Source organism: Mustela lutreola, chromosome 3, assembly GCF_030435805.1.
Source record: "Mustela lutreola isolate mMusLut2 chromosome 3, mMusLut2.pri, whole genome shotgun sequence".
Classification (NCBI taxonomy): Eukaryota; Metazoa; Chordata; class Mammalia; order Carnivora; family Mustelidae; genus Mustela; species Mustela lutreola.
In genome coordinates, this window is record NC_081292.1 from 36,199,788 (window position 1) to 36,332,535 (window position 132,748).

At 41.6% G+C, this 132,748-nt stretch overlaps 1 protein-coding gene across 3 annotated transcripts; it reads left to right on the forward strand.

The window, feature by feature from the left end:
* The first annotated feature begins 83,164 nt into the window (after positions 1-83,164).
* YWHAZ (tyrosine 3-monooxygenase/tryptophan 5-monooxygenase activation protein zeta) lies at positions 83,165-116,124 on the forward strand. 3 transcript variants are annotated; one of them, XM_059165905.1, is made up of 6 exons: positions 83,165-83,651; positions 86,605-86,909; positions 109,624-109,747; positions 110,406-110,569; positions 110,648-110,743; positions 113,960-116,124. In XM_059165905.1, exons 2-6 carry the CDS (start codon positions 86,616-86,618, stop codon positions 114,017-114,019), a joined length of 738 nt encoding a protein of 245 aa, XP_059021888.1. In that variant the 5' UTR covers positions 83,165-83,651; positions 86,605-86,615; the 3' UTR covers positions 114,020-116,124. The 3 variants fall into 3 exon arrangements, with proteins under 3 accessions (XP_059021888.1, XP_059021890.1, XP_059021889.1); XM_059165907.1 differs by lacking the exon at positions 83,165-83,651 and adding an exon at positions 84,074-84,095; XM_059165906.1 differs by lacking the exon at positions 83,165-83,651 and adding an exon at positions 84,262-84,284.
* The last annotated feature ends 16,624 nt before the right edge of the window (positions 116,125-132,748 follow it).

The window sequence follows — 132,748 nt, forward strand, 5'->3', positions numbered from 1 at the left end:
TCCCACCACAAACCTGGCCCAACATAGAGGATGGATGACTGCCAGATACATAACTAGCAACTATTGTATAAACAGAACTGGAATGACCTCTAGAAGACAAGTAAAAAACCATCTATAAAGAACCTTGTGGAAAACATGAACTGATCCTTTTACCAGATCCTACTTGGAGACTCTCTGGCCCCTTCATTTTCACTGTAAGATGGAGAAAGTCTCATGTGGCTCAGAGAAAAAGCAGAAGCCTGACTTATCTTGTGTCTATCCTGTTCTGTGGCAATAAGGCTTTGAATGTCACTCACTTCTGTCAGAGTGGTTCATTTGCCCAAAGCTTGCTTAAGTCATAAGAATGTATCAGGGAGCACCCCGGTGGCTCAGTCAGTTAAACATCTGCCTTTGGCTCAGGTCATGCTCCAAGGTCCTGGGATCAGGCTCTACATCTGGCTTCCTACTCCGCAGGGAATCTGCTTCTCCCTCTCATTCTGCCCCTCCTCCTGCAGTCTCTCTATCTCTTGATCGCTCTCTCTCTAATAAATAAAATATTTTTAAAAGATTTAAAAAAATTAAAAAAAAAGAAAGTATCAGCACCCTCCATTCTCATCCCAGTACTCTACCAGTCCTGATTCATCTGATAATTGATAGGCATATTACCGGGGAGAAAGGGAAGAGCAAGTTGAGTCCTCAGGTCTACCTTGGAGGTCATCCTCCTAGAAGATCTCAGGATCTCTAGACACATGGCACCAGCCAGAGCCCTGGAGATGTAAAGATGGTTTTATGCTAACATTACTTGCCCTTTTGGGAACAAGACTTTCCTTTGGGTCTTTCCCCATGACCAGATTCATTCATTCGGGTGAATCCCAAATTACACAAATCCAGCTGGTGCAGTTTTGGGGGAGAGAAGTAGCAAAATACTTTATGGTAAAAGAGAGAACACATTTATCATCCTGCTTAATATATGATAACACTTAGAGTATCTGATGCTGTAAAAAATGGGGGAAATCATTCAAAATCATTATGATTCCCTATTTCTTCTTCTATGTGAGGGGTCCAGAGTAAGCCCCCTGTTTCCTTCTGACATCAACCCCTAATTCATGAATTTCTACATCGTCTTGTCTATTCAAGGTTCTGGTAAGTCTGTCTATAAACTGCAGTGACTTTGTCCAAATTGCTTGACCTCTCTGGTATTGTATTCTTGCCCTGAAAATCAAGCTGTGATCCCTAGGCTCCATACTAGTTTTTAAAGTCTAAAAATCTGTGGCTATGCTGCACAGAGATAGGCCTGTCCTCAAAGAAGCATTCTTTATTGAGGGAATCATTTCTGTGTATCAATCTTTCGCATCAGAAGAAATGCACCAAGTCACAAACAGTAGGATGGAATGGAATACTTTCCCAGGAAACCTAAAGAGCTTTCCAGAATGGCCAGGGTGCTCCACTCACACCAGCCTTTGCAGTCACACTTGACCCAGAAAGAACCATACCATCTGCAAGGATGAGTGGCTGTAAAAAAAAAAAAAAAAAAGAGGACAGGGATGGAAACCACAAGATATTTCAATGCAGCTGGAGCGAATTTCAAGAAGCAAAGGCTGGAATGACAAAGTGGCAGTAGACAACCATGCCATCAGTCCATGATTTTTGCCATGGTTGGGTCTTCAGCTACCAATTGTTCCCCAAGCCTAGGCTTGCCTTAGCCCCCAAAGACTTTAAAGATGAGGCTGGGAGGAGAAGCAGAGCAAGGAGAGGGTGAGGTATATGAGTGAGGTTGACAAGTTACCTCAATGCTTCCCCGAGCCCTGACTGAGGTAGTGTTTGTGCAACCGGTAACCAGAGCTGCTCATGTACAGTATGGGCTCCCCCCCACCCTGCCTGCTGGGCCTGCAGGGTGTGTCAGTTATGTTGAAACAACTCTGGGCTCCAAAGGATGGCTCATCACCAATGGAATACTGTACCCAGGCGCTGCCCTGGCCTAAGGCATCTCCGGGGTTCTGCTGCGTCAGGAACCCGGGGCTGCAGTCTTGGCTTGTCCTTTTTTTCCTTTACTTTTTTCTTTTTTCTTTTCTTTTCTTTTCTTTTTCGTCTTCCAAATGAATGGTGACAGGCAGCCCAGGGAGGGACAGTGTGGCACGACACTGGGGAATGCTAGATGGCATGTACTCTCATCCTGAGGGATGAGAGTAGAAGATGCCAGCAGCTCTGGGAGCTCTGGTTTAGTGACCTGGTGTCATGGGCATTTGCATGACTTTCTCTATACACATTTCCTAGACCAGAAAGCAAGGGGAACTACCTCCGTTCAGCAGGAGAGGTGAGTCCCACTCACCTTGGGTGTAGAGATTCCATTCTGTCCCATGCGTTAGAGGACAGTGGCACCTAGGGGATCACACACGAACACATAGACACACATGTGGATGCACATGAAGGCCTACCCTGCCACCATGCCTCTGGCTGTGACTGAGGAGCCCCAGACTTTCCAGCACCCTGGTGAAACCCCACTGTGCTTTCTGTCATGGGCAACAATGGCTGGAACCAGATGGACCAAGGGCTGAAGAAAGTGTCCCGGTGTGGCATTAAAGTTGCTGCAGTTGCTACTGGTACTCATGTAGGGGACTTCAGCCTCTGCCAGGGCAGTCAGAGCACAAAACTCACTCCGAGATCCAGACTCCTGCAGGGTCTCTGGGTACAAGTCCCTGCTAACTCCATACCACCCCAGACGTTCCTGACCAAGAATGAACGTCATGCCCATCCTGGAGCTATAGTCACCCCTGCAGGGAAAGGCAGGTTGGGTGGGGTCACCTTGGAGGAGGCTCCCCAAAGAACACCTGCTCTGAGAATGGTACAGATGATTCACCACATGGCATGCTTCCCTCCAACTCAGCTCAGACTTGGTGCCCAGCCTGCTGGCGGGGGCTTGGAGCAGTCCTAGAGGATGGCTCTTGGGTGAGTCACAAACCAAGAGGCTGACCATTTGCACTCATGGGGGACCCAAGACTTACTCAGAAAAAGGCAGGCGGAACTAATTTCTAGTCACTCTCCCTTCTTCTGGCTTTTGTTTGCCCATGGTGATGATGACAAGTACCATAAGACATGCTGATACGCGTTTTCACTGCTTCCAAACTGTTGTTGAAAGTTTCTGGGTCATGTTAAGCAAAAAAAAAAAAAAAAAAAAAAAAAAAAAAAAACTTAACTGGAGAAGGCACTACAGTTTCTCAGTGCAGGGGATCAAATTATAAAGCCGATCACCTGAACCTTCACATTCAATATGGTAGCCATTGGCTACCCATGACAAGTTAAAATAAAATTAATTAAAATTTAGAATTCAGTCCCCAGTTACACTAGCCACATTTTAAGCACTCAGTAGCTACATGTGAGTACAATATTGGACAGCTCCACTATATACTCCATCATCACAGAATTTCTATTGGACAGAGCTGATCTAAATACATAGCAAGTGTTAGACGTCCATGTGACTGCTCATTCATTTGTTTATCAACAAGTATTTATGGAGAGTCAGCCATGTGTTAGCAACTGTGGGGGGAACAAAGATGAAAAACAGGTGGCCCCTGCATCCCAGCAGTATGAAACTGATTGGGAGTATATACGTGTAATCAAACTGATGGAACTTTTCCATCTTTGGAATGAAACTAGATATCCAGGAGTGAACAAAACTCTTACAAAAGGCCAGCTTTAGGCAAGAGGAGCAGAGGAGTAGATCGACCTGGTTGGACTTGAGCTTATAAATGCTTCATCAATATCTGCAGCATATTTGTGTGTGATAACTTAGACCTGAGTGACATGTGTCACAGTCACAGAGCAATGAAGCCAAGAACAGGGAAGCTGAGACCCAAACGCCTCCCAGGAGAACGTCTGATTGTGCCTTCTGAAGAGGGCAATCTTGTAAACACAGCTGGACAAAGAGAGGGCCATTTTCTCAGGCAATCATGTCCCAACCAAAGGGCTCGTGTAGGTTAATTTTTGCCATTCACCTCCTGGAATTCTGGAACACTGTGCTTCCCACCATACTTCTGAGAAAATGGTGAACAACCAGCTGGCTCTTTCTCCAGAACAGCTGTTCCTTGTTTGAAGGATTTTCACTGAATGATTTTTAAATGTTTTTAAAAGGTGTTCAAATTGGGCAACCACATTTGATATGCATAAAGTACAGAGTCTGGACAAGCAATCACAAAGCACCAAGAACTTCTCAGCTAGGTCATCTCGGGGAGGGAATTCCCGAGAAAGAAGACCATTGGAATAAAGGGCAGACACTGGTTTATTCAGTAGAAATACTATCTGAAAATGACCAGTTCAGGGGGAAGGAAGCATATGGGAAATTGTGAAGACCTGAAACAGAGCCCCCAGATGGACAAAGGGTATTTCAACCTCGAGAGGGTTCTAATAACTTATAGCTGGATGATATGAATTTGGGGGGGGGGTATATTTCTTAACAATGAGTGCTCACTGGAGGTGGTATGAATCATAAGAACAGGTGCTGGATCCTTCTGACAGCCAGGCTACACCAGTATTTTGAAAGACTATGGAAATAGGAAACTAATATCTTTTAACTATAACATTTTGAATAGGGTACATATTCACATGATTCAGAATTCAAAAAATATAGAAAGGTTTTTCAGTGAGAAGTTTTCTCCTCACACCTACGTCCTATCTGCCTGGTTCCCAAACCTCTCTCACTTCTACTTGGACAATCATTTTGTACCTCACCCAAATTCTTTTAGGCGTTTACAAGAGAAAGCAAATATATAGTCTCATTTCTCCTTCCCCTTGTCATACACAAAAGGTACCAGCTATATGCCCTGGTCTACCTTTTTCTTATATTTCTTATAACTGTCTTGGATATCTTGGAGTCCTTCTCTGTCATGAGCACGTCTCATTCTCTTTCACTGTTGCATGATATCCCATTGTACAAAGTCTACCATCACCATCTGTGGAATGGTCCCCTACTGATGGGCACTTAGCTGCTTCCTACGTTTCACCATTATAACAATCCCATAATTAATAATCCTAAATACACATTATTTCACATGTATACAGTATATCTCTATGGTCAAATCCCAGAAGTAGTCTAAGCAGTTACTATTGGATATATATTGGCAAATCGCCCTCCACCAAGCTTCTACCAGTGGTGGCTGAAATTGCTAACAGAATGTGTCTGGGATTTTTGCCTGCATAATCCATGAAAGTGGGATCTAAGTAGAGAATTAATTTGCATTTCTCTTACTATGGGTGAGGTCAAGCATCTTCTACATGTTAAAAGGTCGTTTGTATTTCCTTTTCTGTGAACTATCTAATCATATCTTTTGCACCTTCTCAGAAGTTATTGGCTATTTTTAAAAGTGAGTTTATTAATTTTTAAAAGCAACTTTCTTATTAATTTCAAGTTCTTTCTTTATCAAGGACACTAGTGCTTTGTAATATGAGGAACAGTGAATAGAAACACAGAGCTAATCAATAACTCTCTTGCTCAAAGATGGTTTGATGATTTCCCATAAAATTCTTGACAAGGCAAAGCCTTCCATTCCCACTCCCCATGCTCTCCCCCACCCAACTTAGGTCACACCAGGTGTCTAGCTATCCCACTTTCACTTGGTTTTCTTCCTTGGGGCCTTTGTATTGGCTTTTTCCTCTTCCTGGAATGAAATTTCCCCTTTGTCCTCCTGGTAAATTCCTTTTAACCTTCTCAAGGCCTGTGGCACCTTCTCATTAGAAAGAGCAAGTGAGGACGGAGAAGATTGACAACCAGAAACTGTGAGACTCTCCCTCCAGAGCCTAGTGAACTGAGGGGAGACCCAGGCTGGGCAAACAATGATAAAGCAGTGCAAGTCAGGAAGTGAGGGTGAGTGGGAGACCCTGTAGAAGGCAGAGCAATGTGAGGTCCGGGGGAGGGTACAGCTCATGCGCATGCGTCTCTAAAACAGGTATGGAGAGCAGACCTGGACAAGACATAAGGGCCTGATGGGGCACCAGGCCTGGGCACATCTGTTCACCGGGCTGTGCTTCCAGAAGGGACCCAAGGACAAAGGACAAAGAACTTGGAAAGGACATGAAGTATGACTGCTTTGTCAAAACATGCAGAAGTAGACGCTAAACTATCTACTGCTGGTTGTTGACAGGAGGTCTTAGTTCCTTACCATGCCATCCTCTCCATGGGGTAGTCCATGGGGTCCTCACAGCATAGCGGCCAGCTTTCCGCAGAGTAAATGATCCCAGAGAAAGAGCAAGGAGGAAACTACATCCTGACCATAAGAAGCAACTTACTAAGCTCAGCCCATGTTCTAGGTCGGGGGTGGGGTGGGGTGGGAGAATTAAGCCCCACTTCCGGAAGTCACTTACGGACTTAGTTTCAAACCACCAAAAGGGAAGGAAGGAAGCCAGACTTCCTGAACTGCTCCATTGTCCTGATCCCCAAAATGTGATGGATTATCATGGATCCAGTGATAATAGCATGAGGAGGCCCACTTGACAAGACTGGAATTGGGGTTCAGACACAGATGGGAAAGGTTAGGAGTCAAAATATAAGAGCACAGTCAAAATTGTCTCTCCTGGGATGGGGCTTTCAGGGAACCAGCATGAGGGGGGATGTAGAAGCCACGTGTGAGTATCGTTAGCCAAGATCTGAGCTTTCTCTTTATATAGGATGAAAGGATCAGAGGGATGGAGCAGAGCCTGAGAGATGAGAGGGATGAGGAGGAGAACCCCAGCCCCAGGCTCAGGGTGGACTGTCCAGCGGGCCCCCTAACCATGAGCTCAGAGACGCAGTCCAGCAGGTACTTACTACAAAACTAAAAAAGATTCAGCTTCAGTGAACAAAAATGTTGCCATCAAAATATCCCAAGGAAAGTCATTATAATTCCAACACTTATATAAGTTGTGTTTTAAGAGTTGGCATTGTTTTTCTTTTAAATTGTATTTTGAATTACATTATGGGGATGGGAATTCAGAATTTCTAAGGCACAATTTGCTGATTGGCCTCTCACAGCCCCCACCAGAGCTGTGCAGCTAATGGCCAGCCCAGAGAACCTGGCATAAGGAGTGCGTGTGTGGGGGCTGAGATCCAGCCTGTGTCCTGTCTACCAAGCCTGGCACCCTGGCTCAGGGATGAGCCAGCCTATAGGAAAGGACACATTTTTGTTGTTGTTGTTGTTATTTCTAGTTTCCACCAGCTTCTGGCTCTGCTAGTAGGTTACAGACCCACTGAATCCAATCCTAACTGGACAACTAACCAATCAAGCATCAACATGGTACCTTGGGCAGGAGTGCACGTGCTAGATGAAGGGTTTCTTACAGTCTCCTGCTTCATAATTGATCCCCAAGTATGGGTGGCACGGGGCTTCAAGGAGGCATGGAAGCAGAGCCTGAGAGAAGCAAAGAGATAGGAGCCTCTACCCAGGGCTTGTCCCCTATGGCTGGGAGCAACATGCTGTGAAAGCTGAATGGACCTGTCCTTCCAGAGTTTGGAAGTTGGCTGCTGGTGGCAGGATGTCAGCAGCCCTTCAGCAGTTCTGCTCCACTCCCCGACCTCACAAAGTGCTGTGCCTGCGCTATCCTCTGGGATGCTCCTCCCTTAGAAGAGTTCCATGCCATCAGTGGGGCTGTGAGTTCGTCCGGAGCAGCAAAGGGATAAGGGATGGGTGGCCAGGCCCCCCGGCATAATAGAGCCGGAATCTGATAGTAAGAGGTCATCCTGGACAGCTTTATTTGTCCACAGGATTTGGTGTCCGGAGCCTGTGGGCTCGGCTGTGCTGGAGGCAGTGACATATGCAAATAAGTCCCAGGCCTGTGCTGCTGAGACTAGACTGACAGCTTTATCACGCAGTACCCAGATCTCCGGGGGCCTGTTTATAAAGAGGCCTGGAGTCTTCTCTTGTCTTCTGGCAACTCTCCAACTTGCTCAGGCATGACTTAGCACAGAAATCGGGTTTGACTTTAAAAACGCTCCTTGTGATGGTAACTCAGCAGCCAAGACCGGCTCTGTGCTGAATTACTGAGTGGGGCGCATGTTTGCCTTCCTCAGGCAGAACCTTTCTTCTCTGGAGCTCCATTGCCTAACACGTCAGTTTAAATATGCAGCGACTCAAGGCTCTGTGCTCCCTCGGCCTAACGCTGAGCCAGATTCGAGTCATGCTTGTAGAGCTGCCAAGACACCCCCGGCATTAGGCTTGGCTCCAGGGTCATGGGCATGACAGATATGGATGAACGGATATCTTGATGATCTCCAAGCTGTTGTCCTGCAGGAATCATATATTAATACAGCTTAAACCAAAATCATGAATTCATCCCCCCCAACCAACTCCTTCACCTGTTTTCTCTGTTTTCACAAACGGTGCCGCCAAGCACCCAGCTGCCTGAGCCCAGGTCTCAGTTCACCCTTAACTCCTGTGGCCTCCTCTTTCTGCAACATGGCGGTGGTCTCCAAGTGTGTCTCCGGAGCTTCTGAAAATACTTCTTAGGTATAGTCAGTCCTCTCCATTCTCACTACTCCTGACTTGCGGCTTTTATCTCTCCTTTGGGCTCCTGACTAGTCAAGCTCCCCTTCTCCCGTCCTTTTGTAATACCGTATCCTCCTATTACTGTCCCACCTTCACTGGTTCTTATTAATCGGAGGATAAAATTACACTCTTTAGCATATTAGTCAGAGGGAGCTCAATTGGAATGTGAATTTTGCCCCTTGCAACCCTCTGACCTTGGGTTAGTCAGCCTGTAAAATGAGACTGAAAGCATCAATGAGGAATGCGTGAGATAATGCGTATATGCGACATAATTTGATATCTGGTGTCTAGAAAGTGCCAGAAATCCTAACTTTTGTCTCCTTGTCTAATGAGTGACTTGCTACTCATTCTTAAGGCACATCTCAAATATTACCTTCCTTGAGATGGTCCCATTGCTCCCACCTTAGCATTCTCTTAACTTTTGTAACTCTCTTATAACCCATTGTCTTGAAATATTTGTGTTCATGTATGCTCTTCTATCATATGGTGAGCACTCTAGGAACAGAGATGATTATCCATTCTATCTCCTTCATTCAATAACAGGCACATGGTATTCCTCATGGGTCAGGCACAGGGCTGGACAATCCAGACCCAAAGAGGCATGAGATACTAACTCTATTAATCAGGGTGATTAATTGTCAACAAAAGCATCTCCTCGAACTAGTTTAAACAGAACGGGGTTTGTTTTATTTATTTGTTGAGTAGCTGGCAGAATCATGGGAAAGGCCAGGGCTAGGCTTGATATCTATACCGGCAGCAGGAATGCAGCCTGGAACTGTGCAGATTAGGACCAATGACACCAAGGCCATGTTCTAGGGGAGACACCATAGACCACAGCCACCTTGTGCTTGGGGCTGGATCCTAGAAACTCAACTGTACCTGCTCCCAAAGAATCAGATATCAGCACCAAGTTTGCCAGAAGATCCACTCTTTATTCTTTGCTTCTATTTAAAGACTCATACAGGTATACCTACTCAATGGACCTTCTATTACCTTCCTAGATCCCAGCTGCCAGGGAGTCCTGTAAATGCATTCCAACTCAAACAGGAAAATAGGCTATGACGGGTTTGCAATGAGTGTTGAGTGAGCCAAATTACGATATCCTGGCTCTTAAAGAGCTCCAACTCGGGGAGAGAGGCAGACAAGTAAACAGATGTTCCAGTGTTATCAGCGTGGCACGGGGCTGTAACCAAAGGAACGGTCCCCAAGCCAGATGAGGGGGTTTTGTGTGGAAGATAGAGCTCTATATGCCGGGCTTTAAAAGTCTGCATTTGATCCTGAAGGCATGGGATAGTCATTGAGGGATTTAAATAGGTGTGCGATAGGGTCATATTTTAGTACTGGAAGGATGAAACTGGACTGGAGAAGAGCAAGGCTAGAGAGGAAAAAGCCAGAGCATCTGGCTTTAGGAGATGCATCTGGGTAAGGTGATGATGATCTAAACCAAAGAAATGTTAGGAGAGCTAGAGAAGAAGGACAGAGATAAGAAATATTTTAGAGGGGCACCTGGGTGGCTCAGTGGGTTAAAGCCTCTGCCTTCGGCTCAGGTCATGATCCCAGGGTCCTGGGATGGAGCCCCACATCGGGCTCTCTGCTCAGCGGGGAGCCTGCTTCCTCCTCTGTCTCTGCCTGCTTCTCTGCCCACTTGCGATCTCTGTCTATCAAATAAATAAATAAAATCTTAAAAAAAAAATCTTTAAAAAAGAAAGAAAGAAAGAAGGAAAGAAAGAAAGAAATATTTTAGAATCCATGATAGGTTGGCCATTAGGCCTGGAAGTCCAGTGGCCAAATCCCAGTTTGGGTGGTTGGGTAGGCTGTGATATGCTTCACGAAGATGAGGTACACCAGGAAAGGTGTAAATCTATGTGGACCGATGGCGAGTCCTCCAGCATGTGTGCTACTGAAGAGTTTTCAGTGGGGTAACTTAGAAGTGTGTGTGAGACATCCAAGTGGGGATGTTGAGAAGGCCATTAAATAATCCAGCTCTGCTAACTATGAGGGAAGTGACAGCTGTTATCATAGCCATTAACTTGTTTTCTGGCCCACCCTACCCATCTTGTTTTGGGGAAAGTACCCTTTTGGGAAGCCATGGGGTTGGGAGGAACTGACCTCCTCTCTTATACAAGGGGACATTTAACCAGGCTGTCCAATCAGAGCCCGCCACCCTCAACCACAGGGCCTGGTTCACGTGTGGTCACGTGACCCACGCTGGGCCAGTCGATAAGGAGCACACCCTCATTTTGCTGGACCCATCAGAGAGGAGGAGATGGTATGTTTTCATGAGGTTGATGGGTTGGTACATGAAACCGCAGAGTGGTTTTCCATCAGGTATCTGTGATCGAATATCAGGGTGCAGGATGTTACCAGGAGGTAGACTGGCTAACGAAGAGGAGATGTGAGTCACCCAGAGTGAAGTAACTTTGCATCTCCTGTGCCAGTGGCAGTACCAGGACCTGCATATAGCGAATGCTCAACATACATTTAATGAGGAAATGATGAAGCCTTTAAAACGTGTATTTATAAATACAGTATAGTCCTACAACTAGATTATATTCATTTAAAAAGTCAAACCTTGAAATTAAAAAAAAAAAAACCTATCAGGTGGATTTACTGGATATACAGAAATTTAAAGACAGTTGGATTCCAGGTTTTCCTGGGGGCGGGGAAAGGATCACACAGGGCATATTGTTTTGTATCGCACAGTGATTTCCCTTGTATGTGTGAAGACACAGTTGAAGAATATTAAACATATCACAATACCCAATACTGTATTCAACTAGATCCCCAATCCCTTTCCTTCAGATGGTTGATGGTATAAATTAACCAGCATCACAGCAGGACTGGCTTTCAGAGTCTAGGAAGCCTGTTTTCTAGGGGCTGGTGCACTCGGATACCTGGTCTTCTTAAGTGGCAAAAACAGCAAATGCAGGGCGCCTGGGTGGCTCAGTGGGTTAGGCCGCTGCCTTCGGCTCAGGTCATGATCTCGGGGTCCTGGGATCGAGTCCCGCATCGGGCTCTCTGCTCAGCGGGGAGCCTGCTTCCTCCTCTCTCTCTCTGCCTACTTGTAATCTCTCTCTCTGTCAAATAAATAAATAAAATCTTTCAAAAAAAAAAAACAACTGTACTAGGAACATTAAAAAAAAAAAACAGCAAATGCAGTATGAATTAAACTGTCATTTTAATGAAGCAGAGATCCAACATATGAAAAGATACCTAAATACATTTTTCTTAACATTGCATACCATAATTAATCCCTAGCTTTGGGGTTGCATGTGTGCACCTGAACAGAACTAAACCGTAGCCATACCTCTCCAACTTGCTCCTTTCTTTGGCTCATCAGCAATGTGAAAAACAGATCTTGCAGATCTGGCCATCGGTAATTCATTTACTTGACCTCTCCTTTTCTTTCCATCTCTCCACATATACCAAGAACCAACATATGTCTTGAGCTTTAATTAAACAAATTACCCAGAAGGTATCAGCAACACTTGTCTCACTGGGAAAATGGGAATATGAGGGCACTTCTGGTACTTGGAGTTTGTCTTGGGCTGTTGGGAAACTCATGGAGAGGGATGCTGAAGCGAGAGAAGAGAGGAATAGAGCAGGCATGGCTTCAGCTGTCCATGGCAGAACAGGTTGCACACGTCTCCGCCGTCCCCCTCTTCCTCCCCACCTCTGCCACCAAAGCTGCAACAATCAGCAAGCCTGGTGGGAAGGCACTGACTCCCCTTTCTCTCAATGGATCCTTTCCTTCGACTCCCACAGTCTCCAGGGCTGTGCTCTTCTTGGCAGGGTCATGCCTCCCCAGTCTCCTGAGTCTGACTGAGGTGGTGTTGGCAGAAAGGAAGCCTGAATGTGCATGGGTAAATGGGAGTATTTCTTCTATCATAGGATGAAGAAATATTCATACACACATGCGCACGCACGTGCACACACACATACACACACACACATACACACACACAGGCACACATACAACCAAGCATGAAATTTTCAAATCCCATGGGAAGTTCTAACCAAAGTGTTCAGCTACACCCCATCACCTTTGTCTGAAAGGCAGTGCTACCTCAGGGCTGATTTTTAGCCCAAGGGGCTTGGCAGGGGCGGTGGGGGGGGGTGCCCCGTGGCCACAGGTGAACTGTTAAACAGTTGCCAGCCCTTTCTACTGCCCCATCTCCTTTCTGAACCTGTCCGCCTTCCTGCTCTCAGACACCCTCTTTGTCACACCACCCTCCAGCTAGCTCACATACCCTTGCCCCATCTTTGGGAGAAAACACTGTAGTACTTAATAATGACCTTTCAAAGAACAGACAGAAAGGAGGTAGCTACAGGTGTGAGCAGGGACTGGAATATCAGCCAGTCATAGAACAGGTGCTCAGTTAACATCTGTGGAATGTCCAATATACAGAAAAGTACCTAGATTAACTCATAGAACCAAAAGAGCTTGGGGGGCATTTGGGGGGCTCAGTTGGTTTAACAGCTGACTCTCATTTTTGGCTCAGGTCATGATCTCATGGTTGTGAGATTGAGCCCTGTGCTGGGCTCCACACTGGGCATGGAGCCTGCTTAAAAGCCTCTCTCTCTCCCTCTTCCTCTGACCCCCCCTCCCCTCCCCCTCTCCCTCCCTCTCTCTTTAAAAAAAAAAAAAAGAGAGAGAGAGCTTTGAATGTCATACAGAAAAACCAGATTGTTCTTTACCCACCCTTCTATCCTACTCTACCCTTCTACTGGCTTCTCTGGACCTTGTTCCCCACACCCCCACCCCCCAGAAATTGTGGACTTAAACATGCTGCCTTAACTTAGCTAAGCCCCAAAATGATTAAGTAAGACACATATCTGGATGGCCAGAGGGGCCAGTTTTGCTGGTGAGAGCCCCAGACCCCCGCCATGTTGAGGTCAGGAGAGCTCTATTGTATCTAACATCACGCAAGCCACAGCTTGTAGGAGGAAAAAGTCCCCACAGGTCTGATTGTTTTTGGTCCAGTCCAACTAGTGGGAGCTCACAGTGCTGAGACGACGCTATTATGTGTGCGCACTGATTATTTGTCCCGTACTTCCTGAAATCATTTTATTCGATTATACAACAACTCTAGTTCTGTCACCCCACTTCACAGTTGGGCACATTGAGGCTCAGGGAGGTCAAGGAGACATGGAACAGTGGCAGAGCTATGATTTGAACCCAGATCCAACTCCTTCCCTCCCCCAGCACTGCGGGACCTTACCTAAGGACACTCACCATCAGCAAAGGGTACCATCTATTCAACCACGGCATGTTAGAAGTCAAACCCGACCATTTGTTTCCTGCAGGCCAGCCTTCCTCTTAAGAGAATCCTATTTTGCCTGTTACAGAGACAGATATCCCCATAGAAAACCCTGGTGACCCATTAAAATGTTAGGAAGACTGCCTCTGGCCAGTCCAGGAGCCACGATGAGAACACAAATGGCATCCTCCAGTGATTTAAGCACTGGATTAGGCTGTGTTGGCTTCACAGCCTAGTGGGGCTGGTACAGGTACAAATACTATTAGGCAAAGCCACAGAAATAACAGACCAAATTAAGCTTTAATCTCCAGGCCATTGTAAGGATAATGAGTGTACTTTATAATAATTGCCAGAACTGAGCGCAGGAAAGAAAATGCTGGAAAAGGCCACAGCATCAGTTTCTTCCTTGGCAAATGAGCGATCAAGCTCCTGAGTCCCTAGGGGGCTAGAATAAAAATGCAGCACAATTCAGGAGGAGGGAACAGATTTAGAAACAGGCCGGCTTTACCAGTGTGTCTGCCAGCTCCAGGCACCTAGCTGGCAATGACCGTGATGACCACAAGGACGGCGCCTTACCCTGAGGCAGGCTTGCCTGCACATTTTCCCCGTAGGCTGGAAATCTAGCTCACCCATAAAACAAGGCTCCCAGGCAACACTCATCTCTAAGAGGAAGGGACTCTGGATTATTCTCATTTCTGTAGCTTCCATGGGGGGAACTCCCTGCTTCCGGAATTTCGTGAACTACCTGACCCTGTCCACCAAGCCTCTCTTCTCTAGAGCTGTTTGATTTATTGTCCAGAACCCTGGTGGGTAGCAGTCACCCATCACAATGGCTTGTCGTGCCTGGGAAGCAGAGCCCCAATGGGGGTAAATGGATACAGCTTTTGTCTCTCTGTGGCTCCTGTTCTCACTTACGCTTTTGCTCAGATGAAGAGATGGTTTTCTGCAGAACCACGAGGAAACTGGCAGCGAATGCCCAGGGAAGACTGAGCATTTGTGTACACAAACCGGTTTGAGCACTGTTTTCAGTTGTTTTGGGTATATTTCTAGGAGTGGAATTGCTGAGTTGTGTGGTCGAATTCCATTTATATGTACCACACAAAATAGATAAATGCAGGGAGACAGGAAGTAGGCTGGTGGTAGCCAGGGGCTGGAAGGAGAGGGCCATGGAGAGTGGCTGCTAATGGGTACAGGGTTCCTTCTGGGGGGATGGACATATTTGGGGTCGTATTATAGAGGTCGTATTGGCACCACATTGTGAATGTACTAAATGCCATTGAACTGTACTAAAAATTTATGATACGTGAAATTTACCTCAAAAATAATTTTTTTAAAAGCTAAAGCCTGGGGCACCTGGGTGGCTCAGTGGGTTAAGCCTCTGCCTTCGGCTCAGGTCATGATCTCAGGGTCCTGGGATTGAGCCCTTCATCAGGCTCTCTGCTCAGCAGGGAGCCTGCTTCCCCCTCTCTCTCTGCCTGCCTCTCTGCCTACTTGTGATTTCTCTCTCCCTGTCAAATAAATAAATAAAATATTTAAAAGCTAAAGCCTTAGTCGCCTGAGACCTGCCTTCCTAGGGACATACAATACAAAATAAAAGCTACTGAGAGATCTTAAGCCCAGATCCCTTGACACTGAATGCAGTTATGGGGTGGTCATATTTTATGGGGAGAAGGAGATGGTCTTGTAGTTTCAGATTCATTCATGGACAAAAATCTCCATACTGTTATGATTACCGTAGGTGTTTCTTAAAATATAATAAGCCCTTTAAATTGCTCTCATAAACAGTATTCACAGTCCTAAGAACAACTTTCTGGACAGTTCTTATGAACATCAAGGTTGAGAACTACTGAGGTAGACTGAACGAAGGGGAAAAGGCAAGTGTATGATGCACATGGTTAGTCCTTCTAAGTATTCCATCTTGAAGAAAAAGAGGGGGATCCATCCAGCATGGCGACTCTAGTTAATAACGCTGTCTTGGCTATTAAAAGTTGCAAAGAGAGCAAATCTTAAATGTTCTCGTCAAAGAAAAAAAAAGTCTGTAACTCTGTGCAGTGATAGATTTTAACTAGACTTACTGTGGTGATTGTTGTGCAATGTATGCAAATATTGAATCATTATGTTGTACACCTGAATCTAATATAATGCTAAATGTCAACTATATCTCAATAAGATATTCCAAGAGGACACAGCAGAACACCCCAACAAATAGGAAAACATACCATATTTTCTGACAAGATGACACGATGTTATTTTCCTCTCTTATATCAAGAGTATGCTGATCTTCTTAATTTGATTTTTAAATTTAGCACAACATCAATAAACCCATGCACAATAAAAAGGAAAGGAGGGTAGGCAATTTTGAAAATGTTCCTACTTGTTTGTAGGTTTTAGTCCCATTCTGTGGACATATTAAAACTCCATAATATAATATTAATACATGTTAATAGATTTGGTATGATGTCATCTCATTTGGAGGCAAGTTGAAAGAGTTTAGACTTCTGTTAAATGACAGTTTTCTAAACAAGAAAGGTAAAAATCATGATTCTCATACAGATATTAAATGATCACCAGTCAAAGATTTTATTTAACTTATTAACTGGCCAAGGAGAACTTGGTTAGCTGCCACCTGGGTCATAGTCTCTATTCTCTTGCATGGGGACTGCTAAACTCAGCCTGGCAGCCCCCTCTGGGCCTCTAGCTGGGCCGGGACCATCATTCCATTCCTGATGTTTTTCATACTCAAATGTTTCCTCTCCATGAACCATCCTGAGCTGGTGGATGGGATGGCCCTGGCTGGGGTAAACTTATAATCAGCAGTTTAAAACAAAGAGAGCCATACTACAGACCCAACATGAGCTCTCCAGGTCCATGCTAAAAGCTAGCTTTTCCCTGGGCTAGACACTGCAGGTCCTGGAGGGAAACCACAGGGAGAGGGAAGGAGCATGAGGCTGAGCAAGGGCATAGAAAAGACCCTGCCCCCACCCTTGAGAAGACTGCTGTCTATCCTGGGACAGTGGAGGCCACTCTGTATGAGTCAGGACTCTCTAGAGAAACAGAACCAATAAAATCTGCACATGTAGAGAAAGAGATTTATTTTTAAAAATTAGCTCACATCATTATGGATACTTGGCAAGTCCAGAATCTGTAGGATGGGCCAGCAGGCTGGAGACATAGGGGTGAGTCAATGTTGTGGTTCCAGTCTAAAGGCCATCTGCCACAGAATGTATTCTTGCTCAGGGGAGGTCAACCTTTTGTTCTCTTCAGGCCTCCATCTGACTGCATGAGGCCCACCTCCATATGAAGAGCAATCTGCTTTATTCAAAAGTCCACTGATGTAAGTATAAAGTTCATTTAAGAACATCCCCATGGACACATCTACAATGTTTGGCCAAATATCTGGTTACCTTGGCAGAAGCTGACACATAAAAACCATCACACGTTCCTAGGACCATAGCCTAGATCTTAGGAGCCAATGGGGTCAGTGGTCCAGGAGTTGGAGACTCTGCTGAAGAACAAGGCTGGTGCTGGGAGAAGAGAAAGGAAAATATGGCTTCAGTGTGACCAAACAGAAGGAGGTTGGGGAAAACCAAGCCCAGCCTTATTAATCCCTTGTCCACCTCTCTCCCTGCTACCCCCTGTTCCCTAAAGTAGCTTTACTACTGGTCCTACCTCCAGGCTTATCAAGGAATTTCTACTGAACTCCAAAAATGAGCCAAGACTGCTTATCATGGCTTTGTTCAGCCAGACCACTCTTGTGAGGACCCAGCGAGCATGCCAGAAAATTTGGACTTCCTTTTCTCAATTCCTGGGGTGCCCTGTGATAACCTCTCAGGCTTACAGTCTACCTGTGGATGCAAGGGAGAATTCTGGGACCCAGCAGCGTCGTGCTATGTGACAACATAGCACGTGAGAGGATGTGAGAGGAAGAAGTTCAGCCACCCTGGAACCAGGGGTTTCTCTGTCTCTGCTGGGGCTTCAGGCTCTGGGTAGTAGGTTGAATGGTGCCCCAGAAAAGATATACCCATGCCCTAATCCCTGGAACCTGAGAATATGACCTTATGTGGAAGGGGGTTTTCTGGGGTATATGTAAATTGAGGATCCAGAGATGAGATCATCTTGATTATCCTGGTGCCCTGCCAGAACCATTCAACTGGTACCCCAGAACCCATTTCCAGTCAACACCTTTCCTTCCCTGGCCTGCCTAGCCATAAGTCCCTTGTAGGAGTCGGGTTGAAAAGTCCAAGCAGGGAGTCACCCTGCCTGAATCCGATCCCTGACCTCACTGTTTCCTAGCTGAGTAAACCCGGGAGAGTATTTACTTCGAACATACCTCATTTAATTACAATTCACAGAGACTGCGTTGGTCAAAAAGCGAAGGTCGGGTGGCAGCTCCGCATTGAGCGAAGGCATCTGTGCTGCTTCTCAACTGCATTTGTTTGCTTTCTATGGCCAGGTCACATTTTGATAAGTCATAACAAGATTTCAAACTTCTTTCTCATTGTTACATGTGTTATGGGGATGTACATGAGCTCTCCAGGTCCATGCTAGCTTTTCTCTGGGCTAGATGCTGCAGGTCCTGGAGGGAGACCACGGTGAGAGGGAAGTGAGAGAGAGAAGAAATTCTGTGGACAGCTTGCTATCCAAGCGATGACAGCTTGCTAGAAGCTCAGAAGTGGTTAGCATCTTTGAACAATAAAGCATTTTTCAATTAAGCATTTAATTAAGGTATGAGCATTGTGTTTTGGACCTAATTCCAGTGCACACTTATTAGAACACAGCATAGTGTAAACACAGCTTTGATGTGCCCTGGGAAACCGAAACTTTCATTGGACTCCTTATTGCGAGGTTTGCTTTACTGCAGGGGTCTGGAACCAGACCCACAGCCTCTCTGAGATGCACCTGCATTTGCATCGGCCTCAGTTATCCCTGCGTGAGCTTTCATTTCCTCCTCTCTGAAATGCAGACGCCAGTGCCTTCCTCCAAGGGCTGTTGGATGGATCAGATGTTCAACCCTCCGTAAATAGCAGCTATTAATATGTTTACAGAGCTGGTCCCTTTGCCTAGTCATCCTCTGTCTCTCATCAGGAGGCCTGGGACCTCTTCTGGTCTAACCAAGAAAGTTTTGTTTCTCTGATCGGGCCAGAAAGGCATCTTTCAGAACACGTGAGGACAAATGGCAACCAAGAGAACAATGTGGCAGATAGCATGCGATGGGGAGGGGAAACGGGCCCTTCAGTCTGACTCAACAGTGTGCCTGCCTGGACTTTCAAGTGGCAACAGTGCAGAGGGATGTTAGGGTCCATGACTCCAACAGACGCCTTCACACCTAGAACCACTGCGCTCCTCTGGGGCCCATTTGCACCTACCTAGGGTGGCGGGGCAGTCCGTTCCCTGCAGCCTGTTGCACTGACATGCCAAAGAAGAATGAGAACTTGGACTTTAAGATGCTCCCAATTCCTCCCTACCTGAGTCCTGAGTTTTAAATTCATTAAAATGTGGGGCACCTGGGTGGCTCAGTCTGCTAAGCAACCACCTTCTGCTCAGGTCATGATCCCAGGGTCCTGGGATTGAGTCCCTCATGGGGCTCCCTGCTCAGTGGAAAGCCTGCTTCTCCTTTTCTCTCTGCCAGTCCCCCTGCTTGTCCTCTTTCTCTGACAAATAAATAAAATCTAAAAAAAAAAAAATTCATTGAAATGTCAATTCATTAGAATTCGTTAAAATGGTATGCGAGTAAGTATTACGTTCATAGCAGCACTGTTCACTATAGGCAAAGTGGGGAACAACTCAAATGACCATCAGCAGACGAATGAGTAAACAAATTATGGTCCATACATTTAACAGAGTATGATTCAGCCATGAAAAGGAATGAAGCCCTGGCCCATGCTACAACTTGGATGAAACTCAAAAACATGGTAAATGAAAGAAGCCAGACACCACAGCTCATGTACTATATGGCCCCATGTATGTAAAACATCTAGAACAGGTCCTTCCACAGAGAGAAAAAGCAGACTGGTGGCTGCCAGGGGTGAAAAGAAGGGAGAATGAAGAGTAACTGCTTACCAGGTACCTAGTTTCCTTTGGGATGATGCAAATGTGTTGCAACCAGATAGTTGCACAACAGAGCAAATGTACAGATGCCATTGAATTATTTGCCTTAAAACGGTTAGTTTTTTGTTTTGTGAATTTCACCTCAATTTTTTTTTTTTTTTTAATGACAACCTTCCAACATGAGAGAATCCTGACTGGGGATTCTTTTGAAAAGAGCCAACTAAAAAGGCAGGTCTTATTGTCTGCACAAGATGTATTTCAAAAGCAACTTGTTCTTGGTTATGATATCCGTTTTTTTGCATTCAATTAAGGCTTCCATTCCAGAAATATTAGTGTTTTTTAATACCTCCCCCACACCAACTGTAAGTTCTTACAGCAGCTTTCTGGATTAACAGCGAACCCCATATTCTTCAGAACACGGTTGGCCAGAACGTTGGGCGTCCCTGTTGAACATATGGAGAGAAAATCACTCCTCTCGCTGATATACCAGTTCTTTAAAAAGTCTTCCCAAAAGATACTCCTGGTAGCCATTGCGCAAATGTGCAGACAAGGTAAGGTTACATTTGGAGGAACTCCTGCTACATCAGATGAACACACACCAGATGCCCTAGTCAGCGCTGTGGATGCTCCAAAAGCAAAAGACTTCCCTGGGCCTCTCAGTTGGAATCCTCCCTCTCATTCAATCACTGTAGACATTCCAGGGTTGGGATGGCAGTTTGTCACGTTGGGAGTTTGGACTCTTTCTAGATTATATATGCGAGCTTCAGGATGCTGTCCTTATCTGCACTGTCCAAAATGGCACAACAGCACATCCACACTCCAGCCTGCAGAAAAGAGAAAATAGGAGCCATGGAGGACAAAGCCATTTCCTTTTAGGAACATGACCTGGAAATTTCACACATCACTACTGTCAATATCCTCTTAGCCAGAATCTTGTTGCTCTGTCACACCTAGCTACAAAGAAGGCTGGCCATGTGCCCAGCTTAACCTTCCATCACTAGAAAAAAAGGAGAATGGATACTGAGAAGAACAATTAGGACTCAGCTCCACTGTCTAACTAGTGTTCCTTCTTCCTCTCATATCCCAGTCCCTTTGCTGTCATTCAACAAGGGTTCATGCCCTACCTCTGACCCTTTATTCATGCTCTTTCCTAACGTGGAAGGTTCCATCCATTTCTCCACACCCATATTGCCTTCAATGTCCCCTCTGACCCCGTCTCTTCCTTCCTGACAACCTTCCCCAACAATCCCAGCCCTTAATGACTTTCCAAGGCATTCCTTGACCTTTATGTTTTCATTATACATCATGTTCCATGTAGCTAAGGCTAAATTTTAGAACTAAACAGTACATTTCTTGAGAACAGAGTCCCTATCGTATATTTTTCTTATATCCTCCATGATCTTTAGCTCAGTGCTGAGCACACATATACATTTAGTAATTATGCTCTGAAATGAATTGAATTTGGTTAGAATGATATCCTGAACAATTTGGGACAATATTTTTATTTTCCTTTAATTATGGTATTTTTTCACCTAAGTGGTCAGTATAATTTTATATATACATATATAAAATTATATATATGTATAATTATATATATATATACACATATACCCATAATTTTATATAAATAAATACATATTTACAGATAGACACATATCTAAAAAGCTTAATCCCAAGGCACCTAGGTAGCTCAGTTGGTTAAGCGTCTGCCTTCAGCTCTGGTCATGATTCTGGGGCTGGGTGGAGTGTGTCACTGTTCAGTAGGGAGTCTGATTAAAAATTATCTTCCTTTTCCCCTTCCTCTTTCCCTTTCCTTGCTCATGTTTTATCTCTCTTTAAAATAAATAAATAAATAAATATTTTTAAAATAAGTAAATAAATAGGATAATCATAACCTAAGCATTTAGCACAGCACCCAACACACAGCCACTACTAAGTAAATGCTAAGATGAAAAAAAAAAGTCAAGGGCAAAGTATAAATGTAAACTGAGTTAAAACTTACTGGGATGCCTGGGTGGCTCAGTTGTTTGAGCATCTGCCTTAGGCTCAGGTCATGATCCCGGAGTTCCTGGATTGAGCCCCACTTCGGGCTCCCTGCTTGGTAAGGAGTCTGCTTCTCCCTCTGGCCCTCCCTGCTACTCATGCTCTCTCTCTCTTTCTCTCTCTCATTCACTCTCTCTCAAATAAATAATACATTTTTAAAAATTTTTTAAATATTTAAAAACCTTACAGTAAGAGTAAGGATCCTGGTATTAGACCCTGGTTTGAACTTTGGTTCTTCTATTTATTTATAGTTTTTTAGAGTTGTAAGTGAATTGATTAATGTGTGCTTGTTGATTACCTCCAGTTCCATGGACTCCACTTACACTTTGATTTGTAATGCTGCGGGCTTGAAGTCCAGAAATCAGATTTCCCAGATTCCCTTGCTAGTTGACTTCCAGTTAGGGTCTGCAAGTGGAAGGTACAACTGGGAGATTGGGAGGCCAGAAGAGAGAGGAAGGGACTTTCTTCTTCTTTGCACCTTCCTCCAGATGGCTACAACTGTGTCAACTTTTGACCCTACACCAGTGTCCTGTCACTTTCTAGAGGCCCCATCACCAGCCACACAGGGCCCTCTTAGCAGTCTCAGTGCGAGGTACATGATGGTCCTACAGCAGCCCAGCAACCAAGATGGTGGCTCTTCCTCTGCAGTCCCAAGTTCTGGTTATTCCTCTTTCCTTTGCTACCCCCAGCCTTAAGTTGCTTCCCTGTATTTACTAACCTCACTGGTTTCTTTTGGATGTTTCTAACACATTTGAAATCCATTCAATCTATTCAATATTCTCTGGTTAAGGTAGCTGTCATAATTTCTGTTTTCCTTATGGCATTTTGACTGATACAGCATGTGATGTGCTTAGTGCACTTCATCCTCCCAACAAATGTTAGTTCTCCCCTAGGTTATTCCATTCTCATGTTTTTTAAATTATCATGTCTTTTCAGAATTCTTGAGTTTTCTCCATGGACTCCCAGTATTCCACAAATACACTGGTTCTCAGTCCTATGTATGAAGAATGGTCAACCGCAAAATCCTTAAAAATGCAGGTGTTCGGGGTATCTGGGTGGCTCAGTTGGCTAAGCGTCATGATTTGGGCTCAGGTCATGATTTCAGGGTTGTAAGATCTGTGCTCAGTGGGGAGTCTGCTTCTCTCTCTCTCTCTCTCCCCCTCCCCACTGCTCATGCATGTGCTCTCTCTAAAAATAAGTAAGTGAATGAATGAATAAATAATATTATAAATAAATAATAAAAAATAAGTAAGTGAATGAATGAATAAATAAATAAATATATATTTTTAAAAGACAGATGCTCAGACCCATCTAGCACCTGAATTTCAAAGAATGGTTATGTGCATTTTGGTAAGTTCTCCAGGTGATTAGTTGTGTTGAAGTCTGAGGACCTCTAGTTTAGAAATTCAGAATATATGGTACATTAATGGTTTCTTAATGCCTCACAAGTGGTAAAATTTTATGTGCTTATTGGTATCTCAGAAAATGTTCCTTAATAATGACATTGATACTTTATCCCAATAACCAGTTGAATAATCCTTTCTTTCAGTGGCATCAAATTAAGACCAACTTGAGCTGTTTCAGAGCCATGGTACTAGATGTTTCTTGGCTCCATTTCACATGTGAGGGATAGTGCAAACTACCATGGACAGTGAGTGACACAATCAGGGCTTAGCCTTGGTTGAAACAGGGGGCACAGCAAGGACAACTAACTTCCCAACATGCTAGCCTTATACCACCCAGATATAATTGAAACCCAGGATGGGGGAACCTAAAGGAGAACAAAAGAGAATACCTCAAACATTGATCACACCATCTGTTCTCTTGGCCACTTTTACCTCTTCCCTTCCCATTATGCTTTTATGCTGACCTAATCTAAGAAAAACTTAAACCCGTAACAGCACTTCTCCTTTAAGCCCATGTTTCTCTCACCCATCCCCCATGCCAATTTTCCTAGATTCAAATCAGAAACCCATGAAGAGCCCCTTGGGTGAAAAGTGATCCCATAAACGTTGAAGGAAGCTTTACCTTCACAGGACAATCAAAGCACTAGGTTATCATGAAATCCTGTTCTTTGCAATTATGGTTGTACCAAAATTCCATCTCAACAGAGAAATTCACAAGGAGCCAGCAAAGTATAAGGAAAGAAGGCAGAGCCCAGGAAGGGTTAGTGTAATAAGCTGGGTGACTGCAAATAATATGCCTTTATTTATTACTTTAACAAATAAATCAGAGCTTACATTTCCAAATAGTAAAGTTTTTTTCAACCATGCTGCCCATGGCTCATGATATTTTTAAATTATCCCTAGAACTTACTGCAAATTTTTATGAAAAATTCTCTCTGGCCTCAAATCTTCCATGAGTAGGTTTGATGATTTGGAAACAATTGAAGTTATTCGTAAGTAATCTGGTGACCAAGGTATGTGATCAAGGCTGGAAACACCATCATTTGGTAAAAACTGGCTGTAACTGGGGGGCACCTGGGTGGCTCAGTTGGTTAAGCAACTGCCTTCGGCTCAGGTCATGGTCCCAGAGTCCTGGGATCAAGTCCCATATTGGGCTCCCAGCTCCATGGGGAGTCTGCTTCACCCTCTGACCTCCCCTCTCATGCTCTCTCTCACTTTGTCTCTCTCTCTCTCTCAAAATAAATAAATAAAAATCTTAAAAAAAAAAAAAACTGGCTGTAACTGAAAAAAACCAGACTAGAGGGGAATGTAAGCTAGTTGTGAGTACAGTTTTCAAAGAGGAATTGCATGCATTTTAGATGGTGTTGGAAGAAGTAATAGTCTTCCAGGATGACTATTTTAAAGGATGGTTCGCACCCTGAGATCATGTGTATATGTAAGTGTGTGTGCTTAATCAATCTGACATTATTATATTTATAAATGTTGCTCTCAGTTCTCTCTCTGCATATAAAGTCCCCAGCTGTCCAGGGTACTCTTTCTTGCCTATCATGACCTAAAGCAATGAGATTGTCTGAAAAAGACAGGGACCTTGGGAAAAAGATTGGTGTGCAAATCTGTACCTTAACTTACTCTTTCTATAATTTTAAGCAAATAACTTGAGCTCACTGCACTTCAGTTTTCTTATCTATATAATGAATATAACAGTACTTACCCCAGTGGAGTAATTGAGAGGGTCAAAGGAACTAACATATGGAAGTGCCTATCACAGTGCCTTGACCCAGAGCAGACACTCCATAAATGGTTACTGTTATTAGTGCAAACATTATTTCTTAAGTTTTTATTTTAATTCCAGTTAGTTAACGTATAGTGTTATGTTAGGTTCAGGTGTACAATATAGTGATTCAACAATTCCATGCATTACCTGGTGCTCATCACAACAAGGGCATTCCTTAATCCCCACCAACTATTTCACCCATCCCCCCCACCCACTTCCCCACTGGTAACCATCAGTTTGTTCTCTGTGGTTAAGTCTGTTTCTTGGTTTGCCTATCTTTTTTTCCCCCTTCGTTCATTAGTTTGACTTCCTAAATTCTACAAGTGGAATCATATGGTATTTGTTTTTCTCTGGCTGACTTATTTCACTTAGCATTATATTCTCTGGCTCCATCCATGTTGTTGCAAATGGCAAGATTTCATTCTTTTTTGTGACTGAATTAAATAATTATATATATATATATATATATATATATATATATATATATATGCACATACACTCATACATACACATCTTCTCAGTGGACACTTAGATTTCTTCCATATCTTGGCTATTGTAGATAATGCTGCTATAAACATAGGGGGTACATGTATCCTTTTGAATTCATGTTTTGGTATTCTTTGGGTATATACTCAGTGATGTGATAGCTGGATCATGGGGTAGTTCTCTTTTTTAACTGTTTGAGGAGGCACCCTACTGTTTCCCCCAATGGCATCCCACCAGTTTGCATTCCCACCAACAATACAAGAGGGTTTCCATTTTCTCTACTTCCTCACCCACACTTACTGTTTCCTGCATTGTTGATTTTAGCCATTCTAATAGGTATGAGGTGATATCTCATTGTAGTTTTGATTTGCATTTCCCTGGTGATGAGTGATGTTGAGAATCTTCATGTATCTGTTGGCTATCTGGATGTCTTCCTTGGAGAAATGTCTGTTCATGTCTTCTGCCTATTTTTTAAATTAAATCATCTGTTTTTGGAGTATGGGAACATCATTATTATAATCAGTGCATAGCTGTGGTGTCAAGACAGACTCTCCTCAATCGTTTCTCCAATGTAAAAATACTGATATATCTATTTATGTAAACTAAGCCTGGAGAAGTGTGATGAGTTCTAAGTAGAGGGGGGAGGAGCCAATGATAGCACACCAGAATTGTTTCTTCTTCTCTTGGTCCACCTATGGAATCTTGCAAAATGAGAAAATTATATCATCTCAAAGTACATCAGTCTTATTAATACAAAGAGATCTCATTTAACCATTAGTATTGAGAATGTAGTCTTTTGCATACTCCAGATAACTAGAGTTTCCCATTTAAGAACCAATACTTTTCCCAAAATATTAATCATTTGGAAGAAAAACACTCAAAAACATACCACTCCCCTCTCTATTTTTTAAAGCAAAGGACATGATTTAACTTTTTTGCTATAAGCCAGGGTAATCACTATGAACATCCATTGCAGTGTGGGCTCAGATCTGGGCCTACTTTTTTATTTTTCAGTCTTCTCCTTCCTTGATGTTGGACATTGTCTGGATATGACAGATTTGAGATGCAGTATGTTCCCCAACCTTGGAAATGGGCAGATACTCAGAAAATATCAATGCTCAGGGCAGTGGCCACATGCTACTTAGGAACATAGATTCATTAATAAGCAGACCTGAGGTGAGATCCTTGTAATCTTGAGCAAAGTACTATACTGAACCTCAGTTTCTTCATAGGTTCAATGAAGGTAAAAATAGTACCTACTTGAGAGGGGAGTCATGAGTCTCCAATAGGAAAGTAAAGTGTATAGCATAGCACTGGGCAGATAGTGAATGTTCAATAGACATTATCTACTTCCATTATCATTACCAGTAGCAAGCAAGGTCTCCAAGAAAGTCTGACTTCCCTATTGCAACATTCAGAGACACCCACCCTTCGTGGGTTTTTCCTCCCATCTGTTAAATAAGACTGATTGAAGGAGTAGTCTGAACAGTCAGTGACTAAAGCCTTCTCAATCTTTTCCCCCATAATCTGGTGAAACTCTCAGATGAGAGAATTTCAGCCAAAGAAGAACTTCCAGTAATTCTGCTAAAAGTCAATCATTCTTGTAAGGGCCAAGTTTCCTGTATGATTTGAATGGCCACCAAGCCCAGCTGGATCTGCCCCTCTGGGCCACAGTGGGCTCCGGGGGACCAAACTCCTCTGTCAGATCAAGTCATCAGGCCACGGCTGGTGGTCGGTCCCTGGTGGCAGAAGGGCGGGAGGCAGGAAACCCCCAGAGCCTCTCATCTGGCACCATTGGGAGACTAAAAAGACATGTGCTATGGAGTGCTGGCAGGTGGCTCTGGCTGAGCCAGTGAGGATTTGGGACCCGGCAGCTCTCTGAGTGGTTCTTTTCTATCATGTGTATCCTGCGGGGCTAATGAGAATCTTCAGTGGTGGACTATGCTGGTTGTCCTACCACTCGGGGATATAATTTAGGGTCACTCTGAAGTTTCAGAAAGGCAGCAACAACAGAGGCAGCCTTTGTGCAGTCCAGATTGGGAACCCCTGGGAACCTTCCCACCCCCCACACCCCGGCCCACTTCCTCACCCCCATCCCCCCACCCTGCACTTCCCCATCCTGACACCACAAATACCAATGACAGGACCAATGACAGGGCTGCAACCAGCCCGCAAGTGTTTTCCCCCAGCACGTGCCACAGGGTTAGGGCTCCAGGCTTTGTACCAGCTTCCTGGCCAACACTTGCTTCTCCAGGGGACTCACTGCCTTGAAATGATTTTCCCAGGATAAGAGCCAGATTGGAGACCATCGGACAGTTTTATATATATATATATATATATATATATATATATATATATATATATATATATATATATATTTTTATGTCCCCAGGCCTGTTGCCTTACCATCAAACCTCCACAACCTCCATTTAGGTATCAGCATCCCTCACCTTATCCAGCATTGCTTACTTATCAAGTTGGGGCTGGATGGGGTTTTTATAAAGCAAGTCATATTTTGAATATACTAGGTGGCCTTGAAATTGTGTTAGTTCTCTATTGCTGCATAGGAAATTATCCCCAAGCCATAGGGGATAACACAATAGTAAATATTTATTATCCTCACAATATCTGTGGGTCAGGAATTCAGCTGTGACTTAGCTGGGCAGTTCTGACTGGGAGGGAGAGGGTCTCTCCTGAGGTTAGAGCCATGATGTTGGCAGGGGGCTGCCGTCTCCTGGAGAGCCTGCTTCTAAGATGGCTGGCTCACCGGGCTGGCAGGTTGGTGCTGTCGTTGGTGGAGGCCTCATTTTCTCCCCACCTGGACCCCTCAGCCTATTTGAATGTCCTCACACCAAGGCCACTGACTTTCCCCAGCATGAATGACCCATGAGAGAGCCAGGGGAATGCTGTCCTTCCTGTGACTCAGCCTTAGAAGTCACATCTTACTGACTGGAAAGGAGTCAGTCTCTCAGCTGGGGAGGGAATTAGCTCAACTTTTGAAGCAAGCAGTGCCACAGTATTAGTGAACACATTTTAAAGCTGCCACAGACAGAGTAAATCATTCATTCATTTGACAAGTGCTTATTGAGTACCTACTATATGCCCACACTGTTCTAGAAGGTTAGGATGCATCCAGGACAAAACAGACCAATGTCCCTGCCTGCCCTTGTCAAATTAAATTCTAGTGAAAGAGAGAGAGAGGAAAAAAAAGAAACAACCAGCATAACAAGGACATTTTGTAGTGTGTTGCCGATTTCAAGAGTCTGGCAAAAAAAGGATAGAGGAAGAGTGCTCCAGAATCCCAGAGTCAGAGTATAGTCTGAATAGAGTCATCAGGCTTGTCTTCACTATGAAGACAGAGTGGGGCAGGCAGGGATTTGGAGAGAGAACGGGACCATGTTGTGCCTGGCCTCATTGTCCACCATATGATGACAGAAGCCATGTGAATCCTGGCGGTTATCACCATGTTCCCTCATGGCTACAAGGATCAGGAGAGGGGTTTCTCTGCAGCCCATGAAAACTGCCAGCATTTCCTTACCCTAGGTCACTTAGGAGAAGGTGTTCTTGTGGCCGTCCCCAGCTGCATGTGACCTCTATATTGTTCAGGGGAAGCATCTATGCCATCCTGAGATAAGCTACAGATGACACTGAGCCCAAGGGGGAAAGACAGGTGTGCCACTCAGTCCTGAAGAGATCCCATTCAGAGGAACAGTACCTTTGCGATGCTGAATGTGTACTTTTAGTGCTTGATGGATTGTGGTGTTTCTACAACAGAAGGTAAGGTCAAGACCACACCCAGTGAAAGCCGCCCAGCCCAGGGAATGGCAGAACTTTGAAGTTTTCAGAATCCTGGAGGGAGGAAGCAGGAAGAGGAAGACATTCCAGGCTTACGTGTGGCCAAAAGGAGGTCAGCACACTACTGGCTGTGTAGAATCTCTCACCCTTGCCAACAGGGTGCCTTGGCCTGGTGGAGCCAGAGAGGAAGCAGTGTGTAGACTGGGTGCCAGAGGATTCTATGGGGGCGCCCAGTTCTAATTTAGCCATCCAGACTGGCTAGAGGAGCCCCAGGGCTGGCAGAAGGGTGGGGGGTATTTGCACAGAGATGTGTGAATCCTCAAGGGGCAATTATTATCTAGAGAGTGTGATGATTTTTCCACTGGAACATGGGCTGCCCCTTAATCTCCATGAAGAGGGACCATATCCAAAGGGAAGAGAGAGGGTGAGATGCACAAGAGAGCCCAGACAGGGCTTCAGGGTCTGAGGGAGATGTGCACATGTAGCAAGAGAGGGTTCCCTAACAGGGTCATCTGTCCCACCCAGATGACCTGGCCGAAAGACGGTTGTGAGGAAAGAATGAATGAGAAAGCTCTGCCCCTAGAGGAGCTATAGACACAGGGCACTTACCATGAGAGCAGGCAACAGGCACCAGGATAACTGAGGAGAACATGAAGAAGACCCTGGGTGTCAGAACAATCATCTGTAACCATGTCCAAAGCCCATGGAGGCTGACAGGGGCATAGGGTGCAGAGGTTGACTTATACCAAAGAGAACATTTATTCTTACTCAGAGGGCAGTCCCTGAAGGGTTAAAAGTCAGGGGCTGGGTGGGGGTGGATATACCTAAGTTTGTGTCCTGGTGATGTCACTTACTGTGTCAGGGAAGTCCCTTAGCCCAGTTACCCTCACCTGTCAACCTCACACAGCAAGTGAGAGATAAGTAAGAAAATACCTAACATGGTTCCCAGCCTCTACAAGCAGTCTTCAAAGTAGTCTTCAAAACAGCTGCTATTTTTGTTACTATTTTTACAAATGTTGTGGACAGCCACTGTGGAGGCTCAGTTTGGTTTCCTTTGGAGTTGCTGCCCTATCCCACCCCCACGCACTTGGTGATGGTGAGCAGCTAACCCCAGGACATGTACAGAGATGGACAAGAGCCCAAGTTGGGTCCACCAGATTCTCTCTCCCAGGAATTGGAACCCTAAATGTCTTCATGCAGGAAGGCAGTTATAGCTGAGTCATCCTGTGACAGGGAATTTCCTGGAGTGGCTCTGCTATCATCCCTCCCAGGGTCTGAAATCCAACTCATCCTTCCAGAGTCTGACATGGCCAGCCTCCCGGCAATGAGCCCCTCATTGCAGTCAAGTATCGCCTCTGAAAAAAACAGTCACAGGGTGGGACATCACTGTATAGATGGCCATCCAAATGACAGTATGGGGACACAGAGGCCAGGAAAGAGGATGTGACCTTCCCACTTCCTCCCTTTCCCTTTTCAGTTCAGCCATTCAGGAGGACTTCTCTGCCCCCTGCCTTCTCTTTTTTTGATTACTTTTTTTTTTTTTTAATCAGGGTAATATATGTATTTAAATGTGAGAGTCAAATGGTGAATAGAATTGGGACAACTGGGTAGCCATCTGGAAAAGATGAAGCTAGATCAATATATAGGATAAATTCTAAATGGATCAAAGAATCTAAAAAATAAAAAGAAAACCTTAAACTTTGACTAGGAGAGAACATAGTTAAATTACTTTGTAATCTTTCCATGCAGAGGACCCTGCTAATTATGACTCATTACCCAGAATCTATCAAAGAAAATATTTCTAAATATGACTACATATCAGTCAGAAACTTAGCATAAAATAATAACAAAGACAAATGACAAACTGAAAAATAAAATTGCAATGCAAAGGATTAATTTCCCAAAAAGGTAAAGAACTCCTAGAAATCAAGAAGAAAAAGATACCAAAAAAAATGGAATGTGGGCAAAGAACATAATTAGAGCATTCAGAAAAAAAGAATTCTAAATTACTCTGGAACATTTAAAAGATTCTTAACCTTACTCATGAGAACAGACCGGCAGACATTAAATTGAAAGAAAAACTCAAAAGTTTGGCAACACTGTGGGAAAATAACCACTTTCACAAAATTCTGGTGGGAGAATAAGATGCTACAAACCCTTTGGAGAGCAATTAGGCATCATCTATCAATAGTACCAATGTATTTGCCCTCTGACCTCTGGAAAGTTATCCCACAGCTTATGTGCTCACAAATGAAATAACATACGTATAAAGGTATTCACTTCAGCCTTGTTGGTATTAGTAGAACATTAGAAACATCCTCAGTGACTAGTGTTAAGAAAAAATCAAAAGTTTACTTAAAAAAAATCTATCCCATGCCCCACCCTAACCCCATCCCCAATTCTCAATTACCAGAAGCTTTAAAATCATTTAATTGATTTTTCAGATATTTATCTGTGTATGTCTCTTTTAAGGTATTTATATTATTTCTCCATTTTTAATTTAAGCATTATCTACTGATTTTCTACTAGAGAAGGGAAGTATTTAGCTCTATTATATCTTCCACCCCTAATGCACACACAGAGATAGTCAGTATTCACCTTCATTTTTCCCAAATGGTATATTACAATTTTTTATTAAATTCATAATTAATATTTGAGTATTATGACTATGTAATTATTGCTTACAGTTGAGACATAGGTATATAATCATTAAAATTCCTTTCTTGAACATTTTATTTTTGAAAGATTTATTCATTTGAGAGAGAGCATGAGTAAGGGGAAGGGGCAGAGGGAGAGGGAGAGAGAGAATCCTCAGAATCCTTGCTGAGCATGGAGCCCAACAAGGCTTGATCCCAGGACGCTAAGATCATGACCTAAGCTGAAATAAAGAGTCAGCTGCCCAACCGACTGAGACACCTGGGCACCCCTTTCTTGGCCATTTTAATTTTTTTCAGTTAATAACTGCCTTGTTTTTCATTTGACCATTTCATTTTCATCTGACCATTTTTAGTGTATTTATCAACAACGTATCCCCCAAATATTCCATGTATCATAAATCTGAGATCCTTTATCAATTCCTTTTTTTCCCTAGAATTTTCCCCTTCATTCTTTTGCTGTATTCACTTGTTTCCCTCTAGTCCTGCTGCAGAGCAGCCATCTTATGACCTGTCTTTACTATCACCCTGAGACTCTCCTTTGCTCACTTTATCTTGTATGTTGGATCCATTCATCATGGGGTCTGGATCCCTACTCTCCTAGATTTGGTCACTTATTTTAGTTAAATTCTCTAGTAGATCCTTAAGATAGAGTACATAGAAAAAATCTGATGTCCTGTATGCCTGAAAATGTTTTCATTATACCTTCACATTTGGCATTAGTTTAGCTTTATACATCAGTTCAGAAATACTTTTTCCAAATGTTCCATTTCCTTCCAGCATCCACTCTTGCTGTTAAGAAGTCTGATGTCATGCTGTTTCTAGTCCTTTGCTGTGGTTTATTTCTTCTCTCAGGAAACCTCTCTGGAATCTTAATTCCTGGTGTCCTGAAATTTCTTGATAATATGCCTTGATGTGAGGTTTTATTTTACAATTATTTTTTTGTGTTTGGGCACTCCATGGGATTTCTTGAATTATTTCTTTGGTGATTTTCTTTCCTCAGTTTTCCCTGTTGTCTCTTTCTGAATAAGCTATAAGTTGAATTTGGGACTCTTGAATCAGTACTCTCTATTTTGTATTATTTCTCTCTTACTTTCCAAATCTGTATCTTCCATTTTATTTCTATGAGAGTTCATTAATTTCATCTACTAACCTTTCTATTGCATGTTATTCCATCACTGAACTTTTATTTATTTTTTATTTTTTTATTTTTTATTTTTGAGAGAGACTGAGCATACAAACCAGCGAGGGGCAGAGAGAGAAGGAGAGAGAGAATCTTAGGCAGGCTTCATACTTGGTATGGAGCCTGGCACAGGGCTAGATCTCATGACCTTGAAATCATGACCTAAGCCAAAACCAAGAAACAGACACTCAACCTACTGAACCACCCAGGTGCCCCTCATCATTGCACTTTTAATTTCTAGATGCTCTTTCTTCTTCCCTGATTTTTATAGGATCCTAGTCTTTTTCATAATTTGACAATGCTTTTTTTTTTTTTTTAAAGATTTTATTTATTTTATTTGACAGAGAGAGAGATCACAAGTAGGCAGAGAGGCAGGCAGAGACAGAGGGGAAAGCAGGATCCCTGCTGAGCAGAGGGCCCAATGCGGGGCTCAATCCCAGGACACTGAGATAATGACCGGAGCAGAAGGCAGCGGCTTAATCCACTGAGCCACCCAGGCGCCCTGACAATGCTTTTGATTATTTCTGCTCCCCACCTTTTTTCCTACTTCCTTCAGGTTTCCTTTTTCTCATTTGGTTTCTGTCTTTCATGCAATCAATCTGCCATGTTAAACATAAGTCTCTAGTCATTCTCAAATGTTGGAGTCTTCCAACTCCTAAATCTAGTCTCTCATGTGTTTTTTCAGACTGTTGACTTTTTTAAATAACTGCATAAGCAATATATAAATGTGTTCTCATTGTCAAAATTCCAAACACTATAAAAGTATACTGAGAAAAATGTAAAAGTCCACATATATTCCCATTCCTGTTCCCAAAGGTAACCACTGACAATTTAGTGTGCCAAGATATTTTCTACCATGGAGTCTAGAACATCTGTGTGTGTGTATGTGTGTGTGTGTGTGTGTGTGTGTGTGCATGCACGCACGCATGTGCTTGCTCTGTTTATTTAGACTACAAGAGTTATTTCATTTTGAATTGATTACCCAACATTTGAATATTAGGAGATCATATAAAAATTCAGATTCCCAAACTCTCCCTTAAAAAAATTGGAAATTCTGGCAACACTGGACCTATATGCCCATATTATGAGATGGCATCTTTTCTACAGTTCAGCTGGTCCCTACTGAACCTGTCCCTGCTAATATTACTTGCTTGGCTCCTTTAAGCCCTGGAGTTAATGATGCCTGGGTTAAGGTGTATACTCCAGTGGTGTATACTCCGGAAGTTGTAACACATCCATCACTAATGAATAACAGAATAGTCTACCAGACCACAGGACAATCTGTCAGATAGGAAAACCTAGAGGGGAAAGGCTCTCACTTAGAGTGGCACGGAAAAGAGTGGGCTGGAGTGAACTGGACACTAGGTCAGTGGGACTATTGGACATGGAAGATTCTGTGGCAGCAAAATCCACTTTCTGACTTCTCTATAGAAGAATAGGTACAAGCTGGAGGGCAGATGAGGCAGGGAGTAGCAGACACGTTGATGTACCAAGATGAGAGGACACCCGAATGAGCTATCTATCTGTCACCATGGCCGTTGCATCACAAATGGCGGCCACTTACCCTCCTATAGCTGGTTACCAAGGCTGCTGACTCTTCACACTTTCCTCAGTCAGGGAGGGGACCCACTGTGCCATTTTTTCCTAAACAAATGCAAGGAGTCTTGGTGCCTGTAGCTCTGATTGCTCTGCACAATCCTACCTATTTAACCTGGTAAATAGCCACACGCCCCCTCATCCAAGGCAAATCATGACTTAATCTCAGACAATGGCTAAAGAATAGAGATTTTATGAACGCTTTTATATTAAAAAGGGCTAAGGAGAATCTAGTAAAATCTTTTCTGTGGGTGGATACTTAGCTGTAAGAATATATTACATATTTGCCAGCAGAAGAAAACATCTCTGGCCCATTTTAATTCACTGCTAGATAAATTTTAGTGTTCCTTTTTTAAATTTCACAGGTGCATGGAATGATTTGGGAGAGAAGAGATGGGTTAGACCTCATCATTTGTCTATAGAACACAGAGCAAAGGGCTCTTGAGTGCTGCCAGTCTCCACTGTAGTAGTTTCTCTCTTGGGACATTTTTCACAGAAGGGCAGTATGACCCCTATTTTTGCCACTGTCATGTCCTTACCCCACCTTCAACTTTTCTTCCTCTTTCCCACCAGCCTCGCTCCCAAGGGTCCTATAAACTGTCTCCCATGGGCCCTTGCTCTGAAACCTGTACAGAGATTATAGAAACATTATTACAGCCACAGTGGATGTTTATTTTCTTGCTTCCGATGAGATACCAGCCTTTCTTCCACTAAATTGCTTCACTGTACTGAACTTGAGAAATGACAGGGTCATCTTTGGTCACAGTTTCACCCTGAGCAGAAATAAAGCGGCATTGAATGGGGAATACAGATGGAATGATCCAGGCTCCCTCCGTAGACACTATTTTAGGATGCAGGCAGGGAGGAACGACAGAGAGGAGAGTAAGGAGACAAATTATATGATACTTCTCTCTCTTCTCTCCCACATTAAATGTCTTCCAGCCTTTGCTTTCATCTAATACTGCTATCATAGTTTCTCTTGAATGCTTCCCATTATCACATAGAAAAATGGAATTCTGAACCATGATTGAATCTAAATACTAAAATCATTTAAGATACACTACTCCTGGGACATACAGCAAAATGTAATAAGTTTCTCAAAATGTGACCTAATTATAACTGTCCTTTTAAGTTTTATTTCCCGCTGGGACCAAATGTCTGCAGTTAAAAATAGTTCTTGAAACAGGTCCATGTTGCCACAAAACTTTTCAGAGTCACTTAAATGTTATCCACATACCCAATATATTTTTCTCCTCTGTTCCTATGTGATAAAAGCCAGACATCCAGGAGAGACAGGAGGCCAGGCCACACTTCAGGCAGAAAACATGCTGGGCCAGAATTCTTACAGTGGAAGCCTTCCCATCTGACCAGATAAGGGGTCAGTTTCACTATTTCATTGACAACACGTGCATCAGTGATCCCATGTCATGGGGCCTTGAAGGCCGTCAGTCTGCCTATCTCTTTTCACGCCCCCAAGAATACCAGGCTCCTATGCTTCAAGCTTTATTCTCATTTGCTACCCTGAATACTCCTTCTAGCACTCAGGCCTCGATCCCCCTCCATCTCCATGGTCCAAAACGTTCACTCTCTCCTTCCAGTGCCCGTTGCAACATATCTCCATTTAAAGGCAATACTGTCTTCCTAAACAGCAAAAGCCCACTCTCAGGCTGGCCAGCATCCCCTTGCTTTATTTCCACTAACTCTGATGGTCCTGGCTCCCGACACCGGGGTTTTCTAAGGACACTTTCAGAAGCAGTTGCTTTCTCAATGTCTCCATTTAACTCTCTGTGAAAAGGAACAAAAGACGAGGGGTTTTGTGATCTAAGGCCACACACCTGGAAGGTTCAACACACGTGTCCTGAAGTCAGACAGCCCTCGGCTCGAATTTTAGCTCCTCCCCCCACGCAGCTCCAGACACCGGCTTGAACTCCCCGCGTCTCAGTTTCCTCACCTGTGAAGTGAGGATGATAAAGGAATGACTTTAGGAGGGTGTTGTGAGGATTAACATTGACAGAGAATGCCAAGCAATTATCACAGAGCCTAGCATGTGGCAAACACTCAGTGGAGAGGAGCTATTATTATTAGAGCGTTTGCAAAAAATCACTTCTTCCAGCTAAGATAATGCCATCAGTGCAGATGCTATTTCGGCTTGGCAGAGGGTGCCAGGAGGATTCAAGCCAAAGATGGCTAGAAACTGAAGTACCTTAGTCCTCTCGGTGCTCTTCCTAGCCACTAGACCACCAGGGCGCACCTCTCGGTGCTCTTCCATTCTGGTTTCAACTCATAGGAGTGGTAGACAGCCAAGCAGAGAGGAAGGGCACCGCTGGGATCATACCCAGAAGGCTTGGGTGAGACCCCACCAGCAAAGACATGCCATTTCCCGGAGCTTCCCCAACCCGGGAAGGGGGAGCTGAGTTTTAATAAGACCAGATGCATTTTTGTTTTTCATTTCAGATATGCATATGTATTCTGTACTAAATGGTACCTGGGAATCCTCCCGTGGGAAGGGGGGTGTGACCAGGTGATCGATCAGCGAAGCTAGATCTGAAATACCGAGTCTGATGCTGGGATCTTTATCAAATGATACAGACAGGCCCTGAGAGCTCCCCACCCAGTCTTGGCTGAAAGCACTGCAGACTTCCACCGAGAGAAATGAGAAGAAAAGAAATGAATAAAAAAGAAAAAAAAGAACATTGCTGGCTGGGAGCAACAAAGAACAGGCAGGCAAAAACGAAAGCTGCGGGAAGCACTACTTGGCAGTGACTACAACTGGGACCAGGAGGCAGGAGAAGGGACAGACGGGGGTGGGGGTGGGGGCAAGAACCCCAGCGGTTCACTCGCTGTGTCTCTACCCTGAGCTGGGTGCCACCAAGGCTGAAGCCAGGGGCTCCGGTCTCCCCACGAAACATCTGGCATCATTTCTGGCATGTGTGCAAGGAGATGGTTGATTGAGTGTAGGATTGTAGAGCTCACACCTGAGACAAATGTAATGGGAACATGAGAACCTTCCATTAACTAGTAATAAGTGATATTAATAATACTGAGTTACTAGGGGCGCCTGGATGGCTCAGTCGTTAAGCATCTGCCTTTAGCTCAGGGTCCCTGGATCGAGCCCCGCATTGGGCTCCCTGCTCAGTGGAAAGTCTGTTTCTCTCTTTCCCTGCTCAGCTCATACTCGTTTGCAATCAATCCCCATTTTCAACTCAGCCCTAAGCAACCTCTGATCTGTATTCCCTTTTCCCTTTCTGAATGGTCCACATAATTGAAATTACCTATTATGTAGACATTGGCTTCTAGCTTCCTTCCCATAACATAATGTTTCTGAGGTTGGTCCTCCCAATAGTATATCTACTAGTAGTTTCTTCTTTGTTGCTGAGTTGTATTCTACAGCATAGATGTGCCACAAATTTGTTTAACCCTTAACAATCCATGAACATTTGGAATGGTTCCAGTTCAGAACTATAATGAATAATGTTGCTATAAACATTTACCTACAAATCTATGTATAGTCCTATATTTTCATTTCTCTTGAGTAAATACCTAAGAGTGAAATCTAACCTTCTATTTGAAAATTTTCAAATCTATAGAAAGGTTACAAAAATGGCACATTATAGTACGTTCTTTAGCTCCATTCGACATTGGCAACATGGGGCCATATTTGCTTATCTCTGTCTCTGTAAGATATTTTTAAGTACCATTTGATAGAAAGTTGTAGACATCGTGACATATTACCCCTAAATTCTTCACCTCCTAATAGTAAAGCCATTCTCATCCGACACCACAATACCGTTGTGTCAGCTGAGACCCTTTGCAACCATTTTGAATTTTCCAAAACTACCAAAAAAGTGGAAAGAATAATACACTGAAGTGAACCTCAATTTTGCCTCTATTTCGTGTATTATTGCTGTGACTCTTCTTTCTCAAATCTTCTCACTGCCACTGCCCCTAAAATATTTGCATTGGACCCTTCTCGGTGCACGGCCATGGAATATTCCCGACGTGTCATGCTCTTAACTCCTCTGTTGTTTATTCCCTGTGGTTTTAGGATTGGTTTCACAAGACTCCAAGGTGCCTTTAGCGTCTTGTCCTGAGGGATATTGCAAAATCCTCAAGACTTCCCTCACCTCCTCCTAGGCTTGGGTCAGATGTCATCGTCTTAATGACACCTTTCCTCCCAACACTACTAAAAATCTCAACCCATCTTTCCCACTCACCAGTACTCCCTAACCCCTAAACTCTGTGGTAACTTTCCCCCCAAAGTACACATCACCTTTTAACATAATGTAGAATTTATGTTTTTGTGGTATTCATCCATTGCCTCCCCCCCACAACATAAGCTCTATAAGGGCAGAGATGTTCTTTTTTGTTCGCTGCTGAATCCCTAGCCCTGACTTTAGTGCCTGGAACCTTGAGGGATCAATAACTACTCATAGAAGGACTGGCTAGAAGATGCATGTAGGCATATGCCTGGTGCGTATCCTGTAACCCATCATGAGGAGCAGTGACCGACTGACCCCAAGCCAACCATAGCCCACAGATAAGAGGGGTGGGAAAGGATCTGGGGTTTAGCCTCAAAGAAGGCTTCAGAAAACCATCAGCCCTTTAAAAACTGCAAAATGAACAGCCCCTCCCCCACTTTCAGGAGAGCAGACCAGAACTTTCCAAATAGAAGTCTCCCAGTGCTTTTCTGAAGAAAGATATTTTTTGCCTCAGAGAGCAATCATGAGCAAGGAACTCTCCAGGGACCACAAAATCTGGAAATCCAGCCCTGGGTTTCCTGGAGGAGGCAAATACCATGCTCTCCGCTCCCCCAGCGCACATGCGCGTGCATACACATACACACACACACCCTTCCTGGAACACATGCACGTGCCCGCAGCAGCCATGGCAGAACTCCTGGCCATCTCCATGTCTGTCGTCACCCTGGGGCACACCTGACCCCAGGGAAGAGAAACCAAGCCACCAGTTCTGCCTGACACAAGGTCATCGAGTCCTGTCCTTGCTCCAGGAGCCTGAAGGAGGAACAAGAGGGGCCCTCAGTGGAAGAAATGCTGAAAGGAAGCTGACAAGGGCTGTGTGGGTCAGAGGCAGTACTGGGGAGGCTGTGAACAAACAGAAGTCATGAGGAAACACAGGGGAGCAAAGCTGTGAGATAGAGGAAAACCCTTTGAGGAATAGCAAGAGAGTGATGAATTCCACAAATCCTTGCCCCTGAGGTCCTTCCAGCTGCCCCGGGTTCCTCACGATATTGGGTTCCCATCTCTTCAAGGCCTGGCTGGTCCACAGATCCCGTGTTCCAGAAGTCTCCATCACCCTCACTGCTTTGCTGTTTCTTCATCACCAACCTCAGCCCTCAGACGAGGTTGAGTGACCTTTTATTTCTTGCAGCCCGAAGAATCTAAGTAGAACAGAAAGACATGCGCTTGATGTGCACAAGAGGCTACAAGGAAAGGCACAATCCTCAGAGATGGTGTCTCTGCTCGAGGAGTTCACTGTTTTCCCCCGTGTTTTTTTTCTCACCAGCAACACATCCACTTACAGCCTTGCTGTTCAAGGTGTGGTCCAAAACCCATCTGCAGGGACATTGCTTGGGAGAGGGTTAAAAAAAAAAAAAAACAGAACCCAGGCCCCCACCCCAGACCTACTGAACCCGGTAAATTATGAGAACATTAACGTTTAAGGAGCCCTGATTCCTCTCCCCTCCCACCGCCCCAGTGGCTAATAGTCCCAAATCCATTGTCCCAGTCACCTTTCCACTCTGGGATTTCCATCTGCCACTGATCTGATAGCCAATGACAATAATTCTATGGGTATCAAAGCTATTGTTAAACATCTCTGCCTGTCACATGCAGCCTTCTTAAAGCTGTTTCTTTGCCTTTATCCTTCGGGTATCTTTTATTAGATTTTGTCTGAATGGTATAATAAATGCTTATTATTATAATTTTTTTTTCCCAGAGTCTCATTCTGTTTTGGTAAAATCTTGTTGGGTAAATTCAAGGAGTGAGGGAGTCTGTTCCTCTACCCTGTTCTTCACAACCGTAGATGATCCCTAACGAGCATTTTAACTACATTCTTTCAACATACCGTCATCCTTAAGAAGGATCTATAGTTCAAGTTACAGCATGTTTTCATCTCAGAACACTGGAGAAAGAAAAACCTCGTCAAGGGATGAAACAACAAGAAATAAAACAGAGAGATTCACGTTTCAGGTTTCTCAACCATCTGCCCTTGACTGTGGACCACAGGGGTCAGCTACTGGCCTGGGTCAGCCACGCCACGCACGCTGGCGAGTCTGCGCACAGCTTTCAGAAAAGAGATCCTCAATGGGTCCAGGTTCTGTGTGTACCTCCCTCCAGCCCTCTGTTCTCCTGTGTGCCCTTTATTAGTCTTTTCTTCCTCCCAAAATGATGTCCGGAGGGCTGACGATGGGCCACTCACCGCACTGGATATTGGAGATGCAGCCGTAAAGAAGACAGATGTAACCCAGGCCCACCTTGTCGAGTTTTCTAACAGGGAGGACTGCATAATTAATCATCAATAAATCATTTCAATTATGAGTGCTCTGTAGGAGATTCACAGGATGATCGGAGAGTGAATGAGGGTACTTGACCCTGCCCGGGGAACTGCATTGAGAAAATGAGGTCTGAGCCCAGGCCCAAAGGACACCCAGTGGGTAACCCAGGCAAAGAAAGAAGAGGGGTCCCGCTGTTTCCTGGTTGGCCTCTTTACCCTTTCTGTCCGCCAACCAAGTACCCCAGTCCCCACTTGGCAGCTCCGGCTTGCTTCCACACTGACCTTGCGCAATGCCCTGTGGTGCTGGCAGTTCCACAGCCCAGGCTTGGACACTTGCCTCTGTTCTTGTCTGTGTCCGACCTTGGCCTGGGTCATTTCCCACCCCACTTCACTCTAACAGCTCACAGTATCCCCACCCACTGGGGTAGCAAGACATGTGATGGCATCACTTTCCTTAGGTTATTAGAAAGCACTTCTTTCCAAACAGTTGTGTTTTGCTCTCCGGACAAGCCCTTAGGGCTTGGTGCAGGGTTCTGTTTGTGGTATGGTCAGTGGTTGTGCAGGAAACCATTTCTAGCACAGCTGCGTCTTGTTGGTGGCAAGCACCCTGCTAGGTGTTGGTGGCGTGGTGAGCGGGACCATGCTTGCTGGCTCGGGTCAGGGTGCATCCGGCTGCAGCCCTCGTTCAGGCTGGTAGCAACTGGAGTGACAGATCCCACATGCTCCTCCCCAGGTTAGACGAGTAGATGCTGGATTTCTCTCTCATTCTCAATATGTTCACTTGTTTTGCTCACTGGACTACAGCTTTTTCCAGAATGTCACAGGCATGTTTTGGGGTTTCTGTGAACAAGTGCTGCAGGAAGCACGACTCATTTGTTTATTAGGATGTAACCCCATGTTTTGAAAAACAAGTGGAAAAGAAAAAATGACCTATCCCATGGCTTTGCTCTTTTCAGCAGGCCCTAAACTATGAACAATTGTTATTACCTTTAGTTTACAGAATCCCCATCTGGTTAGGTACTTTGATTTATGTTGGCTAGAATCCAGAACGGCTGATTTAGTTTATTTTAAGGAGTTTTATTTTAAGAAACTTTTGACATTTAAGAATTTAATTGGAACAATCTGTACCCAGAAATTTTTAAGGCAATCTAGGATTAAAAGATGTTTCTCACAGTGTGCAGGGTTTTAGAAGAAGGCAGGGCTCTCCACACCTGGAGAGTCTTTGTACTTCAGGAGTTTGTTCAAGGTGCAGCATGGGAAGGAGCACCTGGCTCAGTCAGTAGAGCATGCAACTCTTTATCTTGGGGTTGTGAGTTCAAGCCCCATGTTGGGTGTGGAGTCTCTTTAAAACAATTGAGGGGGGCACCTGGGTGGCTCAGTTGGTTGAGCATCTGCCTTCGGCTCAGGTCATGATCCTGGCATCTAGGGATCGAGTCCCACATCGGGCTCCCTGCTCAGCAGGGGAGTCTGCTTCTCCCTCTGACCCTTACCTCTCTCATGCTCTCTCCCTTTCTCTCTCTCTCTCTCTCCAATAAATAAATAAATATTTTTTTTAAAAACTGGGGGGGAAAAAAGGTGTAGCAGGAGAATCCTCAGGTTGGGCCTTCCACCAGTGCTGAGATGTGAACAGATTAGCTACTTCTAAAAAAGTCTACTCTGACCTTCAAACCCATTCTTTAAGTTCAACTAATGGAGTTCTGCTGGGGTGGACTGTCTGCCATGGGCCAGTTACAGTGAGGTGAAGGGCACGTTTTTTTCTCCTTTCAGATAGCCCTCATTAGCTGGTCAGGCCTAATTGGGACAGATTCAAGAAATCTGCCCCATTGTCTGAGCTAAAGGTCAGGTTCTCCTGGTTTTCAGAGGCAGAAACACTTGGTTCAGAGTTTTTTCACCCTGAAGCCAACTGAAGTCATGTCTGAAAACTCAAGAGCCTGGTATGGTTTGATACTTTGAAGAAGCATCCTAGCTTCCAGAGATTGGCCTAAACCCCCAGGGACATTATGTGCAGTCCCCAGAATCCTTAGTACTTTTGGGGGGCTACTGTTGATCTATGATCTCTAATATTGCTACAGATTAAAGTGAAGGGCCTCTCAGTCTCCATGAAAGAAATGAGAATGAGAGAAACCAGGGACCCTCCATACCCAATAAATCCTAAGAAGTTGGCAGGGAGGCATCTGGGGTGACTTAGTCGATTAAGTGGTCAACTCTTGATTTCAGCTCAGGTCGTGATCTCAGGGTTGTGAGATCAAGCCCCACTTCAGGCTCCACACTTAGCAGGGAGTCAGCTTGCGGAGTCTCTCTCTGCCCCTCCCCCGACTCGTACTCCTACACACATGCCTGCTCTCTCTCTATCTAAAATAAATAAATAACCCTTTAAGACAGAAGGAAAGAGAGAAATAAATAGAAGAGAGGCTCCTGTTTACCAAGAGAGGCTTTACCAAGGCTTTTCCTCTCTTTACCAAGAGAGGCTCCTGTTTGCCCTGGGTAGTGATCTTCCAACCATACCTCTGGCCCCTACTTCTCTCCCAAATTCCACTTTCGCTGCCAGGTCTCCCCTCATTCTCTACTCCCCTTTTCTGCAGATGGTACTTCCCTCCTCCCAGTCACCATCTCAGCGTGATTATCCACCTCACTCTGCTGCCTGAAGACTCAGTGATTAATTGTGGGTCTTGCCCAGTTTCTTCATCTCATCATTTAATTCTTCGTCTCATCATTTAAAAAAAAATACCTCCCTCATAAGGTTTTTACAGAAGGCCTTAGATGTCAAAAGTTTGAACTTTCTTTGAGAAAGAAAAGGGGAGAAAAAGGTGTTCACTTTTTCTAAGCACCTACTATATGTGTCAGACTCTATTAGAGTCTATTAGAGTTACGGGAGCTTTAGACTTGATAGATATAGTCCTCCCTCAGCTTTTCAGTTGTAATTCCAATGAATCTCCCATATGTCTCTTACTCCAAGCAAACTAGACTATTCTTTCTTACTTGAGCAAGCTCGAATTCTCTCCCAATTCTTTGTCTTCAGTCACACTCTTCTTTCTACCTGCCACAGGCCCCCCTCTTCAGGACAAAATCCTACACACCTTTTAAGATCCATCAGTGGTGTGCCAGTAAATACTAAACAACCAGCTCTGTGAACAGAAAGAGCCTGGATTTGTAGCGTTTTGCCAATTTTCGTAGTGTTAATACTCCCACCAAGGCCAATTTCAAGCTACCACCTTGACTTCAACTGACTCACAAAATTTCTGAACATCTCCCTATCAGTTCTCAGAGACTAGAAGGAGAAGGCTCCAGCACACTACTGAACCTGTGGTGTCACCTTTCTTGGTCCCCCCATTCTGTAGTATGCACGCCCTCCTCTGAACCTTGTTGGTAATTTGACCTCTCTCATGAAAAGTATTCTGGGTGATATTATGGTTGTCATGAATCTCTGTTATCATTAACTTTTCAAGGACATGAACCATGTCTTACTCATCTATGTTTTCACAGTGGTGCCTAGAACAACAGAGGTGTTCAATAAATATTTGCTACATTAGACCGATGATGAAGATTATCACTAGGGCCTGACACACGGTTGTGGGGAGGATACAATGACATCACACTTGTGAAGCACTTACCAGAGTGCTTGGCCTGGGGAGTGCTCAATTTAGTGACAGCTAATTTTACGATCGACTGTGGCTTCTCGCAGGAAAGGAGCACAAATTTTAAGAGCTAGTAGTGGTTCTCAACAACTCCCCCAGCGCAAAATACACACATATTAGAAGCACCTGAGGAACCTTAACAAATCCCAATGCCCAGCCCCATCAATCAGTCATCGGTATTTTTTTAATTTCCCTGAGCAATTTTGCTATGCACCAAGTTTGAGGAACACTATTCTATAGGCTTCCAAACCTCTCCCTGGCTGATGAACCAAGAGTGTCAAAAAGGAAAGAGAACTGTCTATTCCTTTAAAAATCCTCCTGTTCACTAAGCAATTCCAGTAAATAGAAGGAAAACTCACTTGCAGGATTGCCTTACTTGGTGATCGTGTTGGGTGGAGTCACCTGGGAGGGACAAGGCTAAGAATGAGTAATGGAGGCTTCTGTAGGGGCAGGAGAGAAATGTCGCTCTGTCAGCACACTCCTGGAAGGGAAGTTTTTCAAGCTGAGGAATTTCAGAGGCATCTGATTTCAACGAGATTTGGGCCTTGTGATGATTTCATGCAGACTACATAGAAGTAAACTTTATTTCCATGAGCATCAGTGTATTCTGTTCCATTAGCATTTTGTTGTATTAAAATAACTGAGTTGTTGGGGTCCCTGGGTGGCTCAGTGGGTTAAACCTCTGCCTTCAGCTCAGGTCATGATCCCAGAGTCCTGGGATCAAGCCCCACATCAGGCTCTCTGCTCAGCGGGATGCCTGCTTCTCCCTCTCTCTCTGCCTGCCTCTCTGCCTACTTATGATCTCTGTCTGCCAAATAAATAAATAAAATCGTAAAAAAAAATAACTGAGCTGTTCAGGCTCGAAATGATTCTCATTCTCACATTTGTGGCAGTGAGGAGGGACTTCCTTTAAATCAAGACAATAATGCACTTCTGTCTTTGAGAAGCAGGTATCACTTTCCCCTTTAGAGTTGGCGGAGCTGAGCCAGTATGAAACCTGAATGGCCCAAAGTGGCAAGGGGATGCCAAAGAGGAGCCAAAGGATTCCTGTCCTAACCGCGGGACACACTTCATCTTTTATGGATGTTTAGTTATTGTGGATTTCTCATCTCTCTCTCCTGTTAAAGGTATTCACCAAAAAAAGAAAAATCCTTGGGCACCTGGGTGGCTCAGTTGGTTAAGCGTCTGTCTTCAGCTCAGGTCATGATCTTAGGGTCCCGGGATCAAGCCCCTCATTGGGCTCCTTGCTCAGTGGGGAGTCTGCTTCCTCCCTCTGCCTGCCACTACCCCTGCTTGTGCTCTCTTTTTCTCTCTCACTCTCTCTGGCAAATAAATAAATAAAAATCTTTTTAAAAAGAAGAAGAAAGAAAAATCCTTCAAAAGGATTTGATCTGAAAAGTAAAGTGCCTCTGCTTTAGTGGGTTTCTCCCTTTGTTTTTCTTATGAGCATGATAGCCTGGTAGTTCTCTTTAAAGGGGGAGTTTGGGGAAGAGAAAAGAGGGTAGGGATGACAGTATGTGTTACAAAGTCAGTTCTAGAGGTCTAATATTTCTTAAATGCCTCACTATGAATGAGTCTTCTAAACATGATTTTTAAATATATTGTTGAGACATCAGAGAAAATAGAAATGCGAGGTGGCTACGGAGATTGCTTCTAGCAGCACTGTTGGCTCCGTTGGACCATTGGCTCTGTTGGACCACGCCAGATGCTTTTTGCAAAAGCCATGTTTATTCTACTCTTAGTCCAATTTGGAACTTTCTTATAGAGACTCTGGATTGTCTTTGGAACAAACATTTTTAGCTATGCTATTCAGCAGATTATAATTCTTTTTCTCCTATGGTATATGTATAGAATATCATTTAAATATGTGGGGCTTTTTTTTTTTTTTTTTTTTTACTCTTAAGGAAAATGTGCTTTTTAAAGAAATCTTGGCAGGACCTCAGATTTTAGATCAAGGCTCTATAATGCCATAAATCCTTCAGATTCATGGCATCATCAGAACTCTGGCTGCTAGGCGAATCATAGCCCCAAAACAATGACGTGCCTTTCTATTACTTTTTCTCAGTTCTAACAGTATACACTTATGAAGGACGTGTGTGTGAGACATCAACTTCTAGTATATCAAATTTATTCCAAAGTACAAAGGGACTACTTTATACCACTATGGGTAGAGCTCTGAGGCAGGAATCAAGAAGTCTACTATTATCTGCAAACATCATAGTCAATCCAAGTTATGAGAGAAAGTTACAATAGAATAGAATCAACAGAATAGAATAGAATTGACCGGAAGATCCAGCAGATTCGACTTGTTGCTGTAAATCTGAAAAGAGACAATAGCAGTAGAAATGGAAAAGTTCCATCTTCAGGTCCCACACATCATTCTCTGTTCTTTGCACAAGGACTCTAACAGAATCGTGCGGCTGTGCTGTTTGCATGACCATGAAAGGAGCATCTCAAATTCCCCTTTTCCTGAGAGAATGGAAAGGGTTGTGCAAGTTTCCTGTGTTCTTTAAAATCTGGGCCCTGCCCAGAATCCGAGTCACCTCAAGTCCCATTTTATAGCAGTTAAGTGGTGAGAAAAGGATGATAAACCAAGGTCGAGTATGGTTGCAAGGATGAATCGAGACTAGAAAAAGAGGGAGGGGACTATTGTTATTGCAAAAATTGTCTGAAGGGGAGAAGGGCGATGGGTGGGTCCAATTCTCTGAATGCCTGAGTCAGGAAGCTTTAGATGTCTCATTTACTGGGGCTACTAAGGAAGGAAGCATTTAATATACTAAGTATACTATACTAAATATGCTAATATTTATATAAAATATATTAAATATACTAATTATTTACTAAATGCATTAAATATACTCTAATATACTAAAAGAGCAACTTGCTTGGAAATGTACTCCCATTTTAACCCTGGGAATACCTAGACCGAAACTGGCCCATTTTTAGGTGTTCACCTATTGTGAAAGATGTTAAGATGCCCAAGTTCTAACTTCAGAAGATCTGGTAACCTGCCAGGTTTATAGCAAATAAAGGCGGGACATCCAATGTGCACATCTGAAAGAAAGACACTGCTTATCACTTGAGATTGGCTTCAACTGCATATAACAAACAAATAACATTGGCTTAAAGAAGACAGAAGTTTCCTTCTCTTTCATCCTATAAAAGAACCACTCAAGGCAATTATGGCAATTATGGCAAAATATGGCAATTACATGGCTATAGGGACCCAGGCTCTGTCATCCTTGGGACCTGGGTTCTGCCTCCCAGTTCAAGATGGCCGTTTGAGATCCCCCACAGAGGGAAGGAGGAGGGGAAGAAGGAAGAGATTGAGGAGCCAAAGGCACATAGCAGCTGTCTTTTTGGCAACTTTTCCAGAAACTGCCTTCCATGCGTATTCCTTGGACATAACTGAGTTCTAGCTGCAAGGGAGCTTGGAAGACAATGGTGTTTACGGCAGGTAGTCAAGGCCAGGTAAAAACTGAACGTTCTCTTACAAGCGGGATGAGAAGAGATCCTGAGGTGGGAAGCCCACAGAGTCACAACTCAAGCAGCTTCGGTGCTGATATTCAGGAGGAAGAGGCCACCACAAGTAAGTGGAAAGCCTAGAATTCAGGAGGCCTTGGTCCCTTCTCACTTCGCCCCAAGTATCCAAGTGACCTTAGGAATGTCATCTGTAAAATAATAGCTATGTCATGACTAAAACTTAAATGATGTGACACAGAATATGATAAGCATATAAGATAAGTATTGGTTTCAAGTATCGGCTCAATCAATCACCTGATCAAAAGCACATAACCTGTGAAATTCAGACACACCCACAAGAGAAAATAGAATGGTCAAATCTTTGAGTTGAAGGGGACATTCAGAGATGTCTGATTCAACCTCTCTCCCAATGTAAGATTCTCCGCCACAGTAACGGTGACAGATGGTCCCCTGTCTCAGGCTTAAGCATTTTCAGAATGTGTTATTTTGCAGTTCCATTGATAGACAGCTCCGATTGTCAGATAGTTTATCTGGGTAATGATCTCAAAACTCCCTCCCTTGAACCCCTGTCTCCTGAAATAGCAGAGAACAAAGCCATTCTCTTCTCTTCATGACAGACCTTCCACAATTGGAAGACAGCTTTTATGTCATCCTGTAGTCTTCTCCCTTTCAAGCTAAACATTCCTGATTGTTGCAACTGTTTCTTAAATAACCAGGTGTCCATCCCTCACACCATCTGGACATCTTTCCTTCCATCAGTGTTTCTGGAACTCTGTTGACTACGCCCCACAGAAAGAAATCCAATTTATATATCATCAGGACATATATACATGATGTAAGTGAAGCCGAAGTTCCAGAAAACAGTAATCTATTGTGTTCTTTTTACTTTTTGAAAGGCTGGTTGCTGTCCACTAAGTGGATTTGATACTCACTTATAGGTGGCAACCCACAGTTTGAAAATCACTATTACACATGTGCTCTGGTCTGTAGATATTCTGAGAAGGTGGTGCCTTGATATAGCAGACCGATTTGAGTGAGCAAAAAGGGCTTCTAGTTCCTGAGTCCAACCCTCAGTGTCTTTAAGGGAATCTCAATGCATTAATCTTTAAAGTAACACCATCATACCATTGGCTGAACATTTAAGTCAGTTATAATTGACTTTCTCCATATGAGCAGCTTCCAAGCCTGCTTTTTCCCACCCTCTGCTTGTGCATTGATTTTTTTAAACCTAAATGCAGAGCTTTAATTTAATCTTGTCAAACTTCATTTTTTTAGTTTCAACTTTTTTCAATGTTTCAAAAACTTTTGGGATCATTTTTGTCATCAGTCCTTCCAACTTTATAGTATATGCATGTTATGTAAGTCAACTTTCCATAGAACAATGAGTTTTTTTATGGTTTCGCTTTCAGAGATTACTGTTTACCTAAAACTTTGCCTCTGTTACAGCTATTCATAAACAAACAATTGAAAATAAGCCCAAAAGACAGAGATAAGCCCAATGGTACTGGATAAGAAATAACATTTCTGAGAGGTGGGACTTGAGATTTTTATTTTTCACATAAGTTCCCGACTGAAAACTCAATTTAGATAGTGTCTACCCATCATGGGGCAAGAGGATGCCAGCATTCTTCAATTGGATGGACACTCAGTTTATGGAGATCAAACATATATGGACTGTATTGTTAAGGCTTGGGAAAATCCTCCCCCACCTCTGAAACACAGGAGAGACAGAGATCCTCTGATACAGTGGCTAGGAGGTAAAGTTAGGGCAAGCGTACTCAATTTCCATTTATTCATTTATTCATGTATTTATTGTATAGGTATTTGCTGTGTCAGACATCAAGGAGCAAAAGCAGAGAGTTCTAAATTAGGCTGTGGAAGTAGGTGGCAGAGGAAATGCAAGCAGGGAGGTCAAAGGCAATCACCTTCTACTTAAGAAGGAGGTAGCCTGTACTAATCAGCCACTAAGTCTCATTGAGCTCAAGAAATAAGGCCTTAAGGGTGCCTGGGCAGCTCAGTTGGTTGGGCCTCTGCCTTTGGCTCAGGTCATGATCCCAGGGTCCTAGGATCAAGCCCCGCATCAGGCTCCTTGTTCAGCAGGGAGCCTGTTTCTCCCTCTACCTCTCCAAGACCAACCCTGGCTTGTGTGCTCTCTCTCTCTCTCTCAAATAAATAAATAAAATATTGAAAGAAAGAAAGAAAGACTTAATGTTACTAAGAATTAGCTAGACAAAAAGAGGCTACATGCTAGAATGCTCAGAGGTGAGAAAAACATGGGTACTTAATGAATGGCAAAGGACAAAAACACTCCTAGAGTTCTTCAAAAAGGACATAGTTTTGAACACATTGATTAAAAGATATTTACTTATGATGTGTCCAGGCTAAGGCTATGATGAGAAAACCAGAGGAGGTGGCTTCTTTTTTGTGGAGGAACACTGTCACTCTGCTGAGGCTGTGTACTGCAGAATTGAGGGACAGCTTGAGGACCCTGAATGCTGTTGCTCCCTGTGAGTTCTAAGCTCTAACCCAGTCAATAGGAGCTAAGAGCTGTTGGCCAGAGTGAAAGAAGGACTGAACATGTAGATGGAGTTAGCAAGAAAGAGAACAATTTTCTTTAAATCTTCACTCTAAGTTCCAGTCTCAGCCCAAAAGAAAGTATTTTTTTTTTCCTTGTCCTTGATTTTTCTACTTTTTTAAAACTTTTGGTTTTGGTTTTTCGTTTTTTTTTTTTTTTTTTTTTTTTTTCAATTAGTAAAGGCATTCTTCATAGTCCAAAAATTCAAAAGATTCAAAAAAGATGAGTGGTCAAGTTTCCCTTCCTCCTCACCCATTGTGGCCCTATTTCTCTTCCTGGAGACAACTGATGTCACCATGTCTTTCTTTTATTTCCAGGAATAGTCTATGCGCATACAAGCGATATGTATGCATAGATACACCCACATCCTTTTTTTAGTCAAATGGCTGCCTAATACACAGATAATATTTTTTTTCCTTTTATAGAATTGACCAAACCAAAAGGGAAAAAGCATTTTTAGGTGGAAGAGAAGAGATTAGTCTTCAAGGAATAAGAAAACTAGTGAATATCACGAAGACAGAAAAAAAAAATTTTTTTTTAAATATGTATAGATGTATTCACCAGCCCCAACCCTGGTTTCACCATTTCTATATCTCAACTTCTCAGGAATAAACAAGAATTTGAAAGGGTAAAAAGTATAAAGAGAAATACTGTTGGCTCTTCTTCAAGATGTTTACTAAAATCCTTGAATTATAAAAACATTTGCAATCTTTTGCTGTCAAATAGAAAAAAAACATGATAAAAGAACACTGGGTAGAATTATACTTTGTACTTAAAATATTATGTAAGCTTGAGAATTCAGAAAGCTACACAGGATAACCTTCAGAAATATTAACAATAGGAACTGACAAACAGGGCCATCTAATTTCCCCGTTTATGCTACCAGATTGATGTAGAAACCAGAGAAAGAATGTTCAGGCTGAAATGAACAGAAAGAACATTATTAAGTGAGTAATAGGATAATTAAAGCATGGAGCCTATATCTCAAGATAATGGTAATGGTAAGTGTAGTTTTAGCTCATTAATTGGATAAGAACAGTTTGCCTTGGTGACTCTTATATGTTTGAGTAAGGAATACTTTTTGCTTTGCTAGAAACTGAGAATGGAATTATGGAGTTTTGTAAAACAAATAGGTGTTGGCCACCAAAAGTGTAATTACAAGTCAGAAAACCTGGAATGAACTGGTCCTACAGAGATAATTTCCCCCTCCACATTATAGAATTCATTAAGATTCATAGAGAGAGGGTAAATCTCCCTTCTCCTAAAAGACTTCCACTTCAGAACCTTTTCACCACATTAGAAAATGTTTCATTACATTTGGGACTCAATACATTTTTATGTTTATTTATTTATTTAAGTAATTTTTATATTCAACATGGGGCTCAAACTCACAACCCCGAAATCAAGAATAACGTAATCCTCCAACTGAGTGAGCCAGGCGCCCAACATGTTTTTAACCAAAAACAATACTGCCCAGTTTGTGGGATCATGTACCTTATTCATCAGATCCAACCTCTGATAATTTTTGGCAGTTTCTAAATATCAAACTCACCCTCGAAGTGGGAGAATTTATCAATCTGATAATGTTCAAAAGAAAATGCCATGAACTCAGAAAGTAATTCCACAGGAGAAATTCCAGAAACGTTGTGAGCTAAGTCAGCAGCATTAAAATAAATGTGTGGTGATAGCCTGTCACTAACTCCCAAGACACCTTGAAGAGGACTTGCTCACTTAGATAGTTAAGTTCTGAGAGATTTGCTATAAGTCAAGATCTTAACGTTATAGTCATAACTTAGAGACATATTGCCAAGGAAATCCAAACTTCCAGACTTAGAGAATGATGACAAGAAGCAAATCCAAAAACTGTCTTGCAGCTTGAAATTGATTTTCAAGTTAATTCCCTAATAGAATCACAATTAGGTATACAAATAAGGCATAAGAATGAAAATGGTAGGAAATTTACCAGATCCTTAACATGGATGAGGTGATAGTGGATTTTAGTCTCTATTCCTCTAAAGTTTACTTCCTACATTTTTCACAATGATTATGTAATACTATGGTAATCAAGATCAAAAAGACGTTTAAAACTGAAAAAAAAAAAAAAAAAGTTTGTTCCATCTGCGTATGTATTCCTTTTCCCCTGCATGCTGGGATGTCATCCTCAACATCTGAGCTGATTCAGGTTCCACTTATTGTTCTCAATAACAGTTTCCTAGGTAGACTGGAAAACAAAATGAGAAATAAAAACTAAAATACAAATCACCATTTTATGACATAGATTTCCTTCTGCCTCTACAGCAAAGCAATCTAAATACAGCTTTACTCTCAGCCTTTGAACCCAGGTGTCATCTTTGGCGTTTTCACTAAGGGGGAATGGTCAATGGGGAGCCATTGTCTCTTTAGTTAACTCCCCTCTCCCCTACCTCCCCCACCCCAAGTAATTCTGCCTCCTTCCATTAGATACTGGATATTTAGAGCTCTAAATGGTCCTCTGCCTTCTACCTAGAGCAGCAATTTCTGCATTTTTAACCAATCCTTCCAGCCATTCAGGATAAACAGCTATTTTAGAAGCTGGCCCCAGGTTCTTCCTTCCAGCTCCTAGGCCATCCCTTCTGGGGCCTCAGAGAACTCCCTCGGGGAGTCTTTGAGACCGAGGGGGAGGAGAGCCAACTTCAGGGAGCGTCTGGACACTCAAAGAGGAGGAAAATTGATTCCTCAAGTAAAAGGGCACCTGTGTTTATACCCAGATGCCTCTTGTCCTTCTCCCAAGGAAGGAAAGGAAGGAAAATTCTATGGAAGGCAAATGCCCAGGATCCTTCCTTCCTTCTCCAAATTCAGTAGACTCCATGCCAGACAGTGACCTTGAGAAGTCTCTGTTCTGGTGGTTCTTGGGGAGGGAGTTGACTGGCTGGTCACCAACAGCTCAGAAGGGCTGTCATTCCAATTCCGGTTTAGCCTGACGTACTGTAGGATATCTGAGGACACACGCAAGGACCTTCTCTCTGGCCTCATTAGTAAGGAGAGTTGTGCTTTTCCAGAGCTGGGTTTGTTTTTTATCTGGGAATTATGAATCTTGTAACAGTTCCAGCTTCTCCTGAGGAGGCTTAGCAAATCTGTAGCCTCCTTGTAGTGAGTTTCTGGGGCTTATCTCTTGTACTTTGTACTCACCTCACCCTAGTTCCTGACTGACTTGGCTAACTTTATTTCTTTTCTGTCATTTCTCTTACTTGTTTTATAGGATCGTCCTTACTTGTCTCATTTTGTGATATCGTACGTCCCTTTTAAAACTTCTTAACGTCTTTTTGGGGACAAGGTGGAACAATAAAGCCAAATCAACTTTTAAAATATCTGTTAGGGGTGCTCATTTTTCTACTATTTTTATCTTCTTAGCAGTTTCCCCCTAAATCCAAAAGTAGATCCCAATTCCATGATTCTCATTATGCAGATATCTTAAACTTCAAAAATGTGGTATTCATTCAACTACAAATCTTTAGCAGGCAGGGATCAGGTCAGATGAGGCATAAGGGGACTATGGAAAGCAGAAGGAGCCTTGGCCGGGAGTTTCATTTCCAGCTCTGCGGAGTACTAGGTGTTTGACCTTGGGCACAGCCCTTCTCTCTGGATCTCTTTCCTTGTTTATAAAATGAAGGGGTTGGACCAGGTCACCGTTAAAATCCCTTCCAGCTCTGAAATTCATTGACTCTCTGACCCACTGCGGGCGCTTAATAAATAACAAGCGTACTCACAAGAATGGCTTGCGTTTGGACACTTTGGTCAACAAATGTTTACTTGGCATCCACTGGAATGTGGCTGCGGTGAGGGACAAATCGGAGACAGCCCCCTGCGGGTCCTGTGGAGGCCTCAAACCTAAAAGGGAGACTTAGACATGTGTTTGTCCCCATTGCCTGAGGGTGCCAAGTTTTTACAAGATCACTAGAAGCTGAAACTCCTTGCCAACAAAAAGAACCAAAGGCACAGGGAGGAAAAAGTAGCATTCATGAGAAAGGGACTTCATCTACTTTTAGACAGAGAAAATTGTGTAGTCATTTAGAGTAGAGGGGGACAGAGGCTTAAAAAAATAATAATAATAAGGTCAATGGTTGATTTTAATACTCTAGAATTCAAAAAGAACCAGCTTAAGAATATGAAAGATACTATGTGTAATTTAGTTTTGCCATAAAATTATTATGCTTGGTATAGTTCTCCTTTAAAATTAATCATTGTTCATTATAAATGTGCTGATTGTTTTTGTTCTAAATTGTTGCACTTTTTAACACACATGGAATTCTAAGCTGCTGACGGCATCTCTTAGGGCTTGCCAGTTTATGACGATTGGGGCCAAGCTAAGAATAAGCCATCAATACTATAAAGAAGCTTGTGTGTCCATTAAGTATCCCATAATTATAAGAAGGACCCCCCCCCCAAATTTTCAAGGAAAAAGCCCAGAAAGAAAGAAAGGAGGAGAAAGTCTTGCCAAATATAATTTTGCCACATACACAAAGGTAACCTCCTCATATCTCTTAGTTTTGCAAACCATTTCAGGAAGAGTAGTTAAACTATTTGCTGCATTTTCATCATCCCAGAGGATCTCGAAATACGGAGGATTTCTTTTGAGACAACGTGTCTTGATCTTTCTAAAGGCCATATTGTCACACTTTGCCTCATAAGTATTGACAGAGGCAGATTCGTGTTCCCGTTTTCGAGGGTCCATGTGTCCCAGGCAGAGCAGGACAAAGACTCGCCATCTGGAGGAGGGAGGGACGGGTTTGCAGACTCCCAGACCCAATGTCTGGACAAAACACCTGAAAATCTTTTCCTGTCCTGCAAAATTTAAAACTTCACCCCCCACATCAGGGCCATGTGGGTTTTGTATTAAAACAAACTCAGGAGCACCCTAATTCACATGCATGCCTTCTGCCCCAGGAGCTATGCCTCACTCTGACTACTTTCTGCTTCATAGTAAGCATTTCGATTTCCTTCCAACCTTCCAAATGGAAATAAACGGGAAGACTTTTTTTTTTTTTTTTTAAGATTTTATTTATTTATTTGACAGTGAGAGAGGGAACATAAGCAGCAGGAGTGGGAGAGGGCAAATCAGGATTCCCCACAGAGCGGGGAGGTTGATATGGGACTGGATCCCAGGAACCTGGGATCATGACCTGAGCCAAAGGCAGACACTTAACGACTGAGCCATCCAGGCACCCAGTCTTTTTTTTTTTTTTTTTTTTTTTTTTTTAATTGTATTTATCAAAGTCTTTCCCTGAGTGTTAGTTGGCACAGAGACACTTGGCTGTAGATATGACCTCTGGGAAATTAAAAAAGGCTGGAGTCGTTTCCCTTCTTTGAAGGTCCAGGTCTAGTTTTCTTTTAATGGAGACATTCAAAGTAGGGTAAAACTATATGGTATTTTTTTCAAATGCTGGGTTTTAAGAAGCTGAAGCTTTTAAAGCACACACACATACAGAAGTACAATGCAATAAGAAATAACGAGTAATTATAATAGTGCAATAAAATAAGGCTAGACAGTTCCAGAATGTATTAAAATATTAATTTATCACACATAACAAGTGGTGCAGCTTGTCATGGGATTAAGTCAAAGTTGCATGAAGATCATTTTATTTTGATCCCATCAGGCTTTTCTGTGATTCTGTGATTTTTTTTTTTTATCATGCAATATTTTCTTTTCTTTTATTATGTTCAGTTAGCTAGCCTATAGTTACTACTTCAACTAAAGATGAAGATGAAGCTCTTAAACTGAAACCCGAGGCCCCAGCACAATGCTCCCCTCCCCCACCTTTGGCCACATAAAACCCGCTTTTATTTTTATTTTTTTTAAGATTTTATTTATTTATTTGACAGAGAGAGCACACGTAGGCAGAGCGGAGAGGGGAGGATGGGAGAGGGAGAGGGAGAAGCAGGCTCTCTGCTCCATGACAAAGCCCGATTACAAAGGCCCTACACAGACCTCCATCCTAGGACCCTGGAATCAAGACCTGAGCCAAAGGCAGACGCTTAAGGGACTGAGCCATCCAGGTGGCCCTAAAACGTGCTTTTAAAGTCTTCAGGGCCACTTGCAGAAAGCATCAGGTACAGTTATGTTAAAACTAAGGAACTGAAAAGTGGCCGCCCTAAATAGAGGACCGCACCTCTCCTATCAATGTGCTAGGGTTTTAAAAGACATTGTTTTATCCTACGCAATCCTTCCTTTTGAAGACAGCAGCTCTCCTATGAATAGCTTTTTATATTCCTTATCCCTTCCTTGGATCTCCCATAGCTCTGGAGAGCACCCAACTTGATGACGTCACGAGGAAGCAAGTTCGGGCCATGCAAAGAGCATTCTATGTGGTAATCCGAAGTCCTCCTTTCTGTTCTTCTCCACTGTGCCCCTGTTCTGTTCAGTCAGCAAACCAGTCACCTCTCCCTGTCTTTTGGGGGGGCCTCCCACACTGATCACTGATATCTGCAATCTTTCTGTCTTCTCTCCGTGAAACAAGCTAACCAAAAATACGTTGGGGTGTTGATATCACAGACACTGTGACCTCTCTCTCCGTTAATCTGTAAATATTTTGAAAGATAATGCTTGACGGATTGCTGCTTAAGCAGAATCCCTTCCCCAGTCATACTCTGACTCTAAGGGAAGGCTTTTCTCAGAGCCTGGCTGCAAGGCAAACAATATGCTGATCTTAATAATTAAAGCACTTCCTGCCAGGATGCATTTTTGGTTGTAGGCTGTAAGTGCTCCAGAAAATATAAATTGGTCTAGTCATTACCCTTCCTCCAGCCCCTGGATCAGTGACGAAGCCAGAAACATTTTTTTTTTTATAGAATAGCATCAAATATTTGATTTCTTGAGACTAATGATTAGATGCTTCTGGCAATGATGCATTGAAAAAAAAATAAGAAGAAGGCAGTCGTGGGAGTTCTAGATTGAGAAGTACACGAAAAGTTAGATGGGTGGTTGCAGGGAATTATTCACTGTGAGGATCTCATAATCACGTTTAAACTTTTTTATTTTGTTGAAGATACAGCTGGAAAGCCTTATGAATAGCTCATCTTCAATTGTATTTTATCTCTTTTAAACATGCCAACACAATTTTTTTTTTTTTTTTTTTTTTTTGAGGAGGAAGAGGAGGAGGAGGTTTTCAGGAAAAATAAACAGGGCAAATGACCATACATGGCTCCCTTCTATATCCTCAGCTCTTCACCCTCTCAGTGCCTGGCAGCTGCCCTCACGTGAATGCCACAGAGAAAACAGAGGTAGTGAGAAGCACTCCAACAAGTCAGGGCTGGGTTCAAATTCTGACCCCAGCCATTACTAGCAGTGAGACCCAGAGCCACTTCGTGCCTCCATTTACTCCTAGAGCTTTCATGAGAATGAAAGGAAAGAAGATACCTGGTTTTCCTGAAATAAATTTGTAGTAGACCATGCTACTTCACAAGACCATTCTTGTGAGATGGTGAAGGTTCTAGAGGACATGAGGAGCTTCTTTGACAGTCTCAGTGTGGTGTGAGGTCTTAAGAAGAGGATGTAGGGGGGATGCCTGGGTGGCTCAGTTGGTTAAGCAGCTGCCTTCGGCTCAGGTCATGATCCCAGCGTCCTGGGATCGAGTCCCACACGGGTTCCTTGCTCGGCAGGGAGCCTACTTCTCCCTCTGCCTCTGCCTGCCATTCTGTCTGCCTGTGCTCGCTCTCTCTCCATCTCTCTCTCTGACAAATAAATTAAATCTTTAAAAAAAGAAGAAGAGGACGTAGGTACCGCCATAAAGAGGAGCCCTTGCCTTGTCGTGGTGGGCCATGTGGAGAACCTACCAGCCCCCACCTCTACTCATTCTCGGGTCCCTCCACCAGGCTGCCAACTGCCACCTACCTGAGTTACTGTCATTTGCCATCTCTTTGCTGTTCCTCCTCCCCGGTGGTCAAAAAGCAGGTGTGGTGGGTGCCACCATATACAGGCAGACAAGAATCCTCAACCGTGTAGGACAGATGCTAAAGACATTCAAATGATCACGATCAAATGCGGCCTTTAAAAAGAGACTTCACCCTTGCTTTTTTGACTGTTTTTGAGGAGTATTATTACGTGGCATGAGCAAAGCTTTCTGTATAGATCTAGTAAAATTTCTCATTTGCCTATTTGCGTTTTGCCCTGCTGACCTTCAGGAGCAAGGACTCGGGCCAACCCTGTGGAAAGCCCACCCCGCCCACGGTCACGGCACTTCCTGATCCACCCGTCACATAGAGTCTTGTCTAGTTGGTGCTCCTCTCCCAAGTTTGTTCTTCTGATGTCGAGGACCGTGAAGATCACTTAGGATAGTTATATTAGGTGGGAGGAGATATAAGCTCTTACTAGGCTTTTCAGGTCCCCTCTCTCTGCACCGAGGTCCTCTCTCCTGTTCTCTGAGATGCACTAGAATTAGGGTCTGGAGGCTGCTCCTATTAGGGCTCTGGTTTTTTCTACCAGTTTATTCTCTTCTTCCTTTTTCTCTGTTGTTTCTTTCTTGTTTCTGTACATTGCTTTTTCTTGTCTCCTTTCTCAACACCAGCATTATTTCTTGCCTTTCAATTCCTCATGTCTCATCTTTTCCATAGAAGGAATAAGCTTCATCATTGCTGACCAAGTCTATTTTTTGTTCTCTGTGGGCTTACGCTGAAACTCCATTCAAAACTGCCCGCATACACTGAGTCCTGATAAAACTATAGAAAGTGGAGAACCTACCCCCAAAATAAATAGTCACTTCCTTCTTGGAAGGGCCTTCAGTAGTGCAACCAATATGTCTTTCACTGAAAGCTGTGGAAGGCAAACTATTTCCATACCAAATGAGCTCCGTGAAACTAGCCTCATGGGTGTAATCGACAAGCATTTCTGGAGCCTCAGGAGGGCCGGGCAGTATGAGAGGTGAGGAGTCCCAGACACTAACTGGTTTGGTATCTGTCCTTGAGAAAGTGAGTAAGCAAAAAGGCCCAACAATGATACCCCTTCTCCCATTCTATACCCTTTCCCCTACATTATTTTTCTCCATATCACTTGTCATCCTCTGACATGCCCTATAGTTTCCCATTGTACCGTCAGTTTTCCCACAACTAGAAGGGAGCTCCATGACAGAGGGATTTTTGCCTCTTGATTCAGGGCTGAATCCCTAGCACCTGAGCACTGCTTGGCATCTGAAGGTCCCAAACATAGACGCTGAAACAAATGAAATGCAGGTAGAATTAGAAATGTGGATGCAGGTCTATGGAATTATAGGAATCCACCTGAAACTAAGAGTCATCGTGTGTGTGTGTGTGTGTGTGTGTGTGTGTGTAAAAATGAGATTCAAAAGACCCCCCCACATGGGCTCCCTACTCAGCAGGGAATCTGCTTCTCCCTCTCCTTCTGCCCCTCCCCACACTGCTCATGCCCTCCCCACCCCACCTCCCAACCCCCACTCTCATGCTCTCAAATAAATAAAATATTTTCAAAAAATCAGATTCAAAGACAAATTTGATGCTTTTGGAGCGATGTAAGTAGATTATCAAAGAGTTCAGAAGGGGCACAGTCATCTGGTGCCAGGTCAAGATCGGCACAGGAGGAGGAAATGTGACCTTTTCTACCCTTAAAGCTTATGAAAGTGTGTGTTAGAAATGCCTACATTGTGTTAGAGTTGTGTTAGAAATGCCTACATTTTCATTCAGAAAGAGAGGAATGGGAGCATTCTCAGGGCTTCCTTAGAACACAAAAGGCAACTTAGGTCATGGCAGCCATAGGCATAGGGAAGGAGCCTAAGAACTCAGCTGCGGGTAGTCCTGGTTTCTTTCTTGGGCACTGTCTCTGCTACATGACCTTGAGCGTGTTACTTTTCCTCTCTGAGCCCTGCTTCCTCAGCATAGAATAATATAGACCTTGTAGAGGTAGCCTAAGGATTACATGAGATAATGAATGTAGCTTTTAACCCAGCTTCTGCCTTTAAGCCCACAATAATAGAAAAGGTAGCTATTCTTATAGTAATTACGATGACAAGAGCAAAAAACAGAGCTCCTATCCTTGTGGCGTCCATATCATTGAGGAATGGGGACACCACATTGCTAAGAGGACATATGTAGTTTCAATAAAATCTAAACCAATTTCCCTCCCTACCCCGCTCTTTATTCCTATACAAAGTGACACTGAAGGCAACATGAATATTAATATTCCCAACCTTTCCCAAACCTAGTAAGAAACTGAGAAGAGAGAGATCACGCTCATCTCTTTTTTTCTCCTGCTCCTGAGAAGCTAGGATGGTTTCCTTCCACTCAGAATATGGTTACCTGGGTGACAACATCCTTTTCCAGCTCCTCCCCTCACACTCACACCTTTTCCACCCTCCATTACTTCTGCTAAAAAAGCTTTTAGCAGAAAAACTTTAACCCACAATTTTACAAGCTGCTATAGCCATCTATTTAAAACATTCTTGTTCTTTTCTGCATGCATGCAAAACATATTTGTAATATAGTGTAGAAAACTCCTCTTGCCTGTGGCAGAAGAAGGGAATTTAAAAAAGGCATACAAGGGAAGAGAAAGAAAGAAGGTGCTAGAAAGCAAGAAAGCCAGTGGGTCCTCTGGGCCTGCAGGGCTAACCTTCCTGGGGGTTGACTTTCTGGGATTGAATGGCTTTGTAAATTTGTGTTTGATTTCTGAAAAAAAAGGGGTAGTTCTCAAGGTCAGGCTTGGCCTCTGAGTCTTCCTTTTCCTGCTTGGACTACTTGGGCACTAGATGAAATTTTGGCCTCATAAGGTAAAGCTCTCTTCTTTCCTGAAAGTTTTAGCCTAAACTTGTTATCCTCAAGCAGAGTTTGTCAGCCTTGGCACTGTTGTTATTTGGAACCAGATAATTTTTGAGGAGCAGTCCTGTTCATGGCTATAAGATGATTGATTGGCAGAATCCCTGCTCTTCACCCACTAGATGCCAGCAGCAACTCCCCCTCCAATGCAATAGTCACAACTAAAAATGCTTCCAGACATTACCAAATGTGCCCTGGGGTACAAAATTTCCCCCATTTAAGAAGCACTGCTCTAAAGTTATCATTGAAGAGAGATTAGAAGTAGGCACAATATTTGCTGGATTCGGAGATGGTACCAAATTATATAATGTTTCGAAAATATTTGATTTACAAAAGTCGAATCAACGCATACCTTATTTCTCCCCACCACCAAAAAAAGTGCTTAGTTAAGCAAAGTATACCTATATAAAAACAATCCGTTCTTGGGGAGCCTGGCTGGCTCAGTCAGTAGAGTATGACTCTTGATCTCTGGGTCCTGAGTTTAAGTCCCACATTTGGTGTAGAGTTTGCTTAAAAAAACAAAACAACACCACAACCCTTTCTTAAAAATAAATGGCACAGGGCTGCCTGGGTGGCTCACTTGGTTAAGCGACAGACTCTTGATTTTGGCTCAGGTCATGATATCAGGGTTGTGAGACTGAGCCCCACAGTCTGGCCTCCACAGGCAGCAGGGAGTCCCCGGTGGAGATTGTCTCCCTCTGCCCCTCCCCCCCAATTGTACTCTTGCACTCACTCTCGCTCTCATAAATCAGTACATCCTTTTGTTTTTAAGATGGCCCAATTAATACATACTATTGCTAAGTTTGAAAAAAAGGCACCACGACGACCAATTCAACTTCAACCTTAGGATTTAAATAAAATATTGAGGTGATTTCTCCTATGAGCCTCCCTTTGAAACAGGAACAGAAGTTAGTCTTACAGTAGAGCAGTCCAAGGAACAAGTCTCCTAGAATATGTCTTTGCGTTTCCTGTTCCCTCTGGCCAGTAGACTTTTTCCAAAGAGCTATGCGTCTCGTTTACTTACTTCGTTCGGGTATCTGTTTAAATATGTCCCTATCGGAAAGGCCTCCCAAGACCAACCTTTGAAAATGGCACCTTCTCCAATCTGGCATTCCTTTTCTGGGAAGGCACCTCTCACTAGTGGATATACTGTCAATTTCATTTCTCCTTATTGTCTGCCCTCTGCACCCCTAAAATGTCAGTACCAGGTGATCAAGGTTTTTGTTTTCTTCTCTGCTGTCTCCTTGCCCCTACGAGTAGTGCCCAACACTGGAGAGTTCTTAGTAAATATTTGTAATGGAGGTAGTGAGTGGTGGGCAAGGAGATGCCTGTCAGATCCAAGGAGGTCTCAAAAGTAGTCCCCTGGGCTAGGGCAGGAGGGAGGCTTTTCACTGAGTAGGATGCCTTTTGAGTTTTGAATCCTATAAAAACAGTAGCTGCTTAAAACAACTGAAATGTAAAAGCAAAACATGGTTCATTTGGTTCTTCCTTTCACCAAAGGGGGCCAATCACTCCTGCCCCACACTACTGTGTAGGAGGGGGGTACATCAGACGTGTTTCTGCCACGTCTCATGGATCCTTGGTGTAAAACTGGCTTGTGTTTATTGTTTGCATAACATAAAATGACAAGATTGTTTTAGATCCTCATTCCTCATTTTGATGGACTTTTGGCCTCTTTTAAGTCATGTATCAGTGTTTCTTCAGTTTTTCAAGTATTTTCAGCCTTATAAAAGCAAAAAAAAAAATAGCAAAACTATCACTATGTGTCATCTACGATTATGAAGAGCAATTATTTGAAGCGTATTATATCCACTTAACTTGATAGCTGCTTTCTGAGAAAAGTGAAGTGCAAATTCAAATTTTGTAAATCAAAGAGTTTAAATGCATCATGGAGACATTCTAAGATGATCCTGTGGTGAATATTTTTATTTTTCAAAATAAGTGACAAAAATCCTTGTATGACGCAAGTAATTATTCCTGGGGTATTGTGATTTATAATATGAAATATATATTTGGTCTTTGTCCCAGGTTTCCACTGTAGAGCTCCTAAAACCCTTGGGATATCCAAAAAGATGTGAGTGACACACGTCTTTTGTTATGTTAATAAAGTGACTTTTGGACCACACCTAAGGATGGGGGCTGGTTGCCACCGGAACCAACCTAGGGATTAGAGGGTTGGAACTCTCAGTCCCAGCTGGAACTTCCCTTCCCATCGAAGGGAAGAAGGGCTAGAGTGGCCAATGATTTAATCAATCACGCCTATGTCCATTCTGGAAAAATCTAAAAGGACAGGATTCAGAGAGTACATGAACACGTGGAGGTTTGGGGAGAGTGGCACGCTTCCAGAGGGTGTGGAAGCCCCTGGTCCCTTCCCCATACCCTGCTCTACGCATTTCTAACTTCTGGCCGTTCCTGAGTTATCCTCCTTTTATAATAAACTGGTGATCTAGTAAGTAAAGGTTTCTCTGACTTCTGTGAGCCATTCCTGCAAGTTAATTGAAACCTAAGAAGGGTGTTGTGGAACCTCTGATCTACAACCCATTGGTCAAAAGCACAGGTGATAACCTGGACTTGTGGCTGGAGCCTGAAGTTGGCGGGTGGGAGCAGTCTTGTAATAGGGAGCCCTTGGCACGTGGAAGCTGATGCTATCCTCAGGTACGCAGTGTCAGAATTCAGTTGAATTGTAGGACACCCGACTGGTGGCTGAGAATTGCTTGGTGGTGTGAGGGAGAAAGCTCTACACACATTAGAAGTGGGTGTGGAACTGTAATCCCTTATTCTATCCTGGCCCATCCTTATCAGACCCAAGCTTCACACAAACATCACATCTGGCTTCTTGAGTGGCACGATTGAAAATACAAAGGGCAGGGTAGAATTACAAAGATCCTAAAATGTATCTGCCTGCTCAATGCATTTGAGCTCTGATGGGCAGGGTACATGGAATGGTCAGGGTTGGGGTGCACAAAAGTGAATAAACATATAAATGAATGAGTGACAAACAGATTTAGGACTGCTTTGTGGCAAAGCAAAAGCAGAAGTTTATTGCACAAGTCATTGCATCTTTTTGGAACTCAGTGCCAGGGAGCAATATAATGCGGAAAGCAATTTACGCAGAAAATAATCACTTTAGGCAACTTTTGGGTAGCCTGATAGTTTTTCTGCAGTGCCATAAGTATGCAGAAGACAGGCCAGCCTGACATTCAAAATTTAGAGAAGTGACAGCTCCTGCTGCGGCCAACACAACCACGGGAGGTGACGAGGCAAGCTGGGTATGCTCAAGGCATCCGAATTTGCCCAAACCGAGAACTAAGGGGTAGTACTGAGAGCCTCAGCGCCAAGCAACCTTTTCACCTGCTTTTACAAAGAAGAAATAACTATCAGCACTGTCATTTTGAAATTCAAAAACCGACTCTTTAAAGAAGCAACATGCCCAGATCACCTGCAATGATACAAGGATATTGGGTGGCAAAGGACTTGTTGCTTCTTCGGAGCTTCTAAGTCCCTCTGCTCTCTGGGCAGCTCAGTGCGGCAGGGTAGAATTACAATAGCTTAGTGTCCTTCAGGATACAGCCTGAGCACCTCCTTCAACTTCTCCATGTGCACTTAAATGTTTGAGCTTTCCAAAATGACAGTGTTGAATTGGTGTCCCCATTTAAAATGGACAGTTTCACATCAAGCTGCCATTAGTCTACATATGGCTGGCTTGGGCTGTGGACCTATCCCCTGGCCAGCCCCATCAGCTGCAGCGAAAGAGCACAGTTAGTCACTCAACATAGAAGGCACAAGCCATGACAACTTGTGCAGGAAATGATTACGCTACTTTGAGTAAAAGGCAGGTGTGCTTACGCTGGGAAGAGCTTATTTCCCAAGCAAACTGTGTCTCTTGATGGTAGGGATGTCCTAGCCTTCAGGGTTATCTGCAACCTCTTGCCTGTATATCTGACCAATCATCAAGACTTCTCAGGACTTCTCTGTCAGATTGTTCCATTCTTCCCCTCTCAGAGCAGACAGACATGCCTTGCTCAGAGCCCGGTGCAGGAAATGATTTGCTGTCCAGCTGTGGGGAGTCTGACTGTCCAATAGCCTCCAGCAGTCGGCTGTTTCAGGCTCTGCCTCAGCTTCTCAGGTCAAAGTACACTTTTCTTGGGAGGCTCCCAAGCCAGTAACTGAACAAGATGGTGATGCAAACACCTAGCCATTTCCCCTCAGCTCAAGATTCCTCTAGCAAGCTATTGCTTTGACGGGGCTCCTCATGGGGCTAGCCAACTTGGTCAAATCTGATGGCCTTCTGACTGCACTGCCTGCCCAGCTCTGCTGCCTCCCCTACTCCTTGATAGGTCTTTTCCTCTCAGTAAACCTTTTGTAGGTATGTCTCTTTCTCAGCCTCTACTTCCTGGAGAATCTCTCTTCCCTCAACCCTGAGGGTTTGTCAGAGCCCATAGCAGGTTGTGGTGTCATTTGAAAAAGTCTCCCAAGATCCTGGACCCGTCCCAGTGATTCTCATATTTCCAGCTGGGAATGGTGGAAAATACTGCTGACTTTTTCCTTGAGAGGAGGGGTGTCAAGGGAAACACAACTGACGTGTTCAAAACTTGAATAATCAGGGTGCCTGGGTGGCTCAGTGGTTAAGCCGCTGCCTTCAGCTCAGGTCATGATCTCAGGGTCCTGGGATCGAGTCCCGCATTGGGCTCTCTGCTCAGCAGGGAGCCTGCTTCCCTCTCTCTCTCTCTGCCTGCCTCTCTGTCTACTGTGATCTCTCTCTGTCAAATAAATAAATAAAATCTTTAAAAAAAAAAAAAACTTGAATAATCAGCAGGTGAAAACAATGAAAAATGGGTACAAATCACTAGGCTTGGGTTCCATGTCAGGATTTTTTTTTTCTTTCCTTTCTTTCACGTAAAAAAAAAAAATAGCAGAAATATTCAGCAGCAATCAAATTAGTGGCTGTCTAAGATGGGAAACTCCAAACACTCGGCTATTCAAAAGGCTGTATTTATTCAGTGAGCGATTGGGCCTTATGAATTCTAAAGTCTAGGTTCTATGATTTGAATGAGAATTCAACTTTCTTCACCTGCTGCAGGTGACACAAAAAAGAAAACTGTCCTTGGGCGCCTGGGTGGCTCAGTGGGTTAAGCCGCTGCCTTCGGCTCAGGTCATGATCTCAGGGTCCTGGGATGGAGTCCCACATCGGGCTCTCTGCTCAGCAGGGGGCCTGCTTCCCTTCCTCTCTAACTGACTGCCTCTGTCTACTTGTGTTCTCTGTCTGTCAAATAAATAAATAAAATCTTTAAAATATATATATATATATTTAAAAAAAGAAAACTGTCCTTGACTCTAATAGTTCACAATCTAATTAGCAGGACCCTGCCTCAAGCAGATCTCATTTAAAGTTATTCTATATAAATAGAACTGTTTACAATGCCATCTATTCTATACCAAATCTGTGTACTCCACCAATATGTAAAGTCATAAAAACATACTTAAAAACTAGAATTGAGCTACACACAACCACACACACACATATTAGAAGCAGAGACTCCTTGTTCCTGTAATTTCCTCCCTCTACTACAGGTTTGGAACTTTGACCTCCAGGTCACGGAATAAGAACCATCTATTTCTTTGAGCTTTTGTCCAGGTAGGAGCCAGACTAAAATGGAAAAGGGGAACCATCAAGGGGTTGTGTTGCAGGGGATTTTAATTTTGAAATAAAATAAAATAATTTTGAAAAGAAATTGTAGTTCAAAATTAAGATTTTAAGAAGTGCAAAGGTGAAAAAGCAAAGAGATAAGCAAAAGCTATAAGATAATACTCAAACTCGTTTGTTGTTTTTCAATATGCTAATTAAAAATTAATATTGGTCAATAGCAATATTCATCCTTTACACTAATCCTTAGGAATTTTTTAATATTTTTTAATTGGATGGAATATCAATTGGAAGAAATCAGCTTCTAGCTATTAGACCTAAAGGGGAGAAAACCTAGGTATGCTTACCAGATCACATACTGTTCAATTTATACATATGAGTTTCCAAAAAATGAATAGGATAATATATATGTTGATATCTGCAAATATAGTTGAGGGCAGGTTTAAGGCAAGGTGAGTTTTAGGATAGTTCAAGCTTAGAAGTACAAATAAAGATGGGAGGCAGGAGACCGTACTGCCTAAAATCCTAGTGCTTAAAAAACCAGTGTCAGAATCTGGCTTTATTTGGATTCCTGCTCTGCCTCTTCCTAACTGAAGAATCTTGAGGGAGTTACTTTAATTTTGTCTGTCTCTGTTTTCTGTGAAATGAGAATAAAGAAACCTATTTCATATTAGTTATAAAGCACTTGGCACATAGCTTGGCACATGGCAGGTGGCCAATTAATAAAAATGACCTATAAAAATGCAACATTAAAATAAAAACCTAATCACCTAATGATGACTTCTAATGTTTAAGTAGTTAAGCTATAGACTAGGAAGACTGAAATATGAAAATAATAGTTATTACTGATTGACCCTCTACTGTGAGCCAAGCATATTAGCAGATATTTTGCTTACAAAATACTAATTTTCATGTTATTCTGATATGATTATCTCCATTTTATAGATGAAGAAACCAAGGATCAGAAGTTCAGAGAGGGGGCAAGGTCCTCTACACCCCAATCTCCCTACTATGCCAATTGCCTCTAAGAATTGTGATCAATCAAATCAATCTATAAATAAAATTATGAAATTTTTAAAAAGATTTTTATTTATTTATTTGACAGACAGAGAGAGATCACAAGTAGGCAGAGGGGGAGACAGAGAGAGAGGGGGAAGCAGGCTCCCTGCTGAGTGGAGAGCCCGATGTAAGCACTGATCCCAAGACCCTGAGATCATGACCTGAGCCGAAGGCAGAGACTTTAACCCACTGAACCACCAAGGGACCCCCAAATTATGATATTTTAAACAATGTAATAAATTGCAGACTTCCACATCATTCCTGTCAGATGTCACACAACATTTGTGGGAACATTTCCAATGGTGGGAAGCTTACTATCTTTGAGGTGGCACATTTCGCTACCAAAGGGCTTGTTGCTACAGAATTCTCCTTTATTTTAGTGAAATATGCTGTAATGGTTGATTGATAGCAGTGAAAGTAGAGGAATTGCCCTCTGTTGTAGTCGGTATGTTAACACATTTTACAGTGTGATTAACTTGTATTGGCATCATAGATCTTGTAGTGCCTGGTGGACCCTGGTCTCAAGTCTACTGCCAGTTTTTAATCTACTGGATTGAAATGAAAAGCAAGATGGGAGAGCCCACTGTCCTCCCTCCCTCTCAAGTGCCTTACTTTCTGGATTTGTGGCACTTACTGCCGTTTCTAGAAGAGGCATGCATCAAGGCACATTTTTTGCAAAATAGAGAAGCTTTTCAAAGTTAGAAGAAGGAATGATTACCTTTGGGAGGGGCTGGAAAAATTACTAAGAAGAGTTATTCACTAAAATCCTAAAACACTGGCTTAAATAAGTTAATTCCTTCAACATGTAGTTAGCAGTTTGACCACCAAAATATCATGTTTATTTTAACTCATCAATGAATGAGCAGTAAGCACTCTATGTTTTTCAGTTATTCGATTATATACCCTTCTTTAAACAACTTAGTACTGTACATGGAAATCCAAATATATGTACCAGATAAATTACAATACTTCTCTCTCTCTCTCTCTCTTTTTTAATGAGGGGCAACATTTTGTTTTTTGTAAGACCTAAAATCTTTAGAACCTGGGAAGAAGTACTTCAAGATTCCTTTGAAGGTACGCTTCCTCAAAACACTTACTTGGTGTTTTTTAGACACATAACCAGTAAGACCAAAAAAAAAAAAAAAAAAATTTAAAAATGAGGAAAAATAAAAGTTACACAAATGGCAAGTAAATACTTGAAAAAATGCCCAACATCGTTTGTCATTAGGGAAATGCATTTTAAAACCACAAGGAGATAGCACTACACACCCAGTAGAGTGGCTATTATCAGAGACCAATAGTATTAAGTGCTGACAGGATGTAGAACAATTGGAGCTCTTATATATTGCTTGTGGGGATATAAAATTGGAAAACAGTATGGCAGTTTCGTTTCTTTTCTTCTTTTTTAAGATTTTATTTATTCATTTGACAGACAGCGATCACAAGTAGGCAGAGAGGCAGGCAGAGAGAGAGGAAGGGAAGCAGGCTCCCTGCTGAGCAGAGAGCCCAGTGCGGGGCTCAATCCTCATGACCTGAGCTGAAGGCAAAGGCTTTAACCCACTAAGCTACCCAGGTGCCCCAGTATGGTAGTTTCTTATAAAATCAAACATATACTTATCACAATCCCTCAATCCCATTCTTAGATATTTATCCAAAAGAAAAAAAAGCATATGTCCATGTAAAAACTGGTATGTGTTCACAGCAGCTTTATTCATAATAGCCAAAAACAAAAGCAACAACAAACAAAAAAAAATAGCTGAATGTCCAATATCCAGTGAATGGATAAAGACCTTCAGTATGTCCATACATGGGATACTATTCAGTAATAAAAAGAATGAACTATATAGACCAGCGCTAATAATGCCCAACTGATTTTTGGCAAAACTGCTAAAGAAATTCAATGGAAGGGGGCACCTGAGTGGCTCAGTGGGTTGAGCCTTTGCCTTCGGCTCAGGTTATGATCTCAGCGTTCTGGGATGGAGCCCCGCATTGGGCTCTCTGCTCAGTGGGGAGCCTGCTTCCCTCTCTCTCTGCCTGCCTCTCTGCCTACTTGTGATCTCTGTCTGCCAAATAAATAAATAAAATCTTAAAAAATAAAAGAAATTCAACGGAAGAAGGACAGACTTTCCAAAAAACGGTTCTAGATCAATTGGACATCTATAGTAAAAAAAAAAAAAAAAGACCTCAACTTTGAGTCATAGCATCCATGACAAGTATACAAAATAGATAACCATTTTAGGGCTACTTATACCATTATTGGTAAGGATTAGGTATGACTTAAATGATATAAACCCCAAATTAATAGGGACTTAAATGACATAAGGGTCTAGTCATTAACAACTAAAATGTGGATTAGGGCTAGTACCCCAATTCTCATAAGTTGTGAGAGCCCCAAGCCACTTGTGCTTTGATGTTCCCTTTCCTTAGAATTCCAGCTTGGTCCAGGTTGGCTGCCTGAACCATCCCTGGGTTTACATTCTGATCATTAGGAAAGAGAAGGGACAAAGCAGTGGTCATCCTTTTCCTTTATGGACATTTGCCAAGAGTCTCATCTGAAATCTCTCCTTCCACTTCTTGGCCATCAATTAATTTACAAGGCCCACCTTGGTGAGTGGGCTGTGAGAAGTATGATCTTTATTCCAGGTAGCACTGTGCCCAGATATATATTAGAAACTGCATTGCTATTACTAAGAAAAAAGGAGGAAGGTATATTGGAGAAAACTTTCAGACTCTCCCACAGGCTACATTTACATTTTCTTCTTCAAAGGTTCTCAAGCCTCTATCATCTTGAAAGCTCTGAACAAGAAATACACTTTTTCTATAAAAATCTAAACCCAACACTTACTAACTGAAGTGTCATTCATTCAATAAACATGGAAATAACACAGAAATACTTTCCTTTTTCAAGAATCTGTGCTAGTCCAGGACCAACAAAAACTAAGAATCTGTGATCACCAAACCAGCCCTACAAGAATTATTGAAAGGGGTCCTCTAAGCAAAGAGAGAGTCTAAAAGTAACATAGATCAGAAAGGAACGGAGACAATATACAGTAACAGTCACCTTACAGGCAATACAATGGCACTAAATTCATATCTTTCAATAGTTATCCTGAATGTAAATGGGCTAAATGCCCCCAGTCAAAAGACACAGGGTATCAGATTGGATAAAAAACAAGACCCATCGATATGCTGTCTGTAAGAGACTCATTTTGGACCCAAAGTGAGGGGGTGGAAAACCATTTATCATGCTAATGTACATCAAAAGAAAGCTGGGGTAGCAATCCTTATATCAAACTAATTAGATTTTAAATAGCATCCTTTCTTGATTAAAACTCTTCACAGAGTAGGCATAGAGGGTACATACCTCAATATCATAAAAGCCATCTATGAAAACACACAGCGAATATGATTCTCAATGGGGAAAAACTGAGAGCTTTTCCCCTAAGGTCAGGAACATGGCAGGGATGTCCACTATCACCACTGCTATTCAACATAGTACTAGAAGTCCTAGCCTCAGCAATCAGACAACAAAAAGAAACAAAAGTCATCCGAATTGGCAAAGAAGTCAAACTCTCACTTTGCAGATGATATGATACTTTATGTGGAAAACCAAAAAGACTCCACACCAAAACTGCTAGAATGCATATAAAAATTCAGTAAAGTGGCAGGATATAAAATTGATGCACAAAAATTGGTTCATTTCTATACAGCAACAACAAGACAGAAGAAAGAGAAATTAAGGAGTCAATCCCATTTACAACTGCACCCCAAACCATAAGATACCTAGGAATAAATATAACCAAAGAGGCAAAAAATTTGTACCCAGAACACTATAGACTACTCATGAAAGAAATTAAGGAAGGCAAAGAAATGGAAAAAACGTTCCATGCTCATGGATTGGAAGAACAAATAATGTGAAAATGTCTATGCTACCTAGAGCAATCTACACATTTAATGCAATCCTTATCAAAATACCATCACCTTTATTTCAAAGAAATGGAACAAATAATCCTAAAATTTATATGGAACCAGAAAAGACCCTGAATAGCCTGAGGAATGTTGAAAACAAAGGTGGAGGCATCACAATTCCAGACTTCAAGCTCTACTACAAAGCTGTAATCATCAAGACAGTATGGTACTGATACAAAAACAGACACATAGATCAATGGAACAGAATAGAGAGCCCAGAAGTAGACCCTCAACTCTATGCTCAACTAGTCTTCAACAAAATAGGAAAGAATGTCCTGTGGGGAAAAGAGTCTCTTCAACAAATGGTGCTGGGGAAAATTGGACAGCCATATGCAGAAGAATGAAACTGGGCCATTTCCTTACACCACACACAAAAATAGATGCAAAATGGATGAAAGACCTCAATGTGAGATAGGAATCCATCAAAATCCTTGAGAAGAACACAGGCAGCAACCTCTTCGACCTCAGTCACAGCAACTTCTTCCTAGACACATCACCAAAAGCAAGGGAAGAGGGGCAAAAGTGAACTTTTGGGACTTCATCACGATAAAAAGGTTCTGCACAGCAAAGGCAACAGTCCACAAAACCAAAAGACAACCGACAGAATGGGAGAAGATATTTGCAAATGACATATAAGATAAAGGGCTAGTATCCAAAATCTATAAAGAACTTATCAAACTCAACACCCAAAGAACAAATAATCCAATCAAGAAATAGGCAGAGGACATAAACAGACATTTTCTGCAAGAAGACATCCAAATGGCCAAACAGACACATGAAAAAGTGCTCAACATCACTCAGCATCAAGGAAATACAGATCAAAACTTCAGTGAGATACCACCTCACACCAGCCAGAATGGCTAAAATTAACAAGTCAGGAAATGACAAATGTTGGCAAGGATGCAGAGAAAGGAGAACCCTCCTACACTGTTGGTTGGAATCCAGGCTGGTGCAGCCACTCTGGAAAACAGTATAGAGGTTCCCCATAAAGTTGAAAATAGAGCTACCCTACGACCCAGCAATTGCACCACTGGGTATTTACCCCAAAGATACAAATATAGTGATTGAAAGGGGCACATGCACGCCAATGTTTATAGCAGCAATGTCCACAGTAGTCAATAGCCAATAGCCAGAATAGCAACTGTGTTTAATCCCTACCTTCTTGTAGCCAGATTATGTAAAGAATCTGGATGTCCATCAACAGAAGAATGGAAAAAGAAGATGTGGTATATGTATACAATGGAATATTATGCAGCCATCAAAAAAATAAAATCTTGCCATTTGCAATGATGTGGTTGGAACTAGAGGGTAATATGCTAAGCAAAATAAGTCAATCAGAGAAAGATAATTATCATATAATCTCGCTGTTATGTGGAATTTGAGAAACAAGGCAGAGGATCATAGGGAAAGAGATAAAAAAATGAAACAAGATGAAACCAGAGAGGGATACAAACCATAAGAGACTCTTAATCTCAGGAAACAAATTGAGGGTTGCTGGAGTGCAGGAGGGTTGAAGGGATGGGGTGTCTGGGTGATGGACATTGGGGAGGATATGTGCTATGGTGAGTGCTATGAAATGTGTAAGCCTGATGATTCACAGACCTGTACCCCTGGGGCAAATAATACATTATATGTTAATAAATTAAAAAAAAATCATTGCTTTGTGACAAAAAAAAAAAATCAATGGAAGAATAAAAAGAATAACTGTGGTCTTTCCAGAACCCAGATCCATCGATGGTGTTCTGTTTTCCCAAAGATGATGAAAGTGATCCATGGTCATCTTGCACATTTCACCATATTCCAGAATCTCCTGGTTCCAATAATATTTACTTGCCCTTCTAGAAAGTCCTTTGAGAATTTTCAGCAAAGGAGAACAGTAGGATATCATAGTCAAGGCCTCATAATAGAACATGCTCTTCTTTCTGGCTATGCAGAAGACATCAGGTGTTTTCCCTGTGTTTAACATTCCCTTTATTCTTGGTCAAGTGCAACACCCACTTCTCCCTGACCTCTGACTCTCAATTTACTCTAAGAAAATAATCAAGCCTTTTTTTTTTTTTAAATCCCTACCCACTTGTAGCCACAGATGCTGCCTAGCTGATATATTTATATATTTTAACTTATTTATGCTGCTCGTATGCATAAGCTCTTGCTGCCTGTGCTGCTGTGATAGGAAGAGTCACCAAAGGAAGGTGACCTCTTCTTATAAACTGCTTAGATAGATCTTTTAACAACTGGTGGTTTAGAGAAATGTTATATGCCTGTGTCCTTTCCTTTCACTGATCACTTACTAATTCAAATGTGCCTCTAGTTGTTATTTATCCTTTTTTTAATTGTTCAAGCCTGAAACTTACAACTATGTATTAGCCTGACTGAAAAAAATCAATGTTTAACAAATAAGTGAGGCATTAACTGTATGAAAGTTAGTCATGTCAAAAACACACATCTGACTCACCCAGAATAACCATCTTACGTCCTAGAGAGGGGGTTTGATATAAATTTCTTATCAAGTTGCTGAAATATTGAAATGTTTCAGGGATTCCTGAGGATTTCATGGCCAAGAAAGTGTGTGAACTCCTAAAAATAATTTCAAGTCGAGAGCAATTGCCCAGAGGAAGACCAGGAAAACTAGAAAACAGAAATTCTGCTCTTAGGTCCAGGAAAAATTTTATATCAGGGCCTGGGAAAACTGCCAGAAATTCACTTTGCCCTTGATTCCTTTTCCAGATGCCTGTTTTACTAGAGGGGGGATTTTTTTTTTTTTAAGTGCCTTCTGATATGTATGCATTCTTATTGTATTTTAAATCCTTAATGAATTCCAAATGTTCCCTTTGCTTATTCTTGGGTACTCCAAGACTGAAATACATGCCAGAAAGGAACAAATTCTTTTTCTGACCTCTTACTCCATGATTGCCACTGATCACTTCTGAATTGTAAATTATGCACTTTTGAAACTGTGAGCTCCCAGCTGCCTTTACCTTCCTCAAGCCATTGTCACCTGGTGACAAGCTCGACTGAACAAGCAGGTATGGTAGTACCTGTCTTTTTTTCCTTTTTCTTTTTTCTTTCTTTCTTTCTTTTTTTTTTTTTTTTTTTTTTGTACATATAAGTACCTCTCATATGAAATGACTCCTGAATTTAGACAAAATTCCTGGTATGTATTATAAACCAGTACCTTCATCTCAGATTACCACTAATCTCAGTGGTGACTTCCAAAAGCTGTTCTAATACTTAACATCAAATTAAAGTCTTTACCTTTGATTTTACAAAATATAAAAACTATGATACCTTAAAAAATTTAACAGGTCAAGAGAATTAGAAGACAAGCCACATACAAGAGAAAATATTTACAAAAGACATATATGATAAAGGACTGCTATCCAAAAATATACAAAGAGCTCTTAAAACTCAACAATGAGAAAACAAAAAACCAGATTGAAAAGTGGACCAAAGACTTCACAGACACCTCACCAAAGAAGATCTACAGATGACAAATAAGTATATAAGATGTTCCATATCATATCTCATCAGGGAAATGCAAATTCAAACGGTGAGGAAAAATAACACCAATAACAACGAGGAGCTGCCACTACATACCTATTAGAATGGCCAAAATCCAGAACCCTGACAACACCAAATGCTGACAAGGATGTGGAGCAACAGGGACTCTCATTCATTGCTGGTGGGAATGCAAGATAATACAGTATCTGTGGAGGACAGTTTGGCAGTTTTTATATGAAACCAAAACATACTTTCATATACAATCCAGCAATCGTGTTCCTTAGTATTTCTCCAAAGCAGATGAGCTTTATTTATAATTGGCAAAACCTAGAAACAAATAAATAAACTGGTAGTCCAGACAATGGAACATTATTCAGCACTAAAACGAAATCAAAAGCTAGGAAGGAAAGCTATGAAAAGACATGGAGGAATGTGAAATGCATATTACTAAGGGAAGAAGTCAATGAGCAAAGTTTAGATACTCCATGACTGCAACTCTATGACACCATGGAAAAGACAAAACTATGGAGACAATATAAAGATCAGTGGTTGACATGGATACAAAGGAGAGATGAACAGGTGGAACAGAAGATTTTTGTATGATACTATACGGTATGTGTGTATGTATGTATGAGATGATTTGCATGATACTGTAATGGTGGATACATGTCATCATACCTTGTCCAAACCCACAGAAAGTACAACGCCAAAAGTGAAACTTGATGTAAAATTTGGACTTCAGGTTCACAATGATTTGTGAATTTATTTTGACAAAATAAACCATTCAATTTTAACAAATCAATTCTAGGAATTTTAACGGATATACTACTCTGGTGCAAAATGAAAACCGGGGAGGCTGTGCATGAGTTGCACATGCAACATGAGAGGCTGTGCTATGGGTGAGTATCTGGGAAATCTCTGTACCTTCCTCTCAATAGTGCTGTGAATGTAAAACTGCAATAAAAAATAAGTTCTATAAAATATATGTTAAAAATATATATACATATGTTTAGAAACACAATTTAACTGAATAGATTTTAAAGATCCAATTGGCTTTATTCAATAATTCATGAATTGTGTAGCATCCTATCTGGTATATACAAAGAACCCTACAAAATGAAAGACTTTTATAGGCAGAGGGGGCAGGGCAAAACAAAAGGGGGTTAGAAGCAAAGAGTGGGTTGTTTCAGGCAAGGTCACCTTCTTTTGGGGGATGGCAGGGGTCTATCAGGTGGATTACCTCTGGAGTACTGACCAGGAAATTCCAGACTCACTGGTTGAGATTGCATTCCTGGGAAAAGCTGAAAATACAATTATATTAGGGATTAAGTCTTGGCTTAGCGACGTGGGCTTAGTACAAGTGACTCCATTTGGGGCTTGTTGTCTCTTTCAAAAATATATATATATATAAAAGTGTGTGTGTGTGTGTGCATGTATACACACAATTGACTGGAGACGTGAAGGTTAAGATAATAAAAATGGTGTCAAGCTAAATTCATCTTCCCATTAAAATATCATGAAGGAGTTTCTGAAAAATAAGAGTTGACTATAAGAGGAGTTTTCACTTACAGTTTGGAGGAGGCTAAATCTAGAAACTTTATCATGGATAATTTATCTTGAAAAAGAAGAGTAAGCATTCCTGACTGACTCAGTAGGTAGAGCATGGGGCACTTCATCTCAGGGTTGTGAGTTCATGCCCCACATTGGGTGTGAAGCTTACTTAAATTCAAAAATTTTTTTGAAAAAAGGAGAGCGAAGTTGTTAGGTAGAAGTTAAGCCTTCAAACTGTTAATCCGTTGGAGTCTACAACCCCCCAAAGGTGGCGGCAAAAAAGGACAGAGGGCTAGGGAGGCAGGGGAGGCAGGTTACAGAATGTGATGCCTAGGCCCCAGAAATAAGGAGCTGCAGATAAAGCAGCCTGTGGAAACCCACTGAGAGCCCACAGTATTCATCCTTGCAGTTTTTACACTTATCACGGCTGATTAAAAAAGAACCACGGAGAGGCTCTGATTGTTGACAATGCAAATTCTCATCGCAGACAACTGGACGGTGAGTCAGGACAAGATCTTGTCATGGTGGCTGCTCAGCAGGCGATAAATGTAAACGCCTGCTGGATTCCAGAATTTGGCCAAGGGAGCATGTACTGGCATGCTCCTGCAGCTTCAGACCCAACAGTTTTCAAGAGTATGGTAAAGAGAAGCAGAGGAAATTTCATCTATCTGTTGGCCAACTCAGATTGGAAGGCACTTCCCTCCTTGACATGTAATAGGAAAACAATCATCACCACAACATAAGAACGACCAAAAATTCTACAGTTCAAGGAAACAGAACGCTATCTGAAGATTCCAATGAAGGGCACATATTTGAAAATGACTTTCTGTAGGTAAAGATTACTCTAGAAACTGTCCGTGTCCTTAATAGAATGCGAGGAGCCATGATGTCTATCAAATAGTGACCCATCAATTAAGAATGCAAGGAAACAAACAAACAAAAAAGAATGCAAGGAAACTAAAAATTTCACTGGGAAATTAAAAATTTCATTGGAGGCCAGAAAGCAAAATAGACTCTGTTGATAATCAAGTCAGTAATTCATAGGAATTAGTGTGAGTTTTTTCAGGGAATCTTCCTCACCTTTCTATGGACAGTTGGTGCTTACAGCTCAGATTTCCCCAAACACACATAGCGTTACTTCACCATCCTTCACTGTAATTGCATTTAATGTCTGTGTCTGTCCAAGACTGTGAGCTCTTTTAGGGAGGGACCATGATCTACACATTCTTATCCCCAGTGAGCAACATAACCCCTAACCAGTGGGACCTCTTTAATGAAGTGCTTAATGAATTTATGAGATGAGAGCTCACAGTTGGCTTGGTTTTGCTTATGTCTTTGACTTTTAAATCATTGTGCAAAAAACCCCATCTATGACCAAAGTATCATAGAACATAGGGCTAGAGTCTGGGCTGTGAGGCTTGAATTTAAAAGGTATGGGCTGAAAAAAATACAATTTTTTTTTTTTAGAAAAACAAAGCTAAAGTAACAGACAAAGGAATGAGGATGGCATCAAGAGTAAATTGTTTTAAATTTTATTTTCATTCCAGTATAATTAACATGTGGTATTAAATTAGTTTTGGTTGTACAATATAGTGATTGAGCAATTCTATATAGTACTAGTTCTCATTAAGATAAGTGTAATCTTGGGGCACCCAGCTGGCTCAGTCAGTAGGGGCACATAACTCTTCATCTCGGGATCATGAGTTTGATTCCCACAGTAGGCATAGAGGTTACTAAAAAATTTTAAAAAGATAAAATAAGTTTATCCCTCAATAAAGTCTAAAATGATCTATATATTGACCATATATATATAATATATATATATATACCCACTTTCCTTTAAAGCCTTGCAATCCTCTCCATTCAGTTGGCAGAAAGAGGTCTATTCAGGGACTGAACAGAGGTTCAAATGGGAAGATTTTATGGGACAGGCCTACAAGTGCAGTGCGTCGCTTTGGTCATACACCATTAGTCAGTGCTCACTCACATGGCCACACCAAACAGCAAGAGAGACACAATGGAGTCCAGCTGTGGCTCTGAGAGAGCACAGTGGGTTTGGTCAAGAGCTGATGAGTCTGTCTCTGGCACAAACTCCAGATTATTCCAACAATAGATAATCATAATCTAGAGTATTATGTGTAGCTCTCTCCTTTCTTACTTAATGTTTGCAATAATCTGATGGAATTGAGTATTAGTATGTGCAGTTTAGTAGCCTAAGGTCACATAGCTCTGATAGACAAACCAAGATTTGTACCCAATTCTGATTCCAAGGCCCACTGCACTATGCTGCATTTCTCCAATTAAATCATAATGTTAGGGGCGCCTGGGTGGCTCAGTGGGTTAAGCTCTGCCTTCGGCTCAGGTCATGATCCCAGAGTCCTGGGATCGAGCCCCACATCAGGCTCTCTGCTCAGTGGGGAGCCTCCCGTGTCCCCCCACCCCACCTGCCTCTCTGCTTACTTGTGATCTCTGTCAAATAAACAAAATCCTTTAAAAAAATCATAATGTTAAAGTGAGACTATAACCTGACTGATTGGCAATTAAACTTAAAAGATCACCTAACTGTTGCTTCATCAGTACAGTCCCATCTTTTGTGGTTTTTCCAATTTGAATAATGCACCTGTGCAAATTCCCCTGAACTCTTATTTTAATATATAGCTTAGATATGAAGAGGTCACAAGAGTCCCTTGTACATGAGTGGAGCCTATTCACTGCCTCATCCCTTAATTCTCATTAGTACTAATAAACGAACACAGATTTGTTTCCAGAGGGAACATCCTTATACCTCATTTTTTCTTTTTAGAGATTTTCATTTATTTGAGAGAGAGAGAGAGAAAACACAACCAGGAGGGGCAGAGGGAGAGGAAGAGAGAATCTCAAGCAGGCTGCATGCTAAGCAGAGCACAATATGGGGCTCAGTCTCAGGACCCTGAAATCACGACCTGAGCCAAAACTAAGAATCAGGTGCTTAACTGACAGCAACACCCAGGTGCCCCTTATCTCACTTTTTAAAGACAACTTAAATATATCATTTATTTTATCTTCATAACCTTTTGAACAGTAGAGACATCAGATATGTCCACTTATTAATAAATAATAGTTCTATTACTTTGTGCAATGAATGATGCTAAGCAATATATATGATTATTACTTACATATCTCATAATTATGAAAGACATATCTTATATGTAAGTTATTATATATTTATATCATATATATATATATATATAAAACTTCATTTAATCCTCAATACCACTTAATAAGTTAAGTGTTTTTATTACCAGTATTTTATTGATGTGGCAGTTAAGGCATAGAAAGTTGAGTAAATTGACGCAGGCAACAAAGTTGAGCAGTGAAGAAAATAAAATAGGTCAGGCTACATGAAATTCTCCCAGTAATTTTTCCCAAGTTCAAGTTCATAGTTCTTCTTTATTTTTTGTCATTATCCTTGCCATATATATTCCTATTCCTCAAAATACTTACCACTTGAGACTTTTGTGACTCTATTCTTGCTTCCCTGCAACTGCATTACACCTTTATTCCATGAGCTCAAATTCCTTGAGTATGTAAACCTAGTAATTCCTATTGTTTCATACACACATGCCTTTCTATTTAAAACATGAGGTGGACACCTAATTTAGCGGTTTCCTAAAGTAAGTCCACAATTTATTGATGCATAGAAATCCCTACACTTCCTCTAAAACAAAAGGGAATATTCTATCTAGACACAGGTTGAGATTAGAGAAACATCGATTTCCATTTTAAGTAAGATTTAACTTAATATCTTTTTTTATTTATTTAAGTAATCAGTACACCCCATGTGGGGCTTGAACTCATGACTCCGAGATCAAGAGCTATAGGCTCTTCCAACTGAGCCAGCCCTAACATTATCTTCTGTCAAATTTCAGGTGCCATGCTTAGCACAAAGCCAAAGACAACTTAAAAAAGGGGGGGTGAAATATTATTTTAAATAAGTCACTCTCGAAAAGACTTTACCTGGGAATCAAAGAACAGGGACTTTAACATCTCAGAAATAAAACCCCGATCAATTAAGTCTAGTATGAATCTGTTCTGATGTGAAGTTGGGAAAAAAATAAAACACCCTGAAACCGAACTGGTCACTGGAAAACTCCCTTCCTGGTTTATACTTTACTATCTAAATGCCAGCTGGAACCTCAGGCAAAACGTAATTTGCAGAATGGTCTGGGGCAGAAATACTGTATCCAACGGAACAGAACACACAGAACAGACAAGGTGCTGGGAGAGGGAGGACGGATTTTATGTGTCCGCCACTGATAAATTCAGTCCTTTGCACAACTGGAGGCTGAACTCTTTAGTGAGGCTCCTTTGTCAGCTGTTCTTTAGGCAGGCCCCCTAGTAGGTGCTCAATAAAGGTATGTTGGGAGAAATAGACAAACCAAGAAACATACTCTTGACTACAGAGAACAACAAACTGATAGATACCATTGGGGAGGTAGGTGGAGAGATGGGGGAAATAGGGAATGGGCATTAAAGAGTACACTTACCGAGATAAGGGGGAAATGATTTTCAAAAAGGATTTTTTGGAAAACTCAGGCCAAAATGGCGTTTGCAAAGAGGTGGTAGGAACAGATTTGAGGTTTCATTGCTAACTATATAAACTCTAGATGACTTTTGCAACTAATTTTGCAGGTCACTAATCTTTTCGTAGCTCTAACGTTCAAAGGGAGAAGAGGCAGAGGCATTTTACACTGTGCATGTATCTCTCTGAACTTCCTTAAGTTGACTGGGTGGAGGCTCTACGGTTTTAGGCTGGCCCGTTGGTAGGCACCTGCAATTTCCGCTCCTCTTTCCCCCTCTTCCTGGCTCCACTGCCAGCTGGGTCAACGGGGGCCCTGGGAAATACCACACCCCTCAAACCTTGCTTCAGGAGAAAACAGGTAATGATCTTTATGTTTTAAATCACTGCAACATGAACTCTTCCAGTGGATGCTTTATTTGGATAGAAAAATCTAATCTACGAGGAACGATCCAACCTGTTCTTTGCTCAGGCCTCCACCATCCCCGGAGCCCTCCGTCTAAGAAGGCTGCCGTTTCCCCGCGGGAGCTGAAAGCGGCGGCCTCTCCTTCCAGGCCTCACCTCCCACCAGCTCCGCCCCAGCCGACCCACCTCACCCCCACTTCGCGCCCCCATTGTCCCCTTCGCAGCTGTCACTGCGCACGGATCCGGAGTCCCCGATTGGAAAACTTTCCCGTCACTCAGCCCATACACTCCGGGGCCAGACTCCTCACTCTCTCTTCCGAGCCTTAAAAGGTCTCAGGCCGCTTTCCCCCAGCCGGCAGGTAAAGCTGCCGCGGAAGGGAGGAAGGGAGGGGCCGCGCGCTCAGGTAGGCCCCGCCTGGCGACGGGGTGAGGCGGACTGGGGGTAGCGCGCCACACCGCCCCTCCTCGACCGTCTGACCGCGCCCTCCCCCGCCACCCCCAAAATCCTGATCACAATGCCAGAGCCGCGGAGCCACTCGCGTAATGCAGCCCCAGGACGGCCCAGGAGGCAGTTACCACCGCGAAGCACGGAGGGCGGGGCGGGTCAAGGCGCGGGGAGGGGGGTGGGGGGATGTGAAAGGTCCCGGATGTTGCTGAACCGGAGCCCCTTCTAGAGGGAGTGACTGGCGCAGGCGCAGGAGGGCCGCAGGGAAAGCTAAGGTGGGGGTGGGGAGGAATTTCTTAGCTGGTTTAGAGGAAGAGTGAGTCTGTAGAGGTTGCGGGGAATTCAAGAAGGCGAGGTAGGAAGGCACTGGTAGGAAGGAGAAAAAAAAAAAAAAGGGAAGGCGCTTCCTGCCCAGGCTCACTCTCCCAAGAGCAGAGAAGTTGGGAGCTGAGCGGGGTGGGGAGGAGCGTTGGTAGCGGGAGAAGTGGTACGCTCCTCCGCTCGCCCTCTAGCGCGGGCGGGCAGGACGCGCGCGCTAGGGAGCGGCGGTTGCACTGGGCCCCCAGAGCTGTGGGCACCAATCAACGGTTGCCATAGCAGCGTTTGACGTCATCGTGCGTGTGGTGCCCCTGCTGTCGGGGCTGGTGATTGGAGGAAACCCCGTGTCTGCGGAGCCGCTGTAGCCTGTGAGCAGCGAGATCTACGGACAGAGTCTCAGCCTAGCCGCTGCCGCCCGGAGACTGCTGAGCCCCCGTCCGTCCGCCGCCACCCACTCGGGACACAGGTAAGGGACCCGGCCGCCGCCACCTAGTCCCATTCCTTCCTTCCCCAGACCAACCTTCCAAAAGCCTAAGGGCCGTCCCCGCTCCACAGCCCCTCAGCCCCGCTCGCCCGGCGGTAGCGGCGCTGGGCTGAGGCGGAGTCTCCTCAGGCGGAGACGGGCGGCGGCTTTTCCGCTGGTTTCGGGCGGGCGGCTCGCGGCTGCCTAGGGCTACTTGCTTCCGGACCGATGTCTTGGCCCCGATAAGCGCCCCTTCCCAGCCCCCGTCCCCGGGCTGGAAAGGGCGCCCACACGCGAGATCCCCGGGGACCCGCCCGGTCGCCGGCTCCCGGGGGTGACCGAGGCTCCTCTGGGCGCGTTCGGTTCCCACCCGCGCCCCCTCCTCGTCGCCGCCCCGCTCCCGCCCGAGATAATGACTTGGCGACTGCGGGCATTGCAGTGGCGCAGGTGAGGCCGCCCCCTCCCCTCGCGGCCCTCCCCTCCCCCTGCTTCTCCCGCTCGCTGCTCCGCGCAGCCTCCGCGCCCCGCGCTGCGGCGACGGCACCCAGCCCTCCCCCACCCGGGCGGCGGCGCGTTAGCAGGGCCGGGCCTGGGGACCCGGCCGCGAGCCGAGGCCGTCCCGGAGGCGCCCGCCAGGTACTCTAGGGCGAGGCCTCGTTTCTGGCACGAGGGGGAGCCGGCTCTGGGGTGGGGCTGGCCTGGGACCTGGGGCCGAATTTCCTGGGTTCCTTGGCGGGGTGGGGGATGGGGCTCAGGTTTTTTTTTTTTTTTTTTCTTTCTTTCTTGTTTTTTTTTTCTTTTTTCCTCCCCCTCACCTCATGGTGAGTGGGGGGCTCCGAGTCCTGGTGGGGATAGAGAAGAGAATAGGGGAAGGCGGTGGACCGGCGTCTGGCTCGCCTGCCCGGTGGGCTTGAACGGGAGGGTCGGCTTTTTAGACGGTGTCCCCCTCACGCACGCGGCGGGTGAGGCTGAGCGTAACAGCCGGCGGTGGCCCAGCTCGCCTGGGTGTGGCTCTTGTCCCCTCCCCCACCTGCTGCAGCTGTCGGGTCCCTACAACCTAAATGAGCACCAGTGGTGTCCGGTGGCGGAGGAGACGCGGGTGGGAGAGTGGGGTGTGTCCGCCGCCCCGCGGGTCGTGGTTCCGCTTCTGCGGGCGGCGCTGGCGTCTCTGCCCCCGGGGCGGGGGAGCGGCTCCCCCCCCTTCCCCCGGCTCGGGCGGGGGCGCGCTGCTCCTCCCTCTTGCTCTGGTGGGGGGAATTAACACTCGGCAGTAGGTTGGGCTCCTTGACACAGATCCGCCATGACAAAGAGGGAGAATCGGGGACTTGGGCGGAGCCAAGTAGGGATGGTTGCGGATAGCGCGCATGCTAGGATTTGCACTTTAAAAGTCAAGGTCTGTGCTTGTTCGTTTCACCTCAGTCTGCGTCTCTCGTCGGCTAAGGGTTAAAATGGGTGCGGCGAGTCCTCTCCGCAATACAGAGGCGAGGCCTTGGAGTACTACTCTGTGAGAAATGCACTTCCCCTTGTACCCGAAGGGTTGGGAGAGAAACCTTTGTACTGGTGTTTTGATAATTTTTCGTTAGAAGCAGCATTAACCTGAGAGCGTTTTGAGTTCCTAAGGGAAAAATCAGTCATTTCAGGGGTGTGTGGGGGGAGGGTATGAGATCATAAATTTTAAATAGTTTTGCATTGACACGGTATACCTCACAAATAAGCTAGCTGATTACGTCTTTACCCTGTTCGATTTGGCTTTTTTTAAAAGTGTTGTGGGATTTCCCTAGGAAGTTAAAGGATGTGATACTGGAGAGTCAATAATTCTTAGACAGTGGCAGTGGCTCTTCCGTTCACCCTTTATTAGAGCACTTCAGACTGTATACTTACCTTTAAAATCACTTACTCTGTTGGATCAGTGTATGGCTTAGTATCTTTCTGTGCTGTTTTAGCACCATCCAGAAGGGTCTTTAAGGAAAAGCATAACGTTTAAATTAGAAAGGTCTAGGGAGCTTAAAAATGAAAGGATTAGGTGAGAAGTTAACGATAAAGGCAGCTTGAATGATAATTGAATTTTGACTGCTAGAAACAGTGTAATTCTATATTTAAATTGGAGCAATGACAGAAAACACTGATCACACGAGATGCATTTCATATCATACATTTTAGTGTTTGTGATGGTAAGTTGTAGGACTCGGTATGTGTTAAGCATGTATGCATATAACAAGATACAGGTAATGAGTCTTTAGGGTCTGTTAGCGATTGTGGGGGCTTGTTTTATATTCAGAATGCCTTAAATCAAGCTATTTGATCTATTCTCCCAGAAAATTGTCATGTTCAGCTGGCAAGTGTTGCAGAGATCAGTGGGTTTGGGGTGGGGGTAATACCAATAAAATTTAAACTTAAACACTTCTGACAAGAATAACAGGTATTATTAAAGTAAAAATACATGAATTACATTAAACTGACCTGAACCACATTAAACTGACCTGAATGATGATTCTGGAAGTATGGTAGAGGTTGTAATGTTGTTTGCCGACAGTGCTTTCTCAGTAAAACAAAACAAAAAAAAAATTACTTAGTTTTGGATCAGTTACGATATTGGAATTGAGATTTTGGCCAAGTAAGGTAAGGGTTGGAAAGCCTCATTACCAAATGTGCTTTGGCTTTATGTGAAACTAGAATCTTCTGGACAAAGATGGTGCAGTGCAATTTTAGTTTTGCTTCTCATTTGTTTTATATTAATGTATTTAAATTTGACTCCTGAATGTTGAGTATGCCCTCTTCCTCCTTTTCCCCCCACATTCTGGCCATCCTTTTGTGAGGCTGCAGTCCGTTCCTCATGCGAAGACGCTTCCATGGGCATTTAAGTTTGAGGTGTTAATATAACTTATTTACAAAAGGTATAATTTTGAGTATATTTATTTCGATGGAAAAATCTAAATGCTGCTTTTTTTCCCTGCAGAACATCCAGTCATGGATAAAAATGAGCTGGTGCAGAAGGCCAAACTGGCCGAGCAGGCTGAGCGATATGATGACATGGCAGCCTGCATGAAGTCTGTAACTGAGCAAGGAGCTGAATTATCCAATGAGGAGAGGAATCTTCTCTCAGTTGCTTATAAAAATGTTGTAGGAGCCCGTAGGTCATCTTGGAGGGTCGTCTCGAGTATTGAGCAAAAGACGGAAGGTGCTGAGAAAAAACAGCAGATGGCTCGAGAATACAGAGAGAAAATCGAGACCGAGCTAAGAGATATCTGCAATGATGTACTGGTGAGAATCATTCAGACTAGCTTCATTATAAAATAAGACTCCTATAATTAATGAATATCAAGTGTTACTTTCAACTTCTTTGGTTTTTCTTTTCCTTTAAAAAATTGAATGTTCTAAATTTTGAAATCTTCAGGGTGTCATTACTAAAAGGTATTAAACAGTTGTAGTTAAATTGGTATAAAATAACTGCAGTACTGATTATCAGTTCAGGTAGACTAAGAAAGACTGGTAGTGTATTTTGTACTAATTGGAAAACTATTACAATTTCAGTTGTGGTTAAGGTATTTATAGTAGTTATAGAGCTCATTTTCTTAAGCGTACATTTGGGGATTCAGGAATTTTAGGTACCTTGTTTTATGTAAGAAAAATGTAATAGGAGACTCATTATAGATATAATATTCTCCCTGGTTTAGCCACTTAACTATGCAGAAGACTATGGCTTCAGAGTTGCTTTTTGCCTCTTCCTGCATTAAATGTTAGAAGTTAACTTTGTACACAAAGATTATGAATGAATAACAAACTTGATTTTTCTAGGTTCAATCAGGCAGTATTTTAAGAAGTTAGTACCTACTGTGTTGAAGCCCTGCTTCTCTAAAAAGCTTAAAAGAACAGAACATTGCATTTTAGCTAATTGTAATCAATCTTCTTTAAATGATAGCTTTCTTATTTGGAAAAGTTTAAATCTCAGGATAAATTGGTAGGAGATCCAATCATTTAGCATGTAACATAGATACATTAATACTTTTCCTTTTTAATGATTCAGGAGTGATTTTACTAAATGATTACATGTAGGACTTCCAAGTTACATACATTGGGTCTCAGTATGGCAGTATTGAGTATCTCATTTTTTCTGGACAGGTTACTGATTCTGGGCCTCAGAGTAGAAATCCAGGTGTACACTTATTTGAAACTTGTTCATGGAAGGGCTACTTTAATGAGCAATATAGGATTATTTCTGATGTGGTTTTAGGGTTAGGGCTTTTGTTTAAGTTAGGCTGATAATAAGATTCCTTTACACAAGTTTTAATTACTAATGGGATAGCTTTAAGTCCTGAATTATCCTCAAATGAAAATTCCTTTAAGCTATGTTTTAAAGAAAAATTTTTTTTTATCTTTACATGGGCTTACAAAATCTTCTCTTGTAGTGTCTGTCTTGGGTGGGGTCTTGTGGTTTTTTTCTTTTTTTTTTTTTAACATGAATAGGAGTCATTTCTAAGGTGGGAAAGGATTTTCTGTGTCTTTATTAAGGCTAAATAACATGTTTATCTTGTGATTTGCTAAGGTAATAAGAATATTTAAAATTCAAAAAATATGTCTTTCTATAATAAAATGTGTTGGATTTTTCTCTCTTGCTCTCTTTATGGACTAATAACTGTGTACACATTACTGAATTTTGTTCACTCCGGTGTATTTTCTCCAATTATTACACCTGATAGGTCAGATAATTTTTATGTTGGTTTCAAAGAGTTGGTTGTTTTGAGTTACAATTTAAGACAAAAGCCAACTTTAGGAATAAAGGGGATGAGTAACATTTACTCTTTACTAACAAGCTTCTTTGCTATTCCAGGTAGGTATTTGCATGTTTTTCTTACACAAAATACAAAGACTGTAGCAGTTTTTATTTTGCTTCCATTTGATTTCCTTATCCAAAAAAAAAAATTTACTGCATAAAGTGAGTGGATGGTAATAACCAGGTAATCTCTAAATAGCTTCTTTGTTGATATGATTATTAAGGGGATTTGCTATTGGTGACTTCCCATGTTCTTCAGAATAGTACTGGCCTCTTGCTAAGTCTAAATGAAATTTCCACCTTGAGCGTATCTATAAATGAGGTTAATTCCTTTGCCATACCAAAGCCAAACAGATTTTTGCTTCCAGCCTTGGTCTTTTAGTGATCTAAAAGCTAATCTTTTAGTTCTGCTCTGTTAGTGATCTTTGCGTAGTTCATGCTTTCTTACATAAAGTATCTACTCGAGTATTTACTGAATAAAAGAACAAAAAGTCTTCTTTTGGAAAAGAGGATAATAGAACTGGTCCAGCAGCACTGCTAATTTTCTAAGGCCTTTTCTGTTTCATCTTGGGAAAACTCGGTATTTACAGATACTGTGGTTTTTCAAGAAGACCTATCATCTTTTTTCAAACAGGTCCTGTTGATTCTGGAAAAATATCACATAAAATCCCCTTTCCCCCTTTGAGTAAAATGGAAGAATAAAATACAGCAGAACAGATATTTCTCCTAGAGAAAAATCTTTTTGATGTACTTGATGATTAGTGAAAGTCTGCCTTAATAATATTTTAAGGTCTTACATGGTTAAAAGAAAGAAAAATACAATTTTTAGTATAGTTTTTTCCTAAGCTTTGATATCCCCCCGCTGGCCATTTGAGAAAAATAAGGAGGTAGTCCCTTTTCGGAATTAAAGTTACTGATCAATTGCATCAGTGATGAACCAGACTTAAGTATTCTGTTAAGTTTTTGAGCATCTGTATCGTACTGGCCAAAGACCTCTTTCCATAAAAAGGAGCTCAGTTTTTCTGAAGAGCTCTTTAGTCTTTTATTAAGTGGTTACTCCCATTCTGGTTATAAGCATTTATCAAGTGTTTAATTAATATCATTTACTAAACAGAGAAAGGGTAGTCATGTTACTTTGTGCAAGGGTTATAGAACATTACTGTGGGAAATGGTCATAGGCATTCACAACATGGACTTCTCTTTTTGCAAGAGAACTTGGTTCTTCCTTATGTTGTTAATTTGAAGTTTGCCATATGTGAACCAAAATCTCTCTTGGTAGTGGGGTGGGGACTAAACAGTAGTGATCTCTGCTACTTCCTCTGCATAAATAGACAAGAAGCAGCCAAAAACTGGATAGTTTTGTCTTGAATGTGAAATGACAAAATGCATACTAGAAAACCCAGTTCCAGCTTAAAGAAGAATGTAGTGGTGTAAAATGAACACCACGTTCTGAGTCAGACCAACTTTTACCATTTAATAATTGCAAGGCCTAAGGAAATTCTTCAGTTCTCCGAGAAAACTGAGTTCACTTAAAGGACAGTAATGTCTACCCCCATAGGATTGTTACGGAGAATGAAAATGAGGAGTCTCTTAACTCAAGTTCCGGAATGGGATTTAAAAGGTCTAGGAAGCCTTAAAAACTATTTTTGTGGGGCAGAGGGTCCATACTGACTAGTGAATTTTCCATAGTGTCATTAAAAAATCTGAAAGGCACTGGTATAAGGCAAAAAACAGCTTACAAGAGGTGAAGCAGTAAAATCTTGTATCTAGCATCTAACAGTTGGGAGCAGTAGTTGAGTAATCGTAGTAATACTTAGTTAACCTGAGTCCCATTTTATATGCTTCTCTACATTTTTATTTGCCCAAGGCAGTTTTAAGGTGTGGTTGCTGGACACTACTTTTATCTGTAGCCTACAGAACTGCTGTTAAACAGGAACAAGCTAGGAAACCAGGTAGCTTTGGGTGCTTTGCTGGTCTGAATATATTACGTGCCTTGGGCTTTAAAAACTGCTATATGGATTGTAAGCTGACAGTCACTAGATAGTTTATTTATTGGAATTGGGTTTCTCAAAAGAATTCTACAGTGTTATGACTACTTAATATATTTACAGGTTTTTGTCAAATGGATTTTGGTATGTTTGAAAATACAAAGTCCTTTTGTTGCTTAGTAGATACCTCCATTCTTCCAGGGAGGAATACATTGGACAGAGTCTTTTTGATAATAAAATTCATTATTTTTGAGGAGTTGTCATGATAAGCAGTAAATATTGCACCTGGTGAGCAACTTCATACAGTTAGAAAGTCTAAAGTGGAAATGAAAGGAAATAGAGGAATGAAAATAGAAAGATAGGTGTTTGCTCTTTGGTGGGAAGGGGGAAAATAACCAACAACTGAAGAGCAACAGGCTACCCTATCCGTTTTCAGTATAGCAGTACTTCACTAAGAATCTCTTTCTGCCTGTTACAGTAAGAGATACAGATGATAGGAGATGTTTAGTTTTAGTGATGAGCTGTGATGGTGATGATGAAAATGGGATTAATGTGTTAAAAGTGAACTAAGAGGAAAAGTTGAAAGGATTTGAAATTAGAATTAGAGTGAAAAACCTGAGTTAAAATCTCAAGAATAGGAAGTACAGACACATAAAAAATGATTCAACTCCTAATCTACCTGAGAAAAAGAAAGAAATTGTATGTGGCCCCCCCAGAGGCATTTTGAATTAGAAAGGTGGAAAATAAGCCACTGTTGAGTTATAGTAGCTCACCAAGAGTAATTTTGCTTTTCATTTTTTTCTTTTAAGAGCACTCAACTTTACTAGTAAAGAAATCCTAGTGGTAACACCTCAATAGTGGTACAATAGAAGCATCTTAATTGGCTAATTGAAAAGTAGTTTTTATATGATCATACTTGTTTTAAATATTTGCTTTAAATTTTTAAAAAAAATTCATGTATATGTTCATTTGTCCATTTCTAATGTGAGACCAAGTCTTTGCAAATAATTGGCTTAACTACCCTTATCAATGTATCCTTTACAAAATACAGCTTGAGTCTGCATAGTAGAGTGAGAGCTTAAATGTGTGGTATGCATCTGCTTCAGAATCCTTCTAGAAATGTGTAATTTTTTTCTTTTCATTGTTCAACCCAAGCTGTTTTTCTGTATGTAACTCCCTTTAAAAACTGGTTGCTCCTTAGTTCTTCCAAAGCACTCCATTTAGTTTTTATAGTAACATATCTTTTCACCCTTGTATATTCTAACATTTAACATAATACTTTAAGTAATTAGAGCAGTATAGTGGCATGGTTTGGGAAATAAATATCGGACTCTTAATCAGGTATCTTAATAAATAATCAGTAACTGCTATTAGAAGCTGAGGAGGATTCCAGAGAGTAGCTGAAAATTGTATCCTCAAGCATTTAGTCTAAGTCATGGGTATTGTTGAGTTTGCTTACCTAGGAGTGAAGAATATGATGTAATCCAGGTTATCAATTAAGTGAAATTTGGTTAATCTTGCATCTTAAGGGTTTTGTAGAAGAGTTGTGGCATTCCAGATCATTCTGTTTGAACTTTGGCAGGGGGGATTGCTTTCCGTAAAAGGTTTTTTCTCAGTAATTTTCGCAAGAGATGGGACTAGGAGAGCTGGGTACTGGCTAGATTATACTATACTGTTTACATACCTTGTATAATGGTATAGAAGCTAAGGAGTGGGGGACTTCAGAGGCCATGGAAAAACTTCAGGCCCTGGAAGGTGACACCAAATTTTGCCTCTTAGAAGGTGATTGGTAGACATGCAAAAAGAGTTGTTTTTATAAAGAAAATATGCTTTTAGAATTTTAAAAATTTTTTAAAGATTCGATCTGGCTCTTTGGACTCATTTTCTTTTACTAATATCAGAATAGATTCTCAGTGCCTGTATAATAGATATATATATTAATCATTGTTTATTTACTAATCTTGTTTTTTTTACTTGGGGCTTAACCTATGAAGGACTTGGGGTTTTCCCCCCATTAATATATAGTATCTTCATATCTGGTGAGTGGTTCTAGCATATAAAGGGAGCCCAGTATATGACATAGTAATGGGTTATATTATAATATTGAGTTAAATGTTACTGGGCTATTGAGATTCATTTGACTATACATTTTTGATCCTAAAGTAAGTAAGTTGGCACATTCATAGTGAAGAATGCGCATGGATATGAGAAATTCTCTTCTAAAAGTTAAAATTAAAGATGTTCTAATGTTAGCCACATTAAAAAAAAACCAAAAAAAACCTTGTCTATTGAAATTACAATAGATTAGAATTTTTTCCCCCTAGAATTACTAAGGTCCCTGTTGTGATTTCATCCTGGTTCTTGTACTTTCTTTGGTATGACAGTTTTACATTGAGAATGAACAATGCACTTTAGGGGATTTAGAATTGCTGTAAGTTTCAGTATGCCAAAAGCCAGAGTTCATCTTTCTTTTGAAGTTCCCTCTCCTTTCTGTCGACTTAATTTTGGTAGTTCTGTGCTGCATACAGCTCTTAATTATTTCTGTAAAGCACGGATTCCCTTGTCCTTCTGTGCGATCTTTGCAAGAATCCCATATATAGAGCCTTTCGCTGTAGTTTGGTCTTACCGCTGTCCTTGAGACAAGCAACTGCTAATTCCCATCTTTATGGCCTGAGGGTTTCTGCTTCATTACTCTGATTTAGAATTTACTTTAATTTTGTTCATTTCCCCCCCCTCCCCACCCCAGCTTCAGGGGATTGATTCCATCTCATCATCCTCCTTGAAAACAGAAGGGAACTTTGATGTTTGTGGTATTTAATTTGATATTAAGCATATATATATATTTTTTTTAGGTAGCACAGATTTTAATTTGGCTTGGGAGGAATGGAGTGTTTAGCCACTATATTGCAGCAGTTTCCATGGTATTAGCACATTTCTGTGCAACGGGTCATTCTTAATTTGTTCTTTCTGAATCAGAAACGTGTATCTGCAAAAATGTAGTACCGGTTGTCATTTGTCATTGATTTAGTTTTGCATTTAATGTGACATAAGTAGTAACGTGTTATAGAATAGTCTTTTTTTTTTTTTTAATTCATGTATTTGACAAGAGAGGATACAAGCAAAGGGAGCTGCAGACAGAGAGAGAGGGAGAAGCAGACTCCCTGCAGCAGGGAGCCTGATACAAGGGGCTCATTCCCAGGACCCTGGGATCATGATCTGAGCCAGATGCAGTTGTTTAACCAACTGAACCACTCAGGCGTTCTATAGAATAGTCTTATATCTTGCCACAGTTCATTTTTGTTTTCTGTTGGCTTATTTATTTATTGCTACAGTTTGTCTCCTGAGGCAACAGAAGCATGGATATATAGCTGATTGGGTATCAGTATGATCCTATGATATGGACATGCACATTTGTTTACACTCGAATAAATTATACTAAAAGGTTTCAGCATATAAACTTCTGCGACTCAGTTTTGATAGTATTTGTTGTGAGCATTTTTCCCTTCTCCTCCCAAATAAAAATACGCTTGCAGTGGTGTTAGCCACAGGTACGATGGCAAGGTAAGACTGTAAGGACAGTCTGTCAGATGTTAATATGTAGAGTTGAATAGACCAAAAATAAGACTTTGTTCAGTGGTTTGACACTGAACATGCCTGTTCATTTCTTTTAAATGTAGGAAAGACCCTATTGCATTTAGTTTGCAAAGAGTACTCAATTTTGTTTTATTGGGATTTCATTTACTTGAATTGTTTAAGTGGCTAAAAATGATTTTTATTGGAGGTTAATTCCTATCTTAGAAAACAAGTTTTGGGATCTAAGAGGATTTTTGTTTGTTTGTTTAAATTAGCAGTATTACCAAGGAACCTACTCTGAGTTGAGTGGGTTTCATCTTAATGGATTAATTACAAATGCTTTTCTGAGAAAAACCTACTTGTTGATCCAAGACTCATGAACTGTCTGCTTATAACTTTTTTGCTTCTTTAAACATATAATAAACACGATTGCCCAGAGTTTAGGGAGGACATAGACCTAAAATTGGACCACATTTTAACATTTAACCCAGAGACATTTGGTGAAATCCTACCCCAAATGATTTATTTGTAAAATGTGACTCTGTGAAATTGACAGTTGAGGGCAGTATTACATACAGGCAGGCTGTAGTATACTTAGAACAAATTCTCAATTCAGTAATTTGAGTATTTTACTACTGTGTTTGGAAAAATATTCAGAAATAGGACTTCCTGAAGTGATCCTGTTCTTTGTTATGAGTAATGAATTTTCCCTCCAGTTTCCCCTTTGGTTGCTTTCATCTGATAGAGGGTCTTGTCATCCAATTTGTAAGATCACAGGGATAAGACTTAAAGAATAATCTTGTGTAATTTTTCTAAAAATAAAGGAAGCTAAAGTGTGTACTACCTTTAAAGGGATGATAGAATCTAAATCTAGCACAGGCAATGTAAACTTTTGGGGTTTGAAATTTTTATTCATTTTATGACTTGGGGCAAGTTATTCCATCTCTGTGACTGTTTCCACATCTTCAGAATGGGAATGATGATAGTATCTACCTCAAGGATGTTTTTTGTTTTTGTTTTTAAAGATTTTATTTATTTATTTATTTGACAGAGATCACAAGTAGGCAGGGGGTGGGTGGCAGGCTCCCTGCTGAGCAGAGAGCCCAGTGTGGGGCTCAGTCCCAGGACTGCAAGATCATGACCTGAGCCAAAGGCAGAGGCTTAACCACTGAGCCACCCAGGTGTCCCTACCTCAAGGACATTTTGAGAATTATTGAGTTAATACACACCCATGGTGATAATAAATAGCAAATATACGGCTTACCTTTTTTTGTACCTGATAATTGTTTCATTGTGGTTTGATTTATTAATTTTGAGGTTAAACATAAGACTTAATTAACTGCTTAAATTCCTTTTATTAATATTTATTTCATAAGCTCCCTGTGCTTTTGAAAAAGAAATATATGTGATATGTAATATACATGTATAGAAATAAAAGAAATACATATTCAGTAAAAATTTTAATAAAAGCCCCTGCTCTTAAAAGAATCTTGATAACTTAGGGAAGTGGTCACATACACAAATAATGTAACAAAGACTTCAAGTTTGGTTGACTATAAAAGAGCTGGTCTTAAGCTTTTTTTTAAAAAGCAACTGATAAAATCTAGTCCTACTAGGAAGTTTATAATCCTAGACAGTGTGCATATGCACATTAAGAAACACTAAAAATGATGTGTTTTAAGCAAAAAGTGTTTTGTGGTGGAAATACTGAAAATGGGGCCTTGGTTGGTGGTCAGCCCAGATCAAGGTTGATGCCAACTATAAAAAGGGTTGTGTGTCAGGGAAGGAGGAGGAAAGCCCCTGAGAATGGTAGAAAAATTTTAACAGTTGTTCTTTGGTACTCTATATATTCTTTTTGATACTTCTACAATTTACCATTTTATCATTAGGAGCTACATTTTGAATGTGAGGTAAAATATAGATTACCCTGGGATTATTTTGCTTAGTATTAAGGATCCAAAGGTAGACAGTTCTCTGAACCTGATTTAATTTATCAGTTTTTCATCCCACTTACTGTGAGTCCTTTCACCCAGTTGTTTTTTCTAAAGACATACATACAAAATGTTTTAGAACAACAGGCCTTTTTTTTTTTTAAGATTTTTATTTATTTGACAGATCACAAATAGGCAGAGGCAGGCAGAGAGAGAGGAAGAAGCAGGCTCCCCACTGATCAGAGAGCCCAATGCGGGACTGGACCCCAGGACCCGAGACAACGTCAGAGGCTTTAACCCACTGAGCCACCCAGGTGCCCCCAAAAAAAGGCTTTTTATCAGCATTAAGTTTTCTGCAGATACCTTTTGATTCATTTTAGGGAAAATTTAAGGAGCAGCTACTATAGCTTTCAACAGGAATTAGGATGAATATTTAAGGCTTACTTTAACATTCCTTAACACCAGGGTTAATATATCTTGGTTTTCTCAAATTCGGTGATTTTTTTTAGAAACTGAATGGTGAAGATTGCCATTTATTTATTAATGGAAAATGCATTCAGCTAAGTGGTTACACACCTTTGTGATCCCATCCTTGAAGTTAAGCGGCTCTGTCTTTTCCTAGATGACCATATTCATAGGACACCTAAAATTTTACTCTTGTAGGCCAACATTTCATAGAAGGATGAGTTTAAGTCAAAATGTCTGCAAATTAATTTTTGGCAGTGGCCTGATTCATTAGCATTTCTGGTGGAGCATTTTTCTCATTGGTTGTTTGGAAGCAACTGCGGTTGAAAGAGGCCATTCCAGCCACAAGGGGGAGCAAGAGACTAATTTCCAAGTTGGTGGGCCCCAAATGCAACAAAAAGCCTGCTTGCTTTTTAGAATTTTAGATGTAGGAATGATAAAAGGCTCAGTGGCTCTGCAGAATAAAGTGAAAATTCTGGTAAAATTCTTTGCACAAGGAAATTGTGCAAGATTAGAAATTCGAACTTAAACGATGTGCTTAAAATTGGAATTAAATTTCTTATTGAGGGTGTTATTAAAAATGACTTTAGGATGTTATGAGTTTTGTAATTAATAAATAAATTGGAAGTTGAGCTTTATAGAATCACTGAATTTTAGACTTGAAGCTGCGTCCATTCTAGATTTTTTATTTTTGCAGGTGAGGAACTGAAGCTCAGAGGTTCAGTGACTTACATTAGGTCATACCGTAAACATAGTATTTAGTCTTTTCCTGTATTACCTTAGTTGTAGATTGAGACATGTTTACTCTGGGTAAATGCGTAAGGTTTTAGGAGGGATTGAGGATTGTGCGAATAACTGGATAAAATTAACAACTTCAATTTCACTAAAAACAATGGCTTCAGTTTTAGGCTGTTATTTTAGTATTCTGTACCTAAATGAAAGTAATGAGAATCTCATTTGTGAAAGCCTTTGTGCCTCAGCTTCCTGCCCCCTTTTTTTCTTTTAACCACTGGCATTTTTCATGCATAATTTGTATGAAGTAGAATATCTGTATCCTAACCTCTCTCTATTCGTTTTCATGGAAGAGGGCCATGGTAGTACAGTCTAAAACAGGAATGGGTTATGGAAGCTTGATCTTTCCCATTCACATATTTGGTGAGGTTAAGTCAAAGGAGACATCCTCTAGGTATATTTTCAAATTGCAGTCTATAAATGTCTCACTTAGGGGTTCTTTTGCTTTCATATTCAGGGGCTATTTACTATTTGCTAAAGACATTTTATGTATATTTATTTTAATAGAAATTAAATTTAGCATTATTAGGAGAATACTTTTTAAGAAAAAGTGGGAGCCTGCTTTCTTTTTTTTTAAATTTTTTTATTTTTTATAAACATATATTTTTATCCCCAGGGGTACAGGTCTGTGAATCACCAGGTTTACACACTTCACAGCACTCACCAAATCACATGCCCTCCCCAATGTCCATAATCCCAACCCCTTCTCCCAAACCCCCTCCCCCCGGCAACCCTCAGTTTGTTTTGTGAGATTAAGAGTCACTTATGGTTTGTCTCCCTCCCAATCCCATCTTGTTTCATTTATTCTTCTTCTACCCACTTAAGCCTCCATGTTGCATCACCACTTCCTCATATCAGGGAGATCATATGATAGTTGTCTTTCTCTGCTTGACTTATTTCGCTAAGGGGAGCCTGCTTTCTATCCCTCATATTTTTGTTTACAGATGTATCAGCACTTGTTTTCTCCTAAATACAACTTTTTACCAATCCAGTAAGGAAGTTTGAAAAACACAGTTTAGCAAAAAAGGATATAAAGGTGGAGAACAAACTCACTGGTATTGTCATGTTTTAAAAGTAGTCACTCTTAGAAAGAATTTTTTTAACTTATTTTTATATAATATTAAATAACCAAAAGGAAAAATAACTTTTTTTTAACCTGTGTTAGTTAAATTCTTTCTAACCAGTTACCCTATTTTGAACTTTCGATTTTGAAATAATTCCAAACTTAGGGAAAAAATATATACCCTTTACCTGACTCCCTAAATATTAGCATGTCCTATATAACCACAGTATAATTGTCAAAATTAGCATTTTGTAAAATAACTGATGAAATAAACTCTATAACCTATACAGTTTATTCACAGGCAATACCACTTATAACCTCCTGGTTCACTGTACTGGTGGTCTTAATTTTGTTGACTGTCCCTCAGTTTGGATTTCTCTGGTGAGTTCTTATAATTCAGATTGTGCATTTGAGGAAGAATTCCATTTCCTAGAAGTGATGTCCTCTAGGAGATATATGATACTGTCCTGTATCTAGATAGGATACTAATTTAAACCACTGAGGACTTGTAGAAATCAGTTGAGTTTTTTAAAGATATATGCCCTGTTGTATGATTGTTCTGTCAAAGGTTATGAACTGAATGTATTTTGCCAAAGTACTTTCTGAATGGATTATGTCATTTTCTGATGGATTCTTCTTTGAAGAGGGGAAGATGTCTCTGTTCTATCACTTGTAATTTTACTTTGAAATACATAGTTCATTAGCTAGCTGGCTTCATGTATTCTAATTGGCAAGCCCAGATCACAGCACATAGGCCAGTGATTTAATTGAAGTTGCATAGTCCCTGTTCTTTAGGGCTGAATAAATGTATAAATACTTGATAACGGGTGTTCGTTGATTTTTAGAGCTTAGTCTAAGGACCCTTTGTCTATAAATTCTGATTGTCATTTAGGAAAGAAAGAAAGAAAAAGTAAACTTGAATTTAAAGAAAAACTAAGGAATAGCGGTGGGATAGGAAGTGCATTAGAGAAGTTTCCCTGGAATAAAATTTGGTTTTGAAATTAATGTTGGAGTGAAAAGCAGGAAGACTTTCTCTCTGGATTTTTGTCCCTCTTAGTGTCCTTCAGGGTTATCACATAGAACCCTGGAGCTTATCCAGGGGTCCTGCAAGCATATTAGGATATATATGTACCTAGCCTGCCCCTTGGCTGCTATTTCTGGATATAGTTGGCCCTTGAATGATGTGGGGGTTGAGGTGCAGACCACCCCCAATGCAGTTAAAAATTGGGTAACTCCCCAAAAACTTAACAGCCTGCTGTTGATTGGAAGCTTGACCAGTAACATAAACAGTCTTTTAACACATGTTTAGTATGCTATATGTTTTGTACAATGTATTCTTAAACTAGAAAAAATACAGTGTTATTAAGAAAATCATAAGAAAGAGAAACATGTCTCTCTTTTTTTAAAGATTTTATTTATTTGGCAGAGAGAGATTACAAGTAGGCAGAGCATCAGGGGGTTGGGGGGAGCAGGCTCCCTGCTGAGCAGAAAACCCAGTGCAGGGCTCACTCCGAGGACCCTAAGATCATGACATGTGCTGAAGGCAGGGGCTTAACCCACTGAGCCATCCGTCACCCCCAGAAACGTCATTTTTGAGCAATGTCTTAAGTCTTCAGAGAGGACAATATAGTTTTTTTTGTTTATTGGGTTTTTTTGCAGAGTAATCATGATCTAAGGTATAATACTAACCTTAAGAATTGGTATTATACCAATGATAGACATATAAAATGTCTTTCATATTTTAACTAGAAGTTCAGTGAGATGATCAACTCTTGATAGTTTTCAGGTTGCTAAACTCAGTTTATTTCCTCCTTTACTCAAGATTATTCTATGTTTCTTCTGTTTTATCAAAGTGAAGCTGTTTGAACTATGCATATGTAATTCAGCCTGGGAATTTAATATTTAAGTGCTTAATATGTATAAAACTTGAGTCTTTAAAGAGCCTAGAAGTAGGTTAAGAATAGATACGTATGTGAAAAGTTGAAGGTATAAAATTAAATTTTTTTTATTTTAAATTATAATTACTCTGGATAATAATTTAGGTGTTACAGAGCACATAGGATACGAAGTAAAAAAATAAAGATTTCTGATTTTTGTCCTGCCTGCTCAGAGGTAATCTGTTTTAGTCCTAGTCCTATTTTTATCCTTCTGGGAATTTATCATTCCTATGCAAACAATTCTATCCTTGAAGAAGACTCATGAGTTAGTATTTATACACAAAGTATTCTGAGGGCACCTGGCTGACTCAGTGGAGTATGGGACTCTTGATTTTAGAGTTGTAAGCTCAAGCCCCATGTTGGGTGTAGGGATTGCTTAAAAATAAGAAACAAGCAAAACCAAGGAAGCCCCCCCACCCCCAGAAAATAATTGTTAAGTTGTGCATACACGGACTTGCACACATACATGCACTTCGATGTGTGTCTTAGGCTTCATTCCATACTGACACACACCTCGTGTTTTTTTTTAATGTTTTATAGTGTTATATGTGGGTGTCATATAATTTATTTAACTAGTCTATTATTGACAGAAGTAGGATATTTCCTTTTTTTCTTTAATTAAAAGCTCTTGGGGCACCTAGATGTCTCATTTGGTTAAGCATCAAACTCTGAATTTCAGCTCATATCATGATCTTAGGGTTGTGGGATTGAGCCCCTTGTTGGGCTCTGCTCAGTGCAGTCTCTCTTGTCCCTCTCCCTCTGCTCCAGTCTCTGCTTGTGCTTGTTTGCTCATTTGCTTGCTTGCTCTATCTTTAAATAAAACCTTAAAAAAAAAATCTTCACTTAACACTAGAGGTATAGAAAATGAAGGCCTTAACTGGATAGTTTTGAGAATTAGCTTTAGGGAGAATGTTGAATTAGAGCTGGATATTGAAAGGTGGATGGTATTTTAACACAGATAACTTTAAATTTAGTTCTTAAGAGTGATGCGTAGGCTCCTTGTAGAGGGGGTCTGTGAGGTCACAATTATCTTCATGATAATACTGAGTCACCATTGACTCCACTGTGTGGACATTAGGACTGATGGAAAAAAGTGCCGGTCCCAATACTAATAAAGATAGTGGCACCATATTGTATTTTTTTTTTTAAGATTTTATTTATTTATTTGACAGAGAGAAATCACAAGTAGATGGAGAGGCAGACAGAGAGAGAGAGGGAAGCAGGCTCCCTGCTGAGCAGAGAGCCCGATGCGGGACTCGATCCCAGGACCCCGAGATCATGACCTGAGCCGAAGGCAGCGGCTTAACCCACTGAGCCACCCAGGCGCCCCTTAATAATTTATATATCCCTCACCACCACCCATCTAGTTTGGCCAGGGTGGGGGGTAAATACTGGCTTTACTTACTGTTATTGAAGCTATAAAATCATTACTAGCCCTTATGTAGATATCTTTTTAGTATTCTGAGGCATAATAGGAAGTCTAGCAGTTATTTCCAGGAAAATTTGGGGTTTTTTTTGTTGTTGTTGTTGTTGTTATTTTATTTATTTATTTTTTTGGTAAGATTTCATTTATTTATTTGACAGACAGATCACAAGTAGGCAGAGAGGCAGGCAGAGAGAGAGAGGGAAGCAGCTCCCCGCTGAGCAGAGCGCCCGATGTGGGGCTTGACCCCAGGACCCCGGGATCATGACCTGAGTTGAAGGCAGAGGCCTCAACCCACCGAACCACCCAGGTGCCCCAAGGAAAAGTTTTTGTGATTATTTGAATCATGAGCTTAACTAGCTGCTCCCTTATTTCCCCCCACAGAACACTCTTCAAAGAATGACAGGCAAGCTGGTTATTCATACTTTGAGTATTTGGCAGACATCTAGAAAATGAAGGAGTAAGCTTGTCACTTTAATGAAAACAAATGGTATTTGTGACCAGTGATAAAAGTTAAGCTTTGAAGCATAAATAAGAATTTTGGAAAACTCCTATTCACTTCCATGATCTTGACAGCTTTCCAAATTTTCTTAATGAGTATAAAGCAGTCCTAAAACCAAAAGTCTTTAAACCTTAAATTAGGGGGCTGTTGTTATTACTTAGTTTTTTTCCCAGAACATGTATCTATTTATTTTTTAATTTTTTAAAAGATTTTATTTATTTCGAGAGAGAATGCCCAAGCAAGGGGAGCAGCAGGCAGAGGGAGAGGGAGGAGCGGGGAGCCCAATGCGGAACTCAATCCCAGGAGCCTGGGATCGTGACTTGAGCTGAAGGCAGATGCTTAACCGACTGAGCTACCCAGGTACCCCAAAAGTGTAAGTTTAGAGAGCAGTAGTAAGTACTGTGGTTGGGAGGAATAAGTTAGCATTTTTGAAACATAAGGAAATAGAGCACCTGAGAGGAAGGGAGTCTGGAACTAAGGTGGGTTTCTGGGTTGGCTGGTTAAGGTGTCATTTTAAAGTTAATTATCTGTAGTCCAAGTATTTCCTTTGATAACTTATACTTGATTAGTTTAGACAATACTTGAAAGAAAATGGTTGGAGAATGCTGGATCAGATTATACTGTTCTGTCCTCCAAAGGGTATCCCTTCTTGCTCTCTTCTAAATGCTTTCTATATATTAACTCATGTAATCATCTCAACATCTTTGTATATTATATCTACTAATAGTTTTACAGTTGAGAAATCTGAGGCCCAGGGAGATTTCAGAACTTTGTCAAGGTGATGGAGCTAGTAAGCAGTGAACTGGGATTTGACTTTAGGCAGTAGGCAGGCTGTCTCCATAGTTTTTTTACAAGTCCGCTATAAAAAGAATAATTAAGGAAAATGATACCTTCCCTTTAAAAAAAAAAAAAAAAGATTTTATTTATTTATTTGATAGAGACCACAAATAGGCAAAGAGGCAGGCAGAGACAGACAGGGAAGCAGACTCCCCACTGAGCAGAGAGCCTGATGCGGGGCATGATCCCAGGACCCCAGGACCATGACCCGAGCTGAAGGCAGAGGCTTTAACCCATTGAGCCACCCAGGCACCCTGATACCTTTCCTTTGATATGACAGTACTGCTTTAAAATGAAAGCTCTTTACATGTTATTTCACCCCCTTAATAGTTACACAAATTTAGATTATTGAACTCAGAGTGTTAAAATGAGATTATTTGAATGTCAAAATCTCATATGTTATATCTGAATAGAGTGCCTGCTCTCAGGAACTGTGATTGGTGCTCTTCTGTTTACACTGTCATTTAAACCTCATAGCAGCCTTTTGAAGTAGTTCATGTAGATCATTTTATATAAATTTTCATTTAGTTTTATAGATTAGCTCTGAGATAGAAATTTGCCCAGTATCTCAAAATTAATGATGAGCGAGGCATTCAGAATCTGTCTGATTTTAGAGTTTATGCTTTATTACACCAAGCTGATGTTCTAGGAAATGCTTGAATACCCAGAGGTTAGGGTCTTGCACCAATTCCGGTAGTAGTTTTGATGATCTGTGTGGCTTCTAGTCCAATTGTTGCCTGAAGTTTTGATATTTTACTCTTCCTCTTAATTTGAGACTGGAATCATACTAAAGAACCAATAATAATGATGTATTAGTAGAGTAGAGATAGGTTTTTCAGTTTATAAACCTTTAATTAGAAATATTTGACGACAGTCAGGATTGAATGTTGAAGTTTTTGTTAATGAAGGCAGGTTGAACCTACCCCAGGAAGGGCAGTCATATTCCACAGTCAAAGCATTGATGGTATGTAGCTCATCCTTTGATCAAAGCACGTGTTAGAAACTTGCTTATAGGGATGCCTGGGTGGCTCAGTTGGTTAAGCGGCTGCCTTCGGCTCAGGTCATGATCCCAGCATCCTGGGATCGAGTCCCACATCGGGCTCCTTGCTCCGCAGGGAGCCTGCTTCTCCCTCTGACTCTGCCTTCCACTCTGTCTGCCTGTGCTCGCTCTCATTCACTCTCTCTCTGACAAATAAATAAAATCTTTAAAAAAAAAAAAAAAAAAAAAAAAAAAAAAAAAAAAAAAGAAACTTGCTTATATATTCTGCTTTGGTAAATTGACAGGTTGAGGGAGGATCATTACTTGACCCCATATATCTTAAGTGTTTTTACAACCTAAGAAGTTAATTGTATCTGTAAAGAGAAAACTCTTATCTCTTAAGATCTCAAGGGTCACATAATTTATTTATTGATTAGATTAAATTTCAGTGCCTTCTCAAGAACATAACATTTAGCATTGGATTATGAACCATTTACAGAAAGATGTTGGATATGGGCTTCTAGTAGCATCTTGCTGCTTCCTCTCCCACTTTACCTTATTAGGTTGACTACTGTATAAGGTCAGAATATGTGTTAATTAACTCTAATTCTGCAAATTAATCATAGATATTTTTGCAGCTGTTGGCCATGGCATCTTTAAAATACAGTGGTTGTCATCAAAAGCAGATTTTTTAAATTACTGAGGCAATACTGTGAATTTTTAAATCAAATTATATTATAGCAAGATTCATACAGATTATGTAGCCTTAAGGTTTGAGTGTAAGATGTTCTTTAATTTTGTGTTTGACTTAAATATCCTTTTCCATTTTAATTACATTTGTCTTAGAAAGTTAATGTACTGTGTTATATGAAGAATTTTGTAAATGGAAGTACATCAGTGGTCAGTTTACCCTTTCTTTCATGGTTGGAAGTTGTAATATCTCATCTATCACTTATATAATACTATGTTGCCCAGAGCAATCATCACTTTCATTATACTATAATAGAGGAATGAAACTTATTAGAAGGTTGCATTATGTATTTAGTAGGATATTCTCTTAAGCTTCTGTATGTTTTGAAAATAGCTACTATTGGTCCTGTCTTCCATTTGACTTTTAAGTTTGTTCACCTCCAGTTTTTTCCTTGTCACTGCTGCTTTCTGGTAAATGCTGCTTCCTTTTTTCATTTTCTTCTTATTCTTTCCATCTTGGTTTTTTCCATACATTTGGGTCTTTTCTGTGGCTTCTAAATCTGGAAAATGTAGCTTTTATTTCTCTTTGGTCAGTTTGACAAATTAACATACTTAATCACCTCTTTAGTACTAAAACTAACTTAATTGAATAAACTCTATCTCTTCCATATCTTATGTTAGAGTTGAATGAAATTTTATAGAGATGTGCGAATCTCTGTAAAATACCCCAAGTGATCACCTTATTTTTCCTTAAAATCTCTAAGAGTAGATGGAACTATTTTGACTAGGTGGCTTATTCCAAGTTTGGACCACTCATACAAATCTCTTCTTAATGAGCAGAAATCTGTCTCTTGCTAAACTTAACTAGTCTTTTCTAGAACCATCATTTAAGGTCTAGCTTCTCTGCCATTCTTGCTTGCTTTCCTGGATCTTCTCCAGTTTGTGAATGCCTGTCTTGATACATTTTTTTTGAAGAAGCAATATACTGTAGATTTGGTCTCATTAGTACATTATAGAACTAAAACATTTTCCTTAATATTGATTCCTAATTGTATTAGTAATGTCTTAGAATCACATTATCCTTTTTAGTAGGCATAGCACCCTATTGGGGCAGAAAAAAAATGCGTAATTATAGTAGTACAGGTCAAATTGCCTAGTTGGAGTTGTACCTTCGCACATTAGTTGTGGTTTTGAGCACATTGCATAACGTAGCTGGGACCCATTTTCTTCTGTAGGGTACTTTAGTTTATCTCATGGGTGGGATTATGAAAGGATCAAATTAAATAATTTAAATATTGGAAGTGTCATCTTTATTATTGAAATAGCTTTGTAAACTTTTGTCTGTTGCTGGATGACCATTCAAAACATAGTAACTTGAAACAGTGATTTATTCTTTTTTAAGATCCTCTGGTTTGCCTCAACTGCAGCTCTACGCGTGGTATTGGCTGGAGTCACTCATGCTGCATTTGGCTGGGGCTGAAATATCCTAATGGTGTTACCTGACACGTCATATTCCTGGGGCTAGCTTGGCCTTTCTCTCCAGCAGGGTAGTTTGACTTTTTATATACTGGCCTAGAGTTCCAAAAGCAAAAGGGGAGGCTGCCTGTCCTCTTAAGGTTTAGGCTCAGAAATGGAACTCCGTCCCTTCCACTGCATTCTCTTGGTCAAAGCAAGTCATGAAAGTTAGCCCCAACTCAGGAGAAAGGAAGTGAATTCCGTATCTTGACAGGAGGAGGAATGGCATATGTGGACAGGGACGGCAGGGGAATTAGTGAAGCCTGTCTTTGGAGACCGTTTTTTTCCTAGTCTGCTGAACCAAGTGTTAGCCCTTTATTTAATCTTTAATATCTAGTTTGTCTTCTTGTGTTTAAGTTTTAATGGTTCTTAGTGGTATGACATCAGAAGATATGATAGACAAAAGTATGCCATTTATCCTGTTCTCAGCTTTTTACTTGAACAGCTTTATTGAGGTATAACTAACATACTAAGAACTTCATGTATTTGTAGTGTTACAGTTTAATGAGCTTGCTTTCTCATCTTGTAGTCAGCATTTACTAGAAACATTTGTTTGCCACTGTTGATACTTAATTCTTGGTCCTTTTAGTCTATTGGTGGGGCAGTAAGCTGCTTGGTTACTTGCCAAGGAAGGTCTTGCCTTCCTATTATTTGTAATTTCTGGTTAATATTTTTTAAAGTTGCTTTTGTTCTTGTTTTCGGTGTTCGGGCTTACGCAGTGTTCACTTTGGGGGGTGAGGTGCTCAACTACTGTTTAAAAAATTTTCCTTGTGAGTTACTGTAGTGTAAAACAGTGTTACTGAGGATACAGAATTAGTTCTCATAAAAGATGGGTTACCAAGGATGGGTTGTAACATTTCTTGTCACCTTGCCTTAGTAACTTCTACAAGTTGATGTACTTTAAAGTTTTACATCTTAAGTGATTGACTCTTGACTGCACCTGTTTGTGGTCTTCCTCTTGACATAAAATGGGTTAGTCATTGAAAAGTGAAGGACGTGAGTAGGCAGTGTTATTCTCAGTTTCATTTTTCTTCCTTGCTAGACCACTTATGGACAAAGTTAGAGATAATCTTATTCACCATTATATTCTCAGTGTCTAGCATAGGCATTTAAGTATTTAGAGAATTAAGTGAATGTGAAAAATACATTGAAGTAGTAAAATATGAAATAGAAATGCATAGGTGAAAAATAACTTTCATGGTTGGGCTTAGTTATTGTTAGTGTTTTATTTGAAGATATTTTAGTATATAATCTTACATATGTGAATGAGCCAGAGACTTGTATATGGAGCCTTCTTTAAATTTATGTATTATTCTCTTGCTGTTTGAAATTATTTGTGAATTCTGGTTAATCACATTATACTTTTCTTTAGTTAGACTTTGTAGTTTGAGCTTTACCTTAGCTAGTCAGAAATAGAATTTACCCTTTGTCTTCTGGAATGCCACCATTTAAACCTAGACTGACTCCAAAGCCATTAGGCTATATTATTTTCCATAGTTGAATGAATAATGTATTTGTATTAGGATATAAAACTTGAAAAGACCTACTCATTTGTTTAAGTGAAAAATTAATACTCACTTAAGTGAAAAATCCACTTATTATATTAAACGGAACTATGTTCTCTTTTTTATTATTATTTTGTAAGACTTAATTGTTTATTTGACAGATAGCAAGAGGGAACAAGAGCAGGGGGAGTGGGAGAGGGAGAAGCAGACTTCCTGCTGAGCAGGGATCCCGATGTGGGGCTCGATCCCAGGACCCTGGGATCATGACCTGAGCTAAAAGCAGGTGCTTAAGGACTGAGCCACCCAGGTGCCCCACTGTGTTTTGTTTTTTAGGCAGATCCCAAAAGAGCCGCCATAGTCAGTCAAAGTGCTTATGTCCTAAAGAGCGTGGTGTTCAAAGGACAAAGCACTTGCAGCTGATAGGTCTTTGAATAAGAAGGTATGGGTATGGTGTAATAATGAAGTTTTTGTTATCCTAACCAAAGTGTTCATCTGATTTTAGGCCACTAGTTTCAGATACTGGTGAGTAACCACAGGAAACATAGTACTTTGACTTCTTACCTTGAACCACTTCCAGTAATGCAGTGCAGCTTGGCCTTACTGCCATGTTGGCCCCTACCCATTTCATGTGGTATCTGTAGCTTCAAACTGTTTTGTATAAAAGTAGACTAAAACTGCTGCATAACTGCCAGAAAGATAGAAATCAAGAATTCGAAAACTCTTCTTGTAAAAATAGACTAGTTTGGGACTAAGCCCAGTTGAAAACTGATTTCACCTTGATTCCTGGGGTGTGTTTAGCTAGGAGGAAAATTTGGGGTGGTGAGAATGATTCTGTTATTTGAGTATTTTTATTAACATTTGCCTAATTGTACTACTGGAATTCTTTTTCCCTCTTAAAAAAAACCCACTAGTTTATAGTACCTTCTCCCCTTAATACAATGATCTGATTTTTTTGCTTTAAACCAATTGTAGAATGTAATTATTACTAACTAGCTTGTTAGGATTTAAATTAGTTTAGATTGTTAATAGTTTCAAACAAAATTATACAGGATGAAACTTTAGCTGGTGTGATCTGTAAATGTGCATTTTATTAGCTAAAAATCACTTTAAGGAAATTAAAGGTTCACTTTTCAGATCTGTAATTCTCATAAACCTATCTACCACTGTCTACCCCACCCCACCCCACCCCACCCCCCCGCCAGATTTATTTATTTGAGAGAGAGGGAGAGAGCCAGCAGGGTTAAGGTGAGGGAGAGAATCTCCAGCAGGCCCCCTGCTAAGTGGGAGCCTGGTGCAAGGCTGAATCTCACCATCCTGAGATCAGGACCTAAGCCAAAACCAGGAGTGCAGTGCTTAACCAGCTGAGTCACTCAGGTGCCCCATACCACCGTCTTACTTTAATTAGGAACAGTGAAACTTCAAACAACTTTTTACCTCTTGTGGCTTTGCTTGAATTGTGTTCTTCTAAATAAAGTTAATTTTATTCTGCTTTCTCAGTTTGGGACTCTGGTAGTATCTCTTACATTATTGGTTTTTGCTTGAGGCATAATCCTCCAGAGTCCGAGGTTTAATCTGTGTGCTTTCCATCCTAATGACTACCTTGAAAATGGAAAGTTTGTCATCTTGTTAGAAAAAGCTTGTTAGGAGCTGTCACTGTTTCACATTCACTGAAGCATATGGTCGTTAACAGGATGTAGATAGATAGCACTGTGCAGGGTAGTCACATACTAAAAATGTGTCCTTAAGTAATGAACTCAACCTTAACTTCACTTTTTAAGTATTGCTATCCAAAGCATTCTGCTTTTAAACCACAAATTCATGAGTCTACTGCAGCCAACTATTGTAGTACTGGCAATAATTGGGTATTTGAATTTTATATTGGGTATTAGAATACTTAGGCTGTATTACAATATGCTGTTAAGAAATGAGGATTTTTATTATTTTTTTTTTATTCAGTCTTGTAAGTATTTTCTTCTTACTGTGACTGTTTCTTTTCTTCCAAAGTCTCTTTTGGAAAAGTTTTTGATCCCCAATGCTTCACAAGCAGAGAGCAAAGTCTTCTATTTGAAAATGAAAGGAGACTACTACCGTTACTTGGCAGAGGTTGCTGCTGGTGATGACAAGAAAGGTAAACTGTTTTTCAACATGTTTGTTGAACTTCTATAAAATAACATAGTTTGGAAGTAGTCTCTCTGAAATGTAAACAGTTGTAGGGGTTTTTTTGTTTGTTTAATTGCTTAGAACACTAGTTCTAAGAAGAGCAGTAATTAACTTTTCTCTTTTTTAGAGAGGTAGGGGCAGAAGGCGAGGGAGAGAGAATCCTAAGCAGGCTCCATGTTGGCCTTGATCTTACAACTCTGAGATCATGACCTGAGCTAAAGTCACCCACATGCTCCAGTAATTAACTTTTTTTAAAGTCCTGCGAATGTGTATCTACTGCCTAATACTGGTATTCTAAAATGCTTGCTTGCTGAAAAACCAATTTTGTGCATAGGAATGTTTCCTCACAATTTTAAAAGATCATGATCACAGCATAACTGTAGAGCAGTGTGAACTAGTTATTAAAAATATAATAATTCTGAGATGATCGCAGGAGTTGTTTTTGTATTGACATTGACTAATGGTTAGTGTGGTGTTCTTTGAGATTTTTTATCTTTGAGATCCTCATTCAGTCAAGGTTGCTACAGCTTAATATTTCAGAGCATACATTGGATATTAAAGGTCTGGCTTGAGGAGTGAAGAGGAAGTGCAGATTGTCAATACGTTTGGCACATTTTATTTTCCAGGGATTGTAGATCAGTCACAACAAGCATACCAAGAAGCTTTTGAAATCAGCAAAAAGGAAATGCAACCAACACATCCTATCAGATTGGGTCTGGCCCTTAACTTCTCTGTGTTCTATTACGAAATTCTGAACTCCCCGGAGAAAGCTTGCTCTCTTGCAAAGACAGTACGTATTTTACCTGTTTTCTGGAAATTTAGTAATCCTTATTATTTGAGCACTGACATGTCCTTTTTTGTATCATAGGCTTTTGATGAAGCCATTGCTGAACTTGATACATTAAGTGAAGAGTCATACAAAGACAGCACGCTAATAATGCAATTACTGAGAGACAACTTGACAGTAAGTACATAACAGCATCATGAATGGCCAGTGTGGTTGAAATTACGTTCTTTTATAGATTATTACTAAGAATATTTCTGGACTCTGTTGAATATGAAATTGTATTTGCTATTAAAACTATGAAGGAAAACCGCCTTATAGAAATTTAAATACTAGATCAGGGACCAAAAATGTGTTCTTTAATTAGTTGCATATCTATTGTTAGAGTTTTAGTTCTCAAAATAATTTCGTAAGCTATGGTTTTGGACTTTCAATCACATAGGCTGTTTCATTTTCCATTTCAATTTGGTTATTTCCATTTGTTCCATTTTAGTCACAGAATAGTTTTTATTATCAAAACTGTGCAAGTTCTCTTCATGTTTAATTTCCATTAAAAATGGTTTTCCTGGGGCATGTGGGTGGCTCAGTCAGTTAAGCATATGCCTTTGGCTCATTCAGGTTGTGATCCTGGGGTCAAGTCCATGTCACGTTCCTTCTCAGCGGATAGCCTGCTTCTCCTTCCATTTCTCCCAGTTCATGCTCTCTGTCTCTTGCTTATTTTCTGTCTCAAATAAATAAAATCTTTTTTTAAAAAGTGATTTTCTGGATCATAAAGTTGCTTCCATATTTAGATAGCTGTAGTACTCCCATCAGTAACTTCAGTTACAAGATTTCAGATACTCTGTGGAATTCAATTGGAAATGTTTTGCCTAGTTATTAGCCTCTTAGTAAAAAACAAGGCTTGTTATGGAATCTCATGCTTATCCTTAACATTCTCCAGACCAAGAAAAAGAACCACAATGCCATTAACACACAGAAAAAATTGGCAGTAATTCTTAATAATGTACATCTAAATAGTACTCAAACCCCAGTTTTTTTTAATTGTCTATTTTTTTTTTAAAGGGTTTTTTTTTTTTTTTTGGGGGGGGGGCGCCTGGTTGGCTCAGTGGGTTAAAGCTTCTGCCTTCGGCTCAGGTCATGATCCCAGAGTCCTGGGATTGAGCCCTGCATCAGGCTCTACTCATCTGGGAGCCTGCTTCCCCCTCTGTCTCTGCCTGCCTTTCTGCCTACTTGTTATCTCTCTTTGTCAAAAAAATAAAATCTTAAAAAAATTTTTTTTAAGTTTTTTTATATGAATTGAGATCCAAATAAAGTCTACACCTTGTATCTCTTTAGTCCCATAGCTTTTCCCATTCTCCTTCAGATAAATAATTGAAGTTTTGAGCCTTAGGTGTAAAAATTATCAAGTGCCTGCTATGCCAGGTAATGAGCTAGGAGTGAAGACTTGCATTGTAGAGCTTGAGAACTATAAATCATTTTATACATTTTGCTTCCAGCTTTATTCTAACTCACTGCCAATTTTCTGAACCAGGTCTGTATTCTAGTGTTGAGTTATCATCAGAGTTTTTTGAACCACATTGTGTACTTGGTTATTATTAAACACCTAAAATTATTTTAGGATGTGTAACTGGAGGCTACTTAAAACCTTGGGGGATTTTTATTTTAGTCAAGAGAGTAACCTGTAGTTTCTTAAAGAATGAATTTTTATGTCGAATGAAAGAAGCACTTCACTTTGTTAGCTGTTTTTAATATAAAGAATTTTCATATTTTCTGGTTTGAAGTGATGAGATAGTTGTCATTCCTAAAAGGTAGAAATTATTAACACTGTCATCATTTTCTGAGAGGGCCTGACCTGAAATAAATACTTACAGCTGATTTTGGTTAGTATAGCATGAAAAAGCATACTTGTAACAGCTGAGTGAAAAGAAAACCAAGATTGCATTCTGATTCTATCACTAGTTACTGTGTGTCTTCTCTAAGCCTTGGTAATATCACCTGTTATTATAGGTGGATTGGATCATTTATCTGTTTGGTTTTTACTTAAAGATTTTATTTATTTATTTGACAGACAGATATCACAAGTAGGCAGAGAGGCAGGGAGAAAGAGAAGGAGAAGCAGGCTCCCTGTTGAGCAGAGAGCCCGATGCAGGGTTCAATCCCAGGACCCTGAGACCATGACCTGAGCCGAAGGCAGCGGCTTAACCCACTGAGCCACTCAGGTGCCCTGGATCATTTATCTGTTAAGAAATTTTGCCATAACTACCTAGTATTTGAGATTGAATCTGGTTGACTAATACTGCCAACATACAACTCTAGTAGAAAAATGTGTCAAGTATTTTCAGGTATTTATGGAAAATTCAAGAATCCTTGAAGGTTAAAACTGGGAAGAGATGTTAAAAAGTTTCATTTTACAAAACCCCTGTTTAACAGGAACTCAGACTTGCAAAGGTCATTTAGCTTAAATGTATGACCTTGGATGAAGTCTGCTTCCAGGGCAGAGATCTCTTTGGTTAATAAATAAAGCTAATGGGTGATTTGGGAGTTAGAAAAATATTACTGCGGTTTTTTTTCCCCCTTCATTTCTCATTATATAAGCAGTAGCCCTTTTAAAATTTCATCTGAAAGTCATTAATGGACTGTGTTAAAAGACTTGTAAAAAATACTAATTTTTGAAGAAACTGAAATAATTTTGAGGGGTTTTTTTGGTTTTTTTACTGCCAATAAATTAACATTAGTGAAAAAAATTAATAGAATCTGTAGTCTTACCACTGTTGGACAATTCAGTTTTTACCTCTTATAAGGTTCTGACCATACTGTTTTCTGTTCATCTGTCCAGTTTCACAAAGGTATGTTTTCCTAAGCTAAAAACATTAGAAAAGCTAAATTTGTAATTTAATTCAGGATTGATATCCTCACTCCCGAATTTCATGGAATGTGAGATTGTCTTTGGAGTAGGAATCTTAATGTTTTATGAAAGGAAAGTAGTCATCTTGAGCTTGAACTTGGGTTGAATTAAGAAGATTCTAGTTTGGATACACTAAACTTATACATTGATCTCTCGTGTTGGGGCTATTCAGAGCAGTTTGATATTCCCATAGCTTATTAATACTAAGTATTGTGTAGCACTTTGGTATTTTTTATTTTGCTTTCTTTTCTATGGTAACCAAGTTTCTTGTATCCGACTTGGTTGAAAACAACTTGTTTGGTACTTAACAGTGTTTACCACACAAAGATTAGGGAGAAAATGAGGGTGTTCTGTATCTTGAAGCTGTCTTCATTGCAGTGATCTTTTAAAGAAAGCTTTCAGCAAAAGCTGTGTTTACATTCTGGTACCATGACAAATTAAGATTTTTTTCAAACTGAAACATGCTGAAAAATCTTTCCTTCTTTTACCAGTTGTGGACATCGGACACCCAAGGAGACGAAGCTGAAGCAGGAGAAGGAGGGGAAAATTAACCGGCCTTCCAACTTTTTGTCTGCCTCATTCTAAATTTACACAGTAGACCATTTGTCATCCATGCTGTCCCACAAATAGTTTTTTGTTTACGATTTATGACAGGTTTATGTTACTTCTATTTGAATTTCTATATTTCCCATGTGGTTTTTATGTTGAATATTAGGGGAGTAGAGCCAGTTAACATTTAGGGAATTATCTGTTTTCATCTTGAGGTGGCCAATATGGGGATGTGGAATTTTTATACTAGTTATAAATGTTTGGCATAGTACTTTTGGTACATTGTGGCTTCACAAGGGCCAGTGTTAAAACTGCTTCCATGTCTAAGCAAAGAAAACTGCCTACATATTGGTTTGTCCTGGTAGGGAATAAAAGGGATACTTGGTTCCAGATACAGGTGTAGTTTTTGTGGGTACTTTAAGGTTTGGAGCACTTACGAGGCTGTAGTAGAAATGGGTATTCTGTAGATACCGTGTATGGAACCATGAGAATCTGTGGAATACTCAACTCTCAGTGTGCACACCTTTGATTACAGTTGCAGAAGTGTTCTTTAGTTGTGACCCAATTTACTCTGGATAAGGGCAGAAACGGTTCACATTCCATTATTTGTAAAGTTACCTGCTGTTTGCTTTCATTATTTTTGCTACACTCCTTTTATTTGTATTTAAATGTTTTAGGCAACCTAAGAACAAATGTACAAGTAAAGATGCAGTAAAAATGAATTGCTTGATATCCATTACTTTATGTGTATCAAGCACAGCAGCAAAATAAAAATCCCATGTATTTAACTTTTCTTTTTCTTTCTTTTTCTTTTTTTTTTTTTTTTTTTTTTAGGGTTTTTGGTTTGGTTTGGGGGTTTTTTTTTGTTTGGGTGGTTTTTTTTATTTTTGTTTTTGTTTTGGGGTATTTTTTGGTTTTGCTTTTGTGATTTTTTTTTTTTTTTTTTTTTTTTGATACTTGCCTAATAACATGCATGTGCTGTAAAAAATAGTTAACAGGGAAATAACTTCAGATGATGGCTAGCTTTGTTTAATGTCTTATGAAATTTTCATGAACAATCCAAGCATAATTGTTAAGAACACGTGTATTAAGTTCATGTAAGTGGAATAAAAGTTTTATGAATGGACTTTTCAACTACTTTCTCTACAGCTTTTCATGTAAATTAGTCTTTTGGTTCTGAAACTTCTCTAAAGGAAATTGTACATTTTTGGAAATTTATTCCTTATTCCCTCTTGGCAGCTAATGGGCTTTTATCAAGTTTAAATACAAAGTTTATCGTAACAAAATACTACTAATATAACTACTACTGTTCCCAACCATGTCCCTTATTCTTCCTCTCCTCTAAAAAAAAAAAAAAATAGTTTTGTTTTTGTCTTTTTTTGTTTGTTTGTTTTTTTCAGAGACAGGATTGATTGGAAAAAAGTAGTATGTTCCATTTAAAGTTTTGGTATATGGCATTTTCTAACTTAGGAAGCCACAGTGTTCTTGACCCATCATGATATTGGGTAGCATTAACTAAGTTTTGTGCTTCCAAATCACTTTTGTTTTTAAGAATTTCTTGATATTGTTATAGCCTGCCTTCAATTTTGATCCTTTATTCTATTTGTCAGGTGCACAGGATTACCTTTTTTAGCCTTCTGTCTTGTCACCAACCATTCCTACTTGGTGGCCGTGTGTACTTGGAAAAAAGGCCGCATGATCTTTCTGGCTCCACTCAATGTCTAAGGATACCTTGCTTCCTTTGCTTGCATCCCACAAACTATTTCCCTCATCCTATTTACTGCAGCAAATCTCTCCTTAGTTGATGAGATTGTGTTTATCTCCTTGTAAACCCTACCTACCTGAATGGTCTGTCATTGTCTGCCTTTAAAATCCTTCCTCTTCCTCTCTTTAAATAATGATGGGGCTAAGTTACACCCAAAGCTCACCCCCAAACTATTTCCTCAGTACCTTGCAGAAAACACCAAACAAAAATACCATTTTAAAAGAGGTGTATTTTTTTTTTTTTCTTTTAGAATGTAAGCTCCTCAAGAGCAGGGACATTGTTTTCTGTATGTTCTATTGTGCCTAGTACACTGTAAATGCTCAATAAATATTGATGATGGGAGGCAGTGAGTCTTGATGATAAGGGTGAGAAACGGAAATCCCAAATAACTGTTTTGTTGCTTGTTTTATTATGACCTCAGATTAAATTGGGAAATATCAGGCCTTTGGCACAGTTGTCCCCCAGATACTACATTCAAATAAAAGTGCAGTGGAGACCTTGGGGTCTTTCTTTTAAGGAGAAAAAAATCTCTTAATGCATTAGGGCAAAATAATCCTCTTCTTGGCTCTTTTTTTACTCATTTCTCCTGACCCCCAGGCCAAGGACATGAAGTAATCATTTATAGCTAAGGCGCATTAAGCTAAACTTGAGGAGATGGATCTCATTCAAGTATAAATTATAAATAAAATCTAAAGCTTGTCATATTGCCTATTTATGTGCATTAGTCTTCTAGTTTGATTCTGAAATAAATTGTGATAATACTTCATTAATATTAGCTGTTAATGTTTCTACGTACTAGTGCCCAATAGACTGAAGGAAGATTCTTGCCTTGGGATTTGAATAATAAATTTTTATAACATTTCTTTAATTGTCCCAAATCCAGGCTTCATGTCTGTTTTTGTCAATATAACGATATTTCCAGGAATTTGGAGAATATAATAATGTATTTTCTGTGTGTGGAGTACCGGGATTGTTTAAAAAAAAAAAAAAAAATGATGTCCGCCTCACAGTTGTCCTTTGAGAGAGGAGCCACCGTTGAGGTCAGTTGAAAGTATGGACTTGGCTGCAGCTCTGACTTATGGTCCTAGCTTTTCCATTTAATTGTTTTGCTACTACTTCACACCATAAAGATCATAGATATGGGTGGGGGGATGGGGGAGTATAAGAGAATTAAAAAGAATGTCAAGTAGTTTAACTTAAAAATTTTTTTTCTTCCTGTCTTCCCTACAAAATGGTCAGTAATCCTGCCATGGCCCAAAACATATTTGGAACTAGTAATGGCTTATTTGTGGTTAAACCTCAGTTTGAGAGTGAAACCTTGATTGGGTAATTGAGGAACTCTGACCAACAGTGAAAAGCCATGGGTACAAATCCAAGAATTTTGTAGACTTCCCAGCAGTGGCGGTATCATTGAAACAGTTTCAGGTCTACATTAGGGGAGAATGGCACTTATATTTGGATGCAAGTACATCATCACTGCATGAGAGCCTACAGTGTGTTAGGAACTTCCTAACTGGTGCTGTGTGCTCAGAGTCTTACCCATTCCTGCAGAGAAAGATCAAGGAACCACAAATGGCTTTATTCTCTTGTATATGGGAAAATAAGCAGTGGAATTCAAACATCTATAGTTTTAAGGTGGTCACTGAAACGGCACTTGGAAGATGGCAGGACTTGGATCTTTTTCTGAATGTGATATTAATGTCAATAAACTGCTCTTCCATTCTCTGTAGTGTGGCTTAACAGCAGTCACAGTCTTACTGGTTAATTGTAACTCTCCTTTTATTCTAAAGGCCTAAAAACAAAGATACTGCTGGGTCTGTGTAGGTACTTTTAAGAAACTTCACAACAGGCCTCTAGGAAAAGGGTACACTTGACAAAATGGTATTCAAGATCTCACCACAATAGATCGACTTCGAAAACTTGAAAAATAAAAATGTTGCTGAGTACATCAAATTATAATCATGCTACTCAACCTGGATTCTTTTAAGTCATCTTTATATATGATTGTCAACCCCCAAGTGTTTCAGAACTTGAAAGTCACTGAAATAGCAAGACTTGATAAGCTAACTTTCTGGAAGACATCTGCACCTGCTCTGTATCATTACCATAATTACTCAGTTTATGAGGATGTCATCCTGGACAAGCAAGCATATGTGTCTTTTGGATATAGAAACCAAATTGAAAGTGGATGTATTTAGGCACAGCTATTACCAACCCTAGGTAATGCCAGAGATTCACTTAATAATACCTTTTTTCTGTATTTGAGCTCATTCTATGAAATTTCTGAAAGCCCAAGCTTAACCTGTCAAATGTTCTTAATAGACTTACGTATGAATTTCCAGATAATACCTTTTTTCCATATTCGAGCTCATTCTATGAAATTTCTGAAAGCCCAAGCTTAACCTGTCAAATGTTCTTAAAAGACTTAAGTATGGATTTCCAGACCTTAGAACCCATCAGTATTTTAAGTAGGTGCTTGACTTTTTGTTAATGAATGCTGGTTTGGGTCAGCCGCTTTTCTGAATGTTCAAGAAGGGCTTCTTGGATTTATGTTTTGAGTCAAGGCTGAATGAGATTCAGACAGAGGTTCTAGCATGTGCAAAGGCATCAAGTTAAGAGAACTTGACAACTTCCATGCACTCACAAGTGAGGGACTCTGTAGAAAGAAGAAATAGGCTCCCCTGTGCTGTAATATTGAGTGTCCTTGCTGCCAAAATCTATGGGGGGGTGGAAAACAATATTTGGCAAAACGTAGTGTGACATTACATTTTGAGTCAAAAAAGGCTATTTCTAAAACAACTATTGGTCTGCAAGACAAGTTCGTGGTTCTGCTCAGCCGATGATTCCCAAAGCAAGGAAATTAAGGATAAAGTTTACCTGTCCTAACAGGTTCTTCATGTTAATAACTGATGCAGTTTGGAAGCAGGTACCATATAACTTCAACTGTGTCCAGAGAAGAAAGTAACCAGTGTTTTTTTGTGCTTTAAGAAAATGCTATTTGCACTTATAAATCATGCCGTGCACAAAAATCAAATCCAGAAGAATGAGTTAAAACTTAAGATGTTCAGAAGATGTAGGTGATCGGATCTCTCCTATGTGATGTAAGATGTGAGAAAACATCTCTCAAAATGAGCATAGCCTAACTAGGAAAATTATATGTAAACTCAGACTCCATATATAAACCTCAATATAAATTCAACTACATAAAAAATTTTAGATAACGGAGTAGAAAAGTACATAACTTTAAAAATTGGTATACATACATAAACAAATAGGAAAGTGGGCAAAGGTTTTGAACAGGCATTTTTGGGGAGGAGGAAATATATGGCCAGTAGATACATGAAGAGGGGTTTAACCAGGGAAATGCAAGCCAGGACCACAGTTAGATACCACCATTTTACCCCCACATAATACTGTTTGAAAGTCTGGTCTTACCCAAATGTTGGGAGATGTGGTTTGAGACCTCCCAGTACTGATGGGAGTTTAATTACTACATCCCTTTGGAAAATAATTTGGCATTATCTCATAAAGTTGACATTCACATCCCTATAGTTGAGCAATTCTCTCCTGGATGTATTTCCTGGAACACTTGCCATGGTACACCAGGAAATTTACAGCTGTTCTATTTAAATAAGCAAAAAATGAAACAATCCAAATGTCCACTGAAAGAACATAGTTATTTTACCCAATGATATAATCTTCATTAGTGAAAATACAGTATGATATCCTTATTAGGTTAAAAAATGAACAAGAAGCTTAAGCATACATATACATGATAAAACCTCTTTCCCATGGATATTTCTGAGAAAATTTAGAACAGAGTTTACCTATGGAGAAGCAGGAAGACAAGCTAGGGCAGGATGACATCAGTAAATGTAGTTTTTAGGTAATGTGACCATTGTGGGAATGGGATGGTGAGTTCACAAATACTTGTTAGAAAGCAATCCTTTCAAGCACAGGGATAATACAAGGATTATGTTTAATCCAGCTCTGGGCACTAGAGATCACAAAGGAAAGGAACTAAAGGGGAATAGTACAGTGGGCCAATAAATTCAGTAGTCAAAGGCTTGCTTGATGGTAATAAGATCAGGAGAGAAAATATGAAAAGCAGTCACCAAGTTTGGTAAAACACACAAGATGGTTAATTGCTGTCCTATTCATTACACCCTAAAATTGTCCTACTGTCCCTTCCATTTGACTCTGGAGAAGCAGGGAGCAAGACTTGGAGATTTGGTCAGAGGAGGACAGCCAGGAAGGCTTTATCAGGAAACACTGAAGTGAAAAAAGTACAGGTCTCCAAAGTGAAGGAGCAGGGAGTCTATGAGAACTTCGGGTAGCACGTAGCCTATCTTTGTAGGGCCTAAAGAATTTTATGTTCAGCAGCCAAAACACGTCAGGGAATTCAGACTGAAGATTCCGTGCTTCTCAACCTTTGGAGGAAAACCTTTAGAGGAAATGCACTGCATTCAGTCCTGAATCGCTGAGATAACTATCCCACCTCCTGAATGACCAAGTCAAGATTCTCACTATTTTTTCTCCCATTCCTCTGTGATTCTTCAAGAGTTTAACTGGTTTCTGTAGGAGAAGTCTACTGATGATGAGAGTTGAAAGTACAGAATCTATTCATAATCCTTAAATAGTACTAGATAAAATATAAATATGGTTGTTGGGTTTTTTTTTTTCTTTCCCAGGATTTGCAAGGGAGCTGCTCAGAAAGTCATTTTTATAGACTTTAGTCCACTCTTAGAGAACTTTATAAGGGGTCAAAGTTGAGCCCAAAAATTTAGAAGTGGAAGAATTTGGAGAAAGCTTTGGAGTGCTGGGCTTTGGAGTTCCTCTGCACCATCACCTGACTGCTCAGTGAAGGAGGGGACAGCGTTCCAATGCGGACACTTCACAGACTATTCCAGAATCTAACCTATGTGGCCCAGAGTGACATTAGTTAGGCTCATTGGACATTCTCCAGTCAAAAGCCGTTGTCTAGCTTACTTTGCTGACCGCAGAGCAGGGAGAATTAACTCCATTAGAAATGGCCTGCCCTCTCCAGGTTTGTGGAGGCAAAGAATGTAGACATGTTTCTAGCCGGCAAGGGGCAAGACCAGAAACTTGGCTTCAAAGGGCTGCCTGGACACTGGAGTCTACGGGGCAGTCAAGCAGCAGCTGGCAGAGAGAGAATTGGTGACTGGCCTCTAAGGATCAGGGAGTAACTAAGAAAGTTGGTTTTAACATCTGTCCGGGGATGGCAGAGAGAACAATGGCCCAGTTCCCTTCCAGTCGAGTTAGACCTTTCCAGCCCCCACAGATGCAACTGTGGGCGGAGCCATGCCGTCAGCCACTGAAGAAGGTGAGGCAGTGGAGAAGGAGGCTGACCACAGGCACCCAGGCCTGGACCACGGAGAGGAGAGGTTGTCACAGGAAGCTCTGCTCACTTGTCAACAATCTCAGCTCCCAGTGGAAAGTGACCGCAGCCGGTCCACAGGTGATAAACTGAAAGAGTAACACACTGGGAACTCGAGTGAAAGAGCCTCCTGAGAGAAATCGTAACACAGAGACGTCTGATAGGATGAAGAGCCTGAAAGAAAGAATGAAAGCCAAAATGAAAAAAATAAGACACTCAAAAACAAAAACAAGGTGACACTAGGGAATTAAATAATCTGGCAGATAATCCAATTTAGAATTGAAACCCAGTTCTAAACTAAGAAAACATATTCCTACTCCCTATTTTGTTGGTTGGTTGGTTTTTCTTTCAAGTCGCTCTATGGCAAAGCCCTGACCATGGGGAAGTCTACCTGTCCCAGGGACATGATACAAAACAGCTTTATCCTGAGAATACAGTCTCATCATTCTCTAATTAAGAAATAAAAATTCATATTTTAAGATCTAATATAATCTGTGTGTCTTATTTTAAATAACTTGATTGCATCATACAGCAAATACTTGAGAGCAGCTTCTCTTCAAAAGAAGGCTGTTCAATGTTGTGGAATTTCAGGTGATTTGCAGTTAAAGGCCTTCTTTGGTTGCATATTCTAAACTATGGTAGCAAACAGTAAGCTTTTTTATTTAAAAAAATTTTAGGCCTGGGGCACCTAGGTGGCTCAGTGGGCTAAAGCCTCTGTCTTGGGCTCAGGTCATGATCCCAGGTCCTGGGATTGAGCCCCACATCGGGCTCTCTGCTCAGCAGGGAGCCTGCTTCCCTGTCTCTCTGCCTACTTGTGATCTCTCTCTGTCAAGTAAATAAATAAATAAAATCTTTAAAAAAAAAATTTTTTTTAAGCCTACAGAAAAGTTGCAGAAATAGTACAAAGAATTATATATACCATTTTACCCAGATTTTCCAAATTTAATTTATTTTTGGATAAATTTCCAAATCTATCCACATTTCCTAATATATACACACCCTATTACTGTTTATATACAAGTATCTTTTCCAGAATCATTTGAGAGTAAATTGAAGCTATGAGTCCTCTTTACCTGTGTGTATTTCAGTGTTTCTTAAAAAGATAGTTTCATATAAAACTATATAATTATCAAAACCAGAAAATGTACATTGATGGGATTCTAGTATCTAATCTACAGACCTTATCCAACCCGGGGATTGTCCTACTAGTGCCGTTTGTGGCAGAAGAAAGAAAACTTCCCCTGGGTCTAAGGTCTAGTCCAGGATCTTCGGCTGCATGTAGTTGCAGTGTCTCCTCTGTCTCCATTAATCTGGAACAATTTCTCAGTTTTGACTTTCATTAATTTGTAGACTCTGTAGAATGTCCCTTTGTTTTGTTTTGTTTTATCCTGATGTCTTCCCATTAGATTCGGGTTATGCCCATCTTCCAGGAATTCTCCTGACATGATGTCACATCCTTAGGCCCTTGTAAAAGGAGGCACATGACATTTCTTTGTCCTGTAACGGATGCTACTAAAAAAAAAAAAAAAAAAAAAAAAACAGCTGCTCAAGAAAATGGAGGACATTGGGGCACCTGGTTGACTCAGTTCGTTGAGCAAGTGCCTTCCGCTCAGGTCATGATCCTGGACTCCTGGGATCGAGTCCCACATTAGGCTCCCTGCTCTGCAGGGAGTCTTGCTTCTCCCTCTGACCTCTCCCCTCTCGTCCTCTCTCTCTCTCAGATAAATAAATAAAATCTTAAAAAAAAAAAAAAGGACACATTAGGCAACATTTTCATTGGTTTAAAATTATACAAGTAACACACACTGCTAAACCACCACACTCCCCTTGTTAACAGACCTCTTCCACCAGCAGCAACTATCCTGTTCTCCAGCAGGAACTCCTGATGGCAAAAACCGTCCTCAGCCAGAACCTGCACGCACAAGACGACACGGGGATGAAGTACGCTGTGCCTACTGCGGGGAGGCATTCTGGAGACCCTCCAGCCAAATCCTATACGTACTACAGACTGCTGTCAAAGCTTCTAGAGAGCAGCCACTGCCCTGCTGATCATTCTGCTCTCAGCTCTCCGCATACAACCTGGCCCAGAACAGATAAAACTAGCAAACGTGTGTACATAAGCCCTGACTCCCTTCTAACACCTGTGCTAACAAAGATTTCCCTTTCTGAATTTGTAAATAGCTCACATAGTGACTTACTCAGAATAGGTGCTAAAAAAAAAAAAAAAAAAAGTTGGATTAGAGAGAAGGAATCTCATATGTGGTAATCTGTTCCCAAAACCTTATTTCCAGAATCAAGTTTGCTTTGTATTCTAACAGCTACTTCGTTTTTAATATTTAAAAAAAAAAAAAAAGTCATAGAGATATTGATAACGGTAGCATCCCTTTGAGTTACTGGTTAATTGGGAGAGGACTTCAGAGATAAATGCACTTGGCTTCTAGTCCAAGGTCAGTTTTACTGTAGATGTCCGTCCTCGGGATTGGTGGGGGCTGTTCTTGTTCACATGGAGGCATGGAATTGTGGCCTTTTCTGCTCCCTGACCTCCACCAGCATCTGTTTTGCTCTTTTAAACCTACAACCAGCGTGTTATATCTACCTTCATGTGCTTGCAGTAGTTCTGACGCTCATTTGTGGTCGCAGGATTCTGTTGGGACTCAGTCCTCTTTGAGAATGTGGAACTCATCTCTAGGTATGACTGGGTCAGGCTGGGACCAGAGCCACATTTACCTGGTGACACGCAGAAATACAAATGAAATTTCTAGGGCCCGTGTGTGTGTGTGGGGGGGGGGGGGGGTGCGTGTGTATGTGAGACAGAGACAGACAGAGGAAGGAGAAGCTAGACCCAGCAGAAGTTTGCCAGCTCTGATTTGGAAAAAGCAGCTTCATGTGTGGAGAGAAGCAATATCCAACTGTTCCCACACCGGCAATGAGTCTTAGAGTCTTAAGGAATAAACACTCTAGAACGGTGGTTCCTAAACTTGGCTGCCCATTAGAATCACCCTAGTAAACACCCAAGACCTACTCCTTATCAGTATCTGGGGTAGGACCTACGTATCATTCTTTTGAGCTTCCATGTGTATAAAGCATACATAAGTCAAAGAGCCTTTGGAAAGAATCTTACTCTCTGGTGTTGAACATTCGTCCTGGGCCACTGGGAAGATCAGGCCTCAGCCCACCTCCCACTGCTTGCTTGTGCTTCCTCGCTTCTGAGCTCAGTCTCCTCATCTGTTAAAATCCCAGAGGAGGAAGGGGATTTGTAAGAAGCTGGGATCTCGAAGCCATGGCTTGGAGGGGCTCAGGCAGCTGATGGCTTCCGGTATCGCTGTTTGGAGCCTCTGCTGTCCTTCAGGTGTAGGAGCTGAAGACATAAATAAAAAGAGAAAAAAAGTCATTGCTTCTTCATGTCATCTCTCTAGAACTGCAGAGTGAGATGTTTTCCACATCAAAGACTCTTAGGCTGGAAGAAAGAGAAAAACAACCCACTGTGGATTTATCCTCCAAAATCCAGAGGAACTAGTGTTAGATTTCCATGACAAAAATGGAACAGGGAAAAAGTCCCAAAGGCCCTTCACACCTTCTCACATTTAACACACCTGCCTTGTGAGAAAGCGAACAGGTGCCTCTTACACCAGCACAATTAGCAATCCCACAAATCAAATTCCTTCTAAGCCCTCACAACAGACTTTAAAAATTCAGGATGACCGGATGTGCCTGTGCTTGCTGGTCCTTTCACATCAGTATTACCCCGGTCGTAATCCTTTACACTTGAGAGGGGCTTTGAAATTTGAAACCATTTTGACAACCGGGAACTTCTCACTACCACCTTATGAGCCTAATGGGGCTGATAACAGTTTCCCCATCTTGACACTGAAAAAAACACCTGTTTAGATAATTAGCTAGCTTGTTCCAAACCAGATATCCCCGCTGGCCTGGCCGAGCAGCGCTGGAGTCTGCGTTTGAAGGGAGAGAGCAGGTGAAGGGGAACAGATGATGGGACAGTCCGGGAGGGGAATGTGGGAGGCATATCTGGAGAAACCAGGGTTCCTGCATGGAAGCAGAGGGCTGGCAATGGGCATGGAGAGGCAGGCTGGGACCCCAGAAGATGTGTAGGGCATTGGACTTTCCAATGGGGAGTCACAAATATCCCTTAAGCTCCAAGGAGCATTTTCTGGAACTTTCAGGGCAGAAAGACAGCTGTTTATTTCAGGGGTCGTGAGCTGCTTCCACTACCTTCTGCCTCCATGCACAAGCTGAGAAGCCCAAGGGGGCCCGTGCCCCCAGATTTATATCTGTGATAGAGAACTCCTAAAATGAGACTGGAGAGGATGCAACCTCTGGTTGACCCGTGAGCGGGACCCCCACCATCAGAGGCTCCTCACCCCCTCCCATGACCTTGCAATGTGGGCTCCTCCTGCCTGTCCTGCTCCCAGAGGTTGCTGCACGGACATGGCCTTAAGATAACGCTGTGATGGTAAGAACACCCACAGATAACCCTGAGTGAACTCAGATAAGTCCTCTAGATCGATGTTGAAGATCTGGCTGGTGCAGAGGTTTACTCATTGGCCCCTACCCAAGACAAGCCTAAGGAAAGTTCCACTGCTTATCAGACCTGCCATGGCCCCATCTGCAGAGGCCGGCCTCCTCTCCTGCATCTCTCTACCATCCATGCGTCCAGTATGGGGGGCCAGGGTCCCAGTACCCCCGGGAAGCTCTGTCTGTTATTCCATTGTGGAGTCCCCACGGGACACACATTTTGTTAGGCTGGGGAAGGCATACCCAGTGTGGTTTCCCCTCGATGGTTTATGTAAAAGGAACATCTGCAGACTAATCCACTGTCTTAATCTAGGGCTCCAGTGACTTTCACCTACACAAGTCAAGACTTAGTTACAGCTCCTTAAGGGAGCAATCACTATGCAGTTTCTCTTTCTTTTTTGTTAGACACTCGCTTCTAATTTCCTGCACACTCTCTTGGGGATCCTCAGAAGGGAATTAACTTCCTTTATCTTCTATTGCTTAAGATTAACTGTAGAACTCCGGGAAGCAAGAGATTCCCCCCCCCACCCCACAAAATACACTTTGAGGCCACAGAGGAAGATCACGGGCAGCCTGCAGACCTCCAGCCCTTCTCATGGTAACTCTGATCTCCCCACCTGCCCAAAGGGAGCAGCCCCTTCTTGGTTGAACGGGCAACCCCTGATCCAGTTTCCAGCCTCTCTAACACCATGTATTGTAGAAATCGTGGAACACAAATCCAAGACCAGGAAGAAGACTCAAAAGCACCTGGCAACTTCCAAGAGCTTCCCTCCCCAGAATGTGCTACCCAAACACTTTCAGAGAATATTCACGAGGATGCCTGAAGGGACCTCAGGGATCTTCAAGTTCGACCCCTTCATTTTACAAATGAGGAAACATGACCAGAGAATGGAGGTGACTGGCTCAAGGTCAAGCAGCTGGGGGACCCAGCAGAGGAAAGAACCCAAAGGTGAGATAAGGATTTCGTGAGGAGGGGAATATGGTTCCGGGTACATTCCCGCTACCAGTGGAACTATGTTGTCTGCGCAGAGAGAGCTGCTTCCCACTCACACATGAACCCTGAAGCTGCCTTCATTGGTTGGCCATATTCTTTTACTTCTAAGGAGAGAGTCACAACCTGCCCTATTTAGTAGAGTGGCAGCCACTCACCACGTGTGACTATTAAAAACTTGAAATGTGGGTATTAAGGAGGGCACAAATATTTGCATGGAGCACTGGTTGTTGTGCATAAACAACGAATCTTGGAACACTGCATCAAAAACTAATGATGTGGGACGCCTGGGTGGCTCAGTTGGTTAAGCAGCTGCCTTCGGCTCAGGTCATGATCCCAGCGTCCTGGGATCGAGTCCCACATCGGGCTCCTTGCTCGGCAGGGAGCCTGCTTCTCCCTCTGCCTCTGCCTGCCATTCTGTCTGCCTGTGCTTGCTCGCTCTCCCTCTTCTGACAAATAAATAAAATCTTAAAAAAAAAAAAAACAACTAATGATGTATTTTATGGTGACTAACGTAATACAATAAAAATTTACAAAAGAGAGAGAGAGCGAGAACTTGAAATGTAACTGGTCCGAACTGAGACAGGCTAGATTTTTGAAGGATGGGAAAAGAATATAAAATATTTCATTGATAATGTTTTAATCTTGATTACTGATAGAAATGATCATCTTTGGGGTATATCGAGTTAGATAACATACACTTTTAAGATTCGTTTTACTTTTTAACATGACTGCTAGGAAATTCTAAATTACACGTGTAGCTTGCATTCTCTTTCTATTGGCGCTGTTCTAAAAGATAAAAAAAATGGGATGCCTGGGTGGCTCAGTTGGTTGGACAACTGCCTTCGGCTCGGGTCCTGATCCCGGAGTCCCGGGATCTAGTCCCGGGATCGAGTTCCGCATCAGGCTCCCGGCTCCACGGGGAGTCTGCTTCTCTCTCTGACCTTCTCCTTGCTCATGCTCTCTCTCACTGTCTGTCTCTCAAATAAATAAATAAAATATTTTTTAAAAATAAAAATAAAATAAAAGATAAAAAAATCACAAATCTCAAAAGATATAAAATGAACATGATCAAGAATTTTTGAAGGCTCATTAATTAATGAAGGAACCAATAAGATACTATGACCAGCACAAAGGACATATGAAAAGCTAAGCTATTTATAGGCAAATTAACAATAGAATATTAGGATACATTTACTTGGTTAGATATAAAACTGGTTAATGTCCAACAGGCCATACAACTTAGGTAGGCATTTTCTGTTCTAGTCAGTAGAAATTACCTGCATCTCTCCTGGACAAAAATATACAAATTAGCAGGTGACCTCACTCTAAGTCTGGGACTTCTGATTAAAAGGAAACAATGAGCTGGACTACATTGCACTGCACCAATGTTTCCAAAAGAGATATAATACAAACCACATTTTTAAAAAAAGATTTATTTATTTGACAGAGATCACAAGTAGGCAGAGAGGCAGGCAGGGAGAGGGGGAAGCAGGCTTCCTGCTGAGCAGAGAGCCCAATGCAGGGCTCAATCCCAGGACCCTGGGATCATGACCTGAGCCGAAGAAGAGGCTTTAAACTACTGAGGCACCCAGGTGCCCCATACAAACCACATTTAACTTTAAATTTTCTAGTGGCCACATTTCGGGAAAGAAATAAAAAAGAAACTGGTGAAACAAATTGTAATAATGTATCTTATTTCACTCAGTACCTTCAAAATATTATCACTTCCACATGTAATCAACATAAAACTAGCAATTAAATATGTTACTTTTTTTTTTTTCCCAACTAGGTCTTTGAAACCTGTTGTTGAGTTTTTTTCACTAATAGCACATCTCAGTTCAGACCAGCCACATTTGAGGAGCTCCCTCCCCACACCTGGCAAACGGCCATGGTGCTGGACAACACAATCCTACACAATCCTCAGATAGTCTTTGACCTGCTCTGATACTCAAATGATTGAAAGGCAGCCGTCCACCTCACCTGCCTGATTTCCAAGTATTGGATGGTGGTTTTTTGTTTGTTTGTTTGTTTTCCTGATGGTACCCAGATCTTCCTATGCCTTAGGTGGGCTCTGGGGATGTTCAGGATGGGTACGTTCATGCAGTGGATCCAAATGTGGGCTGTGGAGGCAGAGCGCCGGGACAGAGTCCTCACGGGGAATTTGCGATGGCCTCTCGCACAGCGTCTAGAACCTAGGAAATGCTGGAGCAGGTCCACTCCCTAGCCCCCACCCCTTCTCACACAGCTACAGTTAGGCTGGCTTCCCCCACCAAGGCAGAGAAGAACTCTATGAGTCATCTGGACACACAGAATGGTGGTGACTAGCCCCAGCCCGGGCTAGAGGCTGAGAAGCCTTTCTGGAAACTTCCCACGCTTGTAGTACTTACGTAGAACTCTCTGTAGCCTTCAGTGGGGCTGCAACACTCAGCTTCCTCCTTCTCTTAATTCTCAAAAAAGCTGAGAAAGGGAAGAGCAGCTGCTAAACTTCCTTGGGCAAACCAAGTCCCCTAGGACCCAAGAGGAACCCAGAAGGGCCGGCTGCCCTGCCCACTCCACAGGGGACCACAGCCCTGGCTGAGCCCCACAGAGCCCTTCCCTGTCTTGGGACAGTACCTCTCCTAAGTGAGGCCCCGGAAGGCTAAGAGGGGGCCACAGCCTTCTGTCCGAATGCACACAGGGAGGGTTTCAGGTAAAGGCTGGTCTGACCTTCCAGCGTTTCTGCCATCCCAGCTGTTCACACCCATCGCCTGTTCTGACTGACTGGTGTCCCCACCCCACCAGTGGTGGGACATGCGGTTAGTGCAGAGAGCACCTGGGGACATAGATGGCCCTAACTGAGCCTCTCTGGGAGCCTCCAGCCACCATGACCTGTCCCGCCTGCAGGCTTTCCTATGTGCTACTTCCTTGCCAGGTATGCCTTCCCTCCCTTTCCACATCTTTTCTTGTCCCACCACTGCCAGATTAAACAGCAAACCAAACCATCACTCCTGGGGAACTTTCCTGGCCCATGGCCCTTGGTAAAGGGAACCCCAAAGACTGTATCGCTCCACCGATGGAGCTAGAAGTGGTCACCAGAGCCCCGAACAGCTAACCACTGGCTGGCTAGTGACTTCAGCGTCCTGGATGGAAGAATTCAGCTGGACCAATCAGATTGCTGTTTCTTTCTAGCATTTGAACTAATTCTGTAAGTTGTGGCCAGGTAGTGATAAAACACACAAAGACAAAGCAGAACAAAAAAAATGTAGAAGTGTATCTAGATTCTAGGCTTGAGGTCCATGACCGCCATTTCGGGGTCATTTCCAAGCTGAGGAGCAGGCAGAAGAAGCCTCTACAGAGAATAACAAAGAGACACAGAGGGAATGAGAAATAAGAGAGAGAGAGAGAGAGGAGAGGAAGGAGAGGAAAGAGGGGTTGGGGAACCACTGGGCCTCTAGTCTTTCCAGTGTCCTGTTCCAGTTCAGTAACCCAGGGCTCCATAACTCATCTCCTGAGCTTGGGGTTCCATGACATTCCTCAATCCTTGCTAGAAAAGCTTCTTTTTCACTCTAACTAGAGTGAAGAGATCTCTATGGTTTGAAGCCAGAAGAGACTTGGCTGGAATATTCTCCTTGGAGACTCAGAATGGATGACCGCCCCCCTCTACCCCCAGCTCTGCACGTGTGCAACCCCAACATGGCCGCCAGCTGTCATGGCACTTGGCTCTCGCGCGCTCTCTCTCTCTCAGTTCCAGAGTCCTCCAAAGAGGGGTGTCTCCTCCTTCCTTTGTATCCTTAGTATGCAGCATGGAGCTGACTCAAGATCTCTTGCCCATACCTGATTATTGGCCAAGAGAATTAAATGTGCCTGTGTTTTTAAGCTCCAGTAAAAATTCCTTATCTTTGCATACTCTTTATAGCTTATAAAACATGCTCATTCCCAGGCTTCTAGCTTACAGATGACCCAAAAAACCTAACTGTGTGTTTCTTAGAAGTTCAGTGCCTTGCTTGACAGTGCACAGTTGGTGACATACCTGGGACTTAAGTCAGGACCCCTGACCCTTGAACTGGAGCGTTCCTGTACCCATAGCCTGTATCCTTGCATTTGCCTCCACCTTTATGAAATAGGTTGTGTGATCCCCAAAATACCAAGGCAATCCTCAAAGAAATCTTTTAGTCCCACCTCTGAGAGCCCTAACCTCGCTCTAGGGACTGATCAGCGAATCTAGGGCAAGGTTTTAAAGGACATTGGCTCTCTGGAATTAGGGCAGCCCTGTCCTCTCAAAGCTTTGCACCAGCACTTGTCTCCCTGGTGCTCTCCCTGGTGGTCTGTAACCCCTCACAAAACCTTGAGAGTGGGGCCTCAGATCTCCACGGTGTCCCCATTCCCCGAACTCCCCCTCTACTCACCCAGTTCATTGCCAAAGCATTCCTGGCGACTCACTCCCAAGGCATCATTTCTCAGCACCGCTGAGAAGACTGAATGCAATGTACAAGCTCCAGGAGCAAACGTCTCCCGTTCCCTGCTCCCATTCGCCACTTTCCCCCTGAAAGCGTTAACGTGTGGGATGTCTGTTCCTCCAAATGTTCTCCTTTAATCCATATGCTCCTAATAAGAGATCAGTTCTCTGCAAGATTTTAAGTGGAATCCCCAAATTCTAAGGGTTTACTTTTAAGGGATATTTTTTTCTACATATAAGATATTTAAAACTACGGGGTACATCCCAATATTCTGGGTACATCCCAATAATTAATATGATAGAAATCATTTTAGCATTTTGAATTTAGCTAGTGAATTTGTCAAAATGGCTTATGCTCATATTCTGCACTCAGTTGTGTGTCATGTGTCATTTTTGACAAACGCGAAATGTTTTCGGAAGCCCTATAGGAGGGGGAAACAAAAGATCCCCAGATTGTGATAAATACTTTGTCACACTTCACAAAAGCAGCTACATTTGTTTTTCCATTGATGTGAAATTCACATAACATAAAATGAATCAATTTTTAAAAGATTTTTATTTATTTATTTGACAGACCGCAAGTAGGCAGAGAGGCAGGTAGAGAGAGAGGAGGAGGCAGGCTTACCACTGAGCTGAGAGCCCTATGGGGGGCTCGATCCCAGGATCCTGGGATCATGACCTGAGCTGAAGGCAGACACTTTAATCCACTGAGCCACCCAGGTGCCCCAAAATGATCATTTTTAAATGAACTTCTCTGTGTTTACGGTGAACACCACAGTGGCTTTTAGTATATTTACAGTGACATAGAAATACCACCTCTGTGGAGGTCCACAGCATTTTCATCACCCCAGAAGGAAATCTTGGACCCATAAAGCAGTTTTCTCCATTTCCCTCTCCCTCCAGCTCCTGGCAGCCACCAACCCACTTTCTGACTTTGTGGATTTTCCTATTCTGGGTATGACATGTCCCTGGAATCAGAGAACATGAGACCCCTGATGTCTGGCTTCTCTTGCTTCACATGGGATTTTCAAGGTTCATCAACGGGGAGCATCTGTCTGTGCTTCACCTCTTTGAGGCTGAACGCTGTTCCATTGTGTGGCTCTACAGAGCCTGCCCGAACTCCCGGGAGGGGACATGGAACCCACCTACCAATGGGAGGCATGTCAGAGAGTTGGTGGCCCTCCTTACAACACCACAATAGGTAAAACCAAATCCTTTTTTCCTCTTGCACTTTTTTTTTTGGTGGGGGGATGCTGTGCAGAGATAGTTTGAGGGCCTCCTCTCAGCCAGGCACCGGCACCATGTCTCAGCATCACAGCACCACGATTTTTTTATGCCCATTTCACAGGAAAGACCCAGAGAGATTGAGGAACTTGTCCAATGGCCAGGACTGCCAACCCCCGACCTCCACCTCCCTGGCCTGCTTCTAGATTTGCATTCTCTCCTTGGCTCCTGTCTTGGTCCAGTTGGGTTGCCATGATTAGGCAGGGCCACTTATAAACAGCAGAAATCTATTTCTCACGGTTCTGGAAGGTGGAAGTCCTAGATCAGGGGACCAGCATGATCAGGTGAGGGACCTCTTCCGGGCTGTAGATTTCTCCATGAA

What these genes read in the sequence shown, in the direction of transcription:
- YWHAZ (XM_059165905.1), top strand. Translation starts at nt 86,616, where the DNA reads ATGGATAAAAATGAGCTGGTGCAGAAGGCCAAACTGGCCGAGCAGGCT. An exon ending in TGCTGGTGATGACAAGAAAG is followed by an intron (nt 109,748 to 110,405) that starts GTAAACTGTTTT and finishes TTTATTTTCCAG; the next exon opens with GGATTGTAGATCAGTCACAA. An exon ending in CTTGCTCTCTTGCAAAGACA is followed by an intron (nt 110,570 to 110,647) that starts GTACGTATTTTA and finishes TTTGTATCATAG; the next exon opens with GCTTTTGATGAAGCCATTGC.